We start from the raw sequence: 144,179 nt of genomic DNA on the forward strand, positions 1-144,179 counted from the left end.
GCCTAACTCAATGATTCATTTCAGCAACTTTTATTTGTAACTAATTATCAGGGAATGAAACAATTATTGTGTATAATAATTAAATATGTATATCAAGGACAAGAGTCAAAGGGAGTGTGTGTGTGTGTGTGTGTGTGTGTGTGTGCGCTAAGGGTATGAGCGGCTTTTGGGGAGGTTTGGTTTAATTTTCTTTATAGAAATTATAGGTATTTAATAGGTTTGTGGTATTAATATCACTGATGATAACATTACTGAAAATTTCAGAGTTATACATTATAACTCTACAAAAATAAGTCATATATATTAGAAGAATTTGATTTCTGTTAAGATAAACATCTCTGGGCTAATATCATAAGCATCCAGAAATACTTCCTGCCCAAACTCAGCCCATATCTGCAGCATCACAGCATCGCCATTGTGGACATAACCATGGAGTACCACCACCACAGCACCTGCGAGGGACAGCCATACATTTTGTTATTTAACCAGGTTCCTCAAAACTGTCGTTTCCTTAAATGACACAAAATTTTGTCAGTTGGGACCAAAAGAGTTCTTTCTATCCTTCATATTTTAAAAAGTTCTGAAAAATACACATAATTTAAAATGTTGTCGGTAGAGCAAAATTTTTCATAATTCCTAATAATATTCTCCAAGGAACAGAACTTAGCAATCATGGTTTCTTGCCTCAGAAGATCAAGATGGTCAGGAATGTGGCCCCATAGCCTCCAGCCCACTTCCAGCCTCAGGTGAGGACAGAATGAGCCTCACCGCATTTCTCTGGGTGGGGGATGGATGAGGTGTGTCTTTGCAAAGCAGCTCCTTGGAGTCTGAGCTGAGTAGGATACTCCTGAGCACTAAATAAAGAGCCTCAGCAGTAGATTCTTAAACCTGAAATGCACTGTCTACAGCAAGTTCAACTTCATTAGCAATTTGAGGAGTGATTTATTGAGTCAAAGGAAGACCTCTCTGAATGGAGCTTGTCCACCTTGATTAAAGTGGCTCAAGCAGCCGTGGCATTTGAGTGGTGGTTAGGTTCAGGTCTGAAACAATTTCTTTGTGAGTCAGCTCTTATTAGCAGGGGAAGAAAGGATGGAACAGAAGGAAGGCTGGGAGCAGAGGCTATGCTGGGGCAGGGGGGGCCCATCTCACGGGTCTTGTTTGTACAGTACGGGCTGAGCTGTGGCCTGGGGCTGGGAGTTGCAACCTCCCTAGGCGCCAGGCATGGGCTGGTGGGAGTGAGGAAGCAGAGAAGGGGGCAGAATGGCAAGACTATGAATCACCTGATTCCCAAGGCCACAGCCACTGCTTGGCTCCTGCCAGATTTTTCAGGTAAAGTCCATTATCTGAACATCCAGAGGGAATCTGATTTGATAAAGTTGGATCAAATTTTATAATGCTGGGTCGAATGCGGATTAAATGTGGCTACATTTGGCAATACTGCTTTTGGGCAACAAGGTGTTCATGAGGCTCTGGGCAGAAGAGGGACATGGTACCTCCTCCTCCTGTTCGTCTCCTCTCACATGAGGTTCCATCTGGCTGCCATGGTGAGGAGGCTTCTAGAAGAAGAGGGTAGCACGGGCAGCTGAGGGGAGCACAGGACTATCAGCTGATGACAGGAAGGCCAGGGAGGATGTTGTGGTAAGAGGATGGGATTTGGCGAGAACAGTGAAGATGGACGGGTGGGCTGATTCTAGGACAGTACTCAGGTGGAATCACAGGAGGAGGGTCTGATTGGAAGGATACAAGTGAAGAAAGGAGGACTTGAGGAAGGGGAGTGAGTTGAGTTACAGTTGAATTAACACTGCTAATTTTCATCTTTTATGAAACTGTGAGCTGTTACATTCAAATCTAGATTTGCAGTTTCTTTTGAAAAAAAAAAAAAAAGAAAGAAAACCTGAGAGCATTGGGCTTGGATCTCAATAAAGCCATAGCCACTGGAGCTATGGATGGGGTTGAGCTTGGGCAACTGGGGACAGTTGCATGGACTCCTGAGTATTTCTTTCGCTGTTCTGGCTCCTACAGGTATTTGAGTCTATGACCCCTAAAGGGTCAGGTGGTGCAAGGTGTAGGAATAAATGCAATCACTCAGGCAGAGCAAGAAGTTAGGAATTCCAGGCAACAAGTGCATTTCAGGACAGAGGGAGCAGGGGAAGATGGCAAAGGGGATTTAGAGAAGATAATCTGAGAGAGAAGAAAACCAGGGGGAAGAAATGGAATTAAAAAAAGAAAAGCTCAGTGCTGCTCAGCAGGTCAGTTGCACAAAGATGGAAATAAGTTGGCTGTGTCATTGTGTGCTGCCACTGAGGAGTGGGCGTCAAAGCGTAGTCACATAAAAGGAAAAGGTACACACTCGGATGGCCTGCAGGTGCAACTGTCTCTCTGCTCTAGAGAAATGAAATCCCACAGGTGTGCCCAGAAAGAGGGTGGTAAAGCATGTGCTTTGGTGCATTACTGTTTGTTACGGTGAAGAACTGGAAACAACCTTTTTATCAGCAGACTTATAGGTAAATAAACCATGGGTTAATTGTGCTGTGGAGGCCTGAAGAACAGTTAAAAAGATCAGACACACTGGAAAATTTCCAAAGAAAATAAACACTGCATGTACGCCCTGCTCCACTCATCCCAACAGAATGTCCATCCCTCAAACTCTCCGAGTCCTTCGTAAAAGGGGAAAGTTTCCAAGATTGGGAGTAAGAGGCCAGAAGGGACTGTATTCGCCTTTATGTTTAAATTGTTGGTAATTATTTTAACGAGGAGAATGCATTTTGTGTATCACTTGTGAAAGTGAACATTAGTCAGAGCATCGAACAATGAATCTGGCATTTTGGCAAGTGCTGTTTCAGCAGAACAGAGGGAGTGCAGAATAGATGACCACACGTTGAGGCGGAACTAGGAGACGAAGAAGCAGAAATCTAAGTTAAGGGGACAAGGAACGTAAGACTACAGAAAGGATCGGGTGGGGACCAAGAGAGTCTAGGGGATGTCTTTGTTGGTCTGCTTGTATCAGGGATGACCCCAAAAACTCCACTCAAGGCGTTGGCCTCTCCTTGGAGGCTGTTGCTTCTTCAGAAGAGAAATGGACTTTGCTTCAGAGTTGGATCACACTTTACTGTGATTTGCATCTGAACTCTTCTGATGATCTCTGTGCAAGGGTTAAACATTTATATGGATAAAACATTGCCTGATGCAGAATGCATACGATGTCCGCCAGTAGAGGGATGATTAAATGCTACCCGTGGTGGTGTAGATCATTACTCAGTTATTAAAATCCTGTTTTCCAAGTTTTCTTGTAAACATGCTACAAAAAAATCACATACAGTTGAGTCTAATTGTGCCAAGAAAGAAGTTGATGTGTACAAGAAAAAAAGAGGAGAAGCACTGAATGCTCACTGTGGTTCTCCCTGGACGACGGTGATTTTATTTTTTATGCATTTCTGTTGACGCAGCAATTTTCTACCAAAAACATTATTGCTCTTATAATTCCCCAAAGGAACTGTTTTTCAAACTGCAGTTTGAACATCGTTTATGAGGAAAGACAGCCAGGGAAGGGTTCCCGTTTGGCAGGGACTCAGGAGGCAGGCCCTCGGCGCCTGGCTTCCCTTTTGCCCACATATCAAATGTCAGGCTCCCACACGGTTACAGAGGATCTACAACGATCCACTTCCCCAAGGCTGGGTGACAAAAGTCAGCTCCTCCCTGTGCCCAATGCCAGTGGCTGTTGTGTGTGTTAAGTTTACAAGAGAAAACGGCCCTCTAGCAGGCTGGAGCCTCAAGCCAGAAGCAGAACTGTGGCCTGGCTCCTCAGCAGATCCTAAAGGACAGAGAGAAAACGGCTCCTCTCTCTCACTCCAAATCCCCCTGCAGCCCCCAAGATGGCGGCAGGCAATGACACCTCATGATTAACTCTGGAATCAGATGTGCCTGTGTGGAATCTTTGGTCTTTTCACCTACCAGCTCTGTGGCTTCTGGAAAATTCTGTAACTTCTTTGAACATCAGTTTCTCATGTATAGAAAGGGAATGAAGATACCCTCCACTTCCAACCACCACTGGGTTTCTCTGAAGACTGAAGAGGATAAAATGTATGGAGTGGAACATGTAATGATCACTAAACCAGTGTTTCATGCTCAGGATCTCTAATTATATGTCTTCACACTCTATGTTATGGCCAGATCTGCAGATTTTCTGTGAAAGGCCAAGACTTCCCAATGCTAGGTCATTCTCCATCCGGAGTCAGTGAACGCATCTGATGACCATGGTTGCCTTCCATGTAGGGGGCTTCCGCCTCCTTCCAGGTAGATGACTAGAGTTCACAAGGATGATAGGATCCTTTCATGATGCGCTGAAATAAATCCTGGAAGCAGCCAGTCCCACCACGCCTTGGGCAGTCACACAAACCCAGGTCACTACCTTTTCTTGCTCAGTGATAATGGCCTTCCTATATTTACTCTTCCCACTTGTAGAGAACTTTGGGATCATATCAAGTAGGAGAAAAATAAATTTTTAGAGCTGGGCATTAGGCCCAAGGGTTTGGAGGTAAGGACTTAATGATGTCCTGCTCACTAGGTGGCCAGTGACAGAGCTGTTGTTCCCACCCAGGGCTGCCTGGCTCTGGGGATCACTGCTCTGGGAAGTGAGCCTAGACATGCAGCCGGCTGACCTGGCCTCTCACAGAGGGAAATTCGTGGTTCCTCTTTGCTTTTCCAGCACCATGAGGGAGAAGCATATCCATCCAACATGTCCTAAGAGTCTGGAGGTTTGCTGCTTTAGAAAACAACACATAGCTGGAAATATTCAGCTTGTTAAAGCCAATCTTAGAATGAGTTAGGTCTGCTGCGGGCTTTCTTCACTTATCTACTAAGAGCGAATTATTGATGCTTTTGCTAATGCGTACCTCAAAATGCTCAATCTTTTACTGAGCTGTGGTGTAAGAGAACAACTTACACCATGACTTCATGTAACAGTAAAAAGCAAGGTTTCAAAATGAAAATCTGATCACGATGTGATTTCATCATTTTGTGGATTTCGTCTTATTACTTCTTTTGGAAGGAATCCCAGTTTGGTTTAAGCTTTTTTTAGGTTCTGTTAGCAGATAACTTAAAAGGTTTTGCCTAAAATATTTATTTCCATAGTCTACAATTATCTTGGGGAAATTTGTAAAAATTGAAAACAACAATAACAACAACAACAAAAACAACCCGCAATAGGATGCAGAAGTATTTATAGTGGTGTTATCTAATACGGGGTAGTCTACAGTAATTCCTTTTATAACTGGTCAGCCAAAGGGAACGCCTTCTTCAAGGCTTGACATTGACACAAGATACCTGTGGCCATAAACCATAAACATGTAGCTTATGGAAAACACACAAGGGAAATGTACACAATATAATTGTAGATACACAAAGCATAAAACCAACAAACAAAATGGCTTGCCTTGAACTGGGAGTCAGATGTTCAGTGAGTACTTTGTTGAGTAAATAAGAGTTGAGAGTCTCCTACACACCGAGGATGTTTATGACCACCCTGGGAGTCTTGGTGTCAGCTAGCTGGTCCCATCGCTTTGAGCCCCCATAGGCTGAATCAGTGCATTAGTCAGGGTTGCCGGGCCGAGAGGAGGGCTGAGGGGACTATGGAAAGATAAGATTGTGTCCAAGGGGAAGGATTATGGTGGACCATGTGCCATTTCCCCCATAAAATTTTGAAACATCCTGGTTTAATAATTTTTAAAGAAACTAAAGGAATATCTGAAACAGCAAGGTGATAAAAATTACAAATGTTCATTTGTGCTAACTGCACCTCAGGTGCTGCTCTGAGCAGTTTGTGCCCACACCTGATTTTCTTCTAGGATGACAGTATGGTCAACATCACGGCTCTTTACAGCCAGGAGGTGCATGGAGACAGGACACCTCCTATCAGACAGTATCTTTGAGTCTTTTGGGAGTGGAACTCCGGAAACCACATCCTCAGTTACTCCAAACACATCACCCAAGGGCACCGACAGCATCATGTGCCCAGGTCTCCTTTGGGTGGCCCCTCCCGCAGACTGCAGTGTTCTTTATTTTTCACTTCCGTGAATCCGGACTCACAGTGTGCACTGAATCAGCTGATGAATCAACCCTGCCAATTTCCTTCTCACGAAAGAGACGGGGAGGAGGGTTGGCCCCTCATTTGTTCAGAGCTATCTGTGAGCTCCCTGGGAGGTTCCTAGAGTTTCTCTTCCAGACTGATGATGCCAGCTCACAAGACAAGCAAACACTCACACTGGGAAGGCAGTGATAAAAACAGGAAATTAGTTCATCCTGGGAAAGTTCCGGAAACCAAGTTTGAATAATCGCTGCATGTTCAGGTGGACATAGGTTCACTCCCAGGCTGACTCACACATGTAAATGCTCCTGGCTACACTCTGACTGCAGTGCACACACATGCACACACACACACACACACACACACACACACACACACACACACACACCTTGCTGAGCAGTGGCATGAATGAGTCACTCTGGATGTGGGAGCCCTGAGCCCTCCCCCATCAACCCTTGGTTCCTCTTCTGCTCTCCTACTCACATCCAGTCCGACAGCACCTGCCGCCCCTCCCTCTCAGTATATCCAGAATCTCACCCTCTGCTCACGTTCCAGTCGTCTTAGAGCTGGAGGACAGTTGTCACCTCCAAACCCCTCTCCTGGTTTCCTCCATCAGAAGGTTTGTGCAGATTGTGACATGACACATTTTGGAAGAATCTCTATCCCCCCACTTTCTAGGTGACTTTATAGGCTACAGTGGGAATGTGGGATCAGCAGGAGCTCTGCCTGTCCTCCTCTCTCTGCTATAGCTACAGTCCAGCTCTGGACCACCCCCAGCACACAAAGGGTGCACTCACTGCCTAGTTGTTAAGTGAACGCCTGTGAGTTCATTTTCTACTGTTGTGATGACTGCTCAGTCCACACCTTCCACTTGGAACCCTTCTCTGGGCTTCCAGCCTCCCGCCCACGGGCCAGCACAGCAACCTGACATTGCTCATCTAAAGGTTTCTTGAGCTCAGAGAGCATGACCCTTCCCACGTAGGTCACTTTCCCAGTCCCTCCTGATGGGTGCTTCTCCTTCCTGGTGGGGCTAAAGGCATCCACCTCCACCTGGTCAACCAACCACAGATGGGAGCCATGATTTTGGCCCTCTTTCTCTCTCTTGCTTCCCTAACAGCCTAACAGGTGGAGTTAGAAAATTGCCCTCTGAAAATCTTCCTGGAGTCCAGGAAGGCAGAGGGCTCGTTTTGGGGGGAGTTCGCTTCTTCTTTGGAAAATAATATTAATGGAAATTTAATTACAGAATGAAAAGCCTGTTGGAAGGGAAGTGACAAATTAATCTCCTCGAAGGAGCAGAGGAAAAACACATCACATAGAACGATGGGACCCTGCCATTTCCCTGTTGAATGTTCCAGCACCTTCCTATCAAAGCCAGGCTCCGTCTAGCTCTTGTGGCTAGGAGGGCTTTGCGGTGCCTGATAGCCCCTCTCACTTCGTCTCCGGGGCACAAGTCTCTTTCAGATGGGTCCTTTAAGCAATCACAGAGGGCTCCTTTGGTACCTCGTCCTTCAGTCTGGTGTGCTTTCCTGCTCACGATTTGCATGATTGACTCCTGACTTCATGAAATGCTGGTCACATGTCACCTTAAAGAAGCCTTCCCTGGTCCCTCTCATAAGTGCACCTGCCTCTCTCTGTGTTACCTCTCTTCGTCCTTCACTGTGCGGTCCTCGTCCTCCTGTCCATCCTTGCTCTAGTCTTTTCTGGTTGCCAGTTTTTCTGCACTGACACAAACTCTTTGAAGGCAGGAACTTTGCTTCACTTACTTCCTGTTCTAAGAAATTAGTACAGTGGCTTCCAGGCAGCAGAGATTCTCAGTCAGTATTGCTTGACTGATTGAATGAATGAATGAGTGGGCGAGTGCATGCAAGGATGGACGGACAGGTGGGCAGTGGGGCTTTGGACCAGCCAGAAGCGCTGCATCTCTGCAGGGATGGTTCAGTGTGTTTTTGTTCTCTTTTTCACAACTTTCTTCTTCCACATTTTTTTTTATTGGTGCTAGCAAAGATTTTCTCTCATTCTGTAGGTTCTCTCTTTGTTTCCTTTGCTGTGCAGAAGCTTTTCAACTTGATGCCATCTCATTTATTAACTCCTGCCATTATTTTCTAGCCTTCTTCATATGGAAGGCCACTTGTCCCAGCACCATTTGTTAAAAAAGGCTGTCTTTTCTCCAGTGAATGTTTTGGCCCCTTTGTCAAAGATCAGATGACTGTAGATGTGTGGGTTTGTCTCTGTGTTTTTAAGCCAGTGCCATGCAGTTTTGTTGCTATAGCTCTGTAGTATAATTTGAAGTCAGCTATTGTGATGCTTCCAGCATTGGTTTCTTGACTTATAATTTATTTGTCTATTCTGGGTCTTTTATTCTTCCAAATAAGTTTTAGGACTTTTTTTTTTTTTGTTCCCTAGTTCTATGAAGAATGTCTTTGGTTTGTTGACGGGAATGGCATTGAATCTGTATATTGCTTTTGGTAGTATGGTCATTTTTTGATGGGGGTGGGGTACCAGGGATTGAACTCAGGGGCACTCAACCACTGAGCCACATCCCCAGCCCAGTTTTGTATTCTGTTAGAGACAGGGTCTCACTGAGTTGTTTAGTGCTTCGCCATTGCCGAGCCTGGCTTTGAACTTGCAATCCTCCTGTCTCAGCCTCCCAAGGTGCTGGGATTACAGGCATGCACCACCGTGCCTGGCTAGTACGGCCATTTTAACAATATTAATTCTGCCAATCCATGAACATGGGAAGCCTTGATATTATCTTTTGTTACTGATCCCTAGCTAATTCCACTGTGGTCTGAAAACATGTATGCTTTTATCCTTTGCAGTTTATTGAGACCTGATCCACTGCCAGCATGTGACCATTTCTGATAAGTGTGACATGTGTACTTAAGAACATGAACTGTGCAGCTGTTGGCTGTTCTGCTTCATAAATGACAGGGGGGTCACCCGTGTGTGTGGTACTGGTCAACGTTTCTTCACCCTTACTGGTTACTGTCTTTGTTTATCAGCTACTGATGGAGGTACAGCCCATCCCTGTATGTGATTTCTTTACTTCTCCTTTTAGATCTGGCCGTTTCTGCTCTTTGCCTGCCGAGGCTGTGTTAGTAGGTACTTGTAGCAGAAATGCTTTATCTTTCTGGTGGGTGACTTGGCTGTCATAAAGTGTCCCTCTTTGTTCATATTGTTTCTTGCCTTAGAATCTATTTCCCTTGATACTGGAAGAGCTGCACTGGCTTTCCATTGTTTCCTTCAGTCAGTGTGAGCTTCTGTCTCTTATTTCATCCTTTCTGTGTGTTCATATTTAGAGATACAGTTGGAGTTGTTTTTTCTTTTCATTCAGTGTGAAATTTTTTATGGGGCTATTTAGTTCCTTTCTATTTAATGTAATTACTAATACATCACTAATACAGATTATTGTCTGTTTTCAATAGTTTCATCTGTTGTGAGCCCCCCCTTTCTCCTTTCTGACCTTTTAATGAAGAGAGGAGTTTCTTAGATATTCTATTTATCCTATCAGTTTGCTATTGCTACATTTTCTTCTTTTATTACCGTATGGGTTATCTTCAACTTCTCAGAGACTAATAAAACAAATTCGACCACAATTCCACAGACATTACGGGAACTTGGGACATGTTTGTTGGCTTCCTCTGCATGCCTGCTTTTTGTGCTGTTGCTGCCTTGTTCAATTACACAATCTTTTAAACCCCACAAGACATTGTTTTTATCTTAACAATTGATATTCATTTAGACTTACTGACAATTTATTCTTCTGTCGCTACATTCTTTCCTACATTTTTATTCTCCCACCTGAGATCATTTTATTTCTTCCCAGAGGACTCCTTTCGGCATTTGTGTGTGTGTGTGTCTGTCTGTCTGTCTACTGGTAAAGAATTAACTCAGTTATCATTTTCCTTCGAGTATTTATTTCCTCTTCAGTTCTGCTGGGCATTTTCTTCTGGATCTAGGGTTATAGGTTGGCAGTTATTTTCTTTCAGCCCCTTAATTCCTTCTTTCTTCCTTCTTTTTGTTCCTTTCTTTCTTTCTTGTACCTGTTTTATTCTCTGTCTTTCACAAGTTCTGCTGAAAAAAAAAAAACCCAACTGTTGGGCTCATAGTTGTTTCCCACTGGGGTGGAACATGGCTGCATAGTCCCGGGTACCTTAAGAACATATGTATGTATTTTGGCTACTTTTGGCCATTGTATTCAGTAGTTGAGGTGAATGGAGATAGTCAATGGCTTGGACTTTCCCTGGCTATCGTTGGAGAGAGCAGGTGGAGCAGGAGGGAATGAGGGGAGACAGGAGGGTGAGAGATAAAGACGGAGGAGAAACTGTACTTAGGAGCAGTTGACCCCAGAAGATCAGCAGCAGGCTGGGACCCAAGGAGACTGCGGGAGACAGCGGGACACCCTCCCGACAGAGAAGCCCAGCACTCCTGCGACAGTGTCATCCAATCTGACATCTGGTATTTCTCTGCTGTGTTCCTTCTGCTTCCCTGACAGCCCTCAGCGAGGAGGCGGGTCAGCACAGGAGAAGAGTTACAATGGTCATTTCTTGGACCAGGCCCAGTTTTTCAGAGCTGCTATCTTGGGCTGCTTGGCTGCTGAGGGATTAAAGAAAAAATGCCTCCCCCGCCACTCCAGAATTTCCTGTCCCCGTCTTGTGGTCGGCTGAGAACGTTTTCGACTCCCGCCTCCCGTTTTCTCACCAGCTCTTCTTCATGGTTAGAGTGGTTAGAAATTTGCAAAGGAAATGATTAAGCAAATCCAGAGATCTTGGCCACGGGGCCTGATTTTTCAAGGCCCTCATTTTTGAGGGCTGAAGAAATCTGTCCGCTGAAGGATTTTGCACTTGAGTGTTTGAGCCTCAGCCGGGGTTGGGGCTCTTCCTGTTTTTGTCTTCTCAAAACTGCTAAAGCAACTTGTGAGCAACTGGCCAGCAAGATAGGGAGGGGAGGGGGGTGCGAGAGAGGGCTGCGAGCCAGCAGGGAGGAGGGGGCGCTCCCCCCAGCACTGGCAGGACCTCTGTGACCCCGGAAAGATGTTTTTAAGACATCTAGGGGCAGACTGTAGCCCTGAAGTGGGGGGAGAAGAAGAAACGAGTCCTAGCAGGAGTGGGAATGGGCTGACAGCTGCTCAAAGAGCAGCCAAATCTCCAACTGTTCCTGCAGCGGGCAGGCTTATCAGGCCCTGGTTATGTGGCAGGCGCGGTGCTGAGGGTCTTGTGTGGCACAGTGCCACACACCTGGCTGTGGCCACTGGCTCCACTTCATAGATGTGAAAGTGAGGCTTGGAGAAGTCGAGAACTTGCTCAAGGCCACAAGGCTAGCAAGTCGCAGAACTTGGATTCCAGCCAAGGCCATTTGGTCCCGAGCTTGTGTTCCTAACCACTCCTCTGTTCTGAAGATGCAGAAGGTGACAGGTCTGTCACCAGGACTGCTGTAACACAATCTTCATTGATTTAGACCCAGGGTAGGAGCTGGGACCCTAACCATGGCTGCTCCCTGATTTCCCCTCTGACTGTGCTGGGCATTTGCCTGCACGCTCTTGGGTCTTCTTCCCAACGGCCCTTTAAACTGCAGTTTCCCAGGTTGCATTGCCAAGTGGCTCTGGTTGGGAGAGGCCAGTGGGGTTCCTGCCCCTCCCATAGCAGATCCCCGGCTGGCTCAGCTCCCCTGGGCTCCTCAGCACCCCCCTGCCCCATGCACTTGGCCTTCACATCCTGGGGTGCTCACGCTCCCTGGCTCTAGTACCTTTGCCTCTCCCCTGCCCTCTGTGTCTAAGAGAAGCCCTGGCCTCCGTATTTCTGCCTCTGCTGCCTCCCTGCCTTAGGACTCCTTCCGGCCTCCTCTAGCATCTCTAAGACTCCTGTCGTATTCACTTCCCTCCATCCCCATCCTTGGCAGGGGCTCAGGTTTCCTGAGAGGACCCTAAGTGAGACGCAGACGCTGAGACCAGCATGTGATGCACTTGTTTATTGGGGAGGGGACCCCAGGAAGCACAGAGCAGGGAGGGTGGGGTTGGGAGCACAATGCGACTGTGGGCGGCTGTGTCCAGTCCTGCTGAGGACCCCGTGGGAAGGCCCAGAAGAACCTCAAGTGTGTCCCCCTGAGATATGGGAACCTGATAAATCCTTGGGTCGTCGTTTCCCATTCCTCTTTGGTTGAGGGTTGCCCCTCGGGCACAAAATCTCAGATGTTTCCAGAAAGCCCTGCAGGTGGACTAAACAAGAGCCCACTGCCTCTGCAAAAAGCCACCAAAAAGGAACGAGAAGGCTGGGGGCGTTGAGCTGGGAAGCCGCCGGGGCTGCTGGGCATTCAGCGGTGGGCTGAAGAGCCCTCGGGTGGGGCATCCGGGCTCCTGTTATCAGTGGGTACAACAAGGAAAGCCAACGACCCTCCGGAGGTTTCTCTCTGCTTCAGAATGGGATGAGCCCTGAGGAAACTGGCATCTTTCTTGGTCTTCTCTCCTTCCTCCTTTCTCTCTCTGCCCGGCAGCTAAAGACTTGGTGGCTTTTGGGCCCACGCACTAAAGAGAGAACCCGTGTTCTCCCTGGACAGATGTCACCTGCACCCTCAGCAGGAATGCTTCCTGCGCACTTGTCAGCTGCCGACTCTGGACTCTCCCTAAGAGACTCCCATTTCCTGCCCTCAGCGGCCGGCTCGCTCAGGGACGTGTCTTTATCATTCCCATTCTAGAGAAGGACAAACTAAGGCTCAGAGAGGCAAAGTCACTTGCTCAAGACCTCACTGCCTTGGACCTTGGCTGTGGATCATCTGGGAGGATGGGTGGGCCAAATTCCAAGTCCACACTTATGACGCTTGGGAATGAACATTTATGTGTCCTTTTAAGAGCTAAAGCCACTTAGATGTTGATCTGAGCATTGGTTACAAACTTAACAGAATCTTAAAAGGAAAATGATTCACTTTATAATCAACATCTGGCAGATAGGCCACTGGATGAATATTACTTGAATGTCGTTGGGATTGGATCCTACCCGCAGTCAAAATACAAACCTGACTTTGCCACTCTCCAGCTCAAGTCTCTTCCTAGGCTCCCTATTACCCTCTGCAGATAGCTTTTCTTCCTTTCTTTTTTCCTTCCTTGTGCTGCTGGGGAGGGAACCCACGGCCTCCTGCAGGCTCAGCATGCCCTGGGCCACTGAGCGACATCCCAAGCCCCTAGACAGTTTAAACTTCTTACCCTGAACTCCTTCCTACATGTCCTGACGGATCTGGCTGGGCCGCTTCCCGCCTCTCTCCTCCCGCCATGCTCTGACTTGCTGAGGTACTTGCTGTGCTCTCTCTGGACTCTGCTCTAGCACTTGCTGCTCTTCCGGGGACTCTATCCTTTGTCAGTCTGGCTGTCACCATCTCAGGTGTGCCCTCCAGGTGGTCTTCTGCTGTGCCTTCCTCTGGGTCCCACGATGTCCCATGGCGTCACACCATAATCTTTTTGCCTGCCTGTCTCTCCCACAGGCACGAAAGTGGGCCTTTAGGAGCTTAGGATGGGTTTCCACCTTGGGCAAAGTTGCTTTTTCTCTCTCAGCCTTAGTTTTTTCATCTGTAAAATGATCAGTAAAGATTTGTGGGATGCACGATGCCTGGGACATGGCATGGCAAAGTTCAATGCCAGCTTTTATTATCTGTGCATGTTCAGGGCCAATGCTCACTGAAGTGGCAGCTCCTCTGAGACCAGTGGTTTTCAGAGTCTTTCCTACATTAGAACCACGGGGAGGACTCCGTAGACAGAGACCAGGTCCCGCTCCGAGAGCTTTTGATCCTGTGGATCTTGAGTAGGGCTTGTAATCTGTATTCCTAACACCATCTCAGGTAAGGAGGATCCTGCTGACTGGAAGCATACTTAGAGAACCACTGGGCTGGCCACCTGTGGAGGTGGATATCTGATGAGAATGAGCAGCACTTGGAGCTAAAATATGCTCATACAACAATATAAGGCAACCTGCTTGAAGCAGGAAGTCTCTGTGGAATATTTATTTATCAATTTATCCATGCAGCCAGCACTTATTGAGCATCTACTACTCCAGGCATTGTGCTAGACACAGACCAGAACAGAGCAATCCATGAGATGAGCCAGAAGGCCCCCATCCCCTGCTTTGGAGAGAGGAGCTTCATAATTACCCAGGGCCTATCAATCTGAATTGAAAAGGGGTGATTTGTTGGGAAATGGCTCACCTTAAAAATACCGGTATTGAGGACAGCACGAGTTCACCAAAACGGTTAGTTGACACTGACAATATCGACCCCCCACTCCCCTTGCCTGGAACAGCAGCTGTCGCTCGGCCACTAGTTTGAAGATAAAGTCAACCCATACAACAAGGCAGAGCCTCAGAGAACTAGGGTCAGACTGTGACCTGACACCTGTTGCAGGTAATGTGTCTCCTCATTGTTGCTATCAGCCAGCACAGAGTCTCAGATAGTCAAAGCCAAGGCTGTTACCCAATGCCTATATGTGAAATAATCCAGATCTTCATTGTTATTATTGTATTAGCCAATTTGACTTGGGGCTTTCTGTTTCTTGGTACTAAAGCACCCTCTGATAGAGGTGCTCTCACTAAATGCTCCTTGCGTGCCCCCCAGTGTGCCTGTCAGTGTGCCCACCACTGCACCAAGTGGCTGGAACCATCTCCCAGCTCACGACAACAGGTGTGGAGGGTGGGAGGCAAGGTGGCTATGTGGGGCCTGATGACCAGTAAGGGTGACTGAAATGTTTCACAGTCACACAGCCTTGGTCTTGCAGGATGGAGCACATAAGGATGGAGACACACTTGCCTTTGGAAGGTTGGGAATCATAGAAAGCAAATGACTTGCCTGTTTGGCCTTCTCGCCTGGTTGTCCTCATCAAAGTTGACTACTTTCTAGAAGCTGATCTGCAACACACTCCGGATACTGCTTTGGCCCAACTTCCTTGTTAGGCGATCTTGGGAAAAGGCCTAGAGATGGTAGGACCCCAGGTCCTGGAGTGCCCCCGTGTGGCTGGATTTGGGGACAGTCGGCGGGTAAGGAAAGACTTTCTCTGGCAATCATTAGCAGAGGTGCAGCTGGGGGCCATTTTGTCAAGAAGTGCTCATTTGAAAAACAACAACAAAACTCACACAGGCGCCTGCCAGTCACCCCCATGATGAAATGCAACCAAGGAAGCAATTAAATTCAATTAGGGGCATTTGGCTTTAAATTAGATAATGCATTCAGAAAACAGTCTGTAAACTGTAATGTGTTCCCCTTACTCCTGTGAAATTGCCTGGGCTGCTGCTTCTGCCTCTGCCAATTAGAGGCCTGGAGATGGAGAGCAGAGAGAGCAGCAGAGGCTAAAGAGTCACACTCCCCAGAAAAACCAATGTTTGCTAAGGGCTGGACCCTGACGGAGCAGGGCGTTGGGCCTGGGCTGCAGAGCTGCCTTACCCATGTGCAGAATCTGCTGTTCATAATTTCTTTTCTTCCTAACGCAGCCTGTAATTTCCAGGGGGCCAGTGCCTCTTCGTTTTCACTGATAGAGCAAACAAAATCTTGACCACGGAGAAGCCTAATTCTACTGACCGTGCAAAATTGCCTTCTTAAAAGGCTTAAAGGGGGCATTGAGAGCATGGTGAAAGCCAAGCCCCCCAACCGCACGTGGCTGCAAAGCGCCCCTCACCCGCCCCCAGTGTGAGCAAGTTAGACTGGCACATTTCCCTCAGGGCAGTAGGAGAGGTGACGTTGTGTTTTAAGGCTTCAGATGAAGCTGGGACTATCTGACAGAAGAAATGACCCTGTCAAATCCTGGCTGCACAGATCTGCTCTTTTGCTAGCTCTTTGAGAAGGATCCAGAGGGACATGTTCTGGCCTCTTGGAATCTAATTTAATGGGACCTCAGCACATCTGGACTCCTTGCAAACAGTAAGGGCAGCCGAGAGAGAGAGAGAGAGAGAGAGAGAGAGAGAGAGAGAGAGAGAGAGAGAGAGGGAGGGGGGGGAGGGGGAGGGAGGAGGGAGCCTCTGTGGGAGAGACAGTCAGACAGACTGTGCTTACATCCCTGACAACATGCTTGAAGAAAAGGGGTACAAACAACGAACTTCCCTGCTCTCTTTTCTCCCCTCCGCTGCAGTTCCTGGCGGGTTGCTTGTTCCCCAAGGTGGTGGATTCAAAGGGGCCTCCTGGGCTGCTGGGAACAGCTGCTTTTTTGAATAATTCTTCTATGGATATCAGTCAAAAGTCACCGTTAGCTGGAACTGGAAAGCAGAGCGTGTGTGTGTGTGTGTGTGTGTGTGTGTGTGTGTGTGTGTGCATGTGAGAGTGTGAGAGTGTGTGCGTTTCTGTGGGTGTGCGCGCATGGTGGCAGCCATTTCAGGTCACCAGCGCCGTTCCTGGAAAGGCCACATCTTCTTGGCATGGGAGAAGATACACTTCCCTGTGCACCTAAAAATAAACCAGTACAGAAGTCAATGAATCACCCTCATCAAGAGGCACCTTTGCCCTCCCGCGGCCTGAGGCCCTGTTTCCCGGAGGGCAGGCTGCAGTGACAGCTGTGGCCACTTGGGCTCTGCCTCTGTCCCCTTTGGGGACACAGCTGGGCTGGGCATTGGTGGAATCAGTCCCTCCCTGAATCCTAATCCTTCTGTGTCCTCAGGGCTCTCCTGAGCTCCCCTGCAGAATTTCTGCCCTTTTGTACCCTAGGAGTGGAGATTAGTGTTGTAAATGCGCCAGGAATGGGGATGCAACTGAAGACAAGAAGCGAGTGCGGGGAGCCAGAGACCAGGACAGGACACACACAACAGAGTGGAGTGGAAACTCGCTCTTTCCACAACAGCTGGATTTAGGGTGCCCCAGCAAGGCATTTTTTGAGTTCTCCGTGGTTTACATGTTCTTGTCTTAAAAATTTTTTTTTTCATTAAAAGATTTTTCTTTTCTTTGGCCCTGGAGGAGAGCACACCAGTTATATATATAAAAAAAACCAAAAAAAAAAAAAAACCAAAAAACATCTGCCATGCTTCATGGAGTCTCGTCAAAGAATGCTTCCCCCCCCCCCCCCCGTTTTGTTTTGTTTTGTTTCTGGGAGGTATAGAGGGAGGGTCAGTCTGCATCAGTGACCCAGCCTGGCCACTCACTCTTCCCGTCCCCACCTCCTGCTGGGGACATTTCTCATCTAGGCAAAAAGCCTCCTGTGCCCAGCGAGGTGAAACTTGCAAATGATTCTGTCACCTTCCTCAATGGACAGCCGCCAGCAGCTCACCAAAGGTCACAGCAGGCAAACCCCCAGGGGCTTGGGGACAAAGGAGCCGTCAGCTGCCTGATTTCTGGGATCCATCCCCTGTTCTCAGATGGCCACAGCAGAGGGACGGTCTCCCCATAGGCTTCCCGGAGGGGTCCTTCCTGCTTTGTGGAAGCAGCAGTCAGACTGGGGTGGCCCGAGAGCTCTCAACAGCGTGAAGTGAGGACCAGTCATCTCCACGTCTGGTCAGGACCGAAGAAACCAATCCAGCTTGAAGCAGGCGGCCTCTGGTCTCTCCTTGCACCTAGAGTCTCGATGGGCGCTGGCAGCTCCCACAGCAAACCCTCCACTCAAGTTCGGGTGATGGGAGAGATGGGACTTGGGGACATGTCTCAAGAAGCCAGCTTGCCAAAGGCCATGGCCCCGTGCTGTGGTCCATGTAGGGAGACCATGTTCAAGGCTCAGTTCTGATCAGTGTGGGGTGGATCTGGAGAGCAGGGAGTGTGTGTGGGTCTGTGTGCACCATGTATGCTCCACCCCTACACTTTTCTGTTTGTAAACATGAGTGTGCAAGTGTACAGAGGTGGGCATAAATACACTTCTGGACATACACGTGTAACTGCCGTGGACACTGCCCACGCACACATCCTCCGGTTGCTTAGGGTCCCAAGCTCTCAGATGGATGGGAGCAGCTCACTGACCCTGCCACTTCCCAGGACAGCTGTGGCTCACTTCCAGGGGCCCAGGGCTGGCCTCTTGCCTTAGGCTGGAATGAACCGTGTAGTGCAATTCGCAGGCCAACAGAGACCCCCTTTCCCCTCTGCCCACTCTCAATATATCACAAGCATTTGAATCCCTGTCTTGAGCTCTGCTCTCAGCATCCTGGCCTAAGACAGCATTGTATTAGCACTATGCATATGCTAATACACAGGCACACACATGTGTGCACACACGTGTGTGCTCTCCATGCACACCCACACATGAGGAAATCCAGGAGGATCGGAGGGGAAAGAATTATCTTCCAAAGATTCCAAAAGGATTTTCCAAAGAGGAAGAGCATTGATTTTTTTCACTGGGGAAGGTCAAGCCACGTCAAACAGAATAGGAGCACCTTGCTTTAAAAGTTGAACATCAAAGGATACTTTAGAAATAAATGAAATTTTTATTAAATCAGAAAAAGAAAGATACAGTATACATGACTGTCAGTCAATCCTATGCTGCTGTGAATTACACCGTAACAGACTCATCGCCCTATTTAGTCCTCTCTACAAGGGTTAAAAAAAAAACTTCAGGTATTTGAGTAACATTCTGTAAATTTTTATTAACTGGGGTTATGGGGAGGGTTTTATGAGAGCACATCCTGAGAACATTAGGAAATTACAGACAGACTTGAGATAAGCGTCAGACGGAACAGATGAAGCAAGCCCCCCAGCCATCTGAGAGACATTAATAATGTAAGCTTCGCGAGACCAGATCCTTGTTAGGGATGCGGGATGCAGAATAAAAAGGGGAGACCTTGGCGCCCCCTTGTGTTGCAAGACAAACGTGCAACCTCCTGTATTGTATTCTTGTTTTCTGAAGCTGTGATCCTTTTCCTTGTCCCTGAGCCTAAAGAACAATTGTCCCAAATCGTTTCAAGCCCTCTCCAGTCAATCGTTTCCCTCTTGTCAATAACTCTCAAGGGCCCTATTTGAAAACCTACTCTTATTCATTCATTTCTCATACCCCACACATTCCATTTCAGGAAATTGGCAACCGCCCAACACAGAGCCCGAGCTCTCCCTCCTTCAAGTGTGAACTTAAACAAACAGATCTTCTCCCTCCCCTCTTCAAACTTAGAGGAGGAGCATGCATTTGCTACAATGCCTTTCCCTCCCCCTCTCAGGCAATTTTCTTCTGTGACTTCCTTGTTATCCATCTTTCATAGCTTAACACAAATGTATCCCCCCACCTCCTTCCTCCCCGGCTCAGCAGTCAACTCTCTGGACCTAAGGATTCAACCTGCGGACCCATGCTTACAGTTATTTGCTAGGAAAGACTGGACCAGAGAGATAAATAATACACCTCAATATACAACAGCTCAGGCTTAATTTGTAGGCAAAATTTCATTTGATGGCCATGAGAAGAAAAAAAATATATATACAGAGTGTGTTTAGGGAGGAGATGGAGTGGGGAGAAAACATCCTGGTGGTGGGAGACCCTGGTGGGGACTGTGGTGATGTTTACTTGGATTTGCCAACTGGTCCGATGGATACCGGGTCTGTCTGCACTTGAGCATCTGACATCCGCTTTGGTCCCTGGAAAAAAAACAAAGAAGGGGTAGCCCATTGAAGATGGGTAATAGCAACAGCAAAAACTCACCTTTTGGTGAGCACTTATTCCGTGCTAGGTGCCATGCTAAGTCAATGTTTCTTAGACCTGAGTGTTGGATAGGAGAACGGTCTCCAATCAGATGTCCAGATTCACTGCCCAGCTATATTACCTTCTAGCTTTGCCAGATCTTGGACAAATTACAAATTTATCATTACAAATGATAAAACTATTCCCAGAGGCTGGTTCCCAACACAAAGCGAGTTTATACTTATAATGCAGTTAGAACAGTCCCTGGAGTGTACACCCCACACTTCAGCTGTCCCTTCGCAATCCCTGTCTTATTCGCTCATAAGCCAACCCTGTTTTATTTTATCGGAAGTGAGCTTCTCATCTGTCTTGTTAGTCTCACATCTGCCTCCTGACAGGGTGCAAGCTCTGTGGATTCTGTCTGCTGTGTCCTCGGTGCCTTGCAAGGACCTGGCACACCGTGGCTGCTCCTGAAGGGTGAAGGCTGAGGGCACCTGCCATTGCCACTGTGGTTATTGTTGTTCTACCTGTTCTGTCCAGTAGAACTTATGAAACTGTCCCTTTCCGTCTGTAGTGATATAAGCGTGGACCAACACGTGACCAGGTCACATTAGCACCACCCAAACCAACATATCGCATGGGTTCATTGCCCCCACCCCACCTTGTCCCCTTTACAGTTAAGCCTCCCCAGTCGAGACTGACCCCAGACCCTGGCAACCACTGATCTGTTTCCTATTCCAGAGTTGTGCCTCTTCCAGAATGTCATGTCAAGGAATGGTGAAGTAGGCAGCCTTTGAACCTGGCTTCTTTTACATGTCGTGATGGGTCTGAGGTTCACACAGGCTGCGCCTGGTCAGAGTCACCAGCATTGCGGGTCCAGAGTAGAGCAGTAGGGTTGGTGGAGTATACTGGAGTGCATGAGTGGTAAAGTATGTGGATAATAAGTACAGAATAGTGCAATGTGGCAAAGCATGCATGGTATACAGAGGTGGGGTCAGGTAGTGTAATGCTGGGACAGAGCAACATTGGTGGTTGGTGTAGGTTATATGGTAAATATGGAAGATATTTAGTATGCATGGAATATATACATAGTATAGCCTACTGTACTAAACATAATACATACAGTATAGTACTAGAGCACATTATATAAACTACAGTATTGCCTTATATATGTAGCATAGGGTAACATACATAGCGCAGGATAATGTTGGTTAGGGTAATAAAATATACATCCTTGGTGCACATGATATAGCCCATGTGCACAGTGCCGTGTGGTATAATGTGGTCTACATGGTATAACAGAGGATCATATAAGCCATAGCCAGCATATATAACTCTAAGGACACTGTATACCATCTGATTTCATTTTCATGCTGACCCTATGACATCAGTACTATTAGCCTCATTAAAGAGGTACCTGATGCTCGAGGTGCCGACTTGACCCTGGCTGCACAGCCACTGAGACGGAGAGCTAGGCTCAAACCCAGGAGCTAGCTGCACCCGGTGCAACCTCCCTGGTGTCCTGGTGTGCACACGCTTCTCTGCCAACGCTTCCTCCTTGGGAGTCCCCTGACCTCAGTCCCAATGGGCTAAACACAGCAAACTTAGGTAGCCCAATGGACTTTCACAAGAAATGCTCTCTTATTTTAACATTAAATCTGACATTTAAAAATCCAGTGCTTTCATGTACATGGCTGCTGGTGGCACTCTGTTTAAACAGCACTTGCTCTTCAGGTTGCAAAGACCCCCTCCTTCCCCGGGGCCCACTCCTTCCTGCACCGTCTCTTTTGCCACTTGGGGTTGGACTCTGGAGGTCGGAGTCACGTATGTGTTGCTTTGTGTGTCAGGAGTGCGCTTCACAGTTAATAGTGCCAAAGCCACTCTCTCTTCTGTTCTCTTACCAATGTGGTGAGGTGGGCAGCGACCACTAACCCATTTTACAGATGAGGCAAGTGAATCTCCAAGAAGACCCAGGACTGTACTGTGCCAGATGGTCAGGCCGCCCTGACCTGAAGCCTGGGCCTCGGCTCACCCCTCCCCGGCCCCTTCCTGCTCACTCTCCACTCCTTCTAGTCCCTGTCCCAAGCTCCTTGTGGTGCAGAGCTGATGGGTGTAAGCCTTAGGCCATGCCCAGTGGGAGACCGTCTTCCCTGGGCAAGTCGCCCGCTGACCATCTGCTACACCTGCAGATCACAGCGCACACAGTTCCAGAGCTTTGGGGACCTGTGAGTAGGAGAAAGGTGAGGAGGACAGGAAGTTGGGGGGGCTTGGGGGAAGTGGGACCCAATCTCCACCGGCCAGGGTAGCTCACTTTTATCAGGTGTGTGTGTGTGTGTGTGTGTGTGTGTGTGCGCGCGCGCGTGCGCGTGAGTCCCTTTGCATAAAAAGAAGAGAAAATCCAAGCCCCAGGACTTCCTTCCAGGTCCTTCCTGACCTGTCAGCATCAGCCAGGCAGCTCTGGGAGGGAACCCCAGCAGCTGGAGGGGAAAGGAGGAGATGAGGACTGAGAGAGGTGGGTGGCCGAGGAGGGCCTGGTGGACACGCGGTCAGAGGCAGGAGCTCATTTCCTGTGGGCGACGGGCACTGCAAGGCACCCTCCTGGTGCCAGTGCTGGCGCTACCACTACCTTCTCGGGAAGGGGCTGGGCAACCACAGGAATGTGCCAGCTGGAAGTTCCTGGGGGTCCGATCTCTGGAGAGTGTCAGAAACCCCTCCCTCCTGCCTGCACCGTGGCTGCAGGTCTCCTGGCAGTGGCCGGAAGCAGGACCCGGGGTCTGGGAGGCAGGAGCTGAGTCCCGCCTCCTCTCTGCCTCTAGATGCCGTGGGATGCCCAGGAGAGGATACCACTTCTGGCTGACTCATCCAAGCCGTGGGAATAAGTACTCCCACCGGGAGGGCTTGCTGCCGTAACTGAGGAGATGATGTCCGTAAGAAGCTGGTCCCAGAGCAGGGACTAGTGACTACAACTGTAATTAGTGTCTTAAACGCATCCACCCCGTCACCTCTGCGGACATCACCAGGTTAAACCGTCACCAGCCTCCAGGCTCACAAGGACACGCTCTACCAGGGCCTCTATCTCTGTCGTTGCCCTTGACAGCCTCTTCTGGGCCTCAGCCATGCAGCCTTTACAGCGAGGACGGGATCCCACTCCTCCTGCTCAACTCTGTGACTAGCTTCCCAGTTTACCCAGGGCCCTGGCCACATTCTCTCCCCGCCCAGGGCTCCTGTCTCACCTCCTGTTATCCACTGTGTCCCCAGCCACTCAGGCCTCTGTCTCCTCTTCAAACACTCTGGACTCCCCGAGCTCGACCCCTCCCTGGGGCCTTATGCCATGGCTGCTTCTCCAGGAAGTGCCCTGCTGGTCTGCTGTCTGACACCTTGACCCCTCTGCTATCACCTGAGACATTTTCTCTGCTGGGACATTTCTGGATCCAATTCAAAGTAGCAACACCCCTCCCCACACCCAGGCAAGCACTCCCACGCACCCTGCTCATTTCCCTCAGTGACCTCACACACTGATTCCTCCTCTTCTTTTTTTTTTTTTTGACTGGGGCTTGAACCCAGGGGTGCTCTACCACTGAGCTACATCCCCAACCTTTTTATTTCTTATTTTAGGACAGGGCCTTGCTGAGTTGCTGAGTCTGGCCTTGAACTTGCCATCCTCCTGCTTCAGCCTCCAGAGCCTCTGACATTACAGGTATGTGTCACCACCTGGCCCACACTTACATTCTCGTCTGCTAATTTAGTTTACCAATTTTGTTTGTTAATTTGTAGAACAATGATGGAAGAAGAAAGGAAGGGAGAGAGGGAATATCTTCCACATCTAGAGATCAGTGGGCAGGGAGAGGAGGGGGCCAGGGCCCTGGGTAACCCGGGAAGCTAATCACAGGGAGAAAGAAAGGAAGGAATCTGAATTATTTCAAAGAGTAAATCAAACCATAAAGAATACCAGGCCTCAGTGTCTCCATCCAGAAGTGGACTCTTTAAAACATGCAAGTAGAACCCCTAAGTGCGGCTGAAGTTGAGTACAACATTCCATTAAAGGGTAACAAATTCAAGTAACTTATTTGATTCTTGGGCACAATATTTAACATCTATTATATTTTCTTCTTTCTGCTCGTCCCTCTGTTTACTGGGTGCATGCTGTGTGCGTGGTCCTATTCTGGGTGAGTGGGAACCAGCCGTGATCCCAAAAGATGAAGCCCTACGGTTGGGATCTGAGGTCCGATGGTGGAGGGAGTACTTCCATGTTGTGGGGAGATTGAAATAAGCAAATCTAAAATACCTTCTCCTCAGTCTGCCTAAAATTGCAACCAATACAAGGGAATTCTGCATCTGGCAGCCATTGCTCCCATAATTGGGGAGATTGAACTGGGCATTTATATCCTGTTAAATTAAATAAACAGGAGGCTTTTAGCCTGAGGCTATCTCTTTACTTTAAGTTCTATGTGACAAGCCACAATCTAGATTACTTCAAGAACAAACCAATACCTACTCAGGAGTGTAATTTATAAATAACGAATACCTGGGTTTCTGGCAATCACAGCTGAGCATGGCCAATTGCAGGCTGCCAGCTAGTCAGACCCCACCCAAGGAAGGCCAGTGCCTCCTCAGGCCATGCTGAACAGGACAAGGCATCCCTGTGGCCAACAGGCCAAAGGCGATGTCCCCCTCTGTCCCTGGCACAGGTCTGCGAGGTCACTGCTCACGCTGCAGGGTGGAGCTCTCTGAACCTCTTCTGGTTCTGAATCCTGCCTGATTCTTGGATTGTTCTTTGCTCAAATCAATTCTCTTAAATTTAATTTATGTAGTTTTTCTGTTAACACCCCCACAACGGTACACTGTAAATGGGATAAGCTGATAATGCATTCATGCCCCATACATTCCTTCAATAAATATGTGCCTAGAGCATCGGCCACCTGCAAGACATTGGCCCCTCCAGAGGATGAGCTGGAGGAGGAGGAAGGCTTCAATATGCAGCTTTGCTCATTCGACCCGTTGGTAGTTGGACCATCGGGTTTTGCAGTTCAAAACCCAGCACCATGGACCAAGGAACCCAGGGCAGGGAATCACATTTAGAATGTGGGAAGGGACTGGGCAGATGGCCTGGGGGAGGGAGGGAGGGAGGACCCTGGATGTGGGCTGCAGGGAGAAGGGAAGGGAGAAAGGATCCCCTGTGATGACTTCTACTACTGAACTCCTGCTTCGTGCTGGGCACTGGGCCCAGTGGTTTAAATAGTCATTCAGTTCCCACAGGAGCATCAAGACCATGGCTGTAATCATGAGCTCAGTTTTACAGGTGGATACCTGAGCCTCAGAGGGGGCGGGCAGTTAAACTGAGGTCACGCGCAGGACCTAGGAGGAAGGGGCTTCAGCCAAGCCTCTGGCACTGACGTCCAGCACAGACTCTCAGCTAATCCCTCTTCTGTCCACTGTCCTATGCTATTGGGTTAGAATAGGGCTCCTCCACTTTGGCCCTGTGGATGCTCTGGGCTGGTCACTTCTTTGTTGTGGGTACTGTCCTGTGCCCTGTAGTTAACTTAGCCATACCCCTGTCTCTACTGACATCTCAAGAAGACTTACTCCCAGCTGTGACTGTCAAAAACTTGTTTCTGTACACTGCCAAACGTCCCCCGGAGGACAATATCATTCCTGGTTAAGGACCCTTGGATTAGCTCCCCTCCCCTGAGCCAGGGTAAGGAGAGAGCACAGATTGCATTTTGGATCTCTGGCCAAAGACACTAGGACCCACAGAGAAAGAGAGGAAGCAGGCTGTGGACTCAGAAGCACCAGGGCCACCCCCCCTGCAGACCATGTTCCACCCAATGCCACAGCACTGCAGTGACCAGTTCCACCAGAACACTGCACAGAAAAAGGAGACGGTTTGGAAATCACTGAGAAAAGTAGGACTAGGGTTTGCACTTCTCCCTGAGGAGCGGGAGCCCAGAATGGAGACAAACTCTCCAACAGGACCACCCAGGGGCCAACAATCTGCATGCAGCCCCTTGTTTTGATGGATACCCTCTTTTCTTCAAGGGAAGGGCTTCTCTCCTGAGGAGCTGGGGAGAGCTGGGCTTCCGGCCAGGCTTTCACATTGCCAAGCAGCCTCAAGTCTGGGTTCTTAACACCGCCTTCAACTGGGGTTGCACATACACACTCGAGGACAGAGACGCGGGATAGCAAGACGATGACATTTACCACAGAACCTTAAACTTAGGGCCTGAAATCTGTGTTTCTAACAAGCTCCCCGGAGATGCTGCTGGGAGCCACATGCAGGGCAGGGGAGAGAGAGTGCCCACTGACCTCCTCGCCAGAGCTCACTGATGCCCCCTGGTATCTACGGAATGAAACGGTTATGAATGCATAAAGGGTCAGCACCTGTGCACCTGTGGATCCCTCCATCTAGAACATGCCGTGCCTTGGCCTCCCCTGGCCTGCTTTCCAGGCTAAGGTGAGGTCCTGCCTGAGACGGAATCTGCTCTGCAAGGCCTCCCTGTCCCTCCTCTCAAAGCCAAGGCCAGACTCAGCCCCATTCAGCCTTCCTTCACGAGCCTCCTTCCCCTCTCCCACCTCCCCCTACACTCAGCACCTGGCGACCCCCTCCATCCAGCACCTGACCATGAACCCGGAAATACGTATGGCCTTGTCTCTTTCCTGCTCCCGAAGCCCAGCCAGCCCTCCCCTTCAGAGGTATGGAAACCACATCCCTTGCCTGAGAGCTCCGAAAGAAGAGGCGAAAAATCCACCTACCAGGCCCTTAAGGAAGCCCCCCAGGGACTGTCGCGGTTTCTCCAGTTTCTTTGGGGACTTGCCCCCGTTCTGCAGCAAGTTCGCGTCCACTGTGACCTGCTCCGTGCACGGGGCAGGTTCTTTGGCCTCCTGCTTGCTGTTCTTCTGCTTGGTGGTCTCGGCTGCGGGCCTCTTGTCCTTGGAGGAGGCCTCTGAGCCCTTCTGGGCCGCCCCGGCGGGCGCGGGCTCGGGCTCTGGTGGCGTGACGGGCTTCTCCGTGGAGCTGGATGTCTGCGGCAATTTCAAACAAAGCCCATTTTTAGTGACTGCAAGGCAATTGCCAAAGGCAGCGGAGTGAATGTGTGGAAGCAGGGATGTTCAAATGAGGGGTGGCGTCTGCAGGTTCATAAGTCTTGGGTGAAATAAGAAAAAATTATATGAGGTTACGCACGGTGCGGGACATTTCTTATCCATGAACCCTTGAGTTAATGCTATGTTTTTCCAGCAAGCATTCTTCCTCCTTTGTTGGTACCAGAACTTGGATTGCTCTTTGGAAACCAGCCTTTTCCCTTCATGGGGTCTAAGAAAACTCATTCTACCCATGGGCAAGCACACCTGATGCAGGCCTGGCCAATCAGAACACTGTGTGGTGATTGGGCAGCTATGATTGGTTCAGGAGAGCAGAAGAGCAAAAGCTGAGCTACTCTCAGAACTAAGAGGCACAGATTTAAAGCTGTGAAAAGGTAAGCCTGGGGCTTTCAGAACCAACACCATTTTTAGGGTACACGTGCCTGGAAAGGAAGCCAACACAAGAAAGCAGAGCGGAGACAGGGAGAAAACGACAAGGTGTTGATGGAATCATGTGAGACCACTTGACTTAGCTGTTCTTGAAGCCCCCTTTGTGCTTAAACCAGCTTAAAATCTACTTATAACCAGATGGACTCTTCCCCTTGGGGATACCCATTCTTTTCTTTGTGATTGGATCTACCTTAATTTTTGATATGAAACTGTCCTTTCACTTCATGAAATGGTGGCAAAAGAAGATGATTGGCTGATTTTGAGTTTCGATGTACATTCTTCTATGCCACGACAAGAAGCTTACGATTGCCATTGGTTCCTACCATCTAGAGAGCTGAAGCTATGGAGTCTAGAAAATGGTGGGTAAATTCCAGATTTACAGATCAAAAAAAGGGAAAAAATGTTAGGAAATAGAGATCCTTTTCTCGTAATTTTCTTAAACGCCAATGCCTACAAGGGCAAGACAGATAATGTGAATGCAAAAGAGAAAAGAAAAAGAAAAAGAAAAAAGAAACCAAGGGTAAGAATAGCCAGTTGGAGATCTTCTTTCCCCAGCGGTGCAAGCAACACAGGTCAAAGAAGTATTTCTCGAGTGTGAGAAAAACACCAGTTCAAGGAATGCTGGTTTTGGTAATGGGGAGATAAGCTGAAGCCGGGTCAGAGGGACTGCTCTGAACTGAAAGTCACATGCCCTGGCCAAAGAGATCCCAGCTGGGAGGCACCAGGTGGGCGTGCAGACTGCTGCCGTCAGATGGGCTGTATTTTCATTGGAACCTCAAAGCTAAATCTTTTAAAAATGAAAAATATGTTGACTTTCGACTTTAAAATACCGACTTCAAAAGTTTTCAAGCCGTGGTCCCAGCAAACAAGAGCAGCCACTGAATATGTGGTCACAACCTAATCCATCAAGGTATGTGCTGTCCCCAGGAAAGAAGTTCTCTGACAGAGTTGCAGCTATGATTGAGAAGACCACAAGCAAAGAACGATCATTTTGAACCCAGTGAACCCAGCGCACCACTTAGATGAGCCTCTTCAGCCCTGAGGGTGGCCTTAGGTGGCCGCTCTCAGGAGGCAGAAGACCTTGGAGAAAAAGCACAGAGGGCCAGCACCAGAGAAGCTGGGCTTCGGCTACACACCCTCCACGCCCTGCCCCAGCCCAGCAGCCAAGTTGCAGCATGTCGATGTCCAAGTACCATGGACAGCCCGGAGCAGGCCTGGCCTCAGAATGACACAGAAAAGCCCACCATGGTGCTCCGCAGAGAGGTCAGAAGCCTGTGACCCATTTCTGTTGGGTGGAAGAGGTCAAGATCTAGTAAGGGCTAAAGGCTCAGGGTCCAGAGTCACAGGGCTCTGGTTTGGATCTAGTTCCATCACATCCTATGACCTGGAATAAACGGTTCCGTCTCTTGGTGTCCTTGTCTGTATGAATATGAAAAGACACCTCGTGGGGTGGCCAGGATCAGACTAGCCAGAATGGAAGGCCTGCTTGGCATAGCGTCTGGCCCAGGTGAAATGCCAGACACAAGGTGGCCAGTCACCTTTGTCCTGGAACAAGGAGGTTCCAGGACAGGGAACTGACAGCTTTACGATCAGGAGAGTCCCAGACCAATGGGGACAAGCAGGTTACCCTGACTTAGTATCCCCAGTGGCGACTCTTTAAAAAGACTGTGTGGCTCTTGACTGCCTGGTACAGAGGGGACACCAGTAAATAACTGTTGAGCATGACAAGACAGTGGCCCCCATGCCTCTCTCCACTTGTCGCCTGTCCCTTGCCCTTCTAGTCCCTCTGCTCAGCTACAAGACCTGCTTTCCCCTTGGAACAGGGCTTCACATTTCCTCTAACTTCTGTCCAGTCTGCCGCCATGGTTTCCCACTGAGGCTCAGCTCCGATGGCATCTCCTGGGAGAAACAGCCCCTGATCCCCTCTGGAGCACAGCGTTGCTTTCTTTATGCTTACAGGGACTCAGGGCTTCTCTGTTCACTCAATAATGTCTATATCTGGGGACTGAACACCTGGGGATTTATTCAGGTGCTGGGACAGGGTTGGTCTCCAGTGAAATATGTTGAATGAATGACCAGCAACTCACCCTCCAAATGCTTCCCAAGTCTTTACCTGTCCGAGTCACTGTGGGGCAGGAGGCGGGAAGCGCAAGGAACCAAGAAAGAACTTTGGAGAGTTGAGGTCCATCCTCCACCGGACCGCCCCTTCCTGGCCAGGCTTAGAGCACCTTTGCAATGACCTAGGTACTAACTTCTGAAGATGGTCATTGACCGTCTCCTTATCCATGGAGTCAGTTGAGAATCAAAACCATGCAAGGATTGCTCTGTCACTAAACTCAAACCTTTACTTGGGTTTGACTCCATCTCCAAATGCACAAGCATCTTCTCATCTGAGCTCTCGGGAGCAACCTCTCCTGGAACCCAGCAGCTCTGGCAGGAAGAACAAGGCTGTCTCATGTGATTCCGACTCCGGAGGCCCAACTAGCAGGAGGGCCTGGGCTTCCATCCCTAGAAGCATCCACTAAGGGTTTTACAACCGTAAAGAGGAGAATCGCAAAGGAGCAGGGAATATCTACTCTTGTCCCTCCAAATTAAATAAGTATTTGTGACCTCCCAGAGAGTAAGCATCTCTCTTGCCTGGATTCAAGGTCCTAGAAGACCAAGTTCTCTGAGAGACTCTCAGGAACCTTGTGGGCGAGCCCAAGTAGATTTCCACAGACTGCATTCCATTTCTGCATTTTGTTTTGCCTTGTTTGGGGCTGGGGGTAGAGGCCACACCCTGGGGCACACCAAGCACAAGTTCACCACTGAGCTACACTCCCAACCCCCGTTACAGTTTTAGAACCACCAGAAAAATTGGCATAGCGGTTTCATGGAAGATTCCAGACCAAATACACAATCACATTTAAGTCCCCTCCCCCAGCCCCTGCTTTTTGAATTAGGTAAGTTTATCAGTTTGCAATGTGGTAAGCTTGGAAGTTTTGGTTCTAAGACTGTACTTTGAGGGTGGGCGTAGACATACATGAATAAAGGAAAAAAAAAACAGTTTGAAGTATATGAAGAAGGAAAACCCTGATTATTATAGAAATACTAAAAGGGCAATCATGCTGTGAGCACTGCAGGGTGGTAACTCCCAACCAGCAGCCCAACAGTGAGAGAAGGAAACAGCAACTGCTGAAGACTGAATGTGCACCCAGGTTCCTGGGCCAAAGCCCCAACTCCAGTGTAACTGTGTTTGGATGAAGGAAGTAATTCAGGTTAAAAGAGGTCACAGGGTGGGCTCTGATTCTCAAGGATGAGTTAGGGTCAATGTAAGAGGGCTCTTTCTCTGTCTTTCTGCAGTGTGAGGGCCAGGCTCCAGGGCAGCCACCTGCAAGACAGGAAGGGAGCACTCAGCAGGGACTGACCCCTGCTGGCACTTAGCCTTGGCCTTTCCAGTTTCCAGTGCTGTCATCTGAGCTCCCAGCCTACAGCATTTTGTTAGGGCAGCTGGGGGTGCCTTATGAAGCAGCTAACATTCATGGAAGCTGTTGTGCCAGGAAGGATCTCGGTGCTCCAGTGCTCCGTGTGCACTGACTCATCTGAGTGTGACACCCTAGGGGGTCTTCTTTTCCTAGCTCCCTCATCAATGAGGAAAGCGAGATGCTGGGAGATTTGGTAACTGGCCAGAAGTCACACTGCTAAAAAGTTGGCCGTGCCAGGATTGGCACCTGGGCAGTCTGAGTCCACGACTCAGCCTCTCGAGCATTTCTCTATCTTGCCCAAATTGAAAAAAGAGTATCGATGACATTTTTTTTTCAGAGGTACATTTTTTAAGTTAAAAGAAGAGTGCAGATTACAAAGTAGGATGGGTATGATCCCATTTTTTTTAAGAACACCTGAGGTTGTAAAAATGTCATAGCTCTGTTTTCTTAGAACAGAGAAATTATGGAAGCAAACTCTGTGACCCCATGTCTTTCACTCCCACGACTTGCCAAGCACCCTGCGACGTGATGGGAAATAGAAATGAATGCTTCACAGATGTTCCCAGAGGGGTGAGAGGGGCAGGTGGGACATGCAGCTAACAGACGAGTGACTGCAATTCGTGACCGGTGGATGAAGCAAAAACACAAAGCGGGGTGACTGGTGGGTTGAAAGGCTCTTTGAAGAGGTGACACTTGTGCTGACTTGAAGGACAGGAAGTGAGGAGGGAAGAGTGCTGTGGAAGGCCCGGAGCTAACTCCAGCAGGTCTGCAGAGCCCAGCAGGCGCCTAATATGCAGCTGGTAACTGCAAATGCAGCTGGGAAGTGCACTGCAGACAGGTGGGAAGAAGAGCACACACCGCCAAGCCCACCACCAAACCAAGTTCAAGGTCACTTACATGGCAGCTGGAGTCTTTCCCATTTATTTCTTCTGAGGGCGGGATCCCTTCATCCCCTTTCACTGACTAAAATAACAAACAGACAAGGGCCTTTCAGCTCCCATGGTATGCAAACCTGGGGAACGCGAGCAAGTTCTGGAATGATGACCCCTGCCACTCATTATTGAGACTCGGATCAAGACAAACGCAAGGCCCACCGGAAACCTTCGAGTCTTGGGATACCTGGATTTCCTTCCACATGTGCAACCAGAGTCTGACAGAATCCGAGCCTTGGCCTCCAAAAAACACAACAGAAGCTCTCAAACCCAGGTTAGGTCATTCTGAGACAAATAAATGGTGACAGTACTATCAGTGCCGCAACCAAGCGGTGGTTGAACATGTTTCAAGAATGAATCTCCAAATGGGAAATCCAGCCATGTAACCCCTACGCTGGTACCATTTAGGTGGTGGGTGTAACTAGAGATTTGAGTTAGACTGAGCATTCGCTTTCCACCCTGTAGCGCCCCCTATAGCACCCATAACAGGCCTGGCTGAAGCTGAGTTGGTTCCTTGGTTCCTTAAACCCCACACTCTGAGCTATTTTTTCTAGAAGTGTGGTTCCCACACCTGCAGCGTCAGCCTCACCTGGAGCTGTATTAGAAATGCAAACTCCTAATGAGCACTCCAGATCTACTGAATCAGAAATCCTGGGTCTGGGGCTCAGCCATCTAACCAGCCCCCCAATGGTGCTGACGAATGCTGGAATTGGAGTACCAGCACTTTAAGCTATTTGGCCACAAATGAATTCGGACCAATCCTGGGGGTTGCAGTTTTAACCGTGCATTTAATAATGCCCCATTATTGATGCTCGATAAATCTGATAATGAATCACTCAGTCCATATCAACAATGCTGACTCAGGTCTAATCCCTGAATTGGTCAGTGCTTAACATCTCCTCCCAGTTGGTAAGGGAGTGCGCAGTGGGGCAAAGAAGACCTCAGGTTGCACTCATGTCACCAAGGCTGTGCTCTTAGTGGACAGCAGGAATCCACAATATGTGCAAAAACAGTTAACAATGTGGAAGACACTCAGATGCATTGGGGCTGAGGAGCATCTTCACAGGTAATGGCAGGATTACGTTTGGAAGCTAACTTTTGGCTGGTGCTAAGCACCAAGACACTGTGCTAAATGAGAGGACAACTTGCATAATTCATTCATCCTATTAGAACCTTAAGAAAGAGGAGGAGGCGTGATTATTTCCTTCCCTCAATATATGGGCAAAAAAAAAAAAAAAAAAAAAAGGAATCTCAGAGACACCTTGGGTCATGAAACTAGCAGGGTAGAGAGACTGAGTGTGTGCTCCATACTGGAAACCTTCCCAATATCACTGTGCATGAGGAGGCACCGCTCAATCAACAATGGTTCCTGAACATCTACTATGAAGTTGGTGACACTAGCTTCAGCCACGCGATTAGGGTTTGGGTGAGAGGGAGGTTGGTGAACCTCACAGAAGGGCATGTGTGGGACCAGCCCTTTCCCAAGGTCAACAGTGCTCTCCTTGGGGTTGCTCTCCAGTTCAGAAGACTTGAACAGGACCTCCAAGGGCATAACAGTGAGTGGGATCCTTTGCCTTGACCCAAAACCCACACTGACAGATCTTGCACAGGGCAAAAGCCTGACATGCACTTCTGATTGGCTGGGATGGACAAAGTGGTGTCTGACAGCTCTCCATGCTTTCCTTAGGGACAGCACTGTGGCACTCCCCCAAGGTTTTCATCCTAAAGGCAAATAAGAATCATCCTGTCCTCTACATAAAATTTGGATCTGTTAACACACAAAGTGGTTTTTCCTTCCTCTGGGTCTCCTGCGTTGTTCTGCTGAGGTCCAGCCTTGCTTGAGAAGGTTTAGAAGAAGAATCGGCCTCTGTTGCCTTTGCCCTCAGTCTGCCCATCACACGTGAGGGTTAGACCTTGGGGATTTCATTCAGCCTCCTGGATTCAGGCTGCATCTTTAGGGCGCTTCCTGCCTGGAACCTGTCCTTAGGACACGCCTGCATGTCCACATTAGGTGGCATCTGGGAAATTTTGAATGGCAAAAAGCAAATGAACACGTAGTCCTTCAAGCCAAAAACAGAATGGACACCAGGAGTCAGGCATGGCCCTTCCCCCTCCTCTGGAAAATAAAGCTCTCTCTTTTGCCCCTGAAGAGGGAGGGGTTTTGAATTTCCTGTCAGTTGTTTCAATTTGGTATTCGTTAGGTACTCTGCCGGTTTTAAGGTTTCAATTTGCTCTCTTCCCCTCCCTTTCTTTGATGGTTCTCGGATGAGAATTGGGGTTGAATCTAAATCATGCTAGGTTGGCAGCAATGCAAACAGACCTTCAGGCTGTAGGGAAGATCACTGCACGTTTAGCCTCTTTACGAAAAAAATAGGAGTGGCTACCTTCAGCATTTCTGTGATTTTTCTCTGTTGCTCATTTGGAGGCACAGAAAGCTCAAAGCGCACAAACCCAACTGATGGCAGGGTTGTGACTCAGGGTGTTATTTAGTGCACCTGAGGTCATTAACAGCCCTCTCTCCCACCCCTCCCTCTCACCCCTCCCTCTCCATCCCTCCTTCTTCACTCTTGGTAGAGCCTCCTTCAAAGACAACTCAGGATAACAAGGTTGGGCTCAGCCATTCAAAGGGCCAGAACCACACAGGCTTATTTTTTCCAGCTGTCAAAACTAGCATAGTTACTGTTTAAAGAGACGAAAAGTCTTTCAGAGACCATTTAGCACTTTGAAGAACAATTTGAAAGCTATTAAATTAGTTTCCAAAAATTTCCAATTTGACACTGAGCAACTTTCTTCTCGGGTTATTTTTGTCCCTGAGAAGCCAAGGGGAAGCATCTCAGGGCACTTGGCCTGCAGTGTTGAGAGGGAATCTTGTTGTGGTACCCAAGCCTTGCATATTAATGAAGTCACTTTTTATTTCTTTCACTGTGTCCTGAATTCGGCTAGCTTGATAACGCTGAGGAACATCTGAACCATTTCCAATACATGTAGTCAGATATTCAAAATTCCAGCAAAAGCATTCAAAAAGGAATGGAAATGTATTTTGATGTCAACTTAATTCAACAAAAGCTGATATTTAGAAGAAGAAAAATTGGGATGAAACTTTAATATCAGTAATGCTGTTTACTATATCAACCTCACTACCACAAATGCAAGGAACTGGGGCTACTGGAAATTTCCAGGTTCCACAAAGGTAATGAGTCCAGACTCTGAGCTTTATCAAGATGCTCGTATAAAACAGATTTGGAATATTTTAGCCCAGTGAGGTAAATTTCTTTTTCATGACAGGCACATGCAGGAAACCTATGTCCGAGCTTTCCTCTTATGCCTTCCTGTACTTGCAGGTAAGAGCAGTAACCCAACACATAAAAAAGATCTTTCCTTAGAAATCACCACTGAGGGACACACCAGAAAATGGAGCTGACAGTTGTCCTGCGAAAATGAGAAGAAAGCGCTGACCTCTGTCAGTGCCTGGTGCCCACTGAGGCGGTAAGCCCTGGGCTTCTCAGGTTTCTACCCTAAAGAGAGAGATGTGGGGGCTGGGGTTGTGGCTCAGTGGTAGCACTTTGAAGAACAATTTGAAAGCTATTAATTTCCAAAATTTTCCAATGTGAAAGTAAACTTGCCTAGCATGTGTGAGAAACTGGGTTCGATTCTCAGCACCGCATATAAATAAAGAAAGAAAGATCCATCATCAACTAATAAAAATTTAAAAAACGAGAGAGATTGTGCAAGCAGCTCCAACACAGCGCCGCCACGTGGTGGGCACATGAAAAACAGGACTGTTGTCTGCTGCGCTAGTAATCAAGGAGTGCCCGGCGACCTGCAGTGACCCTGCCGGGGTAGACAAACCCTAGTCACTGGTGGAGACTGGAATTGCCCAATTAGACGCTTCTTTCAGAAACCTGCTTTCAAAGAGCAAATCAGTACCAACATTTTAATACTCAGGGGAAAATCTGAGAGCAAGAACATTGGCTAGAAGACACCTGTTTTTTTGAATTATAGTTACCACTGCAAACCATCTACTTTTCCCCTCCAGATAGTAAATTTCCATAGCTATCAGCTTCTTAGATGAAATGTAATCAATAAAGAGCTCTGATTCCTCGACTGTTTTCTCATTTGGTCCTTTAATTGGCCCAGTATTAAAGCTCATAGTCTTTCTCTGAGCCTGAGAATGTTAGTTTTTTACTTATAAAATGAATGGTTCCAAATTAAGAGCCAAGAGGTGGATTAAATGAAATAATGTATGTGAAAATAATTTGGAGGAGGAACGCACTTTTCAAGTGCAAGGTGTTATTATATTGACAAATTATAAATCCCAAATCTATACATTTCTATCTGCCACCTTTGTGGTTTCAAACCTGCCTACCTGGTTTGTGGATACATGAATGCAGCACTCTGCCCACTCATTTTATAAAAATATACTAGCACTTCAGATACTCAATTTCTTGACATACAGCTGAATTAATATGTATAATAATCTTTTTCTATTTAGGGCACGACAGATGTCTTAGATGTTCCTTGCAATTATTTTGAAATCCTGTAGGAGCTGATAGGATTTTTTGCAAAGTGGTACATCTACATGCATTGAATGCAACGTTAGACTTATATTACTGAATTCTTTTTACTTGAAATACAGTTATTTGGAAGAATGATATTCCTTTTTTTTATTTTCATGAGAGGTTAATTTCTGGAAAGTAAATGAATTGGGTAATGCCTTATTTTGAAAAAAAAATCAACTGAGAGTCAATTTGTCATGGGATACTAAAATATGCTCTCAGAAACTAAAGAGAAGCAGAGTCCAGGAAGTGGAAAATCAATGATCTGATGAATGAAGAAATCGAACACAAAACAGAGGTTTTGCAATTGAATTTTCTCTTCTATTAAATCTTTTTTTTAAATCCATATTTTATGCTCACAATATGTAAAATTAGTTTGGAATTTTCATTTATTTGGCTCAAAAACATTCTCCTGGAATCCTTAATAGGACGCCAGATACTGTCTTTATTTTTAAGCCCCTAGAGCAGGCTTATGTTTTTTTCTTCTCTCCCTTTGCATAAACCCAAAGACTTTAAATTAATTTGGAAGCCACGAACATGTTGCCAGAAAGCCAACTTCCAGGAATCTACCCATTGGGAATATTAATATGTGTATAAAAGTGAGTGTCTGAGGTTCTCAGGGAAGCATTGAGACCCTGTGTGTGAGGTGCTCGGGGCAAGTTCACTGGTTGAGAGGATGAGGACTGAGTTAAAAATGTCCATTGTCCTCACTAAAGCTTTACTCCCCCTGAGGACAGACACTGCACCCATTTATGTTCTCCCTTATGTCCCTAGTGCCCAGAAAAGAGTGGACACTAAATAATTCTTTGTTGAACGTCTTTTGTGCATTAGAATCGGTCAAAATGGCAATAAAATCTTCTAATGAAAACAAAACAGGAAAAAAATGACAATAATTAGGAAATCTGGGATTCTAGGGGAAGTTCCAACAATCCCCCGTAACTCCCAGCTCTATCCAGAAACAGGAAGGCTGATCACCCTCAATATTATGATGCACTATTTGAGGATCTCATTTGTCATGCAGAGGCGCTGCCAGAGACAGACTCAATGTTCTTTTCTTTCTTGGCATAATGTGAAAATCGGTTTAAGAATCTCAAATCTTGATCTTCCTTTTTAAGTGCCAAGTTACAGAGCAAATGATCAGCAACAGAGATGGGGTTTCAGCCACACTCATGGATTGTCTACTGTGCATGCTGAGTTTCTTTTTTATTTTCCTCCAGAAGAGCCCAGCAAGAAAATAAAATGATTCCTGCCAACAATTTCCAACAGAATTATTTCTAATATTCGTCAACTTCCACTGACAAGAGTTTTGTTTTGTTTTTATTTTTTTTGTGGACCCAAAAGAATTCTTTTAACAGGCTGATCTCATGAAATTAGAGAACTACTTTCTTAAAGGATTAAACTTCCCAATACTCCCCCAAATAAAGGCACACTGTAATGAAATTCTCATTTTTCATTAAAAGAGAATTAAACCAATGACCTTTTACGTGGGTTTTTTTGATTTTTTTTTTCTCCAACTGATTCGGGTTTTGTTGCATTATGTTATTTAAGTTCCTGACTATTTGGAGATTGAAAGTATGTGATTCTTCATAGGCACCAAAGATATCTGTCTACATTCTTTCCATTCTGTACATAGAGGGAAAAAATGACAAATTTACCAGCTAAACTATAAATATACACTATGACAATATCATGTTATCATTTCCCTATTTGAATTCTCTATGTTAGCTTTGTCTAAATTTGAGTCACACACATGTCACCTTCAGAATTCTTGACCCCTCAATGTATAACTTGGACTATTTAGTATTTTATCCACATAAATGCCTCATGTTCTTGATGTAAATAAATGCATTTTCAAAGGAAACTCCATATTATTACCATGTTGTAAGCGTCATTTGCCACCAATAGAAGGAAACTTGAAAAATAAATTAAATCAAATGCAAGCCATAATGTTAACTTTTAGGACGATGCTCTTGTTTGCTAGAACTCAGGATCCAAAGCCAGCTCTTCCTTAATAAAAAAGAGAATCAGCCAGCATTAAAGAAGGTCAGCCATTCTCCGAGGCTTCCTCGGAGACTGAACCGGAGGAGGAGGGCATTCTCTCACTTGCTGGGTGTTCATGTCCCATGCACATCCCCTGCCACCGGGCACTGCCCCTTACTTGAGGCAGCGGAGCTTGGTAGTGCACTGCTGTGCTGGAAGGAATTGGCTTACCATGTGTCTGAGCAATGCCATCAGGGAGGTCCTCCGAAGCTTGCTTGCTTCTCTTTTGAGTTTTACTTCCGTGGGTTCAGGCTTAGCATCTTCTTCTTCAGTGAGATCCACTGTTTGTGAGGCTGAGTCTACTTTCTCAAACTTTGTAATTTCTATTGGTGATTCACACACCACCTGGATAGTTTGCCAGGTATTAAGAAAGTGAAACAAAACAAAACAACAAAACAAAACATACATTTGCCCAAAGCATGTTTTATAAAGGGGCCGGGGCTGTCCCTCTCCACATGGTAGCTATAGATTTGCGTCGATGACCATTTGTACCCAGGCACAGCTTCGTGTTGTCCAAAGTGCTTTCCAACAGCCAGTTTTTGAATCACTAACACACTGATGTGGACATGGCAAGTTCCCTCCCATGCGTCTACAGGACACAGAGGGGTCCCTCTGGGGACCCCTCTTCTATTCCAGTGAGCCCACCTCTTTGGTCTGCTACAAGGGCAAATCACACCTGGCCTGTGCAGAAATCAGGAATCGCCACTCCCTCGAGTCCCACCCTAGAGGCAGTGGCTGTGACACCTGCCATTCCACAGCCTTTGTCCCTCGAAACTGTGGGGAAACTGTCCTCCTTGCAGGAAGATGGAGAAGCCACTTGGCTTCCTGGACTCGACCTCCTCATGAACTCATTTCCCAACTCTCCAGTCACTTGCATTGCTACTCGACTGGAGTTGCGGCTTCCAGAAGAAAAATGAACTTGACCCCAGAGCTACGGCTGTGTTGGTGATGGTGCCTGCAGAGTGCTCGTGGGCTAACACCCTCTGACCACCTACTGGGGAGAAGGGTGGCCAGCGGTGGGCTCACATAGACTATCCCATGTACTAGCACACGGGCCCCAACTTGTGCTTTTGCATGGTCACGTGCCATTTCTGTGGCCCCAGTCACATCTGGGACAGTTTCTGCGACTATAGTGGTCCCTGCAGCAGGACGGAGTCCACTGGCCAGGAGGCATTTTTCGTTTCCTGGGTTTTCCAGGCAAGAGCTGGCAAAGGACCGCCCACCCACCCAGCCACCCAGCCCTGTGCCTGTTTTACATGGCCCTGAGCTAAGGATGGTTTGTTCGTGTCTAAATAACTATTAAAAGATGAAAATATTGGATGCAGACAAAAAATGGCCCACAAATCCTAAAATATTGACTCTCTGGGCCCTTTCATCCCAGGTTTTCCATCCCCTGTCTCCAACAGAAGCACTGCTGAGCCAGGGGCCTCTCTGCGTTTGTCCCTGCGGAGCCAGACACCAGACTGCTCAGAGCCTTGTTCTCAGTGTTGGGGTGGGGGAGGGAGATGGAGTTGTCTCCAAAATACTGAATGCTTACGGACAAGCTACCTCCCCTTCCTTCACATAGTACACGCCACTGGTTTGCAGTGAGCCAAATTTTCCAAATAGAGAATTTTAATCTTTGTGTTATCAACCAAGGCAGAGAGCTGCCAATCAACAAATCAGCATGCAGAGCACCCTGGAATTTGGCAAGGTAATCAGAGTAGTCTGCCCGTGCCTCACATTTCTTAAAATATCCACATGATTTGTGGTATTTTCCCTTTGGAGGGAAGGACTAAGCTCAGGTGTTAGGACTCAAAAGGCCTCCTAAGCAAGGCAGAGGTGTCCCTGTGCATGGACCAGATAGAGAGAAAAGGTGTGGTCAGGACTACAGCCAAGGAATGTCCCATCTGAAGACTTTCAAAGATAAAAACACTGGACGTGCTTGGGGGAAGCTGCTGCCACCGGCTGCTGGTTTCTGATCCCAATCTGGCTTGAGACCAACGAGAGTCTGGGACTGGTGTCTGAAGGGGGACGTGGTTTCCGCATCTAGGCACGTTCCATTCAACTGCATTTCTGGAAAATGAGCATCAGCCACAAAAGCTCATGAGCTGGGCCTGGAACGTATCTGTCCCACAACGTGGTCAGAGAGCAGAGGCGCTGGGCAACCTGCTGGGCAGAACTCTGTCTTTACCCCTAAGTGGGCCTCATCCAAGGTCAGCGTTTCATCTTCTCTGTTCTGGGTGGGGACACTGTACTCATCACAAAGCTGTTCTGAGGATTAAATCAGGCAATTCATGTCAGGCCATAATTAATACAGGGGTTGTGATTTGTGTCAGAGTTACACCTATTTATTCCATGAGCACAAATTACCTGGAATCACCACCACCCACAAGTCCATTATTGAGGGGTGATTATTTTAATAACTCCCTCTGACTGTGCCTGGAGTTGAGAAAGCCATGTTTTATACATAACCTCAGGAAACAGTCACAGAGACAGCCCAGGAAAGATAAAGTTATCACCACTTTATAGATGAAGGACATGAATGATTGAATGACGTGGCTAAAGTCACAGTACAGAGGAGAGGACATTTCAAGGAGAAGAGCACTTTCTGCCAGTAATTGAATATATAATAGTGGATTAATTGATAAGGACATGGAAGAAGAAGTTTGAGAGCAAGTCATTCTGGAGCTGGTCCAGCAGTTCTGGGACTTCACTAAGGACTAAGCATCGTCTTATCCTGTGTCTCCACCACTCTTGTCATGCTGCATTTTCATTCTGTTATTTGTTACCTCATAGTCATGAAATAGCTGTTATAGCTCCAGCATCACATCCTTATCTCAATGTCCTGAGATGGAAGGAAGGTCCCCATAATAGACTTGCTCCATAAGAGACAACTCCAGACTGAACTTTGGAATGAACTTTGGAATTCGGATTCTCTAGTTCAGGGCACACAAATCTCACTGGTCATAACTAGGTCACTTCCTTATCCCTAGACTAATCATAGGTGAAGAGAACGGGTAAGAGGAAGATTAGCATGGCCCTAAAGTGGGTAATGAGCAGTTTGACTGACTGACCCTCGATTCTGAATTCTATTTGGCCTTTGAAACAACATGTTCTTTTTTTGTGTTCAAGGGCCTGGAAGGAAAGTCACTTCTGTAATAAAATGATAGATTGCATAATAACTTTGTAAACCACCCTTATCTGAGTGCCAATGGTTCCCTTGTGGGGTCTTTCCAAGTGCTGAGAGGTGTCAGCTCATGAATCCTAGGCCGAAAGTCCATTCTCCAAAACACAACAATTTTAGTAGGCAAAACAAATGGGGCTTCTAGAGACTTCCATCAGCTTTGAAGTCAGGCCAAGAAGTTGGCTTTCAGTAGCCAAGGAAAATCCACCGACATCCGGTGTGGGAACCCAGCACAATTTGGACTAAGTAAGGATCCAATTTGCATATGCAGACATGAGAATTCAATTTTTACTTGGATACTTCTCTGACTTCCTTTCAGGCTACAGCTTTGGAAAAAGTCATTCCCTATTTAGAATATATTAGTGCATCTGTACATTTTAATTTTAGGTTTTATGGATATAATTAAAATCAGACTTATGTCATATTTTATTTTTGTGTGAGCTATAGTTTAGAATTGAATCTCCCTTGCTTAACTTCAATAGGGAAGGTGTATACATTGTATAGGATTGGCCAGTATGTTTAACACGCAAAATATACCTTTCTGTAAAGGGGGTTACATATTACCTCAAATTTTATACCGTACTTATATTTTTTATTTTTTATTTATTGGTACCAGGGATTGAACTCAGGGGCACTCGACCAATGAGCTACATTCCCATCCCTGTTTTGTATTTTAAAATTTAGAGACAGGGTCTCACTGTGTTGCTTAGCACCTTGCCATTGCTGCGGCTGGCTTTGAACTGGTGATCCTCCTGTCTCAGCCTCTTGAGCCACTGGGATTACAGGCGTGTGCCTTTTGAAATTTTGTTTATATGGTTTTTCTTTTTTTTTTATTAGAGCTGTGAGTTTTGGGAACTAATTTATAGCAAAACAGATATCCTCCACTTAAAACTTCAGCCACCACATAATAATAATATTGGTATTTAAGGGTTTTACTTTAGATTCTTTTTTATTGGATTTATAATGTGATTATTTGGTTACAGAGAATTAGAGATTTTCTTTCCTACCCAGTGACTCTTTTTTTTTCTCATCTGTTTATAGCAGCCAGTTTTGCTTTGGGGCAACCATCCTCCCTGACTGATTGAAAAAGTCTCAGCCAACCAACCTGGTCTAGCTCCTTGGCATGTTGGCTTAGGGAAGGCAGCATCGGGTGGGCAGAGTGTGTTATTTTTACAATTATTCACTCCACCTTCTTGGGAAAGAATCACACATCTGTGCCCCTTGCTGGGTGACCTGCTTTAGTGAATGGGATATGAGTGGATATGACATAAGCCACATCTGAGCTGAGGCTTTAAGAGCCATTGTGGCTTCTCCCTGGCGTTCTTCTCTCCCCACAGGTCCTTGTGGAGGGACCGCTTATTTATGCTAGATCTCGGCAGAAAAAGACCACGTGAAATAGCCGTGGTAAATGTATAGCTGACTTGTGGCATAAGTGGAAAAAAAAAAGAGAGAAAGCTGTTGAAAGCCACTAAAATTTGGGGTTTGGTTGTTACTGCAACAAAACCTGGCAAAAGCTGACTAACAGAGCATGTGAACACATTTGAGCCAATGAAGGAGACAATTCCAGGACATGTGGGCTTGGACCTGGAGAGATCTCTCCTTTACTCAGGACTGGGTGATATGCTGTTGGAAAGCTGAGAAGGCACCCAGACCAAGAAGGCTGAGCCAAGGGAGAGTCCCGAGGGAATTTGAAACCAATTCTACTTCCCAGTGATGATGCTCAATACATTCCTTTTTCTTTCTCATCCAGGTTGTGCTTGGGTTTCACTGGCACCTAAAAGTTCTCTTATTAAGAGGGAAACAGCATAAGTGTACTTTGTCTTGGGAAGGAAGTTGTTTTCGTTAGTTAGAACATTAACTCAGTCCATTAACAACCCAACATTTCCAAATCACCACTGAAAGATTCAATAATTTCTGTAGTCTATATAGATATCATTTCTGATAGGATAAAAAGCATACCCCAGGAAAAACAGTAAACTCTTTTTTTTCTGATTAAATATGAATGGACCTTTCTGGGTGACAGATTGTTTTGGAAAGTTGGGCATAGAGAAATTTAAAAAAATAAATTCAATTCTATTTGACCCAGAAAAAGCCAGGAGTGAGAGTCCTCTTGTGACCTGGCCAATCGCATCTGACTGCTCTACAGCCAGGGTTCCGGGGCCACATATTGTTTTGACCGATGCCACCTCTCCCATTAAGTTTTTCCTTTTTACATATCCCTTCTCTTCATGGGGACACCCATGTCATTTTATTTGGAGATTTAATCCTCATGACGGGGAAGAACTCAAAGATGACCTTGTAGCCTGGTCACTAACGATTACATTGGGGGTCACCCAGCTTTCTTGCAAAAGGTCCTGCCGCTCGCATGGTCTCTGTGAACCCCAGCTCTGCAGCCCTAACAGCAAAGCAGCCACAGGTGACGTGGTAGGAGTGAGTCTGGCTGTGTCCTAATAAAACATTATCAGCACACACTGAGATTTGAATTACAGTTTCCACACGTCATGAAATGTTATTCTTTCCATTTTTTTTCAAACAATTCAAAAATGTAAAAGCCATTCTTGGCTCACTGGCTGTTCAAAACAGGTACTGGCCTGGACTTGCCCAGGAGCTGTAGTTTGCTGATGCCTAAATTTCTGAGTGCTTCCTGAGATTTGGGCAGTGAGGTGAGCACAATACATGCCTTATCTCTCCTGATTCTTCCCCAATTCATGAAGTGCTGGTAATGTTCTTATCACCACCTGGAGATGATGGGGCCCAGATATGACAACTATTAACTTCACTCCCTCTGGGAGAGGGGCAGTTAGAAGATGAAATATTGAGCTTTAAAAATAGAAAAGTAAGTTCTAGGGCTAAGTACATTAAACACTCTTTATGATGCTTCTTTGTTTTCTTAGGAAACTAATTTGCCTTTTTTTCATATCCTCATCAACTTTTGTGCTGTCTTTTGGTATTCAGAATTTATGTTTTGATTCACATTTATATTACCATTTCAAGCTTCCTACTAGAAAATGAAATCAGATCAACTCTGCATTTTAGCATCTGAGCTACTGCAGACATCCCGAGGTGAGCAGCTACACTAAACATCCCCCAATGAAGTTTCTCTTCAGAAACTCAGAATCTCAGTGCTAACTGGGGCTCCAAATTCAACCTGAAGCTTGTAACATTTAAACTTCATGGGAAAAGACCTGTGGGCTTCCTCGTTGCAGGTTCCTGAAGGTCTAGAGACTTTGACTCTCTAGAAAATAGTCAATAAATTCATGAGAACTTTCTGGAATCATGAGAAGCCTGAGCTTTGCTGAGCTCCTCAGTTTGGTTCAAGAAATAAAGGAAGGCAAGGATTGAGAAAGGGATCGATACACAACAAAAACAAGCAGATTGAAAAGATTTTCTCCTCAAGAGAGTCATAACAGCCATTCTAATTTCCCTTCCATATCATGGATAGCATTTCTGGAATGTATTTGGATTCTCAACATCTGTTCAGTTCCAGTAACTAGATAAAAATGAAAATGCAAACTATCCGTGGCAGTGAACAAGAGACACCAGAAGGATCCAAACAGATTTTGCTTTGGCAAAATGAAGATGTTTTGTTTCTACCTTAAGGAGCTGTGGATTCACTTATCCTCACTTATAAGATTATCCAAAGACCGTGCTTCCTTCAGGAATGAGAGCAGCTCTCTTGGGCCTGAAACTCATGAGGCCCATTTATTAATCTCCCTGGAAAATGTTTTCTTTTTTTTTAAATACACACACACACAGACAAACACACACACACACACACACACACACACACACACATACACACACACCAGCACCACCACCGTGGCACTACATGTGACACCATTTCTTTGGACATGAATGTACTATCTTGAAAATTTTGAGCATCTTTTGAGGCCAGGAGTATCTGACCTTGGTTAAAGGTAGAGTGCCCCCTGTCTGTCAGATGCAGACCCACGGAGTACCCTCTCCAACTGAGACCAGCTTCCACAGCTGCAAGATGTTCTCCTGCTTGAGGCAGCTGCCTGTCCTGGGTACCAACCCAAATTAGTAAGAATCAGGATCACCATGGAGATGAAGGTGAAGGAGCAGTCAAGGCAGAAGCAGGAGATGCAGCATCATTATCCCTTATGGAAGTGCCAAGCCATTCCTACGTGCTGTAGACTCTTTCACCCCTAAATGATAACAAATGATAAAGCAGCATGCTTTCCTCCTGCAATTATTTTGCGTCAATTCAATGGGAGTTTCAAAAAATTCATTCAGTGTTGTTCCCCTTTGGCCCCTAGTCACAAGACAGGGTGAAAGAGTCCAGAGCGGATGATTATACCTGGAGCATGCAACAACACAGGATCCCAGGGTTGGAAAAGCCCAATGGTCCAACATGCCCAAGCTGAGAGGGGGATGATTCTGTCATCGAATGTCTCACTTACATTTTCTTCTGCACCTGGGGCGACTGATTCCTCTTTAACTGACTAAAGGAAGATAAAAACAAATGTGAGAATCAAGATGTTACCCCCCCCCCCCAAATAATAAGTTACACAAAAGCAAAGGGCTCTTAGGGCTGGCAGTTCTCTGATGTTGAAATGCTCATCTAGACCTTGTTCCAAAAAGAACTTGGAAGATGCTGATGAGCGCAAATAGTATAACAAGATAATACAAGTTGTGCATTTTAAAATGCAAACAACTTACAGGCACAGCCAGGCTCAAATGGAACACAGAGAGGGGCTGCCACGGAAGACACAAGCCACAAAGCCTTGCCTGGGGGAAAGCCACGCCTTGGCCTTCATGTTTTTCTAGTAGCTGATGATAAGAGGGAACGATTTTTAATTCGCTCAATTGATAGTATTAGGTAAAAACAAACAAGCTGCTCAGGAATATTCTAGCAGTAGGCTGAGAAGTGCACCCACGATCCTCAGGTTCTCATGACTGTCCTGTCACGAGCAGGTCCTCAGCCTTTTCCTGACCTTGGCATTGGAAGCCACTTCTTACATCATCCCTTGATCTGGGCCAGTGTCATCGTGCTGAAGTTTAAACACTCTGGGGAGAGCCAGAGGTCGGGGGTCTGATCCATCCAACTCCACACAGTTGCACTCCCTGGAGTAATTCTGCATCTCCTGTCCTGTCCTAATATCTCAGCTCTATTCTGAAGCTCCAACGTCGGATGTCATCTTTGCCTCTTTCCTTGGGTTGTCCTTAAACTTTTTGGGGGGAGAGTGTTAGTGGTTTCAGACCAATTTGATACTCAAATTAGTAGATCTGGACTCTCCTCCCATAAACAAAGTACTTTTTAAATAATTGCAGGGTGTTCATAGACCTTCTGCATCTCTCCTCTTTATTCCAGGGCAAGAACTCTTCCCTGCATCTCTGCTGGTACAAGACCCACCCTCCCCTGTAACAGGTGCAGTGTGAGCCACGCAAGGGAAGCGGTATTTACAGATGTCTTTCACAGTGGCACCTTGCTTCCACTACCCGGCAAAGTGCCTCCAAGTAGCAAGTACTGAGGGCCCCTTTGCACAGTACTGCAAGAATAGCACAGAGGGGCAAAGTCACTTGTTTAGGCTAAACAGCTAAAAAAGGAGAAGCAGTGTTTCCAGAAGCTAAGTTTCTCTCTTGCCAACACGACTTTAAGGATGAAAATATGTACTTTTATTTGTGTGTGTTTGCCTGGGTAAAAAAGGTGTCCATGGAAGGACTGTAACATTTCTGGAAGCTTCCGACTGTCAGAAAATGATAGCACATGCAGAAGGAATTTGGGAGGAGCTCTGCTTTCTTGGAACTGTGCCCTGATTGCGTGCTGTTGAACACGATGCACAGGTAAAGAATCAAATGCTGTTTTAAAAGCGGAACCTCCTCAAGCCTGACCCACAGAAGTTTCAGGAATAAATAGACCATCTACGTTAGACTGAGAAAAACCCTCTTACTATCTAAAAATAGACCGGGGGGGGGGGTTTCAACCCTCCTTCCTGTCCTATCCAGTTGTACTGAGACTTCTTTGTGTCTGTGATTTCCTTGTCTGGAAAGTCCCTGAATTTTGATTTCTCACTGTATTCTTGAAGACACTGGGAACCTGGAGCAGGTGACAGATGGGAATAGAAGGAGCTCGATCTGAACACTCAAGTTTCCTTGATCTTTGTTATGTTTTCAGACTGCCAAATCTTTCTGCTGTTTTGAAAACTGGCCTTACAAATATTGCCTGTTCCAAACAAATATTTTTAAAAGTTATTCTACCAGCAAAAGTTCCTTATTTTGTGAAATTTGTCTGCGTGAGCATCTACCAACTGCAATAATTTTCATAGCATGTTCTCATCTTTGACTTGTTCATGTGTCACCAGTTTATTTGATATTTTCTATACATTAACCATAGATTTACTTAAATATATTTGAAAAGAAAGTTTCTTATTATTACAGTAAATGGTATCACATTAATATTACTATTGCTTCTTGTTTAGCTTCTTATTATCACAGTCAATGTGTACCATTGACTGTGATAATAAGAAGCTAAATGGTAACACAAAAGAAATCATAAGAATCATAAGAAACTTTATGTAATCATAAGAAACTTTCTTTTTCAAATGTAATACCATTTACTATAATAATAATATGTATACAATACATATTAAAATAAATACGACGAATGAAGCAAACACTTATTAAGTTCTAATAAGGTTTAAGTCTTTGTAAAAAGGGAGCCCAGCAAGGGCTAACACAGTGGTAAATGCTTGTTAATATCAAGAAGGGACATTCTTCTTGACATCACCACAAGGACAGGAATAGAATGGAAAAAGGAGAGAACTGTACTGTGCAGCCAGCGAAATGTTTTCTAGGGCTATCTCCAAGAACTGCCTCAAATTGTTTTGAACTTTTTGTACATTTGCAAATAGGGCTACAGGTGCAGGCTGCATGTGAGCAGTGATTGACTCGAGCAGTTCATGTAGTGGGAGTCCAGGTTCTGGTCACCGGTTAGCATGTGGCTCATCTGAGGAAGTATGCTACATGGCGACTGGTACATGGCGACTATAGAGTCAGGTCCAAGTTCAGAGTTTCAACTGTGTGACCTGGTTTAGTAATCACTCCTCTCTGAGCTGATTATTAGCCTGTTCGTGGTCACGCGTTGTTTCAGGAGTAAAGCTCATTCAGGGGAAAGCCTCGAAGAAACAGAGTGAGCTGCTGGCTGGGTCCAGCCCACACAGTCCTCCTGGGCCTCACAAGAGTACCCCGTTTACATGGGGCTAGAGAGTCTGGAAGTTGTGTGGACAGGTGGGGACAACTCGAGTGGTGTCTATAATTAAATGCTCGTTAATATCAGGTTTCTATAGACTCTTCTAGAAACCAGAGTATATGAAGTAGAACAGAAAGAAAAATTTCAAGAAATCAGCCCCAGAAGCAGAATTCACCTGTGGAAATTAGAACTGTAGATGAACCCATCACCTCCAGGGCCAGGGCAGCTGGTGGCTGGTGGCCACTCAGTCCAGCTCAGCTGCTGTTGAGTTGTCTGGGAAGAGAGGGCCAAGGATGGATCTTCTACATGGTGTCACTCTGGGGCCTGAGTGGCTGCAGGGGGCTTCCCCAGAGCTGAGCGGGAGCTGGGGGTGTGCTTTCTTCCTGCTACCTTGCAAATGGCAGGTGAACTGCTGGCTGGCTGCTGAGGCCCCACAGGGGTGATGGGGGTGGGGGAGAGTTGTCATGCAACTTTTCCTTGGTGTCTCTGATGGCAGTGGTGTGGCTGGGGGCAGAGACATATGGCAGCCCAGACTGACTCACAGTCATCTGTCTTGGATTCCTTCACAGGATGTGGGGCATCATTTATTTATGAATCCTGAAGACTGCTGTTGTTTATTTTGTACATATAAAGCACTTAGCATAGTGTTTGCACATAGTATGGGTTCAAGTAATGGTAGCAATTGTTATGAATGCGGGGAAGAAGTGACATCAGCTAGGTTTATTCCACTTCCTTAAGACTTTTCTTGATGAATTCTATGTTGTTTTGGAAAGTCCTTAAGTCTGCTCAGGCCAGAAGTATGTTTGCTCCTGGAATCCTCATGAACAGATATTTTTTAACACTGCTTCGGGTTCTAGTTGGCATGGGGTAGGAAAGGATGTGGGTCTCAGTTACAATCTTGGTGACTCACTCTTTATAGTACAATGGCACATTGACCCGTATAAATAAAAAATGCCAGGTCACACTAACCGGAGCCCATTGTGGCAGTGTTTGGAGATCTTTACTGTGTATATTTTGGGCTGCCTTAATGAGCCCACCCAGCTGTCAACTTGAGCAGTGTGTTTTATGACATTGTCCAAATCACTGACAAAAAAAAAAAAGTCAACAGGATTAAGAGCAGATTCCAGAGAGCTCCATGCCGCGTTGTTTTCCTCCTTAATGGACCCCCTTCAGTGGCTTGCACCCCTGCACTGGATTAGCATACTTTAGACACCACTGGAGAGAACCCAGGAAGACAGTCTTCTGTTAACAAAGACAAAGGTAATGATGGCAACCCACGCTCTTGGGCTAGGTGTCACTTAACTGTGGGTTCCGTGGATGCAGACTGCCCTTCACCTCCAGGCTCCGTTCCAGCATCTAGAAGCTTTTGCTCCCACCCTAGCGTCTTCCTTCCCTGTTGAGGTCTCAGCTCTTCTCTGCTTCTCCCGAAAGCAGACTCAGGCACCACCACACACCCATGGAGCTGGGTCTCTGAGCCAAGCCTGGATCTCCTGTTCTGCCTCTATTTGTCCCAGTGTGGCTTCCACGTTCAGTCCACGGTAACAAATGAAGGTCTGGGCAACGTCCTCTCCCCTTTCTCTGACAGTTCAGAGGAAGCCTATGGGGTGGGGGAGCCAGGAGAGCAGATTTCTATTCGTTATTTCCACTGCCAGTGAGCGCATGGAGGTGGGTGACCTCCGAAGAGGAGAGAGGAGAGACGCTGGACTCTTCAGCACTAGGACCGGGTTTGGAAGGGAACTGCTGAGACAGGAAGAAGAACTGGATGTCAAGGAAGCAGCTCTCTGCAGAGTAAGCGAGAGAACAGAATGATTCCAGGCAAGGTCCAGGCTCTTAGATTGAGGGCATTTTTCAGGTCCTGGACCTCTTGGGGTAGTCAAGAAGCACAGTGTGAGACTAACACTCAGGTGTCAGAACAGAATCACTGTCAGTCTCCTTCAACGAACTGGCACCTGGCTATTGCCAGAATCTATAGACAGTCCAGCTTCATTAGCAATAATAAAAGTTGCACTGTGCAATCTACAGGATCCTGTTTAGACCTGTAGGGCTATTTTGAAGATATTCCAGATACTAAGAAAGAGAAGCTAAGTGGCACATAACCTATGACCATGAACTTGAATGACAATGACTCCTCTTCTTTAAAAGTGAATTCAGTTCCTAAATGGAAGATTCTTTAAAATACATTCACGTGGTGGCACTAAAGTCAGCAGATCCTGGTGGGTCTCCTCTAAGCATCCTTTTCATCACATGACAGCTGTTCTGGGTTGGCTTGTTTCACAGTGGGCCTGAGACTTATCCTATTAAACCCACAGTATTCAGCCTCCAAGTAGGTGCTCCTGTGCCTCCCCAGCCACACACCCAGGCTTCCTAACCAGAATCCCCCAGGAAGGCTTACGGGTCTGCTTGAACACCTAGCCCAGGTGACTCAGAGCAGCGCGTGGGAATTCTAAGCTTACTTCAACCTGCACTGACTGCACCCTTTTTCAATCCCCAAGCCTTTGTACCCTGGTCACTGCAGTTTACCCTGGACTGCAAACTTCCCTGGGTGGAATGGAGCTATGCTCACAGAATCCCAGTCCCTTGGCCTCCCAGTGATTATGAGAGGTAGTTGACGCTGACAGGGTTTGTGGTGGAGGAGTCCGAGGCCCTAGGGGGTCAGCCATCTGCCACTTTCAAGCAGCCAGGGGCCTGGGACTGAGATTCGAAGGTGTATCTGGGTGATGTTAAGACCCACATTACTGTTCCACTCCAGTATTTGCCCCCCAGGAGAAGGCAGGGGAGGGCTATTTTGAAGATATTCCAGATACATGTGCAGGTGTACACACAAATGTGTGTTTATCATGCTCCTCCAAATACATCGCACGACTGAGTGACAGAGAGCCAACCATTCCTGTGGTCACTATGCACTGAGGGTGGGAAGCCACATGGTCTCAGGTGCTGTGTGTGTACAGTTTCTGGTTCCTTATTACCACATTGCAAGATAAACTAAGTTCTCATTTTACAAATAAGAAAACAGGAGCTCAGGTCAAGTAATTTTTCCAGGGCTACACAGTCCATTTTTTTTCCTGATTTGCTACATATAAGAGGTTCACAGGCTGGGGCTGTAGCTCAGTGGCAGAGCGCTTGCCTAGTATGTGTGAGGCACTGGGTTTGATCCCTAGCACTGCATAAAACACTAAACAAATAAAGGCATGCTGTCCATCTTCAACTATAAATTTTTTTTAAAAGAATTTCATGATTATTTATCTCAACCCTTTCATTCAACAGATGAGGAAAAGGAAAGCCAAAAAATTTAAATAACTTGTAAGACCAGCCAGCTAGTGACAGCTCAGTTGACCCAGAGCAATCATGGGCATATTTAGACCAGGTCACTGGATATTAAACAGTTTTTTTTTTTGAAAGTACAATTTAATTTAAAATTAATTTCATCAAAGGCTATTTTTGTTTTTTTAATTTTATATTAAGTACTTCTTCAGCAATCAGGACCACAAAATCAAAATGACTAATACTTTCATCCCTACTGCCTGTTCTGGGGAGAAAAAAAATCTATTTCTGAAGTTCATGGCCACAGACTTGGAAACATGTTTAAAAGCTTCTCAATTAAAAGCAGAGAAGGAAGTGGGTAGGGTTGGCTGTTAGTGAAAATGTACAAGTTGTCTAGAGTTTTCCTTTGTGTTTTTCAAGATCTGCACAAGGCTGATTTTATCATGACGACCTTTCTAATTTAAAGAAGAGAAAGCAAAGGCCCTGGGTCTGTTCCCCACTGGAATGACCCCGTCCCACAGGAACAGGGCTCTGAGAGGGCCAGCGGCTTTTCTCCCTGCAACTGTCTTCGCCTTGCCCTCCGTACCAGCTGGCACAAAAGCCCGGGCACAGGGGGGCACCCGGAAGGCTCCAGATGAGTGAAACTCCCCTCTTTTCCTTCCTTGCAGAACATTTCCATCTGACTGGGTTAGAGAGGGAAGTCAGGATACCAGTGATTTGGTTTGAATTCCTCTTAAGTTCACGAGGTTTAATAATCCACCGAATAAAGGTGCCAAAGGCAGCCAGCATGATAAGGTCCTTGGCTGGGAGATGAACTCATGTGGTCCTGAGGATGGCTTCCCGTGGGGAGACTGGTAGAGCAGGTACGCAGAGGGAGCTTAGCGGCTTCCCCACTGGGCATCACAGGATGGAGCTGTTGGCAGGGGGAGTTTCACCCTCCTGTGACATTGCGACAGGCACAGACAGCGGCTGCCCTTAGCTGCTTCTGTGGCAGGTGGAGTTGGGTTTGGCTGTAGCATGTCCTCTCGATTTATTTCTAAGATATGGGTGCTGCTCTAATTTGCATTTCACAAGTAAGGGAAGCCGGAGAGGTGAACTGTCGCTCAAAGCCAGGTCTGTCCAAACGCATGACTCTTGGTCCTCGGTCCATCACCTGCTGTCCAGCATGTGTGGTCTGTTGCGCCACCCAGTGTGCTGCTCAGGCTCACACGTGGGGACAGCCTTGTCCTGGCACGACTGCACCCCCCGCTGCTAAAGCCAAGCCGAGTTCCCCTGGTGGCTCCTGTCAGTGGCGGAGCACCGTGGCGTACTGACCCACCTGGCCAGGGTGGACTCTCCATGTGGGCATTCAGACTGTCAGATTCCCTCTGGTTGGGCCAAGATGCACCACCCTCCGTCCAGCCCTCTCTCTCCTTCCTTCCCAGCCACTGCAGATGTCAGCCCTCACCTGGGCTCAGTGCTCTCCAGCTCCCTGTACCCCTGAGAGCCATCACAGGCAATTTCCTTCAATAAACCTCTAGGATGTTACTTCTGCCTTGGTATGTGCTTCTTGAAGGGCCAGTACTTAACATTAATGCCATTATTATATAACACTTTCCTTTAATTGGTCCTTTTAAAACTAAATACATTTGTTCTCGCCCTGAGCAAAAATGCATGTTAAATCCCAAGTTTAATCTGCTACCTTTATTTCCGCCATACACGTGTGTGTATGTACACATATACACATAGGTACACATGTACACACACGGATATGAATGGATAGATGATAATTATTTAATTAAATGTACAAACATGGGTCACTGAGGTCACCTCTCTTGTCCCTAATATATGCATTTAACGCATCAGAAATTGTTCCCTACATTATGTTGCTAGTAAAAGACTTTTAAAAATAAGTAATGGTGATTAGGGAGAAAGAAGGATGGGAACAGAATGTCAGTTGACCTCTTCCAAGGTTTCCACGAATTATCGGATTCTGTGTTCTGAGAAGAACCTGGAAGGAAGATTTCTGTACAACAGGAAACAGACTGGAAAGACGCTCCGAAGTCCAGCTGGATTCTGGACAATAGGGTGAAACCGACGCCACAGTGACATCTGGATCTGTCATCTGCTCTGCACAGTGTGCCAAGTGGCACAGACGTTTTAACGAAACTGCTAAGTTGGGTTTTCTCGGCTCTATGAATTTCCACCCCCCCCCCCAACTTCTTGCTCATCTTTTGGCCGAATTTAAGCCAGGAAGGAGTGTCCTGGACATGTGTGGCAGCTGGGGCCTGCTGAGCACGGTGAGTCAGGAGTGGCCCCACCCACCACTTCCTGGCAAAGCACATACCTCCCGCACATTAATTTCAAAAGGGGAAACTATCAGATAGTGGTTTGACTTTTCCTGCCCCAGAAAACAGTCTGCGCTTGCCCTGGTGGACACACTAGCTTTCTCAAAGGAGAGTGGCTCCCGTAGACTGACTCTAGCTGAATGGGAAGGGATGACACGGAGGCCATTTATCCACCAGGACAGACAGGATAACGTGACATCCCAGAAGGTTCACAAAACCATGGAAGAACACAACCCTTTCTCAGGAAGCCAAGTCATTCAAAGAATGAGAAATTCTACTTGTTCATTTCAATTTCTTTCCCACGAAACACCTGTTCGTAAACATGATAGGCATTTCATTCTTCCTGGAGTACAGCAGGATCCTTGGTTCAATGTCAAGTGGAGTCACATTGGAGAGGAAAGCAGGAGGAAGGAGGAGGAGGAGGAGGAGGAGGAGGAGGAGGGGAGGAGGAGGAGGAGGAGAAGAGGAGGAGGGAGAGGGGGAGGAGGAGGAGGAGAAGGGGAGGAGGAGGAGAGGAGGAGGGGAGAAGGAGGGGAGGAGAAGGGGAGGAAGAGGGGAAGAGGAGGAGGAGGAGGAGGGGAAGCTGCTATACTTGGTTGAGTACAGCAACTAGACCAAAAGAAATAGATTCTCAAGTCATCTTAGCCCCAAGGACTCTGCAAACTTCTAAAATCCAATTTACCTTTTTCCAAAACAGTTTGCCCAGAGGCAGAGAGGTGGGTCCTGACTTCTCCTTGCCGCCTTCCTTGGTGGTTTCAGGCCCAGGCAAGGACTGCACGGCACCTGAAGGGCTGCAGCCTTTGGGGCTCCTGGCTGTCCCTGGAGTCTCCTGGGGTGTGAAGTTGGCTTTGTCTGACTTGAGGTTGGCTGAAGTGGTGGGTGACTTCTCAGCATCCTGAAGAGTTTTAAAATAGGGGGTGGGGATTCAGAATGATTTGATTATTTCAAGAGTGAAAGATCTCTTCTTTGTACCCCTGGGCTCGGGTGGTACATAATGGTAATATTTTTTTTCTTTATAATTTTCTGTATTTTCCAAATTTCAACTGTGAATATGAATCTGTGTTAAAAATCTCAAAGAAATTTGGGATATATATATTTTTTTCTTTTGGAAAACAACCAGAGGATCATTCATGATGCTTTTGTGAGTGACTCTAGGGGGTCGGGAAGGGACACTTTGCTGCCAGAATGTGGCGCTAGCTCCAAGTGCTTTGATTGTCTTCTCCTCGGGACACATTTCACGCACCCCAGCGCACGCACATTTTTTGAGAAATATTCTATCATCATGTGTGGGTTTACTAATCCAAATGGAAAATTAAGGAAAAGTGATGATAAATATAGTTCCGATAGAACCTCTGAAATTCCTTCCCCACGTTCCACTTTGGAGATCACCATCCAGCTCTGAGGCATAAGGCAGCTGGACTGAGCTTGGTGAAGGGGTTTTGAACTGCATGTGTCCACGAAGGAATTCTTTGCTTTTAGGTTCAGCCCCATGCTCCACAGTGGAAACGTCTTCAATGTCACTTCTTTTGTCCCAACTCCCTCTCTCCCTCCTACCCTCTTCCCCTTCCCCTCATCTCTCTCCCTTTCCCTCCTCCCTCTCTCTCCCTTTCCCTCCTCCCTCCCTCTCCTCCCTCTCTCTCCCCTTTCCTCCTCCCTCTTCCATCTTCCTCTCTCTTCCCTCCCCTTACTCTCTCCTCCTCCTCCTTCCTCCCACTCTCTCCTCTCTTCTTGCTCATCTTCCTCGCACCCTCCCTATCTCTCTCTTTCTCCCCATGTGACTTTGCTAAAGTCTGGTCCTAAGACATCTGATATCTGCAGGGAGGTGGTATTAATCCCTGTGCTCTGTCTCCTGTTGAGTCACTGGATAAAGAATGATGGTCACATTTTTTTTTTTTCTGGACATGAGTGAATACTGGCATTAAAAACTCTAATACCAGGTTGATCTGACCTGACTTCTCCACCCTAAGCAGCTTCACTTTATGATTTTGGATCTGGTGCAATTTGTGATTCAACCCTCTTAAATTCCCAGGGCTGTCGTATCTTCAACTACATTTTCTCACTAAAAGAAAAAATAACCTGGCGTTGAAAATGGGGTGTGGACAAATAAGGAAGTTTCATATTATTTTTGGTACTGGACAGAGTCTTAAAGTCCATCTGGCCCAGTATTTAAATTTTCAGATAAAGAAAGCAAAACCCGAGATGCACTGGACCAGGTGTGTAGCCCGGCCTCATATCTGGACTGCTGATCTGGTCCCTGCGCTCACATACAGTACGTGGGCTCCCTGAGGGTGTGTTCAGTAACACGAATTCACTCTCTGGTGCAGGATGTGACATCTCGCCCAGGTTCTGAGTTGTTTACTGAGCAAACTCTAAGATCAAATCAAGACAAAGGAGTGGAGCATAGAAATGGTACTGGGATAACCCAGTTCCATTCAAGATACGCAAAGTGCATAATGCTAGAATTTAAAATGACTTCTGCCTTTTACAGAGAGTGAACTCGTGATTACGATTCAGCATTAAGAATGCTTCAAATGTGCTTGGGCCCCTGGTACTATTTTAGCCCTAAATGGCCATTAAATTCAAGGGGAAGCACCCACCCATCTCCTAAGCAGCTTGTTTTCTTTTTTCAGAAAAATATTAGGAAATATCGTCTATTCATTGACAAACACATTCCGTAGCTTTCCACGAGCCATGGCGTATGCGGAGTACCAGGGCTACGCGTCCTCTTGGAGAGAACGACAGTGAATAAATAATTCCACAGGTATAAAATTTCAAGTGGGAAAAGTGTTGGAGGAGTAGGAGGATCAGTGCCACCAAAAGACAAAAGAAAGCACTTCCAAACACTTAAAGCAAGAATTGCAGCCACATGTGACAACCAGGAGGGCTTTACTCAGGAACGGAGGTGGCTGGAAATCACAGGGAGGAGCTGCCCTAGCCCCTCTGTCAAGGGGACCCATTTTCTTGGGGGTGATCATCAAGATTGGACATTAACATGGTCTGTGGCCATGCAAAGGGTCCCAGAAATAAGCAGATTCACAGTGTGTCTGTGGTATTAAATTCCACTGGGAGAAGTGTGGTGAGGAGAGCTTGTCCAGAGCCTTCACACAGGAGCTGATGATGGGAGGGTGGCTGAGCAACACTTCTATCCTGAGGGGCTTCCCTGGGAGGTGCCCCTCTCCTCCTGCTGGGTGCACCCAGAGACCATGGGCATGATAGTAAAATGATAATTCCTTAATTTTTTCTTTTTTGGTACCTAGGATTGAATCCAGGGGCTCTTAACCACTGAGCCACATCCCCAGCCCTTTTTAATTTTGAGACAGTGTTTCGCTAAATTGTTAGGGCCTCGCTAGAGTGCTGAGGTTGGCTTTGAACTTGTGATCCTCCTGCTTCAGCCTCCCAAGCCACTGTGATTACAGGTGTGCACTACTGTATCCGGCTGTAACATAACGCCCCTAATGCACTTGTGTAACTGTTGGTTGACTCTGCATCTCCCCTGCTAGACTTTGAGCCCCTTGAGGGAGAGAAGTTCTTGATCTCTGTGACACCCTAGCTCCACTTGGGACCAAATCCTGGCACAAAACTGATGTTCACTCACTGACTGACTAAATGAAAGAGGCCAGAGAGAGGTACTCACAGGATGCTGCTGTATCTGGCTTCCTGACTCTAAAGTCCATTCATCTTTTCATCCCTGCCCACTCCTTTCCTTATGTCTCAAAGAAGTTCCTCAAACGGTGTCCATCCAAATGTTCATTAGCCAAATTAATAGTCTTTGTTTGCATTATGGGAGAGGCTACAAAAACTCTAACCATGATTTCAGAGGCAATTTCATGAATGGGATTACCAGATTTAAAATTAAAATGAAAATATAGAATGCCCCATTAACTTTGAACTTCAGATCAACAAAGAAAAAATTTCTAGCTTCAATATGTTCCCAATATCTTGCTGGACATATTTAAATTTATATAAAATAATTTATTATTTTTTTAAATATGAAATTTGAATTTAATGGGACACTGCATTTTATCTGGTGACTGTACCCAGGAAACTCTAATGGATCAGATAGGAATATTACACATAAGTGGCCTTACCTTCTGAGCAGGTTTTCATGTCATTAACACATGGAGTATGGGAGAGAGGAGGTGTTAGGAAAATAGAGACTTTACAAAAACCAATGAGTGAGTGGCAGAGCATCACCTGAGCCTGCTGCCTCATTGAGGTGTCCCTGAGAAAGCCCAGGAGAGGGCCAGTGTTTCAGGCAGCACAAGAGCATTTTAAAGCACACCTGCCTGGCATGCTTGGAGGACACAAGACGAAGTGTCACTCTGAGGCTTCCTGTGCAACAAAGGCAAAAACAAAGACTCCGATTCAGCAAAGGAAAGCTGGTGCTTCGCTTTATTTTGGTTTAAAAGGAAAACCTTTGGTTTATGAATTCCAGCTTCCCCATTTTTTTTAACCTAAAAAATTCTTTTTTTTTTTTTTTTTTTAGGAAGGAAAATTGCACTGGAGAAATGAACACAGAAGTCAACCAGATTTCTCACAGCAAAACTAGAAGGTAGCGCTTTCTCCTCTGATGCCTGGATTCCCCTTTTCTGCCTGAGGTCACTATCCCACGGAACCCCAGGGTACCGCTCCTCTGCTAATTATGCAATGGGAGTCATGAATAGGACCCGGCTGGTCATTAATAACACCGTTTTCTGTATACAACTGAATAATCAAAAGATGTAAAGAAATAATCTGTCCTAGATAGAGGTAATAGCCGAACTGCTGCATAAATGAGATCTCAGAACATTTGGGAATAGTTCCCTTACTTTATTTCACATTTACATAAAGAACACACTGGATGTAGCTCCAGGAGAGACCTTGAAGTCTGTATGTCTGTATTATGGGATCCATATAAAGGATGTCCTCTACATTTCCTCAGGGTCCTGAATCCTGTTTTTCTCCCCATTGTACCTCGGGGGCAGGATGCAAGGCCAACGACTCCAGGGAACCCTATAAATAACAACATTGAATTTGGACAGTCCACATATGGACAGACAGAGATCTGCACAGAGTGAAGGCAAATGCAGTGCAGATCTGGCGAGGGAGACACACACTTCCTAAGCTTTCTACGAGAGTGCCACATTGGAGCTAAACCAGGTTCCGTGGCATGAAGCCCATGATATGTTTCACTGGCCATTACTAAGCTCTCACATGCCCAAGTGGCCCCACCACCCTAATGTTCCCTCCCTCATTGCAATATCTATTGCTCCCTCTCTTTCTTTCTTTACTGAACAAAATAAGCCTGTCCGGAGACTGAAGGGTGGTTTCATAATGTGTTGGTTATGCAAATATAGATTCAGCTACAAGAATTTTCTGTGGGGCTTTTATTTGCATACACAATCAACCCTGGGACTATCATATCCAGCTGGGGAAGTTTTTTAATAAGTTCATTCAACTTGATGGAGAATGGTTGATATTTTAAAGAAATTTCCAAGCTTGAGGACCCAATTCAGAGATCTTTTTAATTGATGGTTTCAGGCACACACTGGCATATTCTTGGACATTAGAAGAGTAACATCTCCAAAACTGGCTTCATATTATCTTGATTCCACCCCCCACCACACACATGGAGAAATAACTCGCTCTGCCTTCATTCATTGTTTTTGTTTTTTTCTTGCTTGGGCTTTTATGTGAATTCAGTGTAAACTTTGTTAATACTGGAAATGGATGGAACAGACACACAAAGGTGAAATTGTTTTCTTCAGGTTAGAAGAGTGTTTCCCAAAATGCAGGCAGCCTACCACTGCAGGGCCAGAGGTGACATCAGGTTGCATGGAAAGACGATATTCAATAGCATTCAAACCGTGAAAATACTTTTCAAACTTTCATATCATCTAATAACAGTCCAGGGAAAGACAGGCTCAGCCTGGTACTGGTATGTCCTTAATATTCTACACCACTGGCCAGTGGCTTTCTAGTAAAACTAGTGAGGGCACTGTGCTAGAGCTTCATGCAAACGAGGTAGCATGAAGTCAGGATCCTTTAATGAACCTTATTAAAGGTTACCCTCCTCTTAGGAGAAGATTCTGGTTCTCATGTACAGTGGAAGTCAAAGTTTCTTTTTAAGATACATTTCATTGAACATGGTCAATTTCTATATAAAAATATCAAGTGATTAATATGACCTCCAACAAAAGTGGCCAACACGGTTTGCACGTGACTGGCGTTTGGGAAACACTGGGTGAGAGTAACTGCAGAACCCTGGTCCACTCTCAGAAAACCCCCCACCTGCGATGTTGAGAGCTATGGCAACTTGAAACCATTCACTGATGTTGAGTCATGTCATTTCCAATCTCCCTTTAATGATCTCAGCCTCAGGAGGCTCTGTCTTCACTAAGGCACAGGTGGCGGGCACAGGGCCCGTGTGCCTGGCACGGTGAGGACCAGGGTTCTTCTTTCTGCTAGTTTAACGGGATACAGACCTTGTGTCTAAGCAATTTCCTAAAGGCGAGGCCCAGCCGGGGGCTCTCCAGGTGCTTCTTCTTGCTGCCCTTCACCTGGGTCTCAGATGTCTTCTGACCCACTTGCCCATCGCAGATGCTTTCTGCTTTGGAAGCCTTGCGGGCAACAGCAGTTGCAGCTTAGAATTTTGCTTTTAAACAAAATCTAGTTTTCTGTTGTTTTGAGGTGCATGAATACACTGTGACAGTTAGCTGCTGGCATGTTACTGCCATCTCCCACCCATAAGACACAAGAACATTATCTTTTTAAGATGCTTTGGTAAAGAGCATATTCACAGACAATTTCAGGCACACATTGCTTTTCAACAGACTGACCTATTTAACTGACCCAGATTAACACATCTCCAAAAAACCCTACAACCAAAACTAAACTACCCACTCCCCACCCTGTCCATATTCGCTAAAGACAGTAGTAGGGTAATTAGACTGTAAAATATCAAATGAAAAGTAAATAATTAAAAAAGATAACATAGTCTATTTAATAGTGTTAAATATCTAAATGCTACTGTCACATGGGAAGGACTAAAATAGTCCTGCTGCAGCCACTGGACATGTTTGACTCCAGCTGCAAGCAGCGTGAGAGTTTCTGTGAGTACTTAGCGTGCTGAGAATCACCCGGAACCCAATGGGACAAGGTTACACACCTTTCAAAGGCACAAATTCAAGAACTAGAGTAGAAAAAGATGTCAGGGGGCTGGGGATGTGGCTCAAGCGGTAGCGCGCTCGCCTGGCATGCGTGCGGCCCGGGTTCGATCCTCAGCACCACATACCAACAAAGATGTTGTGTCCTCCGAGAACTAAAAAATAAATATTAAAAATTCTCTCTCTCTCTCTCTCTCTCTCTCTCTCTCTCTCTCTCTCTCTCTCTCCCCTCTCTCACTCTCTCTTTAAAAAAAAAAAAAAAAAGATGTCAGGATCACACCAGTGTCGAGTTGCGAAACTGGAGCTCTAAGAGGTCTTCTGAGGCCAGACCTCGCACACCTTGTCACGGCTTAGGTAAGAGAATAAGGTTTTAGGAAATAGGTCTAATTGTGGGTGTCATGGACAACCCAGATGAAAGGTCCTCATCTGAGGCCCAGGTGAGCAGCAGGGACCCCACAGTCTTCTGGGGAAGACCATAAGATCTGATCAGCCAGGCATGTTGGGTTGGGAGCACATCTGGGTCATGGAAGGGTCTTGGTACATGAGCAGCTGAAGAGAATGAGTGTCCCAGGTCACTTGGGGAGCCACACAACACACCCACATTCCCCATTGTTTATGGCCACTGTTCTGACTATGTCGCTTCAAACAAAGCAAAACACAGAACCAAGAGAGAAACAATTGACCCAATCATTCATGGAACTTGACCCTAGCTGCCTTGTAGGAAATGAGTAATTTTAAGGAAAATGCACATAGATAGATGCCTTGGAAATCTACTTTTCAATGGGATAAGGAGGAACTCAATGAGTATAAATCAAATGTAATCACGCCGTCCAACCTGGCTTGGATGTGACATGGAAGCAGGGGTCACCAACATTTGAATAGAGCTCTGCCCTATCACACCTTCTCTCAGTTCCGGGGGCTGGGAGAAAGTTTTACTGTCCCAGTTTTACAGATGTGGAAACTTGATCCAGACAGGTCAGGATCACACCAGTATCTAGTTGCGAAATCTGAGCTCTAAGAGGTCTTCTGAGGCCAGACCTCGCACGCCTTGTCACGGCTTAGCTCTTCGGGATATAAGCAACAGGTGTAGCAGGGGGGCTAAGCCATTTATTTCGTCCCAGTATCTTTCAAAGGACACAAGACAGTTATCTGTTACCAAGTTAACCTTCCCTGGAGGTTCTTCATGAAATTTAAACCATGTGCTCCGCCAGAGGTGACCCGTGCTGTCAAGTGAAATGGGAAAACACCTCTAAGAAAATAGTGGCTCAAGTCACATTTATTTTGAGGAGAACTGGTTGAATTTCTAGAGAGACAGTGGAAACTCCAGCCTCCCCACTCCTACCTACATGGCTTTCCACTTGACCTATGTCCCGTGGCTACTACATTATTTCAAAAATGGTCTTTGCAGTAGAGATTTATTTTTTTTTGAAACAAAGAACACATTTTTTAAAAAAAAACCAAAAAACAAAACTCTGCATCTTTCTCCTACTTTAATGGGGCATTTTTAAACTATATTCCCTGGGTCTCTACACATAACAAAAAAGACAAAGATGATGGTATAATTTTTAGTATTCGGCTCTTATTCTACATAAGAAATTGGTTATTCCCACCATTATGTACAACTCTAATGCACCAATAGAAATGTGGGGGAAGAAAGAAATTTGTTATTGTGATATTATTTAACCAAAATTGGAATATGATTTAAATTACTCACTACATTTTCATTATAATACCATTAACCTAAATGAAATATTTAAAAGACAATCCAACAGCACTAAGTTGCTAACTATGTATGTCCATATATGTGTCTATACATATATAAAACATATAAAGGACATGCACTTCATACAGAAAACAAATAAGCAGACTCCCTCTAAATCCAATTCTGTGCACAAACCCATACTTCAAAGGACCTACCGTATCTTCTGGATCTTTTTTAGTTTCAGCTTTGTTAGGTGACACCTTAAAAGTTTGAGAAAATCAAATGTTAGAAATCATAGCTCTTTAGGGTGATTTTTATTTCATAATTACATCACTGTTTAGAGTGGTCCAGTTTACTACACTGGCAAAGCAAGAAATAAGAAGCACTTTTAGTTCAGTAGAAACCCAAGGACCTCTGGGTAATAAAAAGCTCACCAAATTATTATTTAATAATGAAATGCATCAGATTATTTTCATTTACCACTAGTTTGACCACTATCAAAATTGTCTCCTGGAAGGCCCAGTTCCCACCGACTCCACTATTACTCCACAAGCAGGGCAACCCTGTGGTGCTAGGGGCACATTCTGTTGACTTTTTCTTTCATTTTATCTTTTGAAGCTAGTCTTGATATCTTCAGATAGCCCAAACACTTTTGTGGCTGTTCTTATTTTTGTATGCATCAAGCCATTCAGCTCTTCTTTGAGTGTCTGGCATATGGCAAGCTAGAGGGTTTTGCCCTGGGGTGGTCAGAAATGAGCAAGCAAAGCAAAGACATGGTCCATGTCCCCATCTAATGAAATTGGGAAAGGTAGCTGTCACAAGATGGACAGCAATTTCTACAGCGTTTTACTTGCCATTTGAGTGAGAAAATTACTTTGATAGGCCAACAGCTCAAGGCAGTATTTTCCGATATTGTTTATGATCAATGACCATAAGACATTCAATTGCAATAGGATTCTATTACAGTACAGCTCATGTCACGTGGTCTGGGCACCTAGTGTCCATGTCATGGCTCCCAACTCCAAGGGTTCTCTCCCTGGAAGACTGATGAACACATTCCCACAGGAGGCACTTTGTCCCCGTTGTCTCATGTTCCAGCTGTGCCAGGATGGTAATCCATTCAGGACAGCAGCATTCAAAGATGCATTGTTCTTACAAGTAGCACAACTTTTGGGCAATAGAAATGGGGAAAGAAAGGAAACTACTCACCAGAGTTTTGAAGAAACTCATGATGGAATTGTTACTCTCTGTTGTATTTGTTGCCTGGGAGTCGTCCTTTGCAATCTCCAGTCCTTCTGGGTCCCCAGGGACAGAGCAATTCAAAGTTTCAACCTCTTGTCCTTCTGTTTCCTTGCTGTCAACTAGGTCCTAGGAGCAAAACAGAGTTTTCACAGCTGCGACTTGTTGAATATGGACTCTCAAAGCAATTCCTTTTCTCCCTTACCCCCAATTCCAGCCATACTTCTTCTGCCCACGGGCGTACAGAACAATCAGGAGCTTATGAGAGTCCCTCTTCCTTCCCTTCCCCCTCTTCCCAACATATTCAGCATTTGCAGTTGGTTGGAGGGACACTGTTTGGTGCCAGAGGGTAATGAACACAGCAGTGTATGGTGCATTCCAACAAAAACCCTTTACTCCCAGTTCTGCAAAGAGACTGTGTAAGATGCTAATGTTTTCCACCACCTTCCTGGTCACCTTGACTAATGATTTGTACATCAGCCCCAGAGATGGCTCTGTCTGACTTCCCACAACCTTCGCAGTAATGAATCATATCAACCAAAGGAAAGAAAAAAACAACCAACCCTGGTGTTTCAAAATAACTGTTCTGCTTTGCAAATCTGAGAGTTTATCGGTGCCAGGGATGTGACAGGCAAATAAATTTTCTCCTCTGACTTGCTAGGGAGGTAGGATGCATTCTGAACCTGACTTCCTTGGCCCTTTGCACCTCCCCAACCCTGGGCAAGACCCTGTCATCTCTCTGCCTTATGATTGCCAAGGCCCCCAGCCCTGTTTGCTTGGGCTCTGAGTGCCCTCAATCCATTCTACACATCCCAGGCCCCATCTTCCAGTCCTTCCCTGCTCCAGTGGCCTCCCCTGGCTTGGGAGTTGGTCCATACTCTGACACAGCCTCCTGGACATCTTAAGGTATGGCGCACACCAGAGCCCACCCCCCTCACTAGCTGCTGCTTTTCCCTCCCCATTTATTTTGAATGAATTATCTTGGAGTTTCTCAAACATACTTGTCATGGTTAAGTTGAATTGTCAACTTGATTGGATTAAAAGATACTGAAGATTAAAAGGCTTCTGGGCGTGTCGATGGGGGTGTGTCTAGGAATGATTGGCCTGTGGGATAGCAAACTGAAGTGGAGATCCTCCCTAAGTGTGGGCAGCACTGTCCAATAGGAAGGTGGCTTGGATGGAAAAAAAGTTGGAAGAACAAGGAAGCAGCAGCAGATGCAAGCTCAATTTTTCTTGAACAGGTTCTTGATTGCTCCTGTCATCACTTGAGGACATCAGACTTGCTCCTTCACTCTTCCAAAGCGGACTCTGTCAGGTCTAGGACTAGGATAGCACTGTTGTTTCTTCTTGTCTGAGACTTTAGCCTCTTGGACTGCACCGCTACTGGTTCCTGCCTGTCTCTGGCCTGCAGATGGCCATTGTGAACTCTCTACTTCTGGACTGTAAGCCAATCTAATAATTTTTTTTTTTATAATCATACTTCCTGTTAATTCTGCTCCTCTGAGAACCCTGACTAACACAATACTACAAGCAATTTCCAACTTCACGGCTCTTTGTCTGGAACATTCTGTCCCTCTGTGTGCCTGTCAGTAATTCACATTCATCCTTCAAGTCTTAAGTGTCTCCTTTCTGGGAGTCCACTCCTAAAGAGCCGTCTTAAGCTCTCCTTTGCTCACTGTCTTCTGCCTTCTCCACCTTTGCTGTTGGCATCATTGCTTACAAGATCCGCAACACCCCATCCACCATATCATGCCAGAAGGGAGGTGCAACAGAGACAGGGATGTCTCAGGTATTGAAGGCAGCAGGGCACAGAGAAGTCATTTTATTAATATGTACTATTTGACTTCTGAATAAACAAATGGAAGAAATGGAAATTTTGCATAAATGAGAGGGGCTCTCAGTATCAACTTGCTTGTGTAATAACAGAGCAGAGGCTATTGCATCCTTTCTTTCTTTCTTCTTTTTTTTTTTTGTGGTGCTGGGGATTGAACCCATGGCCTTGTGCACATGAGGCAAGCACTCTACTAACTGAGCTATAGCCCCAGCCCCCATTGCCTCCTTCCTGTGCGCCTCCAGTGGTTTTCATTCCCTGGTTTGGTTGGCCTTATTGCTGGGCATTTTCAGGATTCACAGTTTCACATCTGGGGTATCAGAGGCTGTACTATTGGCATCTTTCACTTTTAGTTTTAATCCCTCCTGTGTATCTTTTCTTTGAACAAATGGCCCAAAGTGAAATTTCTGCATCCAGAGGCATGCAAATTTTATAACTTGATAAATACTCTTGCAAAAAATATCGTAGGATTTCACTAGGAAGATTTCCTACTGGTATGTGTCTGCATCTGATTATCTGTCTGATGCACTAGTAGGGGTGGCAGTGATACCTCAAACATGTTCAGGGCAGGCGGGGCCACCCTGGGGGCTGTGGTCATGCAGTGAAGCTTGGTCAGCAGGTGGGTAGAGTGAGGGAGGCCAACTCCACTCTCGCCTGGCCTGAGCATCCTCTCCCTTCCACCCCTGTGCAGTCCTGTCCTTCATCCCAAGGCCTTGAGCTTGCCATTGCTGTTGGTTCCCTAATTTCCAGGAGAATGGAAGGGAAGCCCTTTGTTTCTACGTGGGGACTTCTAACAGTGCTCAGCGTGTGAGGTGAAAAGCCCATGGAAGACCTGACATCTCTGTCTATGTTGACTACTTCCTCCAATGGTGGAGAGCGGAGTGGGGCAGCTCTGCCCAGTATCCCAGTGTTATACTTCCTGGAAGATTCTGGAAACTCCATGTAAGCTGATATGGTTGACTATCCAACCAGCAAAAACAATTAAATTCAAAGCAATTTCAAATTATGAAGCACTGCATGTGTCCTCTGGTTTCTGAGCTAGTATGATTCAAATATGATTATCTAATCTTAATATATTATTATATATTATAGAATAATATGCATTGTCAAATATTTTGCATTCACAACACCCACTGTACAAAATGCAAGCCACTGTACAAAAAGTGCATTAAACACAAGTTATTTAATCTTTACAACTATTTTCTGAGATACATGTTACAATTTACAGTTTTTCCAACAATGACGTGAAGCTCAGAGAGGTTCGACAACTTGTCTGAGAGGAGAATGTGGGAATTCTGACTCAGGACTGATGGAACTGGACGTCTGAAATATTACCATCCATCTTCCCTTGCATGCCAATGTGGCAAAATTTAAGTAGCAAAGCAGTCATCTTCAATGTCATGCTGGGAAACTGAGATTCTCATAAAGCGTGTATATAAATATATACTAAATCCATAAATTCTCAGAAGATCTTTCAAAGCTTAAGTCTCCCAAGAAGTACAGCACTTAGAATTGTGCACACCCCATTGCCTGTATTTCTTGAACAGTGCTTCTTTATGAAGCATTGCAGAGTCTTAGTTATCAGGTGCCTTCTGGAATCTGCTACGTCCTTTAATCTCTGCAGAGACTGTGAAGAGCATTTCACAGATGAGGAAACTGGGGCCCAAAGAGGAGTAAGAGCATGTCCAAGGCCACACTCCTAGCAGGTACAATTGGTGGTGACTGTGGTCCTGCCTGTCCAGCACTCCTTACTCCTTGTGACTACAGGACCCTTCTCATCCCTAGGGAGCGGTCCCCATTCATCCCCATCCACACCTTTGCTGACCTGTGTTCTTCCCTGGTCACTCTACTGAGATGGCCTCAGCTTTCTTGCAGCTCTTCAAACACTACAAACAGGCTCCTGCCTCAGTGCCTTTGCATCTGGGTTTCCGCCTGCCCTGTATCTGAGCACTCCATCTCACGTCCTTCAAGTCCTTCCCAAATGTCACGTTTTTCTTGAGGACTCTCCTCACCTTCTACCTTAAATAGCCACAGCTCCTTCCCAGAATGCCCTGTTGGTGCTCACCGTCTTATTTTTCTTCTCCTGGCAAAGTTCACTTCTAATGGGTCACTGGTTCCCCTCCTCCAGGGGACATGTGGCAGTGTTGGTGATGTTGGATGTCACAGCTGGAGGGTGCAGCGGCTGTACTGTATATAATATTCACCTGCTTATTTGGGTTTTGGGTTTTTTTTTTCCAGAGTAGAAAAACAGACAAAGGTGGGAGTTTTGTTCCTTTTCTCCCCTGTATTTCTCCTGCACCTGGCAGATGCTCAGTAATTAGAAATGAATGAATGATGCTAATGAAACTAGCAACCTTCAGCTTTTACCATTCCATCTTCAGATACCCTGTCTTCTCCTTTCCCCTCTCCTTCAGGGACTCCAAGTGCGCATATTCTCGTCGCCGTGGAGTCACCGTCCAGCTCATTGATGTCTCTTTCTTCTTGGAATTCTTCTCCCCTGTTTGCTTGTGGACAGCGCCCACAGCTGCGTCTCCAACTCCTCTAATCTGCGTTCTCCCCTCTGCTGGGAGTCTCATCTGTGGATTTCCACTCCACACTCTGTAGCTTTCATCTCTAGACGTCTGATTTTGTTTTTTAAAATATATCTTCTGTGCCTCTATTCAACGTTTTTAAACACACAGAACCCATTTATCCTTTTCTTCCAGTTCTAACACCTGAGCCAGTTCTTGGTTGGTTTCCGCTGACTTTTTCTCACATCACGAGACATTTTCCTGCTTCCCTGATGGTTTTTGGCGGGTGCCAGACAATGAGCATCTCCCCTGACCAGGCTCTGAATGTTGTTGGTATTTCTATAAACATCTTGGGCTTTGTGCTAGATATGATTAAAATACTTGAAAAGAGCTGATTCTTTCAGTCCTTGTATTTCAGATCTGTCAGGCAGGACCATCGCCCCACGGGGTGTAGAGAGGGCATTTCCCCAGGTGAGGATGGGTTGCCCTGAGGACTCTGACCCAGACCTGGCGAGGAACGCTGGCTCTGCACAAGAGTGGAGAGAGGACTTCCACTTGGGGCCTTTGCACCTGCATTAGCTTCCTCATGTGAGCGTCATCCCAGGAACTACCAAGAGCTTGGTCTCAGGGGCTGGGCTCCTCTGGCAGTGAGTAGGGGTGGTCATGGCACACGTCTGGTTCCCCGTTTCCCAGAGATCACTGGTGCCTGTTGCCTGATATCCAGTGTCTTGGAAGCTGTAGTTGGGTTCCAGTTTCATCTGTTTTAGGCAGGAGGGTGAGGCCAGTTCCTGTCACTCCTCCTTGGCCAATATCTTCTGCTCTGCTATTGTTAATAGTGACCCAGCTACTGACATTATTTATAAATGGATGAATGAAAACTGCCAATGATCAGTGTTTTGCTTTTTTTCCCCAGGGACGGGGGTTGATCAAGTCATTTTGGAAATGAGAGTGCCACCCCGCTACCCCCCAGCATGTTACCACCACATGTTCTGCTATTTCCCTCTCCTCAGGACCCAGCATGCTGAGCCACAGTTACCCATTTGTCAGCACTCCCGGCTGGACTGGGAGCTCTCTGAGGACAGGTACCATGTCTGAGCTCTTCACAGCAGGATCAAGAAGTTCACAGAAGCACTAGTACTCCGGTGGCCCCACTTCTGCAAGTTAAGAGACCTCACGCGGCCAGAGTCTCAGCCTCTCTGGGACACAGTCTCCTTATCTCACATGGGACTGATAATAAATCCTACCTCATTTAATTTTTTCTTAGTTTTCATGAGAAATAATGCATGTAAACTCCTTCCCATAATGCTCAGCCTAGAAGTATTGGATAAAAGCTAAAATGTCAACATGAAAACGCCATGTAATTTGTAAAGTTCCTGACACAAAATAGATCTGTGAGAAACCCTGTGGCTGGAGGCAAGGCATTCCCTAGCCTTCCAACACCATGCTTCTCTGGCTCCCCACATCTGGGCCCTAGGAGCTCATCCATCCTTCAGCCACGGCTCTGGCTCCCTCCCACTGAAGCCCTGTGGGTAGAGCTGCCCATAGTGATCTGTCTCCCTTCTGAATTGTCATCCACTGTCCCCCTCTGTGCCCATGTGGCACTCACCTCACCTACCTAGACCAGCCTGTTGCTGTAGCCCAGGATGGAATGATCTGCATTACAAAGAAGGCTTCAGAGGGATGGTACATAAAGCACATTTTGGTGAATATTTTTAAGGTGATCACGGTGTGTGTATTTCACACAGGCTTCATACAGCTCCGAGATTATGCCCTAAATGGAGATGGACTTCTTACTTCTTGTGAAATGCCTCATAAAGAGTTGGAGCTTTGTAAAACTATAAGCAAGTGTAAACTACAGCCTTGACAGTCTCATTATATTTTCTGGTTAATTCCACGAAAGAAACTTTTTGCTTTCAGGGAGAGGTGCTTTTACAAAACAGGTTCTAATAGGAGTTAGATTTTTTATAATTACAAGCCATAATTAGGACCCAACTTGTTGGACGGTTGATCAGGAGGATGTTGAAACTTCTGTCAAGGGTTGTTGAGGGCCGGTATGCCTCGTTTTATTTTGGTGGTACATGTACACATGAGGTTACTCTTCAAATGTGTGTTATGGACTGAAAGTTTGCGTCGCTTTAAACTTTGCATGTTGAAATCCTAACCCCCACTGTGATGGCATTAGGAGGTGGGGTTTTTGGAGGATGATCCATATTAAGAAGTAGAGCCCTCATGAATAAGATTAGGGTCCTTACAACAAGACACCCCAAAGACTTCTCTACTTCCCTTTCTGCCTCTCAAGGATATGAGGAGAGTTCAGCAGTCTGCAAGCTGAGGGAGGGCCTCACCAGAGCCCAACCATGCTGCACCCTGCTCTCAGACCTCCAGCCTGCAGGGTGGCTGAAATCCGTTTCTATTATTCATAAGGTATGGTACTTTGATGGCAGCCTACACTAAGACAATGGGCATGAGAAAAATATTTGTAGCCTCAAACCTCTGGTAGTATGAATGTGTTTGCCTAAGTCAAGCTGACTTAAGGTAAATTTTAAATAAAAATATCATGTATAATTAAACAGGTGTTTTGAAAATGAGCCATTATGAAAAGTGGGACAAGAAATAAACCTGGACTGAGAAGCTCCCCACTGGGCCTAATTAGGGTGTCTCCTGGGAATGACGCCTCGTTTCCACCATTCCTTTATGCATCCTCATTCATCACCTGTGTAGGACATTGACCCTGTATGAGCTTTGCAGAGGCCACACAACCTCAGCAGGGCCCTGCGTCCAGCTGGCCCGGACTCAACTCCTGGCTCCTGTGCGCTCCCAGCAAGTGTCCTGATGTGTGTCTCCTTTGCTCATTTGTAAAAGTGGGGAAATGAGTAGCACCTGACTGTCAGGGTGCTGGTCTCATAAATGGGATAATCCACATCAAGGAATTAGAACAATGGGTGGCATACAGTAGGCACTCTATAGATGTTAGCTGTTATGATTTTTTAATCACCAGCACTGTTTGGAGCCCTGTGGGATTTACAGAGCTGAGTCTGACGTTCCTCCCTTTTAGGTGTCTACAGTTCCTCCTCTTTATTAGCCTTCCTCCCATCTCTTTGACTCTGTACCTACAACCCCCAGGCCCCGGGGAGTGGGAAGTCCACCTGTGAATTTATCTCCCAATTCTATTCTTGGCCAAGAATAAAAGTCTCCCTCATGGCCTAATCGCTGCTCTGTTTTGCTCTTGGATCCAAGAGGGAAAAAGGAGCCAGGCTTGGAGGTCAACAACAGGAAGCATGTCAGTGTGCACCAAGCCTGGGAATGACTGAACCAGATGGACAAGGGAAAGCTTGAAGACAGCATCCTCCTGGGCCCAGGGCAGTGTGGTCGTGCAGGGGTGGGTGGGGTGCAGATGGGGCAGAGAGAGGGGCGTGAGACAAAGGTGGGAAATACAGGCAAGCATGGCTCGGGGGTCTGGGGGGCTTCAGGGAAGGTTCTTTGGGGCAGCTGAGCTACGGGGTGTGAAGGCAAGGTGGCTGGAAGGACAACTGGGAGTTGGACTGAGGAAGCACTGGGTGGCTGCTTGGGGAGGAGTCTGGGCCCAGGAGTGTGTGGCACGGGGCAGTTTGAGTGGGTGAGCACCACAGAGCAAGGCCCAACAGCTTGGGGAGAGCATGGGCAAGGCGGGAAGACGTGGGCCTCTTCCCTCATCCATCCTCCTAGAGCCCCCAGGCCTGAGGGACAGGAGGGAAAGGGCAAGGACCTCCCGCCATGGGTCAGACCAGGGCTTGGTTCCAGAAGGAACTGGGAGGCATGTCAATATGTATGCAAGGGTGACATTTTGACATGGATGGGGTGGACTTTGGAATTACAGCAAGCGGATCTGTGATGGTACCAGGAAGGAGGAGCAAGGGAGCTGTTTATCCAATATCAGCCCCATTGGTCTAGGCACTGGGACGGGGGGTGACACATTCCTGGGCTCAGGAGCTGAAATTCTAGCAAGGGAGGAAACCAAACCAGATTGAAATACAGATAAACCAGTAAGTGCAGCAGCAGCCCAGGTGGGAAGCCTGCTCAGGGAAAACCGAGGCAAAGGGACGGAGGGCCAAGGACCTCGGGCTACTCATGACAGTGGCGAGGTCCTCCAGGAAGCTGGGCCTGAGGCTCATCTACAGCTCTGAGCCACTCTGTCCAGCTTCACGGGCTCCCTACTGCCCATCACTGAGAATGGGAGGGGATCATTTGGGCTCCCCCCCCCAGCTCCTGCCCAGACCCAGACCTTTCTAAGGGTCCAAGAAGCAGGGATTCTTCTCTGTGATCCCAGGGCGGGGCACATGGGGAGAGTCACCAAACCTCCTGGGAGTAAAATGGGATGCTGTGAAGCTGACCAGAGGGGAATGACCAAAAGGGAATGGGTTGTGGGGCTGCCAGGCTCTGCACGGATGGAGGCAGCCATTAGGAGGAAACTGCAGTGAGGGGTGTCGTCTGCACAGGGGACAGTGTGAATCCCTCTTCACCCAGGTAGAGAGCCCTGACTGGAGATGACATGGTAGACAGAGGCCCCAGCTTCATGTTCTGCCCTGACCCCTCTAAAGGTGTCCACGGTGCTTCCCTGATGCCCACCCACAGCCCTGGCTCACGGCTTGGACAGCAGCAGAGGACTTGCTGCAGTGCCAGCAGCTGCTCCGCCTTGGGATTTTCCTAGGTGAGAGTTCTGGGGCCTTTCAAATAGAAATTCTCAGCTTGAACTTGAGCCCTTATTTTGCGGTAGTTTTTCCTGGACTTCCAGACTTGTACTGACGCCTTCTGGTGGGGGAGAGCCACCTTTTCCTGCTCCTCCCACAAGGGACAATAAAAGACTCTAGAAATTATATAAAAACAAACAGAAGAACTCTGAAAGGTGTGGAGGAGAAGGCTGGCCAGCCAGGGACCTGAGGAGCAGCACAGGGGTGAGTCCCTGGGTCCCCTTATGTCTTTATATATCCTGGACTTGGGGTGGAAGAAGCCGGCAACCTAGAAACACCAATGGGTGCTGGCTCCTCCAAATCCTCCCCAGACCTGTTCTCTCTAAGTAGAGGACCGGGGGTGCTCTAGTAAGAGAAAACACCCAGCACTTAGAGAACCCAGGAGGAGACCCACACAAGTACACCCAGCTGATTTTTGACAGCATCATAAAATCAACAAGGAAAAGCTCTTCTCCACAGATGGTGCCAGAGACACCCACGGAGGGAAAGGAAGAACCTCAACCGGGTTCACCCCTGGGCAAAAACTAGCTCAAAACGACCACTGACTTCAATGAACAACGACAAATACACAACTTTAGGAAAAAATAGGATTTCTGGGATTCTATGGTCAGGCAGAGGTTTTAGATATTCTGCTGAAAGCACAACCCTTTTAAAAAAGGGGAAGTTCATGAGTTGGATTTCGTCAAAATTAAGATTCTGTGCTGCGAAAAATCCTGTTAAAGGAAAAGACAATCTGGAGGGTGGAAGGGAATATTAGCAAACCATCTCTCTGGTAAGGCACTCACACGTGGAGTATGAAAAGAACTCTTAAAACTCAACAGCAGAACAAGAGACAAAAATCCAGCCAGAAAACAGGCAAGTGACAGGAAGAGACGTTTCACGGCAAGGGATGTATACAGATGGCAAACAAGTGCCTGGGACATGCTTTTCTGCTTCACTAGGGAAATGCAAAATAAAACCAAACCAGAGGTCACTACACTCTTTTAGAATGACTAAAGTAAAGAATAACAGCAATACTGAAGGCTGATAATCATGCAGAGAAACTACATTACCTGTAGACTGTGGGTAGAAAAGTGAGGGATACAGCCAGGACAGAAGTGATTTCAACAGTCTTGCTTTCTCTCTCTCTCTCTCTCTCTTTAAAGCTAACTATGCAACAACAAGAAAACCAGCAATTGCATTCTGGGCATTTCTCCTAGAAAAATGGAAAGTTAAATTCACACAAAACCACTTCTTTAATGTTTATAACAGCTCTGTCTGCAATAGGCCCCACATGGGAACAACCAAATGCTTCTCAGTGGATGAAAGGTTATCCTAACTGGGCCGTCCTAGCACGGAATACCACTCATCAATAGAACAGGAAGGAGGGGACAATATCTACTGATGAACTCAATGACCTGCACCAGTCCCGGAGAATTATGCTGATGGAAAATAAATGCCTCTTGAAGGAGTACATTCTATTTATACACCTTCATGGAAGAGCGGACTCTGGGAATGGGGGACCTGTGTGCTGGGGGCTGCTGGGGCTCAGGAAGAGGGCGGAGGTTGGGGGAAGTGGGTGTGCGGACAGCAGGCCCGCAGAAGCCCCTGGTGGTGTTGGCAATGAGTGTCCACCTCAATGAGCTGGTCAGGATGCAGCACCACGGGTCTGCAGGACGTTACCACTGGGCAGCGGTGGACTAAGAGCTCTCTCTGCCCTCCTCACAACGGCATGGGAATCTACAATAATGCTGAGATGACAGAGTTAAAAAGAACCTTCACGGGACAGTGCTGGAGGAGTGACAGCTCCAGGTGTCTGGGTCTGGAGTGGTTAATGATTTAGCATGAGGCGTCAGCATGTAAAATTAACCTGCGACCATGTGATGGGCCAGCTACGACTTGTTTGAGGAATGTGAAATGAGAGGGGAAAATGTCCATGGTAATAAAAACGATCAAACTATCTTTATGTTGGGCTTAACACGAAGCGAGGTAAAAAGGATCCCATTCAGTATTTAGTTTTTTGTTTGTTTGTTTTTGGGTAGTGGGATTGAACCCAGGAGTGCTTGACCATTGAGCCACATCCTCAGCTCTTCTTATTTTCTATTTAGAGACAGGGTCTCACTGAGTTGCTTACAGCTAAGTTGCTGAGGTTGGCCTTGAACTTTCAATCCTCTTGCCTCTGTCTCTTGAAGTTGCTGGGATTACAGGCATCACCACTGTGACTGGCCCCCATTTAGTTCTTCTTTTTTTTTGGGGGGGTACCAGGGATTAAACCCACCAAGCCACATCCCCAGCCCTTTTTTATATTTTATTTAGAGACAGGGACTCATTGAGTTGCTTAGGGCTTTGCTAATCACTGAGGCTGGCTTTGAATTCGAAATCCTCATGCCTCAGCCTCCTGAGCCACTGGGATTATAGTCGTGTGCCACTCTGTCTGGCCCCATTTAGTTCTTGATGAATGAAAAGAATAACTTCTTGCCTGGGGTTGTAGAGCAGAGCTGGGATGAGAGCCCAGGCTCGGAGGTAAGAAGCTGGTGAGACCTGATCTGGCTGAGCTCATTTCCCTTCTCTCCGGTACTTATTTGCCCATTATCTTCTTGCCAGGGGCCTTCCTACATTAAATTCCTGGCTTCCGTGCCTTTTCCCTGCTATATACCTTTCCACGTTGTTACTATGAATCTCGCAACCTATTTTACCCAGAATCACATAGGGATTTAGTAAGCAATAGAGATGGCACCTCGAAGGCTTCGAATGGAAGGACTTAATAAAAATGTAGGGACAGCAGAGCAGCCATCTGGGGGAAAAAATTAACTTGGTGTCACCAAGTTACACCAGGACAAAATCCAAACGAATGAAAATACTACAAGAAAACATGGGGAGAGTTTTATGATTTTGAATTGAGAAGGTTTTTGTAGCTATGACTCAGAATCTAAAAGTCATGAGAAGAAAGATGGAAAAGTCGAAAAGATCAAATGTTTACACAGAGACGCATTGGGCATTGGGCAGGTGGGGTGAAGAACACCCTGGGGCCGTGGAAAGAGTACAAATTAATTCAGTCCTGATGGAAGGCAGCTTGTCATTGCCTGCCAAATTTTTAAAGAGGATGCATTATTCTACCCAGCAATCCCACTGCTAAGAGTTGATTCTAAACCTAAAATTCACATGTGTGAAATATCAGATGTCACAAATGAGGAAGTTCTTTATGTGCTGATATAGAAAGATTGTTAACTGGAGAAAAAAAAAAGCATAGACGAGAATGGAGTGCATATTATATTATCATTTGTGTAAAAAGAAGAAATAAGAATTTGTGGTTTATTTCCTTATTTATGCTCAGAGAAATCCTAGAAAGACACATTTAAAAAATATAAACTGATTATCTATTGGAGAAGTGTTCATGGACAAGGATCGTGCTTTCTAACTTCTTGTTTTGATCCAAGTGAATGTCCTACCTACTAAAATTTAAATCAAGACAGAATGTGCATGACTAGTTTAAAAATCTAAGAACATCCACAGGGCCAAGCTAAACACAGTTGGAAGGAGGACCCAGCCTTCCAGCTGCCGATCCCAGGCGGCACCTTGACAGTGTTATTTGTCCTTGACAGCAAATAATTTGTCTTTGCTACTCTCATCCGGTCCTCAGATAATCATTCTCAGCAAACAAAACTCACATGAAGCAGAAACGCTCTTAAAGAAACACCTAGAAGCTCCTTTTAAGAAGGCAGGAGTTGTGGTGTGGATTTGTATTTCTTCTCTAAGAATCTCATGTGTTTTCTTTTTCTTTCTGTTGGTTTCAAAGAGCAGACAGACAGGAACACCGGTTAAGTGATCACAACTTGTCATGCTGAAAGATAACTCTGCTTTATCATAAGTTGATGCTGTGCATCCTCCACTGCACCTAGCTAGGTAGGCCGGGCCTTGGCCAGCACAGTGCAAACACAGGGCAAAGCCGGATCCGGGCTGAAGCTCCTGTCTGGAGCGCTCCGGAGGCACCTCGCTGGATCTCTGCTATGCACCGATTCGCTGGAACCTTCACCTCGAGCAGACACTAAGACTGGACCTCGAGCAGACACTAAGACTGGACCCACACGGGAACACGTGTCTGCAAAGCAGAAGTCGGTCCCATCCTACCCTTGCTCCACTCCTTCCCATCTGTTGGAAATTCGAGCCACATGCTGCCTGGGATGAAAGGAAAGAGGGATCTGTTTCCTCCCTCCCCGTTGGATGTCCAGGGTTGAACCTACCAGGCGTCCAGCGGTCACTAAGGCTACACTTTACTCCTCCCCAGAGCACTGTCACAGACACAGCAAGAAAAAAAAATGGCCTGGTCAATTCTCCAAGCTAGAATTCATCCTCCAGCTTGTCTTCAAAGGAAGGTAGATTAGCAAGCAGGAGGGACACTAGGACCAAGGGCTAAAAGCGTTTTGCGGAATCTGAACATTTCCTAAACAGACTGAAGTTTCTCTCTCTCTCTCTCTCTCTCTCTCTCTCTCTCTCTCTCTCTTCTCTCTCTCTCTTTTTCTTTCTTTCTTAATAGGAAGCTCTCGGCCACCTAAGGAGCGTCAATAAACGCATACCAACGTAGGAAGTGCTTACTTTTATTTTCCCCACTGTGCCTAGCCAAGCCACATCAACTGATAAAAGTGCATCTGCATCTTTCAAGCCCATGGCGACAACAGGGACAAAACACAAATGGAGCCACCGTAGGAAATGCCGATTATGAAGGTGATTCCCCAGCTGCCCATTTCCTCTGGAGATGGCTTCACATCGGCCATAAGCGTATTTTAAGAGTCAGTGTTATTCGTGAACAAGGACTTGCCACGCACAGTCCGCACCGATTGCTCGGGGTATTCGTGAGCGAAAAACAAGCTCCTTTTGGAGCCACTGTGACCAGGACCCCCCCTCCCCTAACTCCCGCGCAGTTTCTGGAGCTCCGGGATTTTTCGGCCTCACTGCGCCGCCTAGTGGAGGAGGCGGGGAATTACCTAGACTGGGGCATTTTCCTCTGCTTAAGAGGGTTCACTACACTACCCCTTTTACAGAAAAGAGACAATATTGATAAATAAAAAGTGGGAAAGTATATCCCTCAGGCCATTATGAAAAAATAAGTGCTATTATTATTTTGCAAATTTTCATTCCACACTCCCCTTAGGCGAAGGCATGGATATAAATATGGGCAGGCAGGTGGAAGTGGTTTCTACCCCAAAGAGGTCATTCTATTCTGTTCTGTGTGACTGCATCCACGGGTCAACCTCTGCCTCTTGGCCTGCCTTGATTATGGGGTCGGACGCATGGTGCACCGTAACCCTCAGGAAAGCTCTCCTTGAGGGTCTTTCAGGCTTCTCAACTTTTCTTTTACAAATAATACTGGAGGTTTTTTTTTGTTGTTGTTTTTGTTTATAACATTTTGCTCAACTTTTCAATCACTTCCTAAGTGTAGACTGTCTCAGTGCAGAAGCGTGTGTGCTTTAAAACTTTTAAAATTTTGTGTTGCTGAAGTATATGGTTAAAATGAGATTCCTAGAATGATCCAGGTGAAATTATCAGAGATAATGATCTGGGAAATTATCAGAGACTTTGGGGAAAATTAAAATAAAACATTCAAGTATAAAACCTAGATTTTCATTGCTTTCTGTGATGTTTTCTAAGAAGGGAATTTAAGCCTAGTACACGTGGTCTAAAAATTTCCAATTACCCATTTTTCTTCCTCTTCTGGGGGAAGAGAGACACAGTATTGTTAATTTTAGCCTCTTATACTAACTGAACCAAGACAGGCTGAAGGATCCAGAGAGGCTCTTCATTGTAGATCACATCACTGCTGTTACCCACTCCGTGGGTATCATCTCAGCACCCTGAAACTCATTCCTTAGAGCACTCGTCTGGCATGTGCAAGGCCCTGGGTTCAAACTCTAGTACCACAACACAAAGCAAAACAAAACACCAACCTCATCCCACATCTTCTCGGCGGAAGTCCAACATGGGGCTTTTACATGATAGATCCTCATCAACCCACAGCTGTTCTCACACGGACAGGTTGTATTTGTAGGATGAAATAAACCAGATGCTTGCGTGGGCATGGGGGGGGGGGACAGACAGTTGTCTAAGAAAGCAATGTTTACTCCTTATAAACGAGACTTCCCATTTTCTCTCTCAACACCTCCTATTTGAGGGGCAAGTGACTTTTGTCAGCTTGACTTCCATTGGCCTGACTTACAACCGCTTGAGAAAGTGGGTAGAGAACTTAGCCATGCAGTGTCCCTCTTGTGCTCCTATTTCAGCAGCAGCCATTACTTTGGGGGATAGTCCCATGCTATGTGAGTCAGCACATGCTTAAATACAGTCCAATTAGGTATAATTTGAAATAGAAAAATACATTTGCGGCTGGCCAGGGGTGGGCCGAGGGTGATTCCTAGGATGGGCTACACTGGAGAAAAGGGTTTGTAGAAGGTGCCTGTTTTCCAACAGGTGCGGCCTCTACACTGACGACGACGGCACTGCACCTTTATTAGAGGAAAAATACCCAACTTCAAAAAAGCTGCCTCAAAATGCAGAAGCTGATACCCCATAGCTAGAACAGGTTTCCTGTCTCTTCACCCAACACTTCCCAATAGTGAGATAGCTGGTTTGAATGCTGCCAGAAGCCAGCTGCACATGACCTTAGAATTGTTTGGCATCATACAAAAGGAGAAAAAGTCACAACTTTGTCCTGCACTTTTAAGTAAATCTCTTTCCTGACTCTGCCCCACCAATTTCAGCTGACATTCTCCTCTTTTCTCCATGTCCTATTTCAAAACTTTCTTTATTTTTCTCACATTCTTTTTCCTACCCTGGAATGGTTTGCTTGTTTCTTTTCTTATTCTTTTTTTAATTGTTGATCTTTCCACTAGTGTGAAAGCGTCCATGGTGTGCTCTGTTCTATTCATGTTGGAATCTGGAATTCATATTTCTAACACAAAGAAGGCACTCATGTGTGTGTTGAGTGACTAAGTCAGAGTACTCCTCCTCCTGTTTATTGTTGAACATCTGCTGACTGATGGATGCTCAGGGTGGAATGGCAGACTAGTAAGCAGACGCCCCCTAAGCAGCTTCAGCTTGAAGTAAGTGCTATGGGGAAATAGTTTGGGATGGATGCATTTTACTTGACCCTCAATTCTACCACATGTGAGTGCTGTAATGAAAGACGGTTCAGTGGCTGCACTGTTAGGGGGCACTAGGGAGGGGTGGGGACTTGGGCGAGGTGGTGAGTAAATACGCCATTTCAAAAGACGGTCACCCCTCACTTTCCAGCTGGCTCTAAATGCCTGGTTGGTGTTTGCTGGAACGGCTCCTCTGAAGGTCTTGCTCTACTTATCAGATGGCTCAGAGCCTAATTAAGTCTGAAAACACTTGATGAAGGTTAAACAGATATACTTGCTGCAGGACTTCTCAGGACCTTTAGAAGGCTGGTGTCTGCTGAGTTTTCAAGAGGAAAGCAAATAGTATTTTCTGAAATGTTTTGGTGGTAGAGCCCTATTTCTTGGCCCATCTCATTGGACTGATGTTAGGGAAAATATAGAACTTCAGAAAATTTAAAAGATATATAATATTTCAAGTTTCAAGGCATTTCCTCATTTTGAACTTCCAGACACAGTGGTTAAGCATGTGGGGCCTGTAACGAATTCCAGCTCTGCCACTTGCTACCCAAATGATCTCCCTCAAGGCATTTCACCTTTCTGTGACTTCGTGAACTCTCTATAAATTAGCTATTATTACAGGCTTTGAAGGAATGAACTAGACAGGCTAACCCTGGAGGGAAAGATGAATCAATTCACTAGATTTCAATTTGATCAACACCATAACAGGCTAAAGATCAAACAAAGAGTTTCAATGGGTGACGGCAGTTTATCCCAGGGAAAGCGTGCATACCACACCTGCATTTTGAAATCACTTTCTATTTAAAGTTATGTTAGGCAAGACAGATAATATTCCCAACAGCACATCCTAATGGTCTTCAAAAGGTAGTAATTTGAGGTGTAGCATCTTGGCCATTTTCAGGTTCACCAAAAGAGCACCCCTGCAGCCAGTGTGCACAGCCATCGGGAGTGCCAGCTGCACAAGGGACCATCACACCCCTTAAGATCACCATGCGGATATGTGCAAAGGGTCACTGTGATAGAACAGCATTCTTCAAACTCTAATTTTTTACCATTAGTGGACTGGAAAATGAATTGGTGAGTCAAAACCAGCATTATAAACCCAAACAGACTAAAATAGAAAAATTAGAAAATACTAGCCTGTGTCACATGCTATAAAAATGGAATTACTTTGTGACCTTCAGTTTGTGCATGTGCATGAGTATTAGGTGAAGAATTGGCACCTGCTTCTTACTGTGGGGCCATGGTCAAGTTGGAAGCTAGTTTAGGGGGTGAACTGGAGTCGTTCCTGGAGGGGGTGCCTAGCAGCCTCCAGCTGCTCCACACACTAAAGATACAAAGTTGGCACTGAATGTCTACCTTGCATTGTTATAAGGCTCAAAGCAGACAACGGATGCAAAATGCTTACTGCTGCAGTGGAATCCCATATCTAATGTTTCTTGGTGCTACCGTGGAAAGTCGGTATGGAGGTTCCTCAAAAGACTAGGCATGGGACCACCATGTGACCCAGCTATACCACTCCTCGGTACCCATCCTAAGTCATCTGACTACAGTGAGACAGGCACACCCACGTTTACAGCTGCACAATTCACAACAGCCAAACTATGGAACCAGCCTAGGTGTCCATTGATAGAAGAATGGATTAAAAAAATGTGTTACATCTACACAATGGAGTTTTATTCAACCATAAAGAAAAATGAAATTCTCACTAAGTTGCTGAGGCCAGTTTGAGGCTGGCCTGAACAACTCAGTGAGATCCTGCCTCAAAATTAAAAATGAAAAGGGCTGAGGATGTGGCTCAGGGTGAAGCATCCCTGGGTTCAATTCTGGTATTTGAGTATATCTACATGAAATTTTGTCATTTTCAGGAAAATGGATAGAACTTGAGACCATTATGTTAAGTAAAATAAGCCAAACTTAGAAGGTCAAGGGTCAAATGTTTTCTGTCTAATGTGGAAGTTAGAGAGGAAAAAGGAAAAGAAAGGGGGTGGATCTCATGAAGAGCAAAGGGAGATTTGTAGAGGAAAGGAACTGGGGGAAGGGAGGAGGAGATGGAGAAGGAGAGAGGGGACGTGCTGGCTAAATTCTACTTTTATAATGTGTGCATGTGCGAATATGTAATAACAAATCCCACCAGTATGTACAGCTATAACGCACCAATGAAAATATGGGAAAAATGTTCCTTGATGCTAAATTCATCACAATTATAGAGTTATGCAGAAGGCCCTGCCTGCTCCTACATGCCTAATTGAAGACGGACTTTTCCTTTTTCACGAATGAAGCCTTTAGGAGAGTAGTTCTCTTTACTCATCCAAATGTCACACCTGGTGGCCATAAGGTAAAAAGCAAAACAAATTAAAAACCACAGTGTATAACTCACTTGGCCTTCTGATGTGGGAACTAAGTGACTCATTTTTTTAATCTTTAAATTTGGGATTAACCTGGCATTTCCAATTTTGCATATATTAGCTTTTTGAATCACACTTCCTCAAATTAAATATTATTCAACTTTGTATAAGTTGCAGCCTTATTGCACAAATTTCAAACAATTGGACTGGCTCTAGCTCAGCGGTTCCTTCAACACAGAATCTACAATCAAACAATTATTAAAAACATTAGTATTGAGTGTTTAAGAATACAGATTTTTGCAAAGGCAGGAGGATTGCAAGTTTGAGGCTGGCCTCAGCAACTTAGTGAGATCCTGCCTCAAAATTAAAAATGAAAAGGGTTGAGGATGTGGCTCAGTGGTGAAGCATCCCTGGGTTCAATTCTGGTATGTGAGTATATATACATGTATAAATGTATATGTAAAGGAAGAAAGGAAAAGAGAAGACAGATTTTGGACCTGGATGATTCTAGTTTTGCTTTAGCTGTGTGACTTGGACTGAGTGACTTTGTTTCTCTGAACTTTTGATTTCTTCATCTGTAAAAAGGTGAAAATGAAGGAATTTTCTTGTAAGTTTTGATGGGGGTTCATGAGATGATTCATTCAGAGTGATTTTGTCACAAAATTTGACTTAACACATAGCAGAAAGAAAGACAGTTGAGGACTTCATATTGTCAGAAACCACCTGGGAATGGGGGCATCTTGTCACTTCATGAAGAACTTGACACTTGAAGCTGAAGTTAATTTTTGATTAACTGGGAAAGAGAGAGAAAGGTAGAGAATCCTGGGAAGCAGATGGCCACCACCCAAGTCATATGTTGGCCACAGTGACTGCAGAAATTCAAGAGGCCAGGGGAAAATACAGTTGGGGGAATGGGCATGGGAAAGGTTGTGGAAACACTTGACTGTCAGACTAAGGAATTGGGCCTGGAGTATGGGCTTTAAGTCCCCAAATAACTTCACAACTTGTGCATCTTTCGCCAAGTTAGCCTCGTGCATTTTGTAACCGTTCTCAGATTAGATCCAATTGTGCTATCTCTGAGAGTTTGGGTTGAGAACTGCAGGAATGAAAGGCAGCAAGAATAAAATATGGAGCAGTCGGCGGGGAGGAAATCCATGATGCTAATAATAGCTAGCATTTCTCCTTTTCAAAATGTAATTTCTCAGTGCTAAATATATAACGTATCTCATTTAATGTTCACAAGTGTGAATCACGTGAAAATGTGCTAAATACTATCATGATCCCCACTTTACCAAAAAAAAAAAAAAAAAAAAAAAAAAACAACAACAACAAAAAACCCTGAGGCTCAGAAAGGTTAAGTAGCTTGCCCAAGGTTGCAAAGCCAGGCGGTGACGCAGGCAGAGAGAAAGCCCAGACTACTTGACTTCAGTGTCTACATTTTAATTCAGTGCTAAATACCATGCGGAAAAGGACCCTGGGAACCTGGGCTCTTTGGTTCCCATTCTACCACTAGGGATCAGTGGCAGGAGGCAGCTGCCATTGACTGAGATGAGCAAAGCCGTGGACCATGCCCAGGGCAAGCTGCTCTGGGTGGTGAATGAAGAGTTCAGCTGGGGACACGCTGTGGCGGAGGTGTGCAGTGGATATTCACAGGGAGGTGAGGAAATTCAAGCAGACCCGCCTAGAGGAAGCTGGACACTGAGGTCCGACTTCAGGGGTAGATCTTGTCAGCAGGTCACTACATTCAGACACGAGGGACCTGGGGGATTTTCAAAGAAGTGTATTTAGAGAAGACACCCAAGAACAGGACCATGGGGAGCTCTGACACTTGGGTGATAAGATGAGCAAGGACACCAGGAGCAGTGGCCAGGGAGGTGGAGGACCTGGAAACCAAATGAGGAGGATGCTTAAAGAAGGAAGGTGTGGCCTGCCGCACGGATTCAACTGAGATCAGATCCTCTGGGATAAGTGCTGAGACTTTTGGTATTTGGCAGCTGCGAGGAGGGCAGGGGGCAGGCACAGCATCATGGCAGCCTTAACCAAAGCTTGAATGGAGTGTGTTCAAGGGAGAAAAAAAAGAGGAGGCAGGAACACTGAGCATGGTTCTTAATATCTGTAGCCCGAGCAAATTTGAGGTTCAATGTACTTATCATGATATCACTATAAAGATCATTTTTCTTATTAGGTGATATGCTCCTCAAAGAACTAGAAATGTGATTTATCTTTCATGCTTTGTACAAGGTAGGTGTTTAAATAATAATGGCAGAATTTAACTAAAATTTTAAAAGAAACCTTCTCTTTGTCCCACAGTACATGGTAACACTTTATGCACCCCCCACCTGGCCCTTCCCGGCACAGACACCTCTGGGGAGGACCATGTGGAAAAGAAGAAGAAACTTAGTGTGTTTTTCTTTTTGTTTTTTTTTTTTAAACCAATAAAGGTCAAATTTCCATTGCATGATCACTTTGTGCATGTGTGATGAATCTCTTAAATGCTTATCTTAGAGCTTGGGTTCAGGAGGGGGAAGAGGGGAAAAACCTCAGCCCTGCCAACACGTTGGTTTGTGTGAATCACAGCTCAGTGGAACCTTTCAGGCATATAATTTATCTTTTCTTTGGCCTGTGTAGTAAAGGCTTCATTTGTTCGTGAATTCTTGCCTTGTTTTAATGATGTGATGCTCTGAATGTAGTTTTATGAGGCACAAAAATAAGATTGTCATTCTGAAAACACAGAAGATTTGTGTGCTTCCCCCCAGAATGAAATAGTGGCATCTCTTTCCCAATTCACAGTCCTGTGGCTTTGTGGCTGGAATTCCAATCCACTGAGGAGCAAGTGGTGAAAGTTGGGGGGAGGGTTATGGGAGGGGGAGGGGGACAGCTGATGAGCCCAGAACATAATTTACCCTAAGAATTCTGAGTCAATACATTGCATCCTGTCTATGCATAGGACATTTTCTGGTGGTGCCTCCACCCAGAAAGCCGTTGACTGTGAAGTTTTATTCTTACTTTCTGAGGGCTGTGTTCTCTCATGGCACTTACAGAACAATTGGTCCCCCCTCTGAATACAGGACTGTGTAGCCAGGGATCTGCTGAGAAACCTTAACAAATCAGAAGCCCATTTTGGGGGTTAAAAATTCTTCAAGACATGTGCATTTGAAAATCACACAAGTTCCCAGGTTGACGGAGAAATACCTATTTCTTCACTTTTTTTTCATGTTTTATGTGTACATCATGCAGGTTGAGCACTGAATATTTCAAATTACCACCAACCCAAGATGGAAATTCGCAGCATATTGTAACAAAATTGGATGCAGATTTCATTGGTAAATTGGAGGGCACTAGCTCACTTATCCAGAAAGGAAAGCAGGTTATAATTTTTGGGTAACCTGAGAGATTATTGTAACTTCACAATATCACTCCTGGGTTTGCTGTGCTAGATAACTCCCATGGTTCCAACACAAGCCCCCACCTTTGGGCTCAGATCTCACCTTGAAATCCATTCCACAAATAGAGTTGCCATCCCTGAGTGGGTTTTTTTCAATAAAGGAAGCTGAGATAATAAAGCACAACTCTGAGCCAGGTGTGATGGTGGCACACATCTGTAATCCTAGTAAACTCAGGAGGCTGAGTTGAACTTTCGTAAGTTCAAGGTCGGCCTCAGCAACTTAGCACGACCCTGTCTCAAAATAAACTAAAAAGGGTTGGGAGTGTAGTTCCCTGAATTCAATCCCCAGTATTGCAAAGCAAAAAAAAAAAAAAAAAACAAACAAACAAAAAAAAAAAAACAAAAAAACCAAGAAACAAGAAAGAAAACAAAACCCTGCAACTTTTCTTAGATGAAGAGTGAGTTGAAAGGGCTGGAGTTTTATGGTCACATACATTCAGGATCAGATGCAGAACTGGCTTACTAAGATGGGGATTTGGATGAGTCACCAGGCAACCAGGCAAAGATGGGAAAACAGCCCTTCATTCCTTTAGAAAATAACTCAGTCTTTTCCTGACTCAGGCCATGGATGGGCTTTGATTCCCACACCCCAGAAATACCCGACTATCCAAAAAATGGCAACCTCAGAGTAGATTTGGGAGCCATGGCCAAATGACAACTCCACAGTGCTTCTCTGCTCGGGCAAGGGAAGCAAGCAGTCTCTCCAATGCTCATGAGAACCAAACAGCAGTTGACAGCCCCAGACCAGGGGCTCTTAGACTCCTGGAGTGTCTGTCCACTGCTCCCTGGCTGGGGGGTGGTGGTGGATCCTTCTAAGTCTGGCCACCCCGGCCAGCACTGCTTCCTCAGCACAGCACAGAGCACCCTGAACAGCCGTCACAGGTTTATTTATTCGTGTTTTCTTACTGGACACCGAACTCCTTAGAGTAAACACCCTAACCCTGTCCACCACAGTAGCTCTGTGCCTCAGGCTGCTCCTAGGCACATCTGAAGACTCACTTTTTATTAATACAAAAGCTATTCAATTGACTCCTTGAACTGGTACAGCTTGGGAAGTGGGCATTTGAAGGGACTTTTCTTTTTCAACTTCTGAAAAAAATTTTGGAAATACTTTCAGTCAAAATTTATAGGACTGGGCATGGGGGTACATGCCTGTCACCCCAGGCAGGAGGCTCAGGCAGAAGGATTGCAAGTTTGAGACCAGTCTCAGCAACTAAGTGAGGCTCCAAGTAACTTAGAGAGATCCTGTCTCAAAATAAAAAATAAAAAGGGATGGGGATGTGGCTCAGTGGTTAAGTGTCCTGGGTTCAATCCACAATACCACGCCCCTCTCTGCAAATTTATAGGAACAGCAGAATGCTGCTGGTAAGAGTCTTCATATGTGAAGTCTTCACATGTTTTCCCAATTTCAAATGTCCAGAATTTTTGGCTGGTGTCTAATAGTCTCAATATGATGCTTTACAGCACCCCAGATGCATTAAAACCATTGATTAATGTGATACTCATTTTCATTAAGAAAAACAATATATGCACAGTGCTTAGAACACAGCCTTGAATATTATAAGGACTCAAAAGATGAAAGCCAGTGTTATTAGCATCTTAGCTGTACATCATTACATTGTCATTAAGACAAATATATTGACAGTGGTGATATTTAACCATGTCATAAAACCTGAGCCCATCTGATTTTTTTCTTTGTTCTATATTTAACTAGAAGCTCCTACTTTATGCTTACATTTTGAAAAATATTGTTATTGAAAATGTCTGTTAACCAAGAAAAGAGTGCTTCAAAAATACCCTGTATTGACTTCTATTTCCTTCCACATTCAAGGAGTTATTTTCCTGCCCAGAATACAAGCAAACTCTCTCAAGGTTAAATGCTCTCTTTACTGTCAAAAGAGCTTGGCTTTCTTTGCTCAGGAGTCAGGATATCACCTTTAAAAAAATCTACTTTTTACAAAAGTATTAATTTAGCTTGTTGGAAAGTAACCAATACATAAAGTAGTCTGTGGAGCTGTAAACGACACCTTCCTGCAAGAGATAGTTAAAGATCAATCCAGGTTCTTCTGAGCAAAGCATGAAATGTGTCCCAGCTAATGCCTGAAACCACACCGTATGTCAAACACGCTGCTGAGACCAGGCAGGGGATTTAAGTCTTTTAGGAACCATTTTTATTCCACTAATGCCTTTCTGTCCGGACTCCAGTGATCATAAATGCAACCTGTCTGCCTCGCCTCTGATAAGTGGAAGGACGGGTTCATCTGCATGTAACTCACCTTCTCTTTTCTTTTACATAAAACAGATGTCCCAGCTGTTATTGTTATCCAAACAGATGTTTCTGCCCAAAGAAAAAACCCTCTGCTATTTGTCCTAGAGGGGTGCACGGCTTGACCCCTGTCTAGGACCCGGGGTGACTGTAGGGTGATGCATGTGCCCCTGTCTTGGGTCTTGGCCCATCAGGGCCTGCAGCGCACCCTGGGCGCCCCGGGTCCTGGCATGCGCTCTTACCTTCCCTGCAGGGACCGCATCGCCCTGCCCCGGGCCTCCGGGGGCCTCCTCCGCCTGGTCCTCGCTCTCTGCCCTCCTGGCCTCCTCCTGGATGTCAACTGCTGCCTTGTCCCGTCCCTTGTCCAGTTTGAATAATTTGTCAAAAAAGCTGGTGTCCTTGGCGGGGGCCGCCCCTGACTCGGGTGCCCCGGGGGCAGACAGGGCCTGGTCCGGGGCAGGGGTCCGCCCTGGGGTTTTATCCGTGGCCCTGCCCGGTGCAGCTGCGCGCGGAAGCGCGGGCTCCTCACTCGGGTCTTTGTTCCCCGGAGCGTTATTGGAGCTGACATCAAGCTTCGCGGGTCCGCTGGATGAATCCGTGCCTTGGTCTCCAGTACGTCCTGGTACAGGCCGAGAGAGAGTCAAGAAAAAACGAGATTTAGCAGCTGGTGCCTCGGGTTTGGCCTCTTTCCCAAGATTCTTTCCGTTGGCATCAGCCACAGCGCCCATCTCCATTGTCTTGGGGGAAGAAGTGGTCACATTATACTCCTGCATGCTTATTCCCAGATCCACTGTAAACACAAACATAAACAGAGGTCATTCAACGAGCCAGGAAATTCCAGGATGAATAATGGACTCCAAACTGTTGATACACAAAGGCACACAAAGGCCGCGATGCAAAAGGGGACCTTGCTTTCTCCAGCTGCTCCGCAAAGCAGAAGTTAGCCATCCAGATGTCTAGTGACCTGCTCTTCCCAGGAGGGGCACGGCAGGTTGGCAGGAGGGCAATCCCTAGGGGCCAGGCACTGCCTGAGTGACACCCAGCCACAGTTGTCTTCTATCTCCACAGGAAGATGGGAGAAGCATTTATCGGACAGTGGTTAGGAGCCTGGATCTCCGGAAATAGATTAAGGTCTTTGGAACTCCCCAATGTTAACTTCTGGGATCAATCATTCTTTATTATGGAGATCTCTGGCCTGGTACTATTGGGTGGATGCCAGTAGCATTCTCTTCTTGTGACCACCAAACACATCTCCAGATTTTGCCCAATGTCCCCCAAGGAGACACTCATGTTTAAGAACCACTGAGTTAGACTCTATTTGAATCCAAGTTATTTATTTTTTCTCTGCTTCAATTTTCTAGCAAAATAAGGCAAATAATAGAACCTGCCTCATAATTTTGTTAGGAAGATTACATGAGTTGATATTGTTAAAGTACAAAGGAGGGGGTCAGTACTATACTAAGTGTTCCATAAATGTAGTGAACCTTAGCCAATACCATTACTCAGGAGTGAGAAGCTGATATACAGAGAGGTTGATCTACCTTCTCAGGGCTGCCCAGCAAGCTGGGAGGTAGCTGAGCCTGGCACAGGTAGAACCCAACTCTTAACTTCATTGCTTTCTCATGTTAGCATGAACGGTTAAAAGTGTTGCAGATTGCTGGGCGCTGTGGTGCATACCTGTGATCCTAGCATCTTGGGATGCTGAGGCAGGAGGATCACAAGTTCAAAGCCAGCCTCAGCAAAGGTGAGGGTCTAAGCAACTCAGCAAGACCCTGTATTTAAATAAAATATAAAATAGGGCTGGGGAGGTGGTTCAGTGGTCGAGTGCCCCCGAGTTCAATCCCTGGCACCACCCCCATCACCACCAAGAAAAAGTTTTGCAGATTGATTCAAGTAATACTGGCAAAGTTTGCACTTTGAAGACCAGCTAAGCAGATGTCTTCCCAGGAAGGCTACTTGGACCTCAGACCCCAGTAGAACTAGATCTCTTCCCTGGAGGAGCACTTTCCCAAACCCGCCTGTTTGTGCTTTGCCCTCTGCCTCAACTGAATTGAGCTGCTTTTCCCTTTAAGCAGTGTGTTTTGGGGAAGTGGGGCAGCGGAGGATAGCAAGAATTTGGGAATCACCATTAAAGATCTTCTGGACCCTCCCTTGATGAACCATGTAGTCTTGAGCAAGTCTCTAAAATTCTCAGCATTTCCTCATTTGTAAAAGGGGAACATTCGCGGCTTCCTCGCAGGCTTGTCATGACTGACACCGGGGGAACCTCGCACAAAGGACTTGGCACAATGCCTTTACCATGGCGTGCACCTCATAAAGTGACAGGCCCCCTGGTTACTTTTAAAACTCCTCCCCTGCCTTTGATAACATGGCATTGTGTTTGATACACTTGGTCAGGAGATGCTTCTTAATATGTTGATAGGAAGACAGACGAGGGTAAAGGGAAAGGGAAGGCTCCCTTGCTTATATTGTACCTTAATATATGGCAATCACCTCTCCCTCCCTCCCTCCTTCCCTCCCTCCCTCTCCCTCTCTCCCCCCCACCCCCTCTCTCTTGTTGGTAATTGTTTTTGCCAAACTCTAGTATCTCATAGTGTCTAAAGTCAGGAGCAAACACACAGGAGAGAGGGAGCTGGATTCTTGCTTAGCAGGCAGCCTCCTCCATCAACACGGAGGGGCAGGGAAGTAGTAGAAGACCAGGCCAGAGGCTGGTGAGTGCTGGGGTTCCTCCTACACCCCCACCTCAAGGACCCTAGCTCGGCTGCTGGCTCTTCTCCACCTTTTACCTGTGGCCCAGGAATTGGTACTGGAGGTAGGTGCTGCAGGAGAGAGAAGGACAAAGGGAGAAGTGACAGATGGAGCAGGGCACCTGGTGAGCACAGGAGGCAGCTGACGTGTCAGAGAGGATATAAATGACTTGTGGGCATGGGCCACACCAGGAGCAGAGGAAACAGTTGACAAAAAGGAAGAGGCTGGGGGCAGAACAAGGAAGGGACTTTCAAAATGCCAAGAGCATCAACTGGCTCCTTTCAGTCTGCTTTCTCTGCTCCTCACCCCCTGGCTGGGAACCACAGAACTGGTTGTGAGAGTGTCAATGCCAGAGACATTTCTTTCTATGGAAAAGAAGCCCAACGTCCCATGGATAGACTTTTAAAAAAAGTACCAGAATTTTGTTTTGCTAAAGGGCGAATCCCATGTATATTAGCAGATGTAAACAATAGCTCTTGGTTTTCTTCGATATAAGGAGGCTGATTCATAGTGGGGTAGGAGGGGGAGTATGGGAGGAATAGATGAACTCTAGAGAGGGCAGAGGGTTGGGAGGGGAAGGGAGGGGGCATGGGGTTAGAAATGATGGTGAAATGTGATGGTCATTATTATCCAAAGTACATGTATGGAGACACCAATTGGTGTGAAATACTTTGTATACAACCAGAGATATGAAAAATTGCGCTGTATATGTATAATAAGAATCCTAATGCATTTTGCTGTCATAAATAAATAAATAAATAAAACAATAGCTCTTGGTATCAGAAAATCGGCAAGGTGTTTTCAATGACTTAATAATAACTCAGTGTCCTTAGATGGCACATTCCACGACCACTGAAGCTCCAACTCCAACCTTGGGGATGCACCCCCCGGTTGATCACCTGGGTTCCCATTTTCCTTGCTAAGATGCTCAAGTCCTAGGTGGGCACATGATCTAAGCTTAATTAATAAAAAATAAGTCCTGGGTCTTTTGCTAAACCTACCAGAAGAAAATTGTGCCCTTTGTGCTGGGGTTGGCAATCCACCAGGTCATACATCTAGAGGTGGTGCTGGCTTTGGCTACAACATTGGGGTAGTGACCAACAGATGAAGGCAGAGACAGGAAGTCCAGAATGTAGACTCCCAATGATCTCACTTGGACATCCAGCTGTGCCTGAAATTGGATTTTAGTGTTACATGAGCCAATATTACCTCCCCGCCTCCTTGTTAGTTTAAATTGAGCACATACTCAGTGATTCAGAGAGAATTTCAGGGAATTGGCCAGTACCTGTTTCTCTTGTTATTTAATAGGAATCAACTCTCCCCTAAGGGAGCGGTCTCTAAGCTCTTCAAATGTGTCCAAAGAACCAGTGAGCTCTGTGAAGTTGGGGGTACATGAAATGCATTCTCTAACATTTCATCTTAACAAAAATGGAGAAAATCCATAAGGGAAAGAGAGATTACAGTCAACTGAGACCTTGGATACGAACTCTTAAAACAGATAAAATATGTTCTAAAACACACTCACACACACAAACACACACACACACACACAACCAATTTGTGTGAATTGAGTTAGGAGAAATGCCATTGGAGTTATAAGTTTTGTCCTCTTGCAAAGATAGGGCATATTTACATGCTTCTCCACATTATCATGGAAGAAGTACGTTCCTTCTAGAAGACTGGAACTGAGCTTTCAGTTCCTATGAAAAATCTTGGGGGAAACCCATCTTAAATCTGGTTTCAATAAAAAAAATGTTCTTGGAAAGCAGACGAGCAGATGACATAGCAAAGAGATTTTACTTTTCATGGAGGAGAAAAAAAGTCTAAGAAGAAAAAAGGAAATCAAGTAAGAATATTTGCAAATGGCAGCTACCAAATACTTAGAAGGTGAAGCCGAAAAGTTTGACTTCTTTCATGCAGAAAAGGTAGTTTGTACTGTGCATGTGTTCTTTTAAAGGAAGTGATTTTATCTAGATGTGTGACTGGAAACAATCCCAGGAACATCTGCGGGTAACTGTAAAGAACTTAGATTGTGGATCAGAGGGACCCAGTTTTGATTTTCAATCTCTCAGTCACTAATTGGGTGGCTGGGTAAGTTACATGGAATCTTTATGCCTTAGTTTTCTTATTAAATGGACATGAAAGTAACAGAGCCTTCCTCAAAGGCCAATGGTGAGGATTAATCGAATTATTCCCTATAAAGTGCCTGACACATGCTGGTGGGTGGGTGATGTTCAGGAATCAGTAGTTGGTTGTCTTTGTTCTATTTTTATCCTATTACTATGATTATTATTTTCTATTTCTAAATGTAGGCCAGAAAGGGAGGAATGATTCAAGTGGTTTCACCTGCAAACTCGAGTGCTCTGGAAAGGCTTTTAAGAGCAAGAAGCCAGAAGCTTCTAGAATATCCTCATCATCTGCCAAGCACCAGATCTTCTTAGTCTAAACAGGGGGCTTCATCAGAGTTCTGAGGGTGCATGTACACCTGCGTTGGTATTGCAGTATTCAGAACATCCAAGGAAGGCTTATCTGCTGTTGCTGCTGTTTTTCAAGTGTCAGAGCTGAAATTTTCACTTGGTGCAACTGCAAAACCACCAGCCCACGTTCTGGGAGTGTTCCAGGAGTCAGGCAGCCAGGAGTATGTGCCGTGTGAAAAGGCCATTCATGAAGGCACCTTGACATCGCCACAGCCTGGATGCTGTGGCACCCCCACTGTACAGGTGGGGAAACTGAGGTCGGAGGAGAGTTTCTAACATTGTCCAACTCATAAGGGGTGGAGTCAGGGTCAGACCCATGTTTGCCCGATTCCAACGTTCCAACTCATAATGACACAGGACAGCAGGAGCAAGAACAGGAAAGGAAGGAGAACGGGAAAGGAGGGGAGAAGAATGAAGTGGACAAGATTGGGTTAATAGCATGGACGGATTTCCAAGAAAAACTTCACACAGATGCGGGGGGTTGGGTGGGTGGTATACATTCTCACATCTAGGAAACACTGGGATATGATTTTTGTTTTAAACAAAAATTAGGTGATGTCATTTTCCTGAAAAAAAAAAAAAACATACAAAGAAGGCCTCACCCTGACTAAAATCCAGTCCTGACACGACCCTGGACCCCAGCCCCTAGAACCCCAGGTCACATTGTGCTCTTCCTCACACACTCAGTATACGAACCGTTCCCACCTGAAGCTGTTCATGTGCTACCTGTTCTTTCCAGCTGTGAACGTTTCCCTCCAAGATCTTCCCATGGCTCCCTCCGAGTCGTTCAGGCCTTAAGTCGGTGGAGGCTTCCTTGACCACCCTACCTGAGGGAAGTCCACCTGCTCACCCTCCTTCACTCTCTGGAGTACAGAGAGCATCTGCTGCTCTCTGGATTGATTTCAGAGCAGTAGTTCCCCCATGTCTGTGATTTTGATTATCATGGTTTCAGTAACTTGTGGTCAACTGCAGTCCCAAAACATGATTACAGCATAGTGCGATGAGAAATTAAAATAGTTTGGGAGAGACCACATTGACATAGCTTTTATGATAGTACAGCATACTGTTATTCTTGTTTTATTAGTTATTGTTACTCTCTTACTGTGCCTGGTTACAAATTAAACTTCATCATAGGTATGCATGTATCGGAAACAACCTAGTCTCGATAGGTTTGGGGCTATGGGAGGTTTCAGGCACCCACTGGTGAAGGAGCACGTCCCGGGCTACTGGAATTCCTCTTTTTCTGCTTCCTCCCCACTAGCATGGACGCCCCAAGTGGACAAAGCCTGGGTGCCTCCTGATTACAGCCCAGTTCCTCCGGCAGTGCTTGGCAGTAGGGTGAAGTCAGATAAGGTGGTGAGGCAGCAAGCAGAGAGCCTAGGGAGTAGGAAGGCACCTGGCCACGGACCACAATGGTGACAGAGGCAGAAACAGCCACCTTTGTAACTGGATGGCTGCTGGAAACGGATTTCTTTTTGTCTGAGAACTTATTGTCCAAATCCTCCTGGTTCTGAAGGTAAAAGAGGATAGCAGACACTGATAATTTTATTTGCAAAAAAAAGGTGTCTACTTAGGAAGAGTATTTCACAAAAGTCCTCTTCTATGCTACGCTGTCCTGTGTGTCACTATACAGATGGATCAGGATAAAGGATCGAGTGGCCCTACAATGCAACACTCACTGCAAGGGGAAATTGTAAATCTTGCAAAAGACACAGGAGTTTGTAGAATCATGTGAATTTGCATTGGCGAGCTGCTGGGATCAAATACGGAACTGTTGTTGGGCAAGATCTGACAACGTGAGCGGTCAGTCCAAGACCAGGGGAAAGTCATGATGAGCTCTTCAAAAGAGAATTCTATTTGAATTTGATATTTGAATATCAAAGGATTCTGATAGGCCCTTGGGGAGACTGATGAAGACCTCAAAGGATTTGCAAACTGACCCTTCTCCGGTCGTGTTGCAAGAGTCAAATGACACTTCAGAGAGCTGTGGCTTTCTGTGTTGTGCAAATGCATCTGCTGTTTTAAGTCTTCAACTCAGGACTCAAGTGGGAGATACTCATGGCTTGGAGGAAGGTGTTAGATTTGAACGTTTCATTGAATGATTACATTTCATGCTTTTCATCTCAGTATTAAAAAGCCAGGTTGTCTTTGCCAAGAAATTCTAGCATAAATAAAAGAAGGGAATTGGTTTGGGGCATGGAGGAAGAATTCCCGACTATCAGCTTGATCCAACATGTCTGGATACTCAGGGACGAAAACGCTGAATCCAAATAGAACGTGAGTGAAAGATAACCACTAACCCACTGTGTCCAGAGAGACCCTCTGAGGTGGCAGATTATCAGCCACTGTGGGGCAAGACTGTGAAAGCAACATGCATGGACCCCACTCTCCTCTTGGCTTGAGCATCAAGCCACTATCATTCATGTGGCTACAGAATCTGGAATGTACAAAGCTAATGCAAAACCAGCCTCTGCTCCAGCACAAGCAGATTCTCAAAGACACAGCAGATGTTTGAGTTGGTCTTGTGGGTTTTCCTTTTAATAATTGGAGGATAATACACATGTAACATGTGCTTACTGCAGGAAGTGATTAATCTCTCTTAACCTTTTCCTTCCCTGCCTCTACCTTCCGCTCTTCTTTCAATAACAAACATCAGCAACCTGAAGGGCCTCATCAAACTTTGATGTGCATAGATATTCATCTATGGTGGTTGTATTTGTCATTGTGCATTTTTATAAAAATTGGATCATGTTAGAAATATATTCAATTGTGGTTTTTTTTTTTTCACATCATAGTTTCTCCTCATGGCCCACATACCAAATCCATCTTCTTTTTTAAGAGCTGCATAATATTCCCGATCTACCAGAAGACATTTAGATCATTGTCTAATCCATGTATATTCTGTTCTTTACACGGTTCCTTCCATGTTTACCATAAACAGTGCTCCATGTTCATAAATCCTAAACTGGTATTTTCCTCCTATAAACTAGAGGCACAAATATAGAATTGCTACAGCAATGAGCAGATAATTAAAAGCAAACAAACAAAACCAGCCAGATTACTCTCATGAAAGGGTCCAGAGATTCCCACTTCCAGAGCGTGTGACAGTGTATCTTTCCCCACTGATACAGTATGAAGCACCCTCAGATGGTAAGCAGTTCAGTATTAGAGCCCCCAGCTGCAGACAAAGGCAGGCTTTGATGATGGGGGGGCCTGGTGAAGAAGAAGTCATGCACAAGAAGACTGACTCTGAGAACATGAGCCAGGAGACAGAACCAGCAAGGCCTCTGGGGAGAAGCGTGCAGAAGTAGCCATATCAGGATGGCCTTGCTCTCCCACAGAAAAAGGACAGTCAATGGACACATAGAAAGGGGCCTAGCAGTGTCAGAGAAAACCACGACAGAGTGCCAGGTCACACCCACGAGGCTGGGCCAAACCAAACAGGCAGACAGCCACCTGGAGAACCGTACCTCCACACAGAGCCCGTGGGAACGTGAAGGGCACAGTTGTTCTAGTCCTCAGAAAGTCAAACACAGAGGCACCACGGGGGCCAGCATTTCCACTCTTAGGCGCAGCCCAGAGAATGAAGACGCATGCTCATGGAAAACGGTGCCTGAATGTTCAGCGTAGAATTATTCACGACAGCTCATGGAAGCCACCCCCATTTCCATCCCCTTATGAATGAGTAAGCAAAACGAGGCCCGCTGAATAGAGGAGTATTTACCCATCAAGGGCGTGAAGCACTGGCACAGGCTGCCACGTGGATGAATCTCCCAAGCGCTGCCCTTGGTATGAGAAGCCAGACAGGCTGAGTAAGCAAGGGCATGTGGCGGGAGGCTGGGGGCGTCGGAGCTGGAGTCCGTGGTGCAGAGTGTACACTGTGCCTACGCCCCACTGCATCTCATGGCATGAAACAATGTCCCAATAATGAAAAGAAAAGAAGTAACAGGAAAGATTTCCAGAAAAGACGGAGGGGATCCAAAGCAGAGGGAAGGATCAGTTGACTTGTCTCCTGTTTTTCGAGGTGGGCTTGCAGCAGTGGCCGCTCTTAGTAATCTCTCATCCGGGGTCTCCAGGCCATGTGGGCCTTGCATCCTAGACTGAGAGCAATAGCCATGGGGACATCTCCATATTTTGTGTCTAACCTCTTGCTTGGAAAATTCAGAAATTTGAACGGTTTAAGTTGCTTGGAGCAATGCACTCCCCCCCTCCCCCCGCCCCCAGGCCATTTTAAAAAGGCTGACACATGAGCCCTGAAGGCAGCTTATTGGTATAGGATGAGACCAGACCACAGTGCTATGAGGTGAACGGCCCCTGGCAGTGTCCACCACCGTCCCTCTCCGTGGAAACATTGATGGGGAGCACACACAATGGGCAGGATGCCCAGTGAGCCCAGCAACCAAGCCAGCCCACTTGGAGTTGGCTCTGGGACTTTAGGGCTTAGTTCCTTCCAGATGGGAATTATATTTTTTTTAAAGCTGTCTTTGTTGACAGGTATAAAGTAGGGGGAGGATCAAGACAACACAAGAGGTGGCCAACTATGAGATCTGCTTACGTCCCAGCACCATGTGTGGCCAGCACAGTGTGGAGGTTTCTCAGAATTGGGGAATTTCAAGTCAACTCTTAAAATCAGGCTGTCACTGAAAATCCTCATTATCTGTGAAGGGATTCCCACAGAGAGCTGCCCCTGGAGCCAAGTGGGGACAGGGAGCATCTCTGGTTCCCTGCAACCTCCACGATGCGCAGAGGTAAGCCCTCCTTGCTGCTCTTCACTACCTGTGAGAGCAACGGAATCTCCTGGGGATTCCAGGAAATAGAGCCATCCAAAGCCCTGGTATATCTGATACCCTTTGCTAAGTTCTGTGTCCACTACAACAAAAGGTTGCAAGCACTGCTTTTATTTGAGTTGTGGAAACAGTTTTGTGTGTATGTTTTTTTTTTTTTTTTTTAAAGAGCAGCCAGGCATGGTGGCACACGCCTGTAATCCCAGTAACTAGGGAGGCTGCGGCAGGAGGACACCGAGTCCAAGACGAGCATCTTCAGCATAGAGAGGCTCCATCTCAACAACAGCAAGGACAGGAGACCAAAATTAGGGGAAATAACAGATACTGAGAGAGCACATATATTTGTACCCATCCAGTCCAGGGACGCTGCCCCCTAGTTTTCTCTATCTAGGTAGCTATGATTTATGACATTTGATCTCCCAAGACACTTTGCTCAAATGATAATTGCTTCTATTCTCCCTCCCTGCTTATTATATCATAAGCAGGAGCACTTTGCTCAAGTAAGAATTTTCAATTAAAAAAATCTCCATATATGTACGTATATATATTTATGTATATATATATGTAATCTTTAAAAGCAAATTTAGGGGGTTCTTTTCAGAAACAATTGTCTGCGAACAAAAGGGAAGATTTTAATTTAGAGGCTCCTTATCCAAGTGAAACAGAGACATTCTTCTGCTTCTGAAAAACGATGTGTCCCGGCAGATAAATGGCACGTTCGTCCCAGCCATCCATTAGCAATGAGGACCGAGCATTTTTTTTTTTTTAAGAGGGGACTAATGTGATGGGCTTGCTAGAAAAGAACCAGAGAAAGAGAAAACGGAGGCATTTTCATTTCCGTAAAGATCTGTGAAGTTTTAGGCATCAATGCTCCGGTGGGGAATCTGGCTGGTGATAAGCTGGGACGTCGGAGCAGAGGGCCGGTGTGACAGCAGACTGCTTGCAGGGGCCCTGACTCCTTTATGTCGTCACCATGGCCCTGTGCAGCTGCTGTCCTCAGAGCTCCCTTATGAGGTCAACGTCATGATTCCCATTTCCAGATGGCTCTCGATGGTATGAACACCTTGCCTGGGTTACATAGGTAGTGGGTGGCAGAGCCAGGACCTGCGCCCGGGTCTGGGAGACTCCAGGGCTTCCGTGTGCTGCTGTATCAAACCACCACAGATGTTGTGCCTTACAGATAAGTTACCCCACACTTCTGAAGGTCATGAGTAAGAGATGCGTCAGCTTCTAGAAACTCAAGGCCTTCTGTCTTTCTCAGCCTCTGAGGCCACCTGCGTTCCCCGGCCTGGTATCCCCTCCTCCACCTTCAAGGCCAGCACTGCAGCATCTTGAAGTCCCTGTGTGACATCTGCTCCTTTACTATACCTTCTCCTACTACGTCCCTCCTGCTTCTCTCCTTGTAAGACCCCAGTGAGGACACTGGGCCCCACCAGGTAATCCAGGTTCATCCCCATCTCAAGATCCTTAATCCCTTCTGCAAAGTCCGATTTTACTATGTAAGGTGACACAGTTACAGGTTCTGCAGCTCAGATGTGGTCATCTGGGAGGAGGAGCGTCATTGCTGTAGGTCCCTCCCTTATCTATCACATTCTGAGGCCTCATAAATACAGAAATTATACAAATAAACTGTGTTCCCTAGTGCACGTACTCAGCCGGGGGCTGGTGATCCCAAGGGGGCCAAAACTGGTTCTGCAGGGAGGATGGAGGGTTGTATTCTTCCTGTGTGCAGAGCGCAGGTGCCGGGCGCGCAGGTACATGGCACATGTGCGCCCTTCAGTGTGGCCAGCCGGGTTCTCTGGGCTCTCAAAGCTGCAGGCCTCCTGTGAGGGCCACAGTCCTTCCCTTCTGGTCCCCTCTGCCCTGCTGCCCACGCCTCAGGTCCTCCTGAGGGAGAAGGTGACTCCAGTTCTCTCAATTGGCCATTTTTTTTTATTACTGAAAACGTTGGCTTTATCTGCTCACTCAGAGTTGGATTTGATGCTAATCCTTGCCATACTGCCCTTTAGCGGGGGGTGCATGGCAACTTTTGTAAAAACATAAGTTGGGAAACAATTATCTTCTGGAAGGTTAAAGCCTGTTGAGGCATTTCCTCCCTGGAATATCCAGGCTTAGTCTTTATCTCTTCCTTTAGGTAAGTAGCTGTCATCTCAGACAGAAAATGATTGCTGAATGTCACCAGGGGCTGTGGCATCTCCCGGCTCATGGCTTTCTAAATGGAACATTGTGTTCTCTTTGTAGGATGATTAATCGGGTCTGGCCTGGAGGAGGGGGAAGGGATGGCATATTTCGTGGCTTCTAACTCTGGGATTTCTGGGTTGTCAGAGATTTTGCTTTTCCTTCGGAGTTCCCAGGGTCTGCATGTGAGCACACACAGGGAGCCTGGCAGTCAGGGCAGCAGGGGGAGGCTTCCAACTTCTGGCCTGTGCACAGTGAGACAATACTTTTCTGATGTTTAAGCTGCACAGTGTGTGGTAATTTGTTATAGCAGCTCTAGGAAACAAATTTGGGTGAACTTTCCAAGGAGGCCTATGGCTTCCCTCTTCCGCTTTGTTTGCTATGAACAGGAATGAGATGGACCAGAGAGCAGCAGCCCGCCCAGCATGGTACTGACCTTCATCGTAGAGCTGAACAGTGTGGGTGGATATGATCACTGGGACCCCATTCTGACCACACATGCTGTCGGATGCCTGAAACACAACAGGTGTCTGTTACTGGGCAGGTCTTCAGGGAAAATTGGAAGAACTCCGGGAATAGCCCGAAGATCACTTCCCAGAATTAAACTTCATTTACAGGCTGTTTCTAGTCACTCCTGAGCTTTCTATCATGCCTCAGAGTAATGAAATAACCTCTCCAGGGCCTGGATTCCCCCCATCACATGCACTCTCTGGTTTATGCCTGTCTTAGTGAGTGTCATAGTCAGGCAGGCATCTGCCCTGGGGCACCGAGGCTCATGGGCACTTAGCTAACCAGGATGGAGCAAGAATTTAACATGCTGATTCCCAAACCTGGGGGTTAGCTCACTCCACCACCTGACACACACCAACACAACCATCAGCCAGGATGCTGGTCAACAAGCCTGTCAGATACAGGAGGTGCAGTGTTGTGTGCGTGTGTGTGTGTGTGTGTGTTGTGTGTGTGTGTGTGTGTGTGTGTGTTTTATGTGCTCTTCTCCATACTCCCTCTCTTTATCTTCATTGTTGTAAACACTTTATAATTTCAGGGCACTGCCCTGATTATTTTCCTCTTCTGTTACTTAGTATAGATACTTTCAAAGATTATCAAGACACATATACACACAAACGTTCATTCTCACATGGGAAGAAAAACAGTTGCACAAGAGTATGTCATATAATGCCATTTTGTGACCCAATAATCTAATTATACTCCTAATCATTAATATCAATCGAATCTTAATTAACTATTAATAGTAAGAACATGTACTAATAAATGCAGAAGGTAAAAAACTAAAGGCCAGCTCCTAAAGGTGGGACTCTCCTCCTAAGGAGGGAGGAGAGAGAAGGCTTCCCTTTGTGTTTTGTAATGGTCATAATTGTTGAAAATAAGTCTGTGTTCTCAAATCTATCAACACCATACCAAGAAAACATCAGATCACATGGCTCAGACGATGCTACCAGCTCTCCTGGGGGTCAATATTTATATAAATTTGATGTATTGAGTAAATAGACTATCTTAAGTATTTCAGAATCAATTGCCTTTTTTAAAAAAATCGGGGGTTGGAGATGTGACTCAAGCGGTGGCGCGCTCGCCTGGCATGCGTGGGGCACTAGGTTCCATCCTCAGCACCACATAAAAATAAAATAAAGATGTTGTGTCCACCGAAAACTGAAAAATAAATATTAAAAAACTCTCTCTCTCTCTCTCTTAAAAAAATATGGGCAGATTTCATTAACACTGTTCACTAATTCCTCATGAACAACAAGAATCTGAGAATGCCAGCCATCCTGGTGAGTGTGTTGTCGGGGGCTATGGCCCTCCTGGTGGTTCGAGTCGGCTGGGCCCACCGATGGGCTGCTGGCCTCCAGTTCTCTGCCCGCATTGCCTGGCTCCTGGAGGCCTGAGGTAAGCAGGCTTATCTGGACTTGGAACCATCTGGGGAGCTTGGGAAACCTGCAGTGCCCACCCCATGACCAGAGGTTATGATTTTAGGAGGTCTCAGGTGGGGCCTGGCATCGGGAGTTCCAGAGCATCCCAGGTCATGCTGATATACACACAGGTTGAGGCCCACGCTGAAGCATTCTCCTTCCCAGGCTTTCTTCAAACCCAGTCTTCTGTTCTGAGTAGGAAGCCCCTCTCCTCTGTGATCAACTTGCACGCATAGGTGTTTTTCCTGTCGGGATTTCCTCATTTAGCAAGGCTCCCAGTGTTAGGCTGAATTGATATAAAAACACTGATGGTAGAAATTTAGTCCGTTTGCTTCTGGAAGTAGAAGGTCCAAGGAGAAGCAATGAGTGTCCTTGGCCTTTGCTCTTGAGAGCAGCATGGGAGAGGGACCCCTTGTTAGCATGACTGTACACTCCAACAGCAGGGAGCTTTGAAAACCCCCAGCCTGCCCAGCTCCCCCCCAGTTTCTGGCTGAACTGGTGTAGAGGGCATTGCAAGACAGTGGTGAGATCTGGAACCACAGATACAAACCTGGGTTCTCACTCTCAGCCCTGTGCACATGTTGGGGCAGATAATGGTTTGCTATGGAGCGGGACCACCTGTGTATTACATCATGTGTAGCAGCAGCCCTGGTCTCTGTGCCTTAGACACCAGAAACACCCCTCCTGGGATGTGACTATCAAAAATATCCCCAGACATTGATAGGTGTCCCTGCAAGGATCGGCTGACAAGATGCTACAGTTGAGAGCCCATCTGGGAGTAGGTGACGAACTGGCTTCCTAGGGACCAACCACCTGTGTTCCAGAGGTGCCCATCTCTACAATTTCTGATTGAGTCTGAAGCAGAGCCCCAGAACCTGCATTTTTAACCAGCTCCTCGATGGACCCCAGAGGTCTGAGAAGCCAACAGCAACGAGGACAGGAGTCCTTCTTTAGCATGGCTGTGACGGGCACTGGGCAGCCACGGCTGCTTCTGTCTGTGACCACTACCAGTAGCCAGTTCCCCATGTCCGAAGTGGCCCTACCTTATAACCCTCCGTTTCTGGTTCTTTCTCTTGGTCTTCAACTCTTTGTGGAACGCTCATTTGGTTGCCCATTGTTCCTGCATTAGAGAAAGAAAGAGTCAGGGGGAGAGAAAGGAATTAAACCCAAGCCAAACCAAAGTCTTCAACTGACACTTGCAGCCAAGGAGCAGACCCCTGACGGTGGCTCGCGGATGTTGTCACAGGCCCAGGTTAGAACAGGTGCTTATATTCACTTTGGGGGATGAGGGAGGGAGATTTTGGATCCTCACACCCAACAGTCAAATGCAGTTTTCAGTAGCATTTCATTGCTGGGGAAAAATATTTATCAACGTGAAAAGGGTATTGGGGGCAAAAGATGTTTTCTTCCACTTTTAGTGGGATTCCCAGCTGTTCTATCAAGGAGACCTTAGAATAAGAGTAATTGGAATTTACTTTCTTCTGATCCTCACTAAATTAATCCCATTAAAGCCTCTCATAGGGCTGGCATCTCTTTCACATTACATGACAGAGGACAGGGAGGCAGCGTGGGTAGGAGGGTTCTGGATGATCACTAACGTGGTCACTGTCCCAGACTTGGAGTGCCCCCAGGCCAGGGCCGAGTCTGCCTTCTCCAGCATTTTACCTCCTATTTCTAGTAGTGTGTCTGCATTTATTAGGAGCTTAGGGGTTATGTGTGAGTTGACTGGAGGGAAGAACCATTGGTAACTGTCTCCTGTGTCAGACCCTGACACAGGTAATGCCACACCATCTCTGACCCTCTCAGAACCTTGGTGTGTCATAGTGATGGTGTGACCCATTGGCCCGATAGGGACTCCAACCATGGTTTCCAGGCACTTGGCCCACAAGGGCTCATTCCTCCCTGCAGTGCTCCAGAGCTCTGGCAGGCAGACGGACAAGCACATAGAAAATGAGGCCAATAAATACCTGCAAAACAGGTATTACCGCCATCTCATTCTTGACATGAGGAAGTTGAAGCCCAAGGAGGTTAAAATGCTTCCCGCAGTTAATGGGGTAGAGGCAAGAGATGGGCACTGTCTGCTCCAGAATGTTCTGCGTATTATTACCTCCCCTTGGAAAGAAGGGAATCGAGGCTCCAAAGGTCACCAAGGACACAGCCACAACATGGCACAGTGGGGGCTGGATGCCAAGTATGTCTGATCCTAGAACTAGGGCCCTTTCCCCCACTCCAAAGACCTGCCGTCTCACTACCCCACATTCTTTTTCCAGTTAGCCCCTCTCCAAAGTCAGGCCACTGGTTCATGTCCTCCAGTGGCTTTCAGAATAAAAACTAGGAATTTTGCTGACAGCAGTCAATGTGTCTACAAAGATTCCTGTGGGCTTCTTGCCCTGGATGTGAGTTTTTAATTCCCGGTAAAAGATACATAGAGAAATCAGAAATTAGGGAGGCTAAGAAAGGACCATGGCTCCCACCACCTGCTCTCTCAGGGGAATTTGGTACATAATCACATCCGGGGACTTTGTGTGTCTTCTAATCACATGGTGTCACAAAGCTGAGCACTATTGAAACCCATAGCACACTTGTTATTCTGCAACATTTCCCATTTGTAAATTTCATGATGCGCATGCTTACAATGGGCCATCACTTCCATCTATAAATGGGACATTATGAATATAATGCAAGACCCTCAAGTCCAGGTCAGTAAACAACAGCTGTGTCCAAATTCAGCTCACGGCCTGTTCCAGTACCGCCCGTGAGCTAAGGATGGGCTTCATATTTATAAACAGTTGAAAGAGTTCAGATAAAGAATCATGAGGTGCGATACATGAGCATCATATGAAGGTCAAATTTCAGCATCCCTGGTTGGAGTTTCATTGGAAGACAGCCCTGCCCATTTACTAATGCATTGTCTAGAATGCTTTTATGCTACAATGTCAGAGTCGAGTTGTGACAGAAAACATGGTCTCTACAGCTTAAGATAGTTACTATTGGGCACTCTCCAAAAAGGTCACTGACCCCGCTCAGGGTCGACCTTGGGGAATGAGGCATCTGAGAGATTAAGCGCTGCCCCTGGTAAGACTGGCCAGGATTGCAACGTACCATAAACAAAATAATGACACAAAAACTCTAGCAAGCACAGTCATGATAAAGCAATAATAGTAACATCATTTGGTTAGAGTGCTCCATGTGTCAAGACGAGGTTCTAAGAGCTTCACTTGTTGTGAAGCTAATTTACTCCTTGTAACACATCAGCAAGGCAGTGGAATTATCATTCTAGATTTTCAGACGAGGAAAATGAGGCATATAGGTTAAATGTTTTGGCCAAGGTCATACATAAACAAGTGCATACGTATGTACACATGCAAGAGTATATTTACTCACCCAATTTCTCCATCTACATTTAGCTTTCAACAGGTTTAACATTATTATTTAACGATGGGCCTACAAACATTATAAGCTCCTATTATTCATTTGAATTTGATCCTTTTTGGGAGCTACTTTCAATAAGTGCTTTAGGTTATGATGTATCTGGGGCTGGGAGGTGGGGGATATCTGCAGGCAGAAGAGAACTTCTCCCCCCCCCCCCCACGGAGCTGGGGTTACATGATCCTGATCACTGTGCATTTTAAGTGGCCTCTTGGCAGCTTCAGGGCCAAGGGGACTGAAAGGAGAATCCAGCCACACATCTTCTGCAGGGATCACCTGGAATCAGGTAACACCCCTTCTCACCAGCTGTTAGAACTTGTGAAACTGCTCCTGCCCGACCTTCAGTTTGTGAAGAGCAGGATTTATATGGGACAAAAGCAAAAGGCTGCTGCTGCCACCTACTGGCGGATACATGAATTTACCCCACCTGCAGGCTAGGTCAGAGCGAGTGGGGGGGGGGGGAGTTTGATGATTGGCAGTTACTCCTCTGCTAACCCTTGGCAAGAGGACTGCAAGTCCTCTGATGCCCCAAAGTACTTTAACTAATAAAAGAGTAATGATCACCACAGCTGAGGGGCATGAGGAGCCCCACCACAGGCCAGCCCTGTGTCCACCGCCTTGAATATGGCACAGTGTGACTCAAGGAAAGGGTTCTGGGCTCTGGCGTTTGGGACCCCTGCTGACCACAAGCTGAACAAGTGATGTGGGTGAATTTCTAAGTCTCCCTGGGCCTCAGTTTCCTCCTTTGTAAAATGGGATAGTAATAGGCCTCATCTCAAGGGGTTGTTATAATATAAGCCAGTTAATATACATAAGCTGCCCCAAACAGGGCCTGTAAGTGCTGGTCATGAGTAGCATTATTGTTGTTATTATCACTGCTGTTCACAGTCAGTTTGCCCCGAAGTTCCCTGATAGAACCCACTGAGGAATCTGGCAGCATCTCTGATTCCCAAGACCCCCTCACCCAAGTCAGGTTGGGGTCCTGGAAGCTGTACTTGTAGCAATTGCTGCAGCAATTCTTATCAGTTACCTATAGAAAATACTAGAATGGTGACTATATTCAAGGTTGTCCCAGGAAGGAGGACCTTCTGGGATTGCAGGACTTTCATGTTAGAGCCACAAAGTCCTGGGAAACCAGAATGACTTGGGGACCACATGAGCCACTCAGGACTCTGAGGCAGGGACCCTCTATGCCTGTAACTAAACGCGAGGCAGCTCAGACAGTGATCCTATCTGTGATGAAGTTCTCTCCAGTCGTCCCCAACATGAGAAAAATCAACCAGATAGGGAGTTTTTCCGGATAAACTGATTCAATCAGAAGAGCTGGCTTTGTTTTGAAGAAAGAGAGTGGGGCGGGGGGAGAGTAAGAATGTAGGTGTGGTGTTTAAACACCCTTTCTTCACGAAGCATTGATACTCGTTGTTTTGCTTTTACAGCCTGATTCGACATTAAGCCCTGTAAGCTACCTGAGGGAAGGGTTTTATTTTTGAAACTGGATCCATGTTTGAGGCCCCACCACTTTGCAAATGTGGGTTGAGGCTACTGTTGGGGTTCAGGGGAAAATGCTTCTTTGCTTCCCCCTCTTGCCTCAGGTCTTGGAACCCGTCCTCAGACTGGGAAGTGCATAGAATCCCCTGCAGGTGGCATTTTGAGGCCTCTGTGCCCAGGCCTCAGCCAGGCTGAGTGCAGGGATTCTTAGCTGGGGTTCCACACCATGAGCTTCAAGCTTTCCAGTTGGGTGTCCAGGGTTGACCACCGCTGCTGTGGACATGTTGAGGGTAAGCAGGCAAGCATCCTCCTGGGCTAGAGCTCTCTCCTGAATGCTGCCTACCCTGACACAGAGAGCCAGGCTCAGGGATCCTCAAGTGGAATAATGACCTTGGCCTTCAAGGGCAATAAATTGTGGCTGGCCTGGGCTTCTTCAAACATCCACTACCTTCTAGTGTACTGTGTTGCTAGCTACGGTCTTGTCAGCCTATAAACCCAGAGAAACATCCTGCCTCCGCTTTCCTCCACCCAGGGTGTGTGTGTGTGTGTGTGTGTGTGTGTGTGTGTGTGTGTGTGCGTGTGTGTGTGTGTGTGGTTATGCCTGCTGCTAAGCCTCTTCCCTTCCAGCTGGAGGTGCAAAAGTGAGGACAGGCCCTGTGAAAGGAAGTGAGGCTGCCTGAGTCCAGCAACTGTGCTCTGCTCCTTCACCAGGAGAGAATGAATGCAGTGAGACAGGCCTCTCTAATGTCCCCAGATCATGAGTCTAGCAGGGCACCTGATCCTTCTGACCACATCTTCCTTGTGGAAAATGGCAGTGACAGTAGTAGCACCTGTGGACTTTTCTGTGTGCATGCAGTTCTGATTGCCAGGTTTGGCTTCTCTTGGTTCTCCAGGTAACCCTCTGGGTTACTTTATTTTACCAATTTTCTGATGAGAAGCTGAGGCAGGAAAGGTTTCAGAACTTACTGTACTGCCCTCAGACGTCATGGTATTTTAGGGAGGGTTAGATGAGACAGGCATGTGCCTAACCCCCATGCATTTGGAGGGAGAGCCTATAACCAATTAATCAAGGTTAAATGAAGTTATAAGGGTGGGGCCCCTTCTAACAGGATTAGTGTCCCTAGGAGATGAGATACCAAAAGACTCCCTTTCACTTACTCTTTGACATGAGAATGCATAGATAGAAGGTAGCTATCCCAAGTCAGGAAGGGGCCTCTGTCCAGAACCTATTGACCTAAGCTTTGATCTTGGATTCCTAGCCTCCAGGACTTTGGGAAAGTAAATGTCTATAGTTCAAACCACCCCTCGTCCCTCCCCCACCTATGGTATTTTTGTTATTGTAGCCCAAGTAGACTAACACTGACTATCTGCTATTAAGTGGGAGAATCAAGACCTAAATTCCTGGAACTGGGTCCCAGACTTTTAGCTTTCACTTTCATACTTTCTCCTATCTCTCCTGCATGCAAATTATGCTATAATAATGTTAAATACTTACATGTAATACGGTAGAACATAGAATATAAAGTATTTGTGGCATTTCCATTTTTTTGTGATAAGAAAATTATAACTAATCAAGGAGCATGGTATGATCTAAAGTGAGGAATGCGAAATGAAAAGTTCCCTGGTGATCACAAGGTTGAACACAGGGCTTGGCAGGAGACAGATATGTAAACGTTAGCTACCACTAACATTTTCTTATTTCTCTTGGTAGCCTTATGATCAGATCTTGGTGTCCCGATTCATGAGTCAATCTGCCGCTCTGGAAGTCACCTGGAGCCCCGTCTTCCACACCAGTCGGGGTGCCTCTGACCCCTCAGGTACAGATTGGCAACGAGTCCTCCTGGGAGCAGGCCAACACCCAGCGCCATTCAAGCCAGTGGAGAAAGAGCGTTTCTGAGGCTCCTCACCAGTGGTGTTGAGCGACTGTGGAGTGGAAGGGGAGGTCCCTGAAGGGTGGAATGGTGACAGAATGAGTCACCGAGTAAACAGGAAACACCTTCCATCAACTCGATGGAATGTAGGCACACGGTGGGCCCTCCCAGCTGAGCCTAGGCCAACATGGTGAGGCTGGCACACCCCGCAGATCAGCCCTGTGGCCCCAGCCCCCAACCCCAGGGCAAGGTCAATATGTGGATGAGTAAAGAGAACAGATCCACCCTGCCAGGTCCTACATCCTGCATCTGTGGCCCTCTGAGCCCCAACACAGAGCCAGGAATGCTGTGTCGATGATCAAGTGTGCCTTGTACAGAGGTGCAGGCTGCTTTCTGCTCCCTGGGGTGCAGAGGACTGAAATGCAGCCCTCAGTGGGCCCCCTAACGCTGAGTCCTGGGGTGGGACGTCCTGAGCCCAAGGAAAGGGGTACTTTCATTGGAGCCTGCTGAGCGCTCCGGAATGCTTGCTGATGTGTTTGTTGCTCGATTGTGTTTGCGTAAGTGGTAGATGATCCTAGGAGGCACAGCGCTCTCCATCTGATTCTTAGTATTGCACCAAACATCTTTAAGCTAATAATGACAGAGGAGCACTAACTGAAGTCTTGCTATGTGCCGGGAAGGGCCAGGTTTGGTGAGCAGAATGCCAAGTGCAAGATCCCTCTCAGGCAGGGAAGGAGCAGAATCAGCCCTGAAGAGTGAGTGCCTCTCTGCATCTTCCCTGGCTTCACCCTTGTCCTGGCCCTGGTGCCAGGCATGCCCGTGCTGGGTCTCCTTTTCCCTTACAGAAGCCCATTAAGCCCCCATTCCCTAGATGGAGAAACTGAGGCCCTGAGGGCAGTGCCTTGCCTGTGCACAGGAGTCAAGCCCCATTTGTTGGTTCAATGGATAAAGAAGAAGAACAGGCAGAAAGCTACGGAGACTTAGTGCCACGGGACTTAGGCACTGATCCTTAACACCCCACAGCACAGCAGTCGGCTGAGACAAGAGAAGCTGCCGTCACTGAGATTGTCTCACACACTGACAAGCAGCAGGACGGGGGAGCCCAAACAGGGCTGCCTTCCAAAAGCCTGTGCCTCCCTCTCACAGTGCATCTTGTCATACATCAGCCAGGAAGGAAGGGTGCACAGGCCCACTCTTTTTTGCAAAGCACAGACCCTTTTTCTAAAAAGAAAATGATCCTGGGATCTCAGAACTCTTTGGAAAAAAGAATCCTCTGTGATTTAGGACATTTTTCCGTCTCTCCCACTCTTTCTTAAAATGGAAAGCACTCTAGGATGTGCCTCTTTGTCTTTTATCTAGGGGGAACGTGGGGTATACATACGCACCAGGGCTTTAAGCCAGCTGGGGCACAGCATGCTGGGATTGGGTGAGGCCCTGAAGGCGTGCCCAAAACCTCAGTTATCAAGAAGGGTGCTATTTTAACACAGTTGTTGCAAACCAAAATTAATGTTGGCACTGATCTTATTTTTACTGAGTGGGTTAAGGTTTTGTTCATCACGGCTAGCTTGACATTAACGCTTACTTTTTAGGTTTGTCGTAGAATTGATCTTGATGGCTAGGTTTCTCGGTGGCCCTTCAGTTTTGCCCACTCACTTCCTCTTCTCCACCAGCCTTGACTGGATCCCACAGCTTCCTGTCTGGGAGACCTGGGGAACAGTCCCTCCCCGTCCCAGCAAACTTGCTTCTTTGGATTGTAAGATGGAGCCGAGGGTGACAGCAGGAACCAAAGCAGCAGCTGGAGTTATTAGGGCAGAGGTGTCTGTGCATTCGTCCTCTCAGTCCTTTGATGTCAGTGCGGTTACATCCATTATACGGATGAGGAAACTGAGCCCCAGAGGGCTGAAGGAGGTTGCCTCAGGCACCTGGCCAGCTGTAATGGGTCTGAGCTTGGCATCCTGAGGTCTGCCTCCAGGGCACCTGGGTTCTCCTCACTCTGGCTTTTCCAGGCAGGAAAGTAGCTCAGAGGCTGATGCAAACACCCATGGTCACGCAGCCGGGGTTGGAATCCAGCTCCCGCCTCACAGAGTGATCTTTAAGGCAACTATGATAATTTGCAGGAAGAACCAGATTGACAGAAGACACTGAGTCCTTTTTCATCTCCTCTGGCTCTTAGATAGGGGCAGACTCAAAATCTGCTTCCTTCCAGGGAATGCTTACCCTGAAAGAGGCCCCAAATTACACAGCATGCCCTTCTGACGGCCGCCCTGCCTTGTGTCCTGCAAGGACCCTCAGTGGTTCCGTGCAAATTGGAGCAGTTTCTGTAGCCCTGGGCCCGACTCTGCTCACACAGCCTCTAAGTCCTTGTAAAACTAAAATGTTTAGGAAGTGCTATCTTTGAATCCATTTCACAGAGGGCGAAACCGAGGCTCTCAGACACATACCCAAGATGCACAGTAGATAAGCAACAGAGCAGGGGTCAAACTCAGCCCTGCAGCCTGCACCTCTCCATTCCACCACCAACCACAACCAGGTCCCCGGCTCTGAAATGGTTACCTGTGGGATCCCCGGTGGGAGTAGCTTCGGTCTCTGGGAGTCCCCTGCAGCTTCTCCTGCTCTGGGTTCTGAGTCTCTGGCTAGTGCTGCCCAATGCCAAGCTAGCAGTTGAGCCCTCTGCTTCCTGGTCTGCTGGGGCCTGCTGCTGAATACACAGCGCAGGGCAAACACAAGCCTGGGTGGAGTCGTGCCCTCCCCTCGGGTCCTATAGAAGCAGGTGCTCTTCCTGGACTCAGCTTCCCTCACCTCTCCAAGAACAACAAGGCACCTGAATTCTCACACACTGATGCCTCCCTGGCGCTCCAAACATCTTGTCCAGAGCCCCTCACCCGCCGGATACCCAGGTGGCCTTGGGCATCCAGTCCCCTTCCCTGGTAGCTATGGGTCCTGGTCAGAGCAGGAAAATGAGGACTGTGAGCTCTGGCAGTTCTGCCCACCTCCCACCCTCCTGTCTCCCAGGCCTGACCCCCAAGCGGAAGGAAATCACATCCTGCTGAACACCAGGCCTGGAATCCTTGTCCCTAGAGGGCTTTGGACGCGTGAGGCAGGTGACCTAAAGGGTGGCCTTCTGAAGGCAAATCATAACATTGAGAAGGCATTCTTTTCCTCTGCAGGCCAGAAATTCAAGATAGGTTACTTAATTAATTTTATCTCAGTAAGGATGTTTATTCAAGGCTCTTGTGAGAACATACGGAACACATTATGAGAACATAAATTAAAACACAGAAAGAGAAACCGGGGTGCAGTGGCGAATGCCTGTAATCCCAGCTGTTCAGAAGCCTGAGGCAGGAGGATTGCAAATGTGAGGCCAGTCTGGGTGACTTAGTGAGACCCTGTCTCAAAATAAAAAAATAAAAAGTGCTGGGGGTGTAGCTCAGTGGTAAAGCACGAGCATGCATAGGACCCTAGGGGTCCCCAGTACCAACCACATTCAAGGCAAAAAAAATAGAGACGCAAGGTGGGGACATCAAATGGGAACAGGATCAAAAATAAACTGCATGTGGAATCACAGTCTTTCTCTGGAGGGTACACAAGCGTGACTTGAGCTTCCTAGTAGCCAAAGCAAAAGGAAAACATGCTCAGTTAACTACTCAGGGCTCTTGAGAAAACACTGGAGAGAGACGCAACTAGTAATTATGGTGGCTTCACGCCACACTGTGCTCGGGCCAGCACTCACCCTGAGGACACCAGGCTACAGATAGGCTGGGGCTGAGAGAAGTGAATCAGGGAGGCCCGGTGGCCACCCTCCCTGGGCTCATTGTCATAGAACGTGAACATAGAATCACAAAGCACTGTCCTCATGGTGAGGGAAGAGCCTGCAGTCCAGGTGCACACAGAGGGAGCTGGAGGCGTATTTCAGAAGCGATTTTAAGGGGCAAAACACTAGTTCCATGATGGGAGCCGTCAGGACCAGGCGCCATAATTAGGGCAACAAATGTGACTCCACCTCAGCACTGTGCACTCAAAGCTGGGACATAACAAACCCAATTATTAGGCAGTTGCTGTGTACACACAATGTGCTGTCGTAAGCCTGGCCTGGCCCTGGGCTAGGATTCTGATTCTGTAGACCAGCTGTGTGATTCTGAGCAGGTCACATTAACTCCCAGCTCTCCGGCAGCCCCAGGGCTGTGAGTTCCTTCGTGTTTGTTCTGCACCTGTTTTTGTGTCTCCGACTCACTATAAACCGAGCTTGGTGATCTGTCTGTGGTGGAGCAGGTCTCTGCGCCACTGGCTGTTCACTCTCAAGTCACACATGACAAGAGCTACCACGTGGGTGGCCTGTTACTCTTTGCAAAGCTTCGGAATCCATCCGTCCATCTATCCATCCATCCATTCATCTCATTTATGTGTAGATCAGATTGGGATTTTCTTGCATCCATTTTATAGAATATGAGGTTCAGGGCTTTGATGATTAGGTAGTGAAAGAAAACCATCCAGGCAGGGCCTGAGCCGTGGGTCAGGCAGACGGCAGACTGTCCCAGGTGCTGCCCGCGGGAGTCAGAGCAGTGGCAGAGGCTGGGCAGGCTACTCAATCTGTATGACCCAGTGCAAAATCAAAACGGCCCACCCCTTCTTCTGAACGCAGGGGAAGGTACTACTAACAGATTTAAAACGGTTTTCTCCTTTATTCCACGTTCTTGCCCTCTGTGCTTTTCACATATCTGCTATTCTAAGTCATTCCAAGTAAAGAAAAAGTAAGAACTTAAGCTATCGCTATGAAATTTCTCGTTTGCCTTTACGTTGTGCAGGGCTGCTTTGAAACGCCCTGAACTCCTGTGCAGAATCGCCACAGTCACACGGGGACCTCCAGCTGGTGCACACAGGTGTATTTCGCTCTTATAAAACAGTGTAAGCACTGCACAAAACCACTGGACTATTCCTACCTCCCTTCTCCCCTGTCCTGCCTTCCACCGACAGGGCCACCCTGGGCTTCCTGATGAGTGAGGGGGCTGGATGGAAGCTGCCTCCGGGTTTCTGGTCTCTTTCTTTCTAAGTCACAGTGGTCAGCAGAAGTGGGCAGCGTGAGAAAGGAAGGATGAGCCGGCTCCTGGGGGGCATTGCCCTCGTCCAGGCTGGGGACAATTTCTGATTTGAAGGGAAAGCGTGGATTCCCAGGACTGTTGGTGCCCCGCACACTCAGTTGTTAATGTCATACTCGTACCTTTCACCTGCCTTCGGGCTTGCTCACACCCCACGTGGAGAGCCCCTGGAATTGTGTCTTGGTGGCATCATGACTGCTGAGTGTGGTTGGTGGCAAGGATCAGCGGGCCTGTGTGCTGTGTGCCTCTGTGCCCTCATCTATTGCCCGTCAGATATTCTTGCATCACCCAAGTTCAAAGAGAGCACTATTAAGAATTTCAAGATGGCGGCCACAGAGTGGTAAGCCTCGACCAGGGCCCTTGGAGAGTGCAGACGTGGTGGGAGACTTGCCTCCTGGTATGGACTTGGCAGTGGGGTCCCAGTGGAGCTTCCTCGAACACCTGCTTGATGTGCTCACCCTCACACCCTGACTTGGTTCACCTCCTAATCGTCTCGCCTTACCATCTCCACCCCTCTTCAAATATTGACAAACTCATGAAGTTGTCAGCTGCTGTTATCAAACTGCTTTCCCCAGCATCTGGTTGGAGCTGTTTGTTGAGTGGAAGGAGTCGTGGAATTCTGAAGTCTCCCCGGTGGGCTTTTCCAGGCCAGGCCCTGGGCAGCTCTGCTTATAGTCCAATCTCCTCCACCTAGACCTTGGCCCTTGCTCACTGAGCTAACCTCAACCATGTTTTCCATCAGGGGGCCCAAGGGGCACCACTCAGAGGTTAAATGTGGTCATGCCCATGTGGCCTGTGGATGATAGTCTGGAAGCCCTCCCTGCTCCAGCTGAGAGAGTAAACCTGACATGGACCTTTGTCTTTTGGTGTCTGTTCATCCTTGGCATTTTTCAGATTACTTTCCTGCACTTTATCTGATGTATTCATTATTATTATTCTATGATTTTAGTGTCCATCTGAGTGAAGAGGAAACAAAAGTTCAAACAAGATCAATGACTTATTCCTTTCAAACCCTGGGCTTGAATCAGACGTCTCAAGGAGAAACCCAGGGATCACTCTTGGGTAGGAACCCCGATCTAGAGTCACTCAGCCCAAGAAAGAATTCTGGCTTCAACTGCAGATTAGTTGTGTGACCTTGGGCAGATTGCTTGCCCTCTCTGTGCTTTGGTTTTATCATATATAAAATGGGAATATTGGCAGAAGTGCAATCACAAAATTGCTGTGGCAGTTAAGTGAGATAACGCTTGATGTGGTGCCCGGGTCACAGCCTGAGTGGTTAGCCACAGTCATGAAGGGATGGAGCTGGGATTTAACCATGTGCCATCAACTTCAGAGCTGATGCTCTTTACTACAAAGCTTTCAGTATGTACATACAAAAATGCAAAGTATATAGACACGCATGAGCAGATAAACACACCAGTAAACAGTTAAAGGAGGATGAAAAGTGGCACCCACACTTGGACCTCCGAGTGTCGGTGACTTGATCGTGCTTATCTGTTTGAAATCTCTGAGCTTTGCACTGTATTTTTAACTTAATATTTCAGGAACTACCTTGATGCGCCTGCACACCCCATGGTGTGCAGCTCACACTGGGCTGGGAGAACACTGTGCAAGGACAGGTCAGAGATGCTTCTGTTGAGAGCAGCCTCCCCCAGCCCTGGAGAGGGGGGTCTGCTGCCGTAACTTCCCCTCCTCCTGCACGGGCTGTCCATCACCAATGCTGCCTAGGAGGGCAGGGTAGCAAGAAGGTGCAGAGCAGGGCCTGGAACCAGAGGCCTCTTTACAGCCTCATTCACCTTTGGGCTGTGGAGCTGGGTGACAACCGTGGTCACACAATGTTAAACACGGACTTAACTTTAAGTCCCCATGTGGACTTAAAAGCCATCGACAGGGCCACCCTGGGCTTCCTGATGAGTGAGGGGGCTGGATGGAAGCTGCCTCCGGGTTTCTAAATTTCATGTTATGCCTATTTTATTACAATGCAAGAAGCCTCATTTTTGGGTTCCTCTCGACAAAAAACACTCAGGGTCACTCCAGGGGAACTGGGCTGCATGAAATGACCACACAAGAGACAGAGATACCTTTTTCTTTGGAGGTCTTGTGATGGTTCCCCTGACCTTAAGGGTCTGCAGGAAGAGATGGAGCGAACGCATGCTAAACCCTTTTATTGAGGAGAAGCCATTCAAATGAGGCAAGGGGTCAGGTTCCGGGGGTTGAGTCTAACTTTGTGATGTCTGCTGTCAGCAGGTTGACTGACATCTAGAAGGCCACACCCAAAGGCAGAGCAAGAGAAGGGGGCACACAAAGGGCGGTTCCATGGAACATTCTATTCCAAACAGGGCACAGGGGTAATATCACAAAGGAAGAGGTAAGTGTAGCTCAATCCATGGGGCCACATGTGTCTGAAGACACATTCTGCTACTTCGAGAATCGGGGCAATATCCAGGTCACTACGAAAGTGACCCACAGAGCCTGACTGATCATGGGAAGGAGTATGTGAAATCATTCAGACTGGCTGCTCACACCTCATTAAATCTGAATACCTGATAAAATAATGATTACTTTTTTCAATGATTCCAAATTCTGCATCAGAACAGCCTGAGTGTATCCCAGGCACTGTTTCAGATAAGGTAGTTTTAATAAGGCAGGTGGTGATTCTAAAGTGTCAGGGTAAAGAGTCACTCGTTTAAGGAAATCACGATTCTTTTCTTGGAGCAAACTCATGGCTGAAGGAACAAGTCCGGGTTCTTTTAGCGTGGACAGTGGGAAATGGCTGATGGTGACCAACGTTGTCTGCCCCGTGGACAACTCACCTAGATGGCCATTCATTCATCCCTAGATGTTCTCAGAGCACCTGCTATTAGCCAGGCCTTGGGTGAGGCCTTGGGGCTCAGCTTGTGCATGGTCTCTGTCTTCAAAGAGGGGGGCGTGGACAGGTTAGCAGGTGACCAAGCTATCCAGAGAAGGAGGGAAATTAAACTTAAAAGAAGGGGGTTGGGGGAAAAGGAGTAGCAGAACAATGCTTTGGAAGGAGAACAGAGAAGGTGTGCTCACTGGAAAGAGAGGAGCACAACGTGAGATTTCTTTACTTTTCTTTTTTTAGTTATAGATGGACACAGATTTCTTTTTTTTAATTATTATTATTTTTATTTTTGGTACCAGGGAACCCAGGGATGCTTAACCACTGAGCCAGATCCCCAGCCCTTTTTATTTTTTTATTTGGAGACAGGGGCTTGCTAAGTTGCTTAGGGCTTTGCTATGTTGTTGAGACTGACCTTGAACTTGGGATCCTTCTGCTTCAGCCTCCTGAGCTGCTGGGATTACAGACATGTGCCACAGCACCCAGCATCTTATGAGATTTCTAACTTGGAAGACTGATGGCCAGGAAAAAAGCAGCCATCTTCTCCTATAAAATGGGGCATGTCATAGAATTGCCTCACATCACTGTCGTGATGGTTAAATTACTTCACATAGGCAAAGCACTTAAGTCAGTCTTTTTTTATTATTAGTTGTTCAAAACATTACATAGTTCTTGACATATCATATTTCATACATTTGATTCAAGTGGGTTATGAACTCCCATCTTTACCCCGTATACAGACTGCAGAATCACATTGGTTTTACACCCACATTTTTACATATTGCCATACTAATGTCTGTTGTATTCTGTTGCCTTTCCTATCCTCTACTATCCCCCCTCCCCTCCCCTCCTCTCCCCTCCCCTCTCTCTACCCCATCTACTGTAATTCATTTCTCTCCCTTGATTTTTTTTTCCCTTTCCCCTCACTTCCTCTTATATGTAATTTTGTAAAACAATGAGGGTCTCCTTCCATTTAAGTCAGTCTTAATAAATAAATAAAGTTTGATGTATTATTGGGGTGGCTTCTTTTACATATCTGACACTACTTGACTTAGAATCTCTGTCATTTTGAGTTCTGGGTTGGAAAAGAAAGTGCCTCATGAGCTTTAACTGTCAGAGAAAGATCTTGACCTCCTGGGTCCCAGCCTAGATTTGGGGACACTAAATTTTTCAAGCTTGGACAGGGTAAGGAAACTCTCCTAAGTGAATACACCTGAGTTTGCAAGGCCAGCTCCACCGCTAGCTTCAAGGGGAAGTCTGTTGTGCTGTCTTTATACAGAATCTGGAGGGAGAGAAGCTCAGAGCAGTGACCGCTCAGCCCTCGCTGAGCAGGGATTAGGAAGGAAATCTATTTTCTGCCATTTTCCTTGCTGGTCCTAAGACTTCATTTTGGAGAAATCAGGGTAAAATAAGCCTGCATAAATACTGCAATGTGGTCCATGTTCTCTGCTCCAGGGAGACTCATCAGAAAGCTGTTGTACATTAGAAGCATCTGCAAATACTTCTTCAAATGCAATTGGAAATACAGTCCGATGAAGTGCTAATAACTTTTGCTCATCTTGTGAATCCTCATCGTGTTTTTATTCTGGGATGAATAGAATAAGAGAGAAAATACAAACTCCAGGGATGACAAGGGTTTGTTCCATTTTCCTTTCCTGTTTGCAGGAAGTTGCACAGGGACCCCTGACCAGTTCTTCCCCCAGGTATGAGCACACACTGGGCACAGATGCCTTTTGGAGAGTTCTGCATGTGGAAGTAAAGGTTATCGCGTCAGAGAGATGGGACAGCCTCTGCATTCACAGTGGCCCCGTGGGTGTAAGAGACCTTGTGCCCCAGAAGTGCTCCCATTTTGTATGATGACTGTGGGCATTTTGAAGTCAAATGCATTACGTTTTCACATTAGCTTCAAATCTAAGATGCTTTTCCAAAGCACTATTTCTGTAGTCCCTTCCCCTTCTGGGTCACTTGGCTTGGTCTCCTTCCACTTTCTCAGGACACAGCCCAGAGAACACAGAGCGAATTGCTGTGAGTAGTCGTGGTCTTTGCAATATCGAGTGGCTGTTCTCAGCCAGAGGAGCAGGGACAGGGCTTGGCTGTCTTTACGTGGGGCTGAAGTGTGCCCACATAGGCCTGATCCAGTGTGATTGCCTGCACAGTACACCTATGAACAGAGGTGGCATCAATGACAAGAGCCATCAAAAAGTGTCTTCTTGGAGGCTTCAGGGCCAGAGGGATGAGGCTCCAGTCCCAGCTCCTGCACTGATTAGCTCGTGACTGCTGGGGTGCTAGGGTGCCACCGATCAGCCCCCCTGGATGGAGTGCTCAGTCCCCACGTCCAGATTGTGGACGGCCTCTCTCCCCAAACTTGGCCCTAGCCTGGTGCCTTCTCCCAAGTTCAAGTCCCTTCCCAACATCTGATGACTAATAAAACAGAGAGAAAGGGCCTTGGTCCCTGCTGCAGTGGTATGACTCTGAAGGACGGAGGACTCTAGAACTCCCTGTGGGACTGGCAGAGGCCTTGGTGGTGGTGACCACAGCCATCCTGTCCCTCTGCCCTGGTGGCTGGCTCCACTTTTTGCACGGCTGGTTTCCCAGATGAACCCCCAACAGGTAAATCTCCTTCTTCGAGTCCTACCCTCATGGAACCAGTCTACCATGGTCCTAGGAAAAGCTTTCCATTCTTTTTCAATTAAAACACATGTGGGATGATATGAAATAGACAACTGAAAGGTCATCCAAACAAAACGCACCGAGAATCATGGAGCCCCCACTCCATCTCTCCTAGGCTACATCCCCCGAGCTCCATGCTTTCTTTTTCTTTTTCTTTTTTTTCAAATTGGAACATTATAATTATACATAGTAGTGGGATTCATGATGTCATCTTCATATATGCACATGACATAATCTGACTGGTCTCCTTCCCCAGAACCTGCCCTTTGCTTTCCCATCCACCTGCTCTATCCTGCTCATTTCCCTTCTGTTGTTGGGATTTTAATGAGTGCATTAGGATCATATTTAAAAGTGGGACAGTTTGGTAGATTTCATTTCCCAGTAGCTCCCCATCCTTCCTTTTACTCTATTGGTATCCTTCAATTTTCCTGAGATTCCCCCCTACCTTTTTTTTTTTTTTTTTTGGTCTTTCTCTCTCTTGAGCTTCCACATAGGAGACAAAGCATTCAACCCCTGGACTTTCTGAGCCTGGCTTATTTTACTTACCATGATGTTCTCCAGTTCCATCCATTTATCAGAAAATGCCACAATTTCGTTCTTCTTCATGCCCGAGTGTTAGGGTCTGTAAACAAGTCAAGATGGCGCCTGGCATTTTGCCAGAGGGAGTGGTTTGTGAAGTAACGCCAGCGAGCCATTAAGTGTGGAGATTCCTTATTGGTTGACTGCTGTATCTAGTTTATGTTAATTAAGATAAGCTGTGTGGAATGTATATATACCCCTCCTGTCCTACAATAAACGGCTCCCACTCCTGCTGTGTCAATCTACACAAGTTGCTCGTCACCCCCCCCACCCCCCCCCACCCCCGGTTATTTTGCTGCAGCCAGACTGCGGCACCTGAGTAACACTCCATTGTGTATATATATGCCACACCTTCTTTATCCATTTGTCTGTCGACAGACACTAGGCTGCTCTATAACGTGGCTGTCGTGAACTGTGCTGCTGCAAACATTGGTCTGCATGTGCCACTATGATTTTAGATCTTTGGGATAAATACCAAGGAGTAGGGCAGCTGGGTCATAAGGTGGTTCCATTCCTAGTCTTTTGAGACCGATTTCCAAAGTGGTTGTGCTAATTTACAGTGCCACCAATGATATATAAGTGTACATTTTTCTCAACATACTTAATTACGTTTATTGTTATTTGTATTCTTGACAGTTGCTGTTCTGATTGATGTGAGATGAAATCTCAGCGTAGCTTTGATCTGCATTTCCCTGATTGACAGCTCCATATTTGCTTGTGAATAGTTTAAGACAGCCATGCTCAAAGAGTGGTCCAGGGGACCCTGGTTGTCCTTGACCTTTTTAGGGGGCTCACGGGTGCATCAATCTTTGCTGTCATCCTTTGGTGTTACCTGCCCTTTCCAGGCTCTGCTGGGATTTCAGATTCCACATGGCAGCTGACTACAAGGATATCGCTTGTCAAATTTCCATGTAGTGTCAGGAAAACTATCCACAGTTATATGAAAAGGCCATTAAAATACGTCTCCCCTTTCCAACCACGCACCTGTCTGAACCTGCTGCATCTTCTTCATGTGCTTTACCAGCACACTACATGACAACAGACTGAAGGTAGAACAGGGAGGAGAGTCCAGCTGTCCTCCGATAAGGCCATCATTCAGGAGATTCGCAAAGATGCAAATCTGGGCCCAAATTTTGCCCCCCCCCATTTTTATCCTGTTTTAGGTTCAAAACAAATAGTTGTATTGGAAAACCATTGGAAAAATAGTCATGTTTCATAAAATATTATTTCTGCTAACAAGAAATGTATTTCTTATTCTTTGAGCGTGAATTTAATTTTTAAATATAAATTAAAAATTCTTGTTGTAATTTCCCACATGGTAAATATCTATAGCTCTACTCTATATAAGCAAAAGCTCTTTGGGTCCTCAGTAACTTGTAATGGTATAACTAAAGGGCTCCAGAGGGGAAAAAAAAATCTAACTACTTTTTATCCCTTGTTGCAGAAGGAATAGGTGTTCGTTATAAAATGTACAGAAGGGCAAAAATTATGAGAAGAATGATAATCTATAACCCTGTAATGGAGAAGCATTCTCTTTAATATTTCTTTCCTTCTGTGTCAAATTAAGACACAATTACTCATTCCAAAATACTGTTTTAATACAAGAACATCTTTTTCTTCTGTTATGTATGTGCCAAATATGTCCTTTGTAATAGAGGTTGGGAGCTCCTTTAAGCTCCCCAGATGAACTAGCTACCTGGCCCTGTGGGATTTCTGCTTGACATGCTCTGACTTTTTATCTGAAGTTCCACAATCATGTCAGAGACCAGCACCCTTGCAGCAATGTTTTGGAAGTCATTTCCTGGCTTCTTTCTCTGGAAAGATGTTACTGTGTTGGGCCAAAGAGGAGGCGTGCTTTAGAAGCATTGGTGCATGTGACCAAATTCCTCTCCTTCTGATTGGCTTCCACAAGGTCAGAGGCTGGGTCTCTGTTACACTTATGTTCTGTGCTTCCACGAATGGCTGATGGATGGATGGACGGTTGGATGAATGTGTGTTTCTTTGTTCTCAAGTTAACATTGAGTAGTAGTAAAAAAATTATTTTTCATTTGCTTAATTTAAAAAAGGTCTCCCATTGAGATTCCTGTAGTCATTTATATTTCTTTGGTGACCAGGAGGTTGAAAATGTGGTCACGTGTTTATTGGTTATTTATCTCTATTTGGGTGTCAATTGCCAAAGCAATGGAGTCTTGACACCCAAACCCTGTTCTCTCAGACCTCGGCCTCTTTACTGATCAGTTTTCATTACTGGGCTAAACCAAAGATAAACATAGGGCAGAAAGGGCCAGATGTCTGTGACTAATCTTTTATGATGTTGCTTAGGGAAAGAGTGTTCTTTCAAAGAACGGATTAATGGCCAATATTTAGTAATTAGCGCACCTCATATAAAAAGTCAGAGTTCTAACTCTTCATTAAGAAGGAAAGGGGTTTGGCAATATTATCCCACCACAGTCAACTAGAACTGGGAACTGGCTTGTCCTTAAGGGACACTATTTCCCAGTTCACCTTGGCCCCCTGGCCCTCCCTGCCGTCTCAAGTCCCCTTATCAGTTATCCTTTGGCCTCACCATTTTGCTATCAACTTTTTAGGGGTAAATTTATAAGCATCTTCAATGACTTCTTATCAAAAGTGTGAAAGCTTCTATCAAATGTATAAAAAAAGGTTTCATGTCTCTGCAAAGATACAAAAGTGTCCTCGTAGCTGGGTGCAGTCCGTGGTCCATGCCTATAATAGCAGTGGCTCAAGCGGTCGAGGCAGGAGGATTGTGAGTTCAAAGCCAGCCTTAGCAACTCAGCTGAGACCCTTCCTCTAAATCAAAAAAGGGCTGGGGAAGCCACTCAGTGTTTGAGTGCCCTGGGTTCAATCTTCAGTACCAAAAAAAAAAGTGTTCTCATAAAACTACATCTATTATACATGCTACATATTGAATACAGTACAATAATTATACTCTTTAATATAAAGGTAGTTGTATATATTTGGAATTCAATACAGGAAGCATGGCTTTTTCATCCAATACATTTCTATTACTATGATTTTAAAATAAACTTTAGAAACATGCCTAGGGAGCCAGGTCTTTTGGTTTGAAAGTCAGAGCTGAGGTCTCCTTCATGTGCCCTGCACCTTCCTGGCCCCTAGACAGACGTATGAGTTTGTGAGTCCTGACAAGGCTGCCCACCCGTGTCCATTCATCCTCCTGGAGTCCTTGGCTCCGAGTTTTAGGCTGGCTTTGCAGTGTGCTTGCTTTCTGTGGGAGAAGGAGATGCTCCTGTTTGGGTGCCTGGGTTATCTTAGCCTCTCTCTCGAGAGCTGTGGCGGAGAAGGCAAAGGATCAGAAATAACCTACGCTGCTCCCACAGACTGGAACTTGGACAGACTGGAACTTGGTGGATTTGAACTTCACCAACATCCTGGTCCCTGTATTTTGTGGAGATCTCTCATTGCAGCTGCCCAAACTTCACTTGTTCGCTTATCCTCTTAGCCATGATTTTCTGCAACTTGGCTCACAATTCTACTTTGTGATTTTAAGAATTGGACATGACTTCCATAGACAGAAAACTGATATTCTTTCCCACAGATAAAAAGTGATATTAAAATACAAACCTGCCGAGAAGGCAGAGGGAAGCTCTTACACTCCTGCTAAATTCTGCTGCCCGCCCAAGAGCCAGAGGCCAGCTCACTCCGGTACATGATGTTAAAGGAATTCTGGCATCAAACTAAGAATTTGTCTTAAACACAGTCAGAAACATGGGTTGACAACTGAAAGGAATTGGCAGAGGGATGCACGATCCCCCCTTTCACTGGGTGATTCACTGTCATTCCTAGTCATTCTACGGACCATGCGGAATCTCCTCCATGGCTCTTGGTAAATATCTCAAGACATGTGAAATGCCATCCTTGAGTGCTGCTGAGCTTTGTTGACTGAATTGAAAATATCTGCGTCACCACTTGGTTATTCCACCAAGCAGGGGCTGTGCCAGCCTCTCATTGACGGAGAAATGACTACATGGTGCTATTTTTCTTGCACCTCAACACAACTTTTTGAGCTATTCCAACTATTTTCACTTATCCTTCTCTCCGTTTTATAAATGAAGAAATCAAGGCTTAGAGAAGTTCTCAAAAGACTTAGCTAAGTTTCCACAACTAGTAACTGATGGATTTAAAACTCAAGCCAAGATGTGACCTTATTTGTAATAGCTCAACCTCACTGAGGTCTTGCCCCTCCGGCCCTAGCCTCCAGAGCTTAAGAAACAGGGGCTTCGGTGCTTTCTCCTGGCAGAGAACTAGCATTGGATTTCTTTTCCCCTAGCAATCAGGGGAGGTGTGGTTCCAGACTCAGTATCAACCACAGATGAGATGTGCACGGAACTACAGAGGAATTTGGTTCATTAGCAACAGGGCTATCTTGATGAGAACAAGATGCCCGAAATAAGACAACTTGCATTCTGAATAAGGGGAAGTGTGGTTCAGGCCTTATTCTACAACAATGGATTTACAGACTTATGTGGATCAATGATAGGTGGAGAAGCCTGGGTTTCTTTGAATTTCAGAATATGGACGCTCCTGTCACCTTTTCAACTGCCTCCTAGAGGCATCTCTCTATCTGTCCATCAATCCATTTGACCATCCACTCAACCATCCATTCAACTACCTACCAATCCATCCATTCAGGTACCCAACAACCCAGCCACCCACCTACCCACTCATCCATCCATCCATCCACCCATTCACTCATCGATACACCCACCCACCCACTCATCCACACACCCACTCACCCCTCCACTCATCCATACACCTGCCCACCCACTGCTCCACTTATCCATACACCCACCCACCCACCGCTCCACTCATCCATATACCCACCCACCTGCCCACCCATCCATCCATCATCCATCCACCCACTCTTCCATCCATCCACCCATCCTCCCTTCTTTCCCCCAACACTTGGTACCAGGTACCAAGTGTTAAAAGTACAAAAGGAAACAATGATAAAAAGAGTTCATTTCCTGTCTGGCTTTTTATAGGGAGAAAGACCATATATAACTGAAAAGACAAAAAGTTCTAATAGCAGGAAACCAAGGGGGGATCCGAGGCTGGGGAGAAGATGGCCGACTGCACCTGGTGAGTAGAAAGGTCCTCGAGGAAGCATCCTGTAAAGTTAGTAAAGGAAACAGTGACCTTTGGTCAGGGGAGGCCCCAGGTCTGGCAGGGAGGAGGGGCTGCTGCAGCTCAGGGAGCCCCCCCCCCCCCCCCCGTGCAGAAGCCCGGTCATACAGCACTTTTGGTGGCACCGTGTCCCCTGTCACAAGTTCCGAGGGGACTGGCTGGCCCTGATCAATCCCCTGGAAGTTCTGACTCTCCCTGGAGCCTCCTTCCTGCCGGAGGAGCTGGATTTTCCTTTGTGTTTGCACTCTGATGTTGGCTGATGCTTGGTCAATATTGTCCTGGTTTGTTTGGCACCAGGATTAAATGCCATGGTCTTACTCAGAGCAATCAACCTCTAGTGTTCAGCCAGCGTGTCCACCCACAGGTGAACAGGGCCTGGGTTTTCCTGGCCCAGGGCCATCTGCTGGTAGACTCTGGTGCACAGTGACTTTGCCTGTAGACAAAAGGTTGGAGGCTCTGGAGGAAGCCCGAGGTGAGCCAGCCTAGTTTGCTTTTCCATCTTCTGGGCATCCCCTCTGAGCTCAGTAGCCATCCCCATTTTTTTCTGGCGAGGATGAGGGTTGAAAACAATTATCTGTTTCCTTCAACCCTGCAAAGTCACAACTCTGCAGTGTGACGGTACTTAACATTTCCATCAACGACTGCAGTCAATTCAGACGTGTTGCTTTCAAAATGCCATAGTCTCCGACATTGGTTTTGTTGGTAAACCTAAGAAAGTGAGAATTTGGGTTTGGGTAAGTTACTTAACATCTCTGGGCCTCTACCTGTAACGTTGGACATGATATAGTGGTCACATCCTGGAAGGTTTAAAGGCATAGGAATTAATATTTGAAGTATTCAGAACATGTTTTATCATAGAGTAAGCATAGAAATATTTATTAAATATAATGACAATAAGGAAGGGTTATATGGCAGTGCTTAAGAACAAATGTGTAGGAGCCAGGCATACTTGGGGTCTAATGTGAATTCTGCCATCTCTTTGCTGTGCAGCCTTGGGCATGTTACTTAACATCTTTGATATTTCATTTATTCTCTGCTAAAGTGGGGATCCCGATAGTTCATCCCCTTAGGATTATGTGGGCTGAGATGAGGACGTGCATGCAATGCTCTTGGCACGGAGTTGGCATAAAACTAATGGCAGTGGGTTTGGTCACAGTTATTGTTATTTCTCAACTTGTGCCCCAACCTGGTGGCCAAAACAAAGAATCACAACATCAGACGTGCAAGAGCAGGGAGGCCCTGCACTCCCGCAGGCCCAGCCCTCGCTCACACAGAGCACCACTAAGGGCCGGGCTGTGTGCAGGCAGCGGCTCCTCCGCTCGCCTGGGCAAGCCCTGGAACACAGGTAAGAGCAGCTTCGTTCCATCAGCGTGGAGGCTGAGTGAGGACCTGCCCTGGGTGGCCCAGAACTAGGTGACGAAGAGCCTCTGCATGCCCACCCCTGGCCCAGCTGACAGTCTTGCTTTTGAGTCCCTGCTTTGTTACCTGATGGCTGGGTGATGGGTCAGCCTCACGTTTCTCCTCTGCACAGTGGGAGCGAGGACTGTGGTGCCTAGGGCTCCCGAGAAGGTCAAGTGGAGGAGGTGGGTGGTGCCCTACTGGACCCCCAGGGAGCGGGGCATTGAGCTTTGCCAGCGGGCCCCCAGTGTTTGTGGGAGTCAGGGGGTTCTCAGCGCCCCCCCCAGGTTTCCAGAGCAGGCGTTTTGAGAGCCAGGACCTGCCTCTCCCCACCCTCCTCGCCCTCCCGGGTGGAACGTTTATGGGTTTCCAGTGAATCAGGCGTCAACTGTCTCAAGAGGACTCTGCCCTGTTGGGAAGCCCGGGACAGCTGTATGGGACAGAAACCTGGCGAGGAGCTTCTCAGCCGCACGCCCTTGGAGCCAGGTTGTTTTCTGAAGGGTGGCTTTGGACTCTTGGCGACACCTATTACTGAAGAGGGCTTGTCAGTTCCTGGGTCGCCCCCTGGCCTTTTCTCTGCCTACGGCTATGGTGGTGCAGGTGAGCAAGGAATCTAGGAAGCCATCCAGCAGCGTCTCAGTGAGGGTCGAAGGGAAGTGAATGGCACATTCGAATGTGCAGGTGATTCAAGGAAGATCTGCTTCTTGAGAGGCTGATGGCCAAGGTGGGCACCCGCACAGGTGGCAGGAGACCCCAGGGCAGCCATGCTCCAGGAAAGAGTGGGATGAGGCTGGTTGCTTTTGTTGAAGGATGTGCCAACCTGAGGACCCTCAGCCATAGCCCTTCCTCTGATTTCCTGCCTGGGGTCCCCATTGGCCAATCACAATGGGAAGCCCAAGGTCACAGCATTGTATCCTGTGTTGGTGCCGTCCATTCGGGCTGGCCTCAGCAAGAGAGGGGTGGAAAATGGACCCTGCTGGGCAAATGGAGGAAAGGCAGCCGGAGAGCAGAGGCCAGTGAGCTGCCTGCACTGGATGGCCCTGGAGAAGCTGGTCCTGTGAGACCAATTGTACTGTTGATTGACTACTGAGCTAGCAATTCCAGGTGCCAATTAAAACTAAGCAAATCTTCTAAAACTAGAATACCAGGCTGCATTGCAATCCAAGAAACACCATTTCTGCAAGGACGTGTATTGAAAAGCCCAGATAATAGAATTATTGGCTAAGGCAAAGTGGACCTTTCATTCTTTTCTCCCTACAGGGTCACGGGAAGCACATCTCTTCTGTCCCCTCTGCAAACATGTGGCTCTTGTCTGGGCACACACCTGCAGCCCATGCCGAGGACCCCAGCAGCCAGCAGCACCTGGGGTGGGGATTCCACCCTGTGGGTGCCCTTCCTTCCCCTGCTGAATCTTGTCTTCTTAACAGGACTCAGTTGTCTCTTCTGCCTGCAGCACCTGTTGGTGATCTTTGAAATAAATAATTGAGCAAACTCTAAGGACCAAAACTAAGAAAGATGTTGCATCAGGGAACATTCAGTTAAGTTCCTTTGGGGGAATGAACCTCAGCAAAGGCCAGCCATTAAAAAATAACTGCTATCAAATTAGTTGTGAATGTGGCTTCTGTTAAGTGGGGAATCGTGGGCTCTGGGAGGTTCTGTTTATAATGTGTGGCCATCAGCCCCACAGTCCCCTGCGCCCTCTCTCCAGCCAGTGCTGGCTTGCCATGTTCTTGCCTCTTGGGGCTTTAAAGATAGGCTGCAAAAGTGGTGGGATATAAAATCAACACGCATAAATCAAATGCATTCCTGTATATCAGCGACAAATCCTCTGAAACGGAAATGAGGACAACTACTCCATTCACAATATCCCCCCAAAAAATAAAATACCTGGGAATCAACCTAACAAAAGAGGTGAAAGACCTATACAATGAAAACTACAGAACCCTAAAAAGAGACATAGAAAAAGACCTCAGAAGATGGAAAAATATACCCTGCTCATGGATAGGCAGAACTAACATCATCAAAATGGCGATATTACCAAAAGTTCTCTATAAGTTCAATGCAATGCCAATCAAAATCCCAACAGCATTTCTTGTAGAAATAGATAAAACAATCAGGAAATTCATATGGAATAATAAAAGACCCAGAATAGCAAAAACAATGCTAAGCAGGAAGTGTGAATCAGGCGGTATAGTGATACCAGACTTCAAACTATACTACAGAGCAATAGTAACAAAAACAGCATGGTACTGGTACCAAAACAGGCGAGTGGACCAATAGTACAGAATAGAAGACACAGTAACCAATCCGCAAAACTACAACTATCTTATATTTGATAAAGGGGCTAAAAGCATGCAATGGAGGAAGGATAGCATCTTCAACAAATGGTGCTGGGAAAACTGGAAATCCATTTGCATCAAAATGAAACTGAATCCCTTTCTCTCGCCATGCACAAAAGTTAACTCAAAATGGATCAAGGAGCTCGATATTAAATCAGAGACACGGCGTCTGATAGAAGAAAAAGTCAGCTATGATCTACATACTGTGGGGTCAGGCTCCAAATTCCTCAATAGGACACCCATAGCACAAGAGTTAACAACCAGAATCAACAAATGGGACTTACTCAAACTAAAAAGTTTTCTCTCAACAAAAGAAACAGTAAGAGAGATAAACAGGGAGCCTACATCCTGGGAACAAATCTTTACCCCACACACTTCAGATAGAGCCCTAATATCCAGAGTATACAAAGAACTCAAAAAATTAGATAATAAGATAACAAATAACCCAATCAACAAATGGGCCAAGGACCTGAACAGACATTTCTCAGAGGAGGACATACAATCAATCAACAAGTACATGAAAAAATGCTCAACATCGCTAGCAGTCAGAGAAATGCAAATCAAAACCACCCTAAGATACCATCTCACTCCAGTAAGATTGGCAGCCATTAAGAAGTCCAACAACAACAAGTGCTGGCGAGGATGCGGGGAAATGGTTACACTTGTTCATTGTTGGTGGGACTGCAAAATGGTGCAGCCAATTTGGAAAGCAGTATGGAGATTTCTTGGAAAGCTGGGAATGGAACCACCATTTGACCCAGCTATTCCCCTTCTCGGTCTATTCCCTAAAGACCTAACAAGAACATGCTACAGGGACCCTGCTATATCGATGTTCATAGCAGCACAATTCACGATAGCAAGATTGTGGAACCAACCTAGAAGCCCTTCAATAGATGAATGGATTAAAAAAATGTGGCATTTATACACAATGGAGTATTACTCTGCAATAAGAAATGACAAAATCATAGAATTTGGAGGGAAATGGATGGCATTAGAGCAGATTATGCTAAGTGAAGCTAGCCAATCCTTAAAAAACAAATGTCAAATGTCTTCTTTGATATAAGGGGAGTAACCAAGGACAGGGTAGAGACGAAGAGCTGGAGAAGAAGATTAACATTAAACAGGGATGATAGGCGGGAGGGAAAGTGAGAGTTAAGGGAAATTGCATGGAATTGGAAGGTGAGCCTCAGGGTTATACACAATTACATATAAGAGGAAAGGAGGAGTAGGAGAAAAATTATATAAGTGGAAGAAACGATTTATAGTAGAGGGGATGGAGAGAGAGAAGGGGAGGGGAGGGGAGGGGAGGGGAGGGGGGACAGTAGAGAATGGGATAGACAGCAGAATACATCAGTCACTAGAAAGGCAATTTGTAAATCAATGGAAATGTAACTGATGTGACACAGCAATCTGTATACGGGGTAAAAATGGGAGTTCATAACCCACTTGAATCAATCTGTGAAATATGGTATATTAAGAACTATGTAATGTTTTGAACAACCAACAATAAAATAATTTAAAAAAAAGAAATTAATACTATGGAATCATACAAAAAGATTCTTGAAATAAAATTTTAGATTTAAAAATCTAAAAAAAAAAAGATAGGCTGCAGCTTCTATTCAGGGTGGGTATTGAAACCGCAGAGAACCCCAGCTCTGCGCATCTCCCAGGGACTTCCACACACCTTTCCTTTCAGCCCAAGACATATTCCCCTTCCCCTCTTGCACCTCAAGGTCTCCAGGGAAATCTCTACCTTGGTCTGTTAATGGTACCAAGGGTGGGACACGTCCTTCCTGCCTCACCAGGTCTGCCATACTTAAAATTCCCTGAGGAATTCGATGGGAACTTTGAGAAAGCCTTCCCTCCTCTGCTCACCTGGACATTTCTCCACTCGCTGTGAGATTCGAGATGATTTCCTCCCATGCCTGTCTCTCTGCCAGACAGCCAGGTCCCTGGGGACCAGGAGCGCATCATTGTCTGGCGTCCTCTGCTGCATTCTGTGCAGCCAATAAATGTCGTACAAATCTCTGCAGTTTCTAGAGTGTCTCAGAGAGTGTGTAGAGGCAATAGCATGTTATCCAAAGTCTTTAAATTTGAAGGAGGATTGGGAGTTAGGCTTGTTGAGGGTCAGGCTTTAAATGAATAATCAAAGGCAGAAAAGACCAGAACACTAGGTCAAGGACAATGACACCCTGAAGTTTGTTCCATTTTTCTTTCTAATGATTTATTTCTCCAATTTGCCTGAAAATTTTATGTATCTGTAGGGAATTCTCTCGGCTGCAAGTAGCAGAATGCTCCCTTCCACCAAAGAAATAGTCAATTAAACCTTAAATCCACTTATCTATTTCTGAAGAAGTCTGCAGATTAGCAGTCCCGGGATGATAATGATGTCTTAGTGATATCACTAAGTGATATCACTAAGCCTTTCTGCTTTTCCAAGGAACTGAGCTCAGAGCATCTGCTCTTGTCCTTATTTAAAACGGCGGCCACTGATCTAATGTTGTTTCCTGACAGTATCTAAAGCAGGAAGGAGGTCCTTTGGGACCTCCCTCGTGTGACTCTTTCTGATGCAGGAAAAGAGTCTAAGAAACCGAACAGGGTTTCCTTCTCTCGATGGTCACACCTGGACTTCCTGCATTCCTGGCCCACCTGCAGACAAGTCAATGACAACTGTAATGTGTCCCCACATGCCAGGGTTGGCTTGAGCCAAGCCAGACCCATCCCTTAGGGCCAGATGCATCTTTGCCTGGAAAAATAAACAGGGCTCTGTTTGCAAAGAAGAGGGAAGCCAGCTATCTGCTGCCTTGGCGAGAATCTGTATTGAAACATTTGCTTTGATGTCGGAGTTTTGTAGCAAGGAGAGTGTCCTCTTTGTTCAGGTTTGCATTTCCCTGACATCAGGGTTTATGTCTCAGGATCAAAGACAGAGATTTCCAAACATTCACAAGACAACATTTAGGCTTTTCCCGGGAGGTGGAAGTGTACAGAGGCTCAGAGGAGGGAACCAGGGCTAGTGGGGGGAGGAAGGGGAGGTGAGTCCACTGTGGCAGACAGGGTGGTGTCCAGTACCAAGAAAGGGACAATCTTTCTAATGGGGATGCTGCTGTTTCCATGAGGGCCATAGGCCAGTGTCCCCTTTGCCCTCAGAATTCCTCAAGGGGTCAGCTGTGAGAGGTCAGAGGGATCCAGCTTCTGAATGGAAGGTTCTAGAGCAGTAGCGCTGGGCTGGACCTGAGCCCATGGTCCTGAGAAATCTCTGCCATGCAGGGCCACTTGGAGGAACGTTCAGCATCAGGATTCTGCAGATGGTGCCAGGGTCTGTCAGGAACAGAGACAATGAGCAGAAAAGCAAGGTGACCTTATCATGAATCCTCGGGACTGAGCCTGTTTCCTCACCTCTAAAATGGGAATTGTAAGAGCATCTCTTTCATATAAGGAGGAATAAACACTGTGCTTTGAAAGTGCTTAGTAAAGTATTGGCACATGATATGTTATCAGCTAAGATACTATGGGTGTTATTTTCTAATATTGTTTGATCAGCAGAAACTCCAAAAGCAAGACTGAAGTTGAATTTCTCAGCAAGTGAATTGGTGATGTCTTGGAGCTGAAGTCATTTTATTGAGAGAAGGAAAGGTGTGACAGTTTGACTCTCAATGTCGTGGAGCAGATTCCCTTCTGTCACAGCAGGGAATCATTCCATGTTAAGTCCCTGTGGAAGTCATGCTCTCAGGGGTACAGCCCTGCCAATGTGACTGCTCATGGTCCCAGGGCTGAGGCCTCACCCTTGCATCCAGCTGTCCTGTCGCCTGCACACTGAATCAGTCACATTGTGGGTTAGCTAGTCCACCTCTCCACCTCTTTATCCATCTTTCTACCTGTCTGGTATTCCATCTGGGACAGGCACCGTAGCACTATCCCATCAAACCTCATAGAAACCCTGCAGGCTTGAGCAGTGGCCTTCAGGCTTTTTGAAAAAGTATCAGGACATACTTTGTTCATAGAGATGCGCGCGCACACACTCACACACCTGAAAACTATGCTATGTTTACTCTGTGTGACACTTTCCATTTCAATTCTATTCTAAAGTATCCAATTTTGATCTGATAAGAATATTTATTATGAGCCACAATATCAATTTTGGGAATCATGATTGGATTGATTAAGTATTCTCAATTTATGGAAACAAAAGGGTTGGGGAGGTTACAGACAGGACTAAAGAAAACCAAGCAGTCACGTCAGAACTGGAATTGACCAGGGACTCCTCTGCAGCCTCCCACAATGCACCTCTGTGGGGCAGGTGGCTCAAACCTGTGTGCTGCTTGAGCCCAGCTTCCTTTATTATGGACAGCTCCCAAGTCCCACCTGCCTACCTTGAACTCCATGGTTCCTGATCCTGGTTGCATGGTGGAGCTGTCTCAGCTTCCTCCCAGGAATTGAGATTCCTGCTGGATTCGAGGTGGGCCTGGCAGGAGTAGGCTATGATTTTAAGTTTTGCCAGGTCATTTGACTGTGCATCTAAGACAGAATCTCTGAAGGGAGAAAACTTATCAGGCTCTGGCTTCCTCTTGTGTCAGTGGGGGCTGAGATTGCAATGCAGGCGAGCTAATTTGCCAGGGCATTTATTACCAAAGATTAAACAATATGTACAAGCAGAAACACAAGACATATTATTAAAGCAGGTATGTGTGCAAAACACAGCGCTCTTTCAATTGCAGTATTGTTTCCCTCCTCCCCAGTTGGCACAGGGGCATGTAATTCCACCGCATGGCCAGCTGGGGAGGGAAAGATGTAGCCCACTTTCCCGAATTGTCTGGAATGGTCCACTTTCCCTGTGCCTTCCCTCTGGGAGGGAAGAACAATGTCCTCATTGAGCTGGCTTTGTGGCTTGAATCTGAATTTTCTTTAATAATCCTGCTTTCTGTTTGTGTGTAATATTTAAATGCCCTGGGTCATGAGGTCGTCCTTGAAGTTGGGTGGGGGAGGGGGCTTATGCTCAGATCTGCCATAAAAGGCCCAAAGAATATAATCGAATTGAATTTCCTCCTCTGAGTAGAATGAAGAATTTATGAATTCTAAGCAGTTTCTCCCCACGAATGGTTGATTCTTAGAGCAGGAGAACTGCCCTTCGTGAATGATGAAGGAGACGTCCTCAGTGAGGCCCAGTCCGATTCCGTCTCAGGCAGCAGCATTAAGCATTCACGGTTTGTTTGCTTCCTGATATGGAAGAAAATATTCACTTAGCAGCATCAACTCCCGCTGCATCTATTTATGGCAAATAGGAGTGACCACCTTTTACTGCTGTAGGTGTGGAAATGCCCCATTCCCAAGGAGCTTTGGAGCTCATCTTGATGGCTTTTTAGCAATCCTCCGTGTGTCCGGCTGTTAAGTGGACGACAAAACCCTCTTCCAGAGAAAGATCCAGATTTTCAAAGAAAATGGTAAATGCCAAATTTATGGCTAACCTGGAGACTCACGGCTCTGCGTTTAAAAAGAACACGATGTAATGTCCTGCTCCTGTGGTCTGGGCAGCACTGTGGAGATGTCTGCGGTGGAGGACTGCTTGTCATTCTGATATGGCTCCTCCTATCCTGTCCCCATCATAACCACTTGAGATGGAAGCTACCTTAGCCCACTGTTCAGGTGGTAAAGGTAAATGACCCTTGCCGGGTCACACACCTGTACACACTATTGCCAAGAGGGACGCACAGGTCCCAGAGCCACTGAAATCCCTGACTTCACTCCAGAGTATGGGGAGATGTCACTGGGGAAGATAGGACGCTTTTGGACACCGCACAAGTAAATCCCATGTGCTTAACATGAGTGAATCTAACAAAATATCAAGTTAAGTCATACACACAATTTGCCAGACATTACAACCTGGGGCAAAGACTAATAAAAGCAAGATAAATGAATGATAGGAAAAAGCTGGAGTGAATAATAATCCAGGAAGTACCTGTTGAAAATTTTAAGAGCTTATCTGAATGATGAGGAGATGATTTTTAAATTGTCAGACAGAGAAAGTGGTGGGTCCTTGATAATATATTTTTTAAATGGTAAATTCATTATTTCTGGAATAATAGTCCCCCAATATAAGCAGAATCCCTAACTGTTTAGGGGTATAGTCACTGTTATTTTTTTAATTTGTTTTAATTAGTTACACATGACAGTACAATGATCTTGACATATCATACATTTGAATCAAATGGGGTATAATTTCTCATTATTCTGAGCACAGGTTGCAGAATCACATTGGTCAGGCAGTCACGTATATACATACAGCAATACTAGTGTCTATTTTATTCTGCTGCTCTTCCTATCCCCCCTCCCCTCCCCTCCCTTCCCATCACTTCTCTCTACCCAATCTAATGTGACACACTTCTTTTTCCCCTCACATCATCATACATGTAATCTGTATAATGATGAGGGTCTCCTTCCTTCTTCCATGCAACTCCCCTTCTCCCTCCCTTTCCCTCCCACCTCTCTTCCCTATTTAGTGGTAATCTTCTTCTCATGCTCTTCCTTCCTATCCCATTTTGAGTCACCCCCCCTTATATCAGAGAACACATTTGGCCTTTGTTTTTTAGGGATTGGCTAACTTCACTTAGCACAATCTGCTCTAATGCCATCCATTTCCCTGCAAATGCCATGATCTTGTTATTTTTTAGTGCTGAGTAATATTCCATTGTGTATAAATGCCACATTTTTTTTATCCATTTATCCATTGAAGGGCATCTAGGTGGTTCCGAAGTCTAGCTATTGGGTAGAGTCACTGTTATGTTTTATCCACAGGGCAGCCCAGTGCTGGAGGCCTCACAGACCCTCAGAATATGTTGCAGCAGTTTGATGTGGCTGAAGAGTCCAGGTACCCTCTCCGATCTGTCAATAACTTGCTGTGTGACCTCAGGCAAACCACATCATCTCTCTGTGTCCTCATTTTTTTCCTTCTAAAGTAAATGGGATGAGAAAGTCTTTGTCTAAAGCATGTTCTAGAGCTTCTTCTGAGAAAGGTGAATTAAGTCAAAATTTATTTAGTGGGCACCTCTTCCCAGGATTTTTTTCCTTTTAGTGAAGTAGGAGAGCTCAAGAGCAGGGACGTTGGAGGTAGATTTCCTGGCTTATTGTGCTGTGTGACTTTAGGCAAGTTACTTAAACTCCCTGCACTTGGTGTCCCTGGGAAAATGGTGTTCACACTCGTCAACTGCCCAAATGTGGACACCTGGGATACCGCAAATGTTAGCTATTAATTTAGTTAATATGTGCCAGGCACTATTGTAGGTGAGAACGGCAGTGCTGATTTCCTACCACCAAATCACATTCATCCTCCAAGGGAATAAAGAGAATGATGATAGTCAGCATCTGGCTTCACTGTTGGCCAAGGTTAACTTGGCAAGGATGCTCAAACAGGATGCTCAGACACCACATGTACTTTCAAAAATCGCCAGCAGGTGTCAGAGTGGGATTAGGTTTTAGATGGTCAGGGTTTGCTGGTCCTCCAGCCTGGGGTTAAATAGATAAGTAAATAAATAGTTCGTTTTTCTTTCTTCATACCTGGAACTATCAGCATCTTGTATAAATAGAGGCTCAGCTTGTCACTGCTATAGATGCATGGGGTGGGGGCTCTGCGGCTAGTGCTCTTGTTCTAAATCATCAGAGGTGTCAGTACCTCCTGGGGGTAGCTGGTAGAGGGGCAGCTCCAGACTTCTTGTTAAGTAAAAGACAAATGTCCCCTGTTTATGCTTCCGAGGGTTGAGTATTCTTCTACGTTATTAATAATATCTATGATCAGAAAATCTGGATCCCGGATGGAGGCTGAGTTCAGCCTGGTTGATGCCCCTGGGTCTGACTAAGAAAGCTTTGAATAGAGGAGGTGGGCTCAGGATGCTGCAGCAGTCGCCCAGTGTGCCTCAGGAGGGGCCCCAATGGTAGGGGCAGCCCAGAGGCTTATAAGGCTGGGAACACATCCTGCACAGAGGCAGTGTCCTGCCCAGAATGCCTTGCACACCCCAGCCTATGGGGCCCCGAGAAAAACCAAAGCTTGGGTCCAGAGGCCCTCATCCCAAGACCCCTGCCTGGTGTCCTGTGGCCCCACACTGTAGCTCAACCTCACCTGTGATAGAGACTGCTCAACCTGCCCCAGGAGCAGATCCCTAAGTGTGCAAAAGAGAGTTCTTGACACACGCCCTGCAGGTGGCGCTTCGCAGCCTGCCCGCCCCAGTCCTGCAGAGCCAAGACTGGCCTCATCGTCCCCTCCCTGTGTGTCAGCATCTCCTCGGGCAAACAGGCAGCAGGTAAGGCCGTGGGACCTGCCTCCAGCTGCTCTCTGCCCAGCTGGAGCTCTGGAGGTCTTGCGCCATCAGCTCCTCTGTCCCTGTTGCCCTGGGGACCCCCGTGGTCCCTGCTCTAGTAGGCAGAGACTCTGATTAGCCTGCGTTGCGCTAAGAGCCACCAACCCTTCCGCCCTCCCCTCTGGGCCCCGTCCTAGACTGGCAACTTGATAACTGCAAGGTGTTGGAGAGAAATGGGGAGTGAGAAAGGAAGGAAGGGAGGAGAAGCAGAGGTGCAGGCGGGAAGAGGGAGGCACAGACCCGGCTGGACTCCACCCAATCAGGACAAAGCATGATTAAAAAAAAATATATATTATAGGCTTGTAACGTTGGTCCACTTTGTGCTTTGAATTCTGTCCTTGCTGCTCTGCTACTGCGATTTAGTTTTAAAAGGACATGCTTGTTTTTCTTCCTCTCTCCCTCCCCCTCCCTCACCTCTCCCCCTCCCCAATCTCAGGGGAGACAGGTGTACCTTTCTTCCCTCTCCTGGGCCCTAAGCCATTATCTGTCCTGGAGCACACACCCACCATGGGGACAAAGGAATTCAGACTTGAGGATGGTACCAGAAGATCTCGGAACCTGCCATCTCCCGAATGAACAAGTGAATTACAACCGTGACACAGAACGAGTGGAAGGAGCCTTTGAATCATCTCTTTGAAAACTCCCTGTTCCCCTGGATGGGCAGAGTCACAGCCCCTGGGTCAGGAGTCCCCTGTGCTTCTCCTTTGCTAGCAGAGCAACAGAACTTCTTTTTCCTTTTCCTCAAAACCGTGTCCTCATTATCAGATTGGCTTTAGGGACAAGGATGGAGCTTTTGGTAAAGGATGATCTCACAGGTGTGGGATTAGTCACAGATTTCCTCCCAGCCCAGCCTGCCCAGGCAGACCTTTAATTCCTAGCTGAGTTCCCCCACCTGTCACCCTATTCTATTATCTCCCTCAGTCTTCAGCCTCCTGCCTGGATTCTGGAACATTCTCACCCAGGTACTTCCTGACCTCACTTCATTCAGGTCTCTGCTCAGTGCCATCTCTGTGCTGGCCACCTGCTCCAGTAGTGTCCACTTCCTGTCACCCAGCTCTCCCGTCCTCTCCCCTCTCCATCATTCCTGGTAGCTCTCTGGCCACCTGGCAGTATATTAAACTTCTGCATGCTCACTTTTTATCACCTGTATTCCCTGACGACAATGTCATTTCCATGAGAATGGGGCCTTGCTGCACTCTGTCCAGAGCCCAGGTCTCAGACTGGTCACCCTTTATCACTTGGGAACTTGTTAGGAATGCAGGCTGCTGGGCCCCACCCAACTCACCACCAGCCCATTCAGACACTGCAGGGTGCATCAGGCCTGCCCTCGGTGAGGCTCTGTTCCTAACAGGGCTCAGTATCTGGCTGGTTGAGCGAGGGCACAAGTGACATCCAGAGCTGCTCTTAGTTTTTTACGATGCAAGATGAGGGGATCAGCAAGGAGGAACTGGGTGTGAGCTGGAGGAGGCAGGTGACTCCTCCAGGGGCAGGACCAGGTGGAGCTTCAAAGTGAGTCCCCAGGAACAGGAAGCAGGATGTAGGAAGAGGAAAGAATGGGAGTGGGGTGTTTCAGAAAGATGTCCAAAAATGACCCTGTTTTGTGAGACTATGGGATGAGGAAGTAAAAGGGGATTTTAAAGAAGTGTCATGACTATATGTCATGACATTTGTACAGAAGAAATTCTGTATAAAAAAGTCTTGAACTGTGCAGAATTTTCCTCAACTGACAGACTTTGTCTCTGGTCCTACAACTCCCATGGGACTGAGCCACACTGTCATGATTGAACAGAGCTCCACTATATAGGCTCAAGCATCACCATCTTCTCAGTAAGACCTGGCCCATAGCTGACCACTTCTGATACTGACCATCTATGGGGAGCAAGGGCCTGAGCTTTGATCCATGTGGACTTGGGGCCAAATCCGGGACACTTGCTTGTTCCCTGTGCCCTTGGTACTAGCTGCACACTTTGGCACTTGACTTGGCTTTTGTGAGCAAAGTGAAGCTAATAATACCCACCTCGGTGAGTTGATGTGAGGATTACCCATGTCACACCCCCTGGCACCGAGACCCATTGGCGCCACTTTATGAATACTGCTCCCCCTTCCCTGACCCTCATTTCCCTCTCATAGCAAAGCTTAGCGATTGTACAACTAGGACGATTAACAGACCCCAGGTGAGATGCAGCCGACCACAGTCATATCTGCACCAAACTTCAAGCTGAGCAGACGGAGAGCAAACAAGACCAGCAGGACATGGCGGCATCATCGTTGGGATATGCTTAAAAAACAAGTGAGCAGGTTTCCTGAAAGTTCTGGCAGGAGACTCCCGAAGAAACAGGGTCAGCCCCTGAAACCACGGAGCTGCTGTGACCTTTGGAAGCAGTGACCGTTTGTCGTCCTCCGGCAGGCGTGTGTTCTGAGGCCAGCTGGGATTCCTGATGTGCCCCAGCGGGGAGCATAGCACATCCCCACGGGGTCACTGAGTGTTTTAGGCAATTGCTTTCTCCAGGTCATTGTGGTCACTGAGGTGTGGGTGGCACCGTGTTCCAGCCTGTGACTGGTCTGATTGATAGCAATGAGGCACGCCCTTCGTGGGTGCCTGCGTGTGCGGGGAAGTGCCAGCTTCGAGGGCACCGAGAGCAAAGCCAGGTGGTGGGATGAGGAGGCAAGGATCGCTGGCGTGTGGGAGGAGAAGCAACTGCCATTGACCGAGGGCTGCATGTTGGTCAGGTGCTCTCGGGAAGACTGGGAAACTGAGTCTCAGAGGCTCCACAGCTGAACCCAGGGCACACAGCCAGGACACGATGGCACCAGGATGCAGAGCTAGCACCAAGCTCCAGGAGCTTCCACCAGGGGAGGCTGAGAAGTAGCCTAGAAGGTGGCTGTAATGTGGCTTCAATATTCCCCAGTGCACTGCAAAGATATTTTTGAGCAAGAGTAATAAGCAAATTACTGTGTCAGTACCCCCCTTTTTTGATGACAGAAGAGTTCTTAGTATGAATATTATCCAGTAAAAATTAATTTAGTGTGGAGTATAGCTCAGTGGTTGGGTGTTAGCCTGTGTGAGTTCTTGGGTTCAACCTCCAGCACTGAGAAAGAAAGAGAGAAGGAAAGAGAGAGAGAGAGAGAGAGAGAGAGAGAGAGAGAGAGAGAGAGAGAAAGAAAGAGAGAAAGAAAGAAAGCCAACTTATCAGGAAGAAATACTACTTCTTTTTGTTTGTTTTTGGGTTTTTTATCTTTTTTACTTATTAATCATTCTATTTATTCTAATTTGTTATATATGACAGCAGAATGCAATTCCATTCATATCACACAAATAGAGCCCACTTTTTCATGCCTCTGGTCGTACAGAGTCACACCATTCGTGCCTTCACACATGTACTGAGGGTAGTGATATCCCTCTCACTCCACCGTCTTTCCCACCTCCATGTTCCCTGACGCCTGGCAACTGAGTTCCACTCTCTAGACTGCACCTATTCATTGAGATGCTATCCCTCTGGCTGGAAGAACAACTAATAAACTCTGTAAAGTTCTTGGCCCCTTTGGAGTACTACTATAAATCTTCCCGACTCCCACAGAAGTTCAGGCTAAGCCAGATCGCTGCCACGTGCAGAAAGAACAGGGCTTGGAAGAGACAGAGGCAGGCTCTGCTGGTTTTCTCATGAGACTTCAGTTAGCTCATCTATAAAATGGGGATAATTACCTCCATTGGTAAGAATCAAGTTCAGTGCTCAGTAGGCCTGAGCAGATGGTGGCTGACCCATCATCATTAATGGAGAAGAGGGAGAAAGCAATGGACCCTCCCCGAGGAGGTTGAGGTTGGCCAGCAATGTGACTTGCTGTCCCTGGGCAGTGGTGGGGAAGGGTAGCTCCGGTCTTCCAGAAGAGACTTGCAGGGGCTGATGGACAGGCCTCCAAACTCCACCAGAGAACCCTGTTCATCCCCTGCCCACTCACCTGCAGGTCTCAGGTGTTGAAATAAGTCTCTTTAGGTCAGTTGCACCCAAGGATGGGCGCAGGGGTCTAAATACTACAGCAGGTGGTGACGTCGTGAGTAAGGGAAATGAGGTACTAAGAAATCATGCAGATTGTCACTCATCATCATGACAGTGGCACTTGTCAGAGGCCTCGACGTGCCAGTGGATGTGGTAGAACTTGAAGGTGGTGTGCGGCAAGAGTGTTCCCAAACTCACGTGGAAGACGCTTTGGAAGCATTTTATCTCATCAACCCTGAAGCTCTCCTCACCCTGAAATCCTGAGATTCTGATATTCTAGTCGTGCAGAGGGGCTGGTCCTTTACAGGAAGCAAGTCATGACGTCAGCTGCTGGATGAGGGAAAGCCCCCTTGCCTTTTGTGTCTGGAGGCATCTACAGGTACTTGTTCATGTTCCCCGCTTTGGGGTGCAGATGCATTTACCAGGCCCATTTGTTCCTGTGCATTTAAAAGGCCCATGCTGAATTTTAGAATCAAGGGGAAGGTGGAATGCTCTTCTGAGTCCCCCGTGGTGCAGGTTGCAAGCCAACCTCAAAGCACACCCTGAACTTGCGCTGATCAAGAGAAGCTGAGACAGTGATAGCCACAATCAGCCTTAGGACAAAGCAGTTGTGATGGCAAAGGCTTCCAAGTTTTGCTTTTCATTTTAATGTTATCTTTATCTACAGCATCCTTTTCTTTAAACAGAATGCCTTTATTTTATTTACTTATTTGATGTGGTGCCAAGGATCGAACCCAATGCCTCACATATGCCAGGCAAGCGCTTTACCACTGAGCCACAGACCAATAGTATCCTCAACTCATAGAACTACTAAACAGAAAAATAGTGACGGCCCCTAATGCATTTCTGGGGGACAGTTGCAAAGCTTCTGTGGAGGGTTTTGAGTCCGTGAAGTCCAGCTTGGGGAGCTCAGGACTGGATGGCTGGGGTGCGGATGTGAGGTCTGCCGTGCAAGCTGGAGCTGGGCTGAGTGCTAGCCCATGTACAGGCCATGGCCCTCCAGCAGCCAGCTCCCGCTCCCTGCCACACTGCAGGGTTGGGGCTGGAGGAGAGTACCCGCAGGGAGGTGGTCGCCCAGGACAAGGGTTGAACCCACAGAATCAATTACTGGCTTTCTGCTCTTGCTTCATCTAATCAACAGCCAGGCAGGGCTGAGGAGGAAATTGGGTGTGTGCGGAGTAATCATTGACCTACTGAGGAAGGGTTCAGAGAGGCCAGGATGTTTGTAACTTTCTTGTTAAAGTGTGACTTCAACCAAGGGGATGCAGGGCACTGAGTTCAGGGATGGGATCCGTGTCAACTGGAGCAAGTCCAGCGGGGTGCCTGGGCGTGTGCCGACGAGCACGGGAACGGCTGAGCACAGGATGTTGAAAAACACATGCTAAATCTAAAGCAAATAATGTGAATGTGCTGTCTTCCAAGTTCCCAGCTCAGCGCTTCATGAAATGTGGAACTATGGCCACCAGAGACAGGGAGAGAGTTTGCAGCCGTTACGTGAGCACCATTCCCAGGAAATCAGATGTGATGTGGGCTTATTTTAGGAAGAACACTCACCATGAAATCTGTGCTCCCGGCAGATTTTTTAAGTGTGCTGTTATTATCTACAGGCACACAGTAGGTTGGACAGGGGTCATCACATCTCAGAGGTCATTCTTTCCCTGGAAAGTTTGTTAAGGTGCAGATGCCTGGTCTCCACTACCCCAGTGGTGTCGATAACATATGTTTAGGCTGGGGCCCAGCTACATTTTAAACAAGTGCCACAGAGGATGCTGATGCGACTGTTCTGTGGAACACACTTTGAGAAGCACTGGACTAGGGGTAAGTGAAGGAGGGCTTCCTGGAGGAGGTGAGGGTTAAGCTGAGATCTAAGTGATGGATATGAGGTTGCTATACACAAAAGATACAAGAATCTCTAGTGCAATACTTCACAAATGTGGCCCACAGACTGGGGTCTGTCTGCAGTCTGTCTGTGGCCAGTCCACATCAAGGTAGCTACAGAGATTTAGTGTTGAAATCTTGGGTGGCTGTTTGCCAGTGTCAGGACCTCCCAGTGTGATCCGTGGATCCCTCAGTGGACCCATGAGGGGATCACACAGGACACATGATATGAACAAGCTGTGGATCATGGATCTGTGCAGGATGGGTTAGAAGTTAAGCCAAATGAAAAACCTCAAACTGGTTCTTCCCTACAGGGAGGCAAGAGAGCAGCTGGCTTTGAGCAAATGAAGGATGTATATTTTTTTTTATTTTTTTTGTTTAAATTTATTTACTTATTCTAATTTGTGATACATGACAGCAGAATGCATTTCAATTCACAGTATACATATAGAGAACAACTTTTCATGTCTCTGGTTGTACACAAAGTAGAGACGCACCATTTGTGTCTTCATACATGGACTTAGGG

General features: G+C 46.6%; 1 protein-coding gene across 1 annotated transcript; it reads right to left on the reverse strand.

The window, feature by feature from the left end:
• Positions 1-16,041: 16,041 nt before the first annotated feature.
• Positions 16,042-89,203, reverse strand: BCAS1 (brain enriched myelin associated protein 1; the record flags this gene model as incomplete). The annotated part of the gene is made up of 11 exons (XM_081291414.1): positions 16,042-16,489; positions 19,509-19,579; positions 26,373-26,642; positions 31,511-31,576; positions 38,313-38,486; positions 45,732-45,773; positions 54,791-55,003; positions 60,573-60,707; positions 63,171-63,215; positions 64,165-64,323; positions 88,673-89,203. The coding sequence occupies 11 exons, from the start codon at positions 89,201-89,203 to the stop codon at positions 16,423-16,425; spliced, it is 1,773 nt and encodes a 590-aa protein (XP_081147540.1). The 3' UTR covers positions 16,042-16,422.
• Between the last annotated feature and the right edge of the window lie 54,976 nt (positions 89,204-144,179).

Source organism: Spermophilus citellus (genome assembly GCF_964194105.1).
Source record: "Spermophilus citellus genome assembly, chromosome: 4".
NCBI classification, from domain to species: Eukaryota; Metazoa; Chordata; class Mammalia; order Rodentia; family Sciuridae; genus Spermophilus; species Spermophilus citellus.